The 144,179-nt window shown below is 42.4% G+C and overlaps 1 protein-coding gene and 1 long non-coding RNA gene across 2 annotated transcripts; one reads left to right on the forward strand and one right to left on the reverse strand.

Annotated features, from left to right (window-relative positions):
* The first annotated feature begins 1,415 nt into the window (after positions 1-1,415).
* LOC125102765 (uncharacterized) lies at positions 1,416-26,721 on the forward strand. The gene is made up of 4 exons (XR_007128186.1): positions 1,416-1,512; positions 1,735-1,779; positions 16,004-16,103; positions 25,721-26,721. It is a non-coding gene; the product is annotated as an uncharacterized LOC125102765 (long non-coding RNA).
* Positions 26,722-32,372: 5,651 nt separating this feature from the next.
* LY86 (lymphocyte antigen 86) lies at positions 32,373-90,130 on the reverse strand. Its single transcript, XM_047734069.1, has 5 exons — positions 89,925-90,130; positions 58,698-58,784; positions 56,989-57,117; positions 36,700-36,752; positions 32,373-32,743 (listed from the first exon to the last, which is right to left on the reverse strand). The coding sequence occupies exons 1-5, from the start codon at positions 90,061-90,063 to the stop codon at positions 32,660-32,662; spliced, it is 492 nt and encodes a 163-aa protein (XP_047590025.1). The 5' UTR covers positions 90,064-90,130; the 3' UTR covers positions 32,373-32,659.
* Between the last annotated feature and the right edge of the window lie 54,049 nt (positions 90,131-144,179).

Below are 144,179 nucleotides of genomic sequence, written 5' to 3' on the forward strand. Positions count from 1 at the left end.
CATTATACAAAATGTGCAATTCGAAGAACACAAAGTCATTGTTTGGGTTGTATAACATTTCAATTCGGAAGGCTTGCTTTCTTGCTCCTGCACTGGTTCACTATAATTAGGGATATGTGTGTCTTTGAGTTCCCTTGGTGGTGCCGTATGAATTTATTTCTTGGTACATTTAAATAGAAAAATTTAACCTTATCATTGGTGCCACAGGTGTATTTATTTATATTATCTTGCTTTTAGGAAAACACTATTCTATCATAAAATATTTTAACCTTACATTACTTCCCACAAGCCTCAAGTTTCCTGCAACTCCTATCTGGGCGTAAAAAGAAATCAATACACTCCGGTGTGAAGGGCACCGGACTTTGGTTCTTGTCACACTTTCAGATAACAAATGCTTCACAGAAAGCAGGCCCAGTCTTTCCATTTTGCGCCATTCTTTCCGGACCAGCTCTGCCAGGCCATCATGTCTGGGCTGACGGCAGTTTCTAGGCTTGGAGGAAATTGCGTTTCCAAGAAGCAGAATGCGGACGTCCCCTGGGTTATATCCACGTGCATGAAACTCACCCCCAGGCCCAGGCCCAGGCCCCTGATTCGGGATTGGGTGCCCTGCTGGCTTTTTGAAGGAACAATCCTCCTTCTCTGTGTCCCCCAACACTGAAGCTAAGATGTCAGTGTCCCCCCGCCTGCCTACCCTAGTGGGGGTCCGGCATGTTCCTTCCACGTATGCTCTCCAACCTGTGGTCCATGAGCCTCTGTGGCTTCAGATCTGGGGCCAGAGTTTGCTCCCATGGTTGAAATATCCTGTGGGGGAGAAGGGTTTCAGCTCTTCTGATCAGTGGGCTCCCTGTTTTAAACCTTTGGATGGTGTCCCATTGCCTTCAAAATAATGTCCAAACTCCTAAGGTGGCTTCAGAAATCCTTCGTCATCTCCTGGGCTTCAGAGCCATTGCCCACTGTGTCACCCTGCATTTCTGGCCTTCTGCCCCAATGCTCCCCGACTCTGACAGTGGTCCAGTACCCCCCGCCCCAGCCCCAGCTTGCTATACTTTCCCTGGCTCCTTGGCCTCTGCCTGAGGCCTAGAGAGGGTTTGACTGGTTTTAGGGAGTCCTGCAAATGCATTGCTGCGAATCTCCTTATTTTCATGGGAAAACACATTCTAAGCCAACTTGGAAACCAGTGTGTGGAGCACATGTGGCTGGAAGCAGGCGCTGCACAGGCTTCATTAGCCAATCAAGTTATATCAGAAGAGTAGGGCCTGGGGACGAACCCCCTCCTCCAGGAAGAAGCCCTTTTAGAGCTTTGGAAGCTTCCACTTGGAAGGCTGAGCCATTGGGTTCCTGCCCTGTGAGGCACGTAAGGGCGCCCGGAATAGAACTGGCGAGAATAGAATGCTGGGCACCAAGGCAGCTCTGGTAAACAGTCCAGGGGCAGGGGGACAGTGGGGCCAGGAGAGCTCTTCCTGAGGGCCTTACCACAATGGGAAGGGGGCACAGCTAGCTCACTTGCAAAAGGTAGCCGGGGCTCCCGCAAGCTCATTCTCAGAGGTTAATAGGTGGGAAATCAGTATTTATCACAGAGGCCTTTTCCTTGTGTGACTTGTGTGAGTTCCCACCTGGAGCTCAGCGGGACACCTTCCCCTCCCTGGAGTCCAGCTCTGTGCGGGAGCCTTGGCTTGGTGTCAAGGCTTCTGATGGCATATCAGCAAACATTTCTGTTATTCTTGTCAAAATCAGCAGGTGACTTTTCTCTGGCCACAGTGAAAGTCGAGGCCCGCTCAGGTAAGCCCTGTGGGGTGGGCCACGTGCAGAATCTGAGGGGGGCTGAGCTGTAGGATGGGCCTTCTGGAAGGATTTTCATGCAGGAAAAAGTCCAGGACATCGTGGCTGAAGAAAGCAGGGACTCTAGGCAGACCTGGTGTGTGTGTGTGTGTGTGTGTGTGTACATGTGCATATGTGTGTGCGTGTGCAAGGACCTTTATAGATTGTTGGATATGGGGAACCTCAGAGCTTGCTAGCATCTGCTGGTAAGCAAGCTGGCTCTATTTCATGACCATTCCCCAGGCCAAGTCTCTGTCCATGATCACTAGTGGAGAATCAAGAACTTAGTAATGTAGTTCAATCAGTGTCCTAAGGATTTGCATATATGCCCTCGTTTCATCCTCAACGATCCTGGCAGGATTATTATCTCCGTTTAACACACGAGGAAACAAGTTAAAGAGCTTGTTTTGCGGTTCCATATCTGGAAGCTGGAACCCTCTGATGCCACGGCCCAGGAGCTCTCTGGCCATCATTTGTCTCCTGCAGGATTATACAGAAATGGGCACCGCTTGGCTTCCAAGGATGCAGTAAAGAAGGAAATGACAACCTCATTCAACATTCTTCAAAATGTGTTATCAGAAATGCAGTAAGAATGGCTGGATGTTGAGACTCAGGGACACAAAACCTGTTTTCTGGCTTCTTCTCACTGCCACTTCTAAATTCAATGAGCCACCCTCCTGCCCTGCTTAAGAAGTTTGAATGGCACCTGTTGCCCACAGGGATCGGATCTCAAGCCTTTAAGTGTCTTCCCAAGTACAGACTACGATCTGTACATTATAAGGGAGCCACCACGCCATTTCCATTACACATCTCCCAGGAAAACTAGCAGACCTGTGTTTGTACAAGAAAGACACCCTGGGTGTTGCTGGTGGGAAAACCCTCCGTGTGAGTGATTCAGAACTTGGGAATGGCACTCCTACCTCAACAGAATAGTCATTCAGCTTCTGGTGATTTCCTGCAAAATCCCTGAGCCAGCTCAGCCTGCATGGAGCTGGAATGGGTCTGGCTGCTTGGCTGGGTCCTCCTCTTTCTGCACCTTCCCACCACCCAGAGGGCTGATCTGATAAGGGCTGGGGCTTCAGCGTAGCCCGTGTCCCTCTTGGCTTCCTAAAATGCACAGCTGCCTTTTGCTGCTGGGAAAATATTTATTGAAGGTCTGGCTGTCGCTGAGAGAGTTTGACAACTCGTAAGGCACAAACATTCTTTATCTGCAGGATGAGGTTAGTTTCTTTTGGGCCTGGTGTTTTGTAAGAAGGAAATCGCTTTCATAAGCATCAGATTAGATCCAGGAAGCATCCAAAGGACAATGAAAAGTTGATGAGGCCCAGCGTCCGGATTTTCTCATTGGTCACTACTGCCACCTTCTGGCTGATTTTGTGAATTACATAGTATGGACTGTAAGGAAAGCTTTCTTATCCCAGTATTCCGTTTTTATAAGCTCTGTGTGGCGCAAGGGGGAAATAGAAAAATTATTCTTCAAATAGAGTATTTATTGGTAGATTTCATATTATCAAGAATTATAAAGCAGACAGAAGAGCGACATAAAAATAAAATATATAGTGGAATGTTTGCGTTTGAGGCAATAGGGAAAAGAATCAGTTAGAGCAGTTCGCTATACCTTCTGCCTCAGCATTCATTAGCTTTGTCCAAAATAGGTGGTTAGACCTTATCTGAGTTTCTAAGACCTCCTGTCCACTCTCTAAACCTGATTTCTTAACAAATGTATGTTACTCTATCCAATCGTTTTGGAAAATCAGTACAAAATTAGGAACTTAAGTGAAAATTGTTACCTACAAAAAAATTACTGGGTTTAAAACATGTCTTTAATCATGCAATAACAAATGTCAGTCTTCTAAAAGTTTTTATTTTGAGCAGTCGATGCTCATCATGACAACTGCACTCATTAATCCCCATCACCTCTTTAACTCAGCCACCCTTCCACCTCCTCTCTGGTAACCATTGGTTTGTTCTCTATGGTTAAGAGTCTGTTGGTTTGCCTCTCTCTCTTTGTTTTCCCCTTTGCTCATTTGTTTTATTTCTTAAACTTCACAGATGAGTGAAGTCATATGATATTTGCCTTTCTCTGACTCACTTATTCATTTAGTATTATACCCTCTAGCTTCATCCATGTCATTGCAAATGGCAAGATTTCATTCTTTTTGAGGGCTGAGTAATATTCCATTGCATATATATGCAATGGAATACTATACACACACACACACACACACACACACACACACACACACCACACCTTTTTTAATTCTTTCATCCATCTACAGGCATCTGGGCTCTTTCCATATTTTGGCTATTGTGAATCTTGCTGCTATAAACATTGGTGTGCATGTATCCATTTGAATTAGTGTTTTTGTATTCTTTGGGTGAAAACTCAATCATGCAATTGCTGGATCTGGGTGGTTCTATTTTTAACTTTTTGAGAAACCTCCGCACTGTTTTCCACAGTTGCTGGACCAGTTTGCATTCCCACCAGCAGTGTGAGAGGGTTCCTTTTCTACACACCCTCGCCAACACTTGTTGTTTCTTGTGTTTTTGATTTTAGCTATTCTGACAAATGTGCAGTGTTATCTCATTACAGTTTTGATTTGCATTTCCCTGATGATCAGTGATGTTGAGCATCTTTTCATATGTCTGTTGGTCATCTGAATGTCTTTAGAGAATTGTTTGTTCATTACTTATGACCATTTTTAATTGGATTATTTGTTTTTTGGGTGTTGATTAGTATAAATTCTTTATATTTTTTGGATTATAACCATTTATCAGATATATCATTTGCACATATATTCTCCCATCTGTAGGTTCTCATCCCCATTAAAGATGATTTTAGCTGTGGGTTTTTCATATATGACCTTTGTGATGTTGAGATATGTCTCCTCTAAACCTACTTTACTTTGCTGCTTTGTATCATGAATGCATGTCATACTTTGTCAAATGGTTTTTCTGCATCTACTGAAATGATCATATGGTTCTTATCCTATCTCTTATTGATGTGCTATATCACACTGACTGATTTGTTAATATTGAACCACATTGGCAACCCAGGAATGACTCCCACTTGATTGTAGTGAATGATTTTTTAAAAAATGTATTGCTCGATTCGGTTTGCTGGTATTTTGTTGAAGATTTTTACATCTCTGTTCATCAGAGATATTGGCCTGTAGTTCTCTCTCTGTCTCTCTCTTTTTAGATAATGTCTTTATCTGGTTTTGGCATTAGGGTAATGCTGTCCTCATAGAATGAATTTGGAAGTTTTCTTCCCTCTTCTACTTTTTGGAATACTTTGAGAAGAATAGGTATTAACTATTCTTTAAATGTTTGGTAGAATTTGCCTGGGAAGCCATCTGGTCCCGGACTTTTCTTTGTTGGGGGGTTTTTTGATCAGTGATTCCATTTCTTTGCTGGTATTGAGTCTGTTCAAGTTTTCTATTGCTTCCTGTTTCAGTTTTGGTCATTTATATATTTCTGGGAATTTGTCCATTTCTTCTACATTGTCCAATTTGTTGGCAGATAGTTTTTCATAATATTCTCTTATCACTGCTTGTATTTCTGTAATGGTTATTTCTCCTCTCTCATTTGCAATTTTATTTATTAGGGTCCTTTCCTCTTACTTTTTCTTGTTAAGTCTGACTAGAGGTTTATTGATTTTTATTGATTTTTTCCAAAGAAACACCTCCTGGTTTCATTGATCTGTTCTATTTTTTTTAATTGGTTTGTTTGTTTGTTTCTGTATCATTTATCTCTGTTCTACTCTTTATTATTTCCTTCCTTCTGTGGTCCTTTCTCTAGCTCCTTCAGGTGTAAGGTTAGGTTGTTTGAGATTTTTCATGCTTTTTGAGGTAAGCCTGTATGCTAGAAACTTCCCTCTCTGAACTGCTTTTGATTCATCCCAAAGATTTTGAACCATTGTGTTTTCATTTTCATTTGTTTCCAGTTTCTTCTTTTATTTTCTGGTTGACACATGCATTGCTTAGTAGCATGTTACTTAACCTCCATGCATTTGTGGTCTTTCCAGAATTTTTTTCTTGTGGTTGATTTCTAGTTTCATAGCCTTAGGGTTAGAAAAGATGTGTGGTATGATTTTGATCTTTTTTAACTTATTGAGGCTTGCTTTACGGCCCAAAATGTGATCTCTTCTGGAGAATGTTCCACATGCACTTGAAAATAATGTGTCTTCTGCTGTTTTAGGATGGAATATTCTGAATATGTCTGTTAAATCCATCTGGCCCAGGGTATCATTCAAAGCCATCATTTCCTTATTGATACTCTGTTTAGATAATCTGTCCATGATGTAGGTGGGGTGTTGAAGGCCCCTACTACCATTGTGTTATTATTGATTTGTTCCTTTATGTTTGTTATTAACTGTTTTATGTATTTGGGTGCTCCCATGTTGGGAGCATAAATATTTGCAGTGGTTATATCTTCTTGTTGAATCGTCCCGTCTATTATTATACGATGTCTTTCTTTGTCTTTTGCTGCAGTCTTTGTTTTGTTTTGTTTTTTTTTTTAAAGATTTTATTTATTTATTTGACAGACAGAGATCACAAGTAGGCAGAGAGGCAGGCAGGGCAGGGGAGGGAAAGCAGGCTCCCTGCTGAGCAGAGAGCCCGAGGCGGGGCTCGATCCCAGGACCCTGAGACCATGACCTGAGCCGAAGGCAGAGACTTTAACCTACTGAGCCACCCAGGCGCCCCTGTTGTAGTCTTTGTTTTAAAGTCTATTTTGTCTGATGTAAGTATTGTCACTCTTTCTTTTGACATTCATTTGCATGCTAGATGGGTCTTCATCCTCTTACTTTTAATCTGCAGGTGATTTTAGGTCTAAACTGATTCTCTTAAAGGCAGCATATAGATGGGTCTTCTTTTTTTGTTTTTTTGTTTTTTTGGTTTTTTTTTAATTTTTATTTTTTTTTTAATTTTTTATTTTTTCAGCATAACAGTATTCATTATTTTTACACCACACCCAGTGCTCCATGCAATCCGTGCCCTCTACAATACCCACCACCTGGTGACCCCAACCTCCCACCCCCCACCCCTTCAAAATTCTCAGATCGTTTTTCAGAGTCCATAGTCTCTCATGGTTCACCTCCCCTTCCAATTTCCCTCAACTCCCTTCTCCTCTCCATCTCCCCTTGTCCTCCATGCTATTTGTTTAGCTCCACAAATAAGTGAAACCATATGATAATTGACTCTCCCTGCTTGACTTATTTCACTCAGCATAATCTCTTCCAGTCCCGTCCATGTTGCTACAAAACTTGGGTATTCATCCTTTCTTTCTTTTTTTTTTTATAGCTTTATAAACATATATTTTTATCCCCAGGGGTACAGGTCTGCGAATCGCCAGGTTTACACACTTCACAGCACTCACCATAGCACATACCCAACCCCAATGTCCATAACCCCACCCCCCCTCCCAACCCCCCTCCCCCCCATCAACTCTGTTTGTTTTGTGAGATTAAGAGTCACTTATGGTTTGTCTCCCGCCCAATCCCATCTTGTTTTATTTACTCTTCTCCTACCCCCTTAACCCCCCATATTGCATCTCCTCTCCCTCATATCAGGGAGATCATACGATAGTTGTCTTTCTCCGATTGACTTATTTCACTAAGCATGATACCCTCTAGTTCCATCCACATCATCAAAAATGGCAAGATTTCATTTCTTTTGATGGCTGCATAGTATTCCATTGTGTATATATACCACATCTTCTTTATCCATTCATCTGTTGATGGACATCTAGGTTCTTTCCATAGTTTGGCTATTGTAGATATTGCTGCTATAAACATTTGGGGGCACGTGCCCCTTCGGATCACTATGTTTGTATCTTTAGGGTAAATACCCAGTAGTGCAATTGCTGGGTCATAGGGTAGTTCTATTTTCAACATTTTGAGGAACCTCCATGCTGTTTTCCAGAGTGGTTGCACCAGCTTGCATTCCCACCAACAGTGTAGGAGGGTTCCCCTTTCTCCGCATCCTCGCCAGCATCTCTCATTTCCTGACTTGTTAATTTTAGCCATTCTGACTGGTGTGAGGTGGTATCTCATTGTGGTTTTGATTTGTATTTCCCTGATGCCGAGTGATGTGGAGCACTTTTTCATGTGTCTGTTGGCCATCTGGATGTCTTCTTTGCAGAAATGTCTGTTCATGTCTTTTGCCCATTTCTTGATTGGATTATTTGTTCTTTGGGTGTTGAGTTTGCTAAGTTCTTTATAGATTTTGGACACTAGCCCTTTATCTGATATGTCGTTTGCAAATATCTTCTCCCATTCTGTTAGTTGTCTTTTTTTTTTTTTTAAGATTTTATTTATTTATTTGAGAGAGAGAGACAGTGAGAGAGAGCATGAGCTAGGAGAAGGTCAGAGGGAGAAGCAGACTCCCCATGGAGCTGGGAGCCTGATGTGGGACTCGATCCCGGGATTCCGGGATCATGACCTGAGCCGAAGGCAGTCGTCCAACCAACTGAGCCACCCAGGCATCCCTGTTAGTTGTCTTTTGGTTTTGTTAACTGTTTCCTTTGCTGTGCAAAAGCTTTTGATCTTGATAAAATCCCAATAGTTCATTTTTGCCCTTGCTTCCCTTGCCTTTGGTGATGTTCCTAGGAAGATGTTGCTGCGGCTGAGGTCGAAGAGGTTGCTGCCTGTGTTCTCCTCAAGGATTTTGATGGATTCCTTTCTTACATTGAGGTCCTTCATCCATTTTGAGTCTATATTCGTGTGTGGTGTAAGTGAATGGTCCAATTTCATTTTTCTGCATGTGGCTGTCCAATTTTCCCAACACCATTTATTGAAGAGGCTGTCTTTGTTCCATTGGACATTCTTTCCTGCTTTGTCGAAGATGAGTTGACCATAGAGTTGAGGGTCTATTTCTGGGATCTCTATTCTGTTCCATTGATCTATGTGTCTGTTTTTGTGCCAGTACCATGCTGTCTTGATGATGACAGCTTTGTAATAGAACTTGAAGTCCGGAATTGTGATGCCACCAACTTTGGCTTTCTTTTTCAATATTCCTTTGGCTATTCGAGGTCTTTTCTGGTTCCATATAAATTTTAGGATTATTTGTTCCATTTCTTTGGAAGAAATGGATGGTACTTTGATAGGAATTGCATTAAATGTGTAGATTGCTTTAGGTAGCATAGACATTTTCACAATATTTGTTCTCCCAATCCAGGAGCATGGAACATTTTTCCATTTCTTCATGTCTTCCTCAATTTCTTTCATGAGTACTTTATAGTTTTCTGAGTATAGATTCTTAGTCTCTTTGGTTAGGTTTATTCCTAGGTATCTTATAGTTTTGGGTGCAATTGTAAATGGGATGGACTCCTTAATTTCTCTTTCTTCTGTCTTGTTGTTGGTGTAGAGAAATGCAACTGATTTCTGTGCATTGATTTTATATCCTGACACTTTACTGAATTCCTGTACGAGTTCTAGCAGTTTTGGAGTGGAGTCTTTTGGGTTTTCCACATATAGTATCATATCATCTACAAAGAGTGATAGTTTGACTTCTTCTTTGCCGATTTGGATGCCTTTAATTTCCTTTTGTTGTTTGATTGCTGAGGCTAGGACTTCTAGTACTATGTTGAATAGCAGTGGTGATAACGGACATCCCTGCCGTGTTCCTGACCTTAGCGGAAAAGGTTTCAGTTTTTCTCCATTGAGAATGCTATTTCGGTAGGTTTTTCATAGATGGCTTTGATAATAATGAGGTATGTGCCATCTATCCCTACACTTTGAAGAGTTTTGATCAGGAAGGGATGCTGTACTTTGTCAAATGCTTTTTCAGCATCTATGGAGAGTATCATATGATTCTTGTTCTTTCTTTTATTAATGTGTTGTATCACATTGATTGATTTGTGGATGTTGAACCAACCTTGCAGCCCTGGAATAAATCCCACTTGGTCGTGGTGAATAATCCTTTTAATGTACTGTTGAATCCTATTGGCTAGTATTTTGGCGAGAATTTTTGCATCTGTGTTCATCAAGGATATTGGTCTGTAGTTCTCTTTTTTGATGGGATCTTTGTCTGGTTTTGGGATCAAGGTGATGCTGGCCTCATAAAATGAGTTTGGAAGTTTCCCTTCCATTTCTATTTTTTGGAACAGTTTCAGGAGAATAGGAATTAGTTCTTCTTTAAATGTTTGGTAGAATTCCCCCGGGAAGCCGTCTGGCCCTGGGCTTTTGTTTGTTTGGAGATTTTTGATGACTGTTTCAATCTCCTTACTGGTTATGGGTCTGTTCAGGCTTTCTATTTCTTCCTGGTTCAGTTGTGGTAGTTTATATGTCTCTAGGAATGCATTCATTTCTTCCAGATTGTCAAATTTGTTGGTGTAGAGTTGCTCATAGTATGTTCTTATAATTGTCTTATAATTTGGTGTTAGTTGTGATCTCTCCTCTTTCATTCATGATTTTATTTATTTGTGTCCTTTCTCTTTTCTTTTTGATGAGTCTGGCCAGGGGTTTATCGATCTTATTAATTCTTTCAAAGAACCAGCTCCTAGTTTCGTTGATTTGTTCTATGGCTTTTTGGTTTCTATTTCATTGATTTCTGCTCTGATCTTTATGATTTCTCTTCTCCTTGTGGGTTTAGGGTTTCTTTCTTGTTCTTTCTCCAGCTCCTTTAGGTGTAGGGTTAGGTTGTGTACCTGTGACCTCTCTTGTTTCTTGAGAAAGGCTTGTACCGCTATATATTTTCCTCTCAGGACTGCCTTTGTTGTGTCCCACAGGTTCGAACCGTTGTGTTTTCATTATCATTTGTTTCCATGAATTTTTTCAATTCTTCTTTAATTTCCTGGTTGACCCATTCATTCTTTAGAAGGATGCTGTTTAGTCTCCATGTATTTGGGTTCTTTCCAAATTTCCTCTTGTGATTGAGTTCTAGCTTCAGAGCATTGTGGTCTGAAAATATGCAGGGAATGATCCCAATCTTTTGATACCGGTTGAGACCTGATTTAGGACCGAGGATGTGATCTATTCTGGAGAATGTTCCATGTGCACTAGAGAAGAATGTGTATTCTGTTGCTTTGGGATGAAATGTTCTGCATATATCTGTGATGTCCATCTGGTCCAGTGTGTCATTTAAGGCCTTTATTTCCTTGTTGATCTTTTGCTTGGATGATCTGTCCATTTCAGTGAGGGGAGTGTTAAAGTCCCCTACTATTATTGTATTATTGTCGATGTGTTTCTTTGATTTTGTTATTAATTGGTTTATATAGTTGGCTGCTCCCATGTTAGGGGCATAGATATTTAAAATTGTTAGATCTTCTTGTTGGACAGATCCTTTGAGTATGATATAATGTCCTTCCTCATCTCTTATTATAGTCTTTGGCTTAAAATCTAATTGATCTGATATAAGGATTGCCACTCCTGCTTTCTTCTGATGTCCATTAGCATGGTAAATTCTTTTCCACCCCCTCACTTTAAATCTGGAAGTGTCTTCGGGTTTAAAGTGAATTTCTTGTAGGCAACATATAGATGGGTTTTGTTTTTTTATCCATTCTGATACCCTGTGTCTTTTGATTGGGGCATTTAGCCCATTAACATTCAGGGTAACTATTGAGAGATATAAATTTAGTGACATTGTATTGCCTGTAAGGTGACTGTTATTGTATATTGTCTCTGTTCCTTTCTGATCTACTACTTTTAGGGTCTCTCTTTGCTTAGAGGACCCCTTTCAATATTTACTGTAGAGCTGGTTTGGTGTTTGCAAATTCTTTCAGTTTTTGTTTGTACTGGAAGCTTTTGATCTCTCCTTCTATTTTCAATGATAGCCTAGCTGGATATAGTATTCTTGGATGCATGTTTTTCTCATTTAGTGCTCTGAATATATCATGCCAGCTCTTTCTGGCTTGCCAGGTCTCTGTGGATAAGTCTGCTGCCAATCTAATATTTTTACCATTGTACGTTACAGACTTCTTTTCCCTGGCTGCTTTCAGGATTTTCTCTTTGTCACTAAGACTTGTAAATTTTACTATTAGGTGACGGGGTGTGGACCTATTCTTATTGATTTTGAGTGGGGTTCTTTGAACCTCCTGGATTTTGATGCTTGTTCCCTTTGCCATATTGGGGAAATTCTCTCCAATAATTCTCTCCAATATACCAATTCTCTCCAATCCCAATTATTCTAATGTTGTTTCATCTTATGGTGTCACTTATCTCTCAAATTCTGCCCTCGTGGTCCAGTAGCTGTTTGTCCCTCTTTTGCTCAGCTTCTTTATTCTCTGTCATTTGCTCTTCTATATCGCTAATTCTTTCTTCTGCCTCATTGATCCTAGCAGTGAGAGCCTCCATTTTTTATTGCACCTCATTAATAGCTTTTTTGATTTCAACTTGGTTAGATTTTAGTTCTTTTATTTCTCCAGAAAGGGCTTTTATATCTCCCAAGAGGGTTTCTCTAATATCTTCCATGTCTTTTTCAAGCCCGGCTAGAACCTTGAGAACCATCATTCTGAACTCTAGATCTGACATATTACCAATGTCTGTATTGATTAGGTCCCTAGCTTTTGGGAACTGCCTCTTGTTCTTTTTTTTTGTGGTGAATTTTTCCTCCTTGTCATTTTGTCCAGATAAGAGTATATGAAGGAGCAAGTAAAATACTAAAAGTGTGGCAACAACCCCAGGAAAATATGCTTTAACCAAATCAGAAAAGATCCCAAATCGTGAGGGGGGAGAAAGGGGATAAAAAGAGGTTCAGAAAGAAAAAAAAAAAAAGAAACAATTAAAAAAAGAAAATGAATAAAAAAAATATAAAAAAGAAAAAGTATATATATACTAGACAAACCAGTTTAAAAACGTTAAAAAAGAAAAGGGTAAAAGTTAAAAAAATTTGGCAGAAGAAGAGAAAAAAATTGAAAAAGAAAAAAAAATTAAATTAACTGCAAGGCTAAAGAATCATGGGGAGAAAGCCATGAGTTCCGTGCTTTGTTTTCTCCTCCTCTGGAATTCCGCTGCTCTCCTTGGTATTGAAACTGCACTCCTTGGTATGTGAACTTGGTCCTGGCTGGATTTCTTGTTGATCTTATGGGGGAGGGGCCTGTTGTAGTGACCCTCAAGTGTCTTTGGCACCCGAGTAGTTGCACCGCCCTTACCAGGGGCCGGGCTGAGTAATCCGCTCGGGTTTGCTTTCGGGAGCTTTTGTTCCCTGAGCACTTTCCCTAGAGTTCTGGAGGACGGCAATGAAGATGGTGGCCTCCCAGTCTCCGGCCCGGAGGAGCGGAGAGCCCGGGGCCCCACTCTTCAGTGCGCCCTCAGAGAACAGCGCCCAATTACTCCTGTCACCCTGGCCTTCAGCCGTGCTCCGAGCTGACCGAGCCTGTGACCCGTTCAAGGTAACCCCGAGCTTGGAGCTCACTCCTCGGCTCTGTCTCTGTAGCCGGCTTCCCCGTTCTAATACCGGTAAGCTCTGCGACACTCAGACACCCCCGATCCTTCTGTGACTCTGCGGGACCTGAGGCCACGCTGACCCCGCGTGGGCTTCACCCCGGTTAAGCCTCTGGAGTGATGTCCCTCAGTGGGACAGACTTTTAAAAGTCCTGATTTTGTGTTCCGTTGCTCCACTGCTTGCCGGGAGCCGGCCCCTCCCCCGCAGTCTATCTTCCCGTTGCTTTGGATTCACTTTTCCGCCAGTCCTACCTTTCAGAAAGTGGTTGATTTTCTGTTTCTAGAATTGCTGTTCTTCTTCTCTTTGATCTCCCATTGGAGTTGTAGGTGTTTGCAATCTTTAGATAAGCTATCTAGCTGATCTCCTGCTACCTGAAGTAGTCTCAGCCTGTTACTTCCCCGCCATCTTGACTCCTTCCCCCAAAGCAAACTTATTTTTGAAAGCAAAGTTGTTTTTGAGTGGCTGAGCTCACCCCTGAATTGTACATGAATGGATCTGAAACCTGAACAACATGTCGTAACAGAATGTCATAGACTTTGAGAACTGACCCATTGGATAGACCACAGCCCACCACCCAGACCACCCACTAGGTGACACACACATGGGACACATCTGAATAATGCTGCAAAAGTTTTGACAGTGGTACTGATATTTAAACCACATGGGCAGAGGGCTTCTCCGAACTTGAAGCCTGAACCCAACAGAGTCTGCTAAACAAAGTTTCCCTGCCTAAACAAAACCATCAACATTCCCCATAGGTTTGAAATAATACTTGGAGACTTAAAATATCTAAAATATCCATGAACTAATCTAAAATTGCTTAGCATACAAAGAACCAGGAAAATTTTAACTTGCATGGAAAAAGAGTCAACAGATGCCAAAGCCATGATATTACAGATGTTGAAATTATCTGAAAGACTTTTTTTTTTCAAGATTTATTCATTTATTTGTCAGAGAGAGAGAGAAAGAGAGCACAAGCAGGGGGAGAGGCGGGCAGAGGGAGAAGCAGGCTCCCCACTGAGCAAGGATCCCATGTGGGGCTCAATCCCAGGACCCTGGGATCATGACTTGAGCTGAAGGCAGACACTTAAGTGACTCAACAACCCAGGTGTCCCTCCCTGTCTGACAGACTTTAAAGCAGCAGTTATAAGAATGCTCCAAGAAGTTATGGCAAACCTTATTGAAATGAATGAGAGGATAGAATCCCTCAGCAAACAAAAACACTAAATGGTGAAAAGAACCACATGGGAACTGTAAAAGTGAAAAATACAGTGACCAATATTTTAAAACCTGAGTGGGCTTCAGGGAAATGATAGAAAAAAGAGCCAATGAACTTGAAGATAGGTTGATAAAAATGATCTAATATGAATAACTGAATGTTCAGCTTCTGACATTCAAAATTAAATTTTCCAACCTGACAATAGGTTTTGGTAAAGGAAAACATCTTATAATATTTTTAGCTCTTATTTAGCATCTCAAGAATCATGCCTGGCAGGGGAAGGGGTTCGATTCATTCCACAGTATTGGGCAGATGCCTTAGTTGGGCAGCTTGCTGCTCTGGGTAGCAGAACAAGGAAAAATCCATCCCTTTCCATCCTGGAAGATGATGAGAGAAAAAATTATGAAAAAGAGGCAGGAGAGGTAGCTGGTTGGAAGTGTGTGGCAATTTTCTCTACTTAGTGAGGAGGATTAAGAGTGTCAGATTGTTAGAGGAGTGTTGGAGTTGACTTGTATTAGCTCTGTGGAGCCAACTGTTAAAATTTCAAGAATTTTGCAAGCTGATTGTTAAAATACTTTGCAAATTGAAATTGGACATGGTGGGGATATTTGCACCATGATAACTGGAAAACACTTCAAACTCTTGGAGAGTCTGTTGTTAAATCACCAGCATAGAACTATGACAAATAGATCAAAGGGAACGTGGAGGGCACAGAGTGGGGCATGCTTTCCCTCTTCACCATTTGGAAACTTGGAGGACAATGCTATGCAGGAACTATACTAGCAAGGTGTGATCAAGCATGGTAGTATGACATGGACAGAGAGCAAATCTGGTTAACACTCTCAACCCTACCTAGTTTCTCAAATAGAGAAAGTGCTGGACTGAAAGCCATGGGCCCACTGTGGTAAGGTGAAGATCCTTACCACAAAGCCTGGTCAGGAACTCAGACTCAGCTATCTGTTGACCAGTGAGAACTGAAAGAGGGCTGAGTCAGTGGGAGGATTCACAGAAATGGAATTGGCCACAGGGCCATGAGGTACAGATATCATCAGCAGACTGGTGGATCCAACAGACGAGATCAGACCACCTTAGTGCCAGACTGGCCAAGATAAGATGGGGCTGTGGATAGTTCCTGGCTCCCCAAATCCCTTTTTTTCCACCACCATGAATTCACAGGAGACCTTCTCCCCCATATACCAGGTACCACTTAGAGGAGATGGGCTTGGAAGTAAGGGGACCGAGATATAATTCTCCTATACATGAATACCAAGGGGTCTGTTTAAGTCACTACATCTAACTCAGATGGGAAATCAGTCTGTAATTAATTATCTTTCCTCTGCTACATGATAGTGGGAGCTCAGGAGGAAAACAAATCAGGTATAGATCCAAACTAAACAGACCACATTTTTTCTTCCTTTTTGACTGGTAGTGTAAATTTGCTACCCAGCAACACTTGGAAAATAAATAAATAGCATAGCTTGGGTTTATCCAAATGTATAATTCATGATTTTTTTTTATTTTTTATTTTTAGAGCTCAATCATTCTTTGCAAACAGAGGTTTGACTTCACCTCTATTATGCAGATGGAAAAGAGACTGGAGCATATTGCATTTGAGGGATTTGAAGACAGAAAGACTACACCTTGGATGCCTCTTCATGATGTGGGGCTTTGCTCTCGGGCTAGTAAGTCCAGAACTAAATTTTTATCACTTATCCCTGGAATAACCATCCTAATCCAGGATTAGAGGAAGTGGTTCATTTTAAACTCAGGAGAAGTGAATTGATAAAGAGTACTGAGTTTATTTAGTTGCCATGAAAAATGAAACTGCCAGTAGGCTGGAATACTTAAAAATATAGGATATTAGGGCCAAAGGATAGCTGAGATCATTTAGTCCAGGCAGCTGAGACCCAGGAAGGTGAAAACACATGCTCAAAGTTCGGCAGCTCATCCATCGTCCACGGCCAGGCTGGAACTCAAACTCTGACCCCACTTGCATTTTATGTAAGGACTTAGGTTTCTACCTCACCTCTATCTTTGCAGAGGAGTCTATGTGAGGAATCACATCAGAGCTGCAAGCCTGCTTAACAGTCCTGCAGTTAGAACAACAGCTTCATTCCACTTGCCAAACATGTGGGAATCTTCCCTGGGTCCATCCTTCAGATACACAGATGCTGATTCTCTGTTTCTTTTTTTCTAAACTCCATGAATAAAGATCCCTGGGTCTTTCCTCAGGCCATAAACGGTTAGTTAGGGCATATTATATTGGAGTAACAGTCTAAGCCTGACACAAATCTTTGATTAGATCAAAATGTGTCCCAAGTCACGTAGTAAAAATAATAGTGGGTGGTGGTCTCATTACTGGGCATTTGTATATATGTCAAGTATGGGCATTGAGCACTTTACATATGTTACCTTTTTATTGACAGACTTAAAAACAACTCTAAGGGTCTACTAGCTTCTAACTCAGAATGTGTCCCCCACCCCCCACATATCCCCATGGCCTGTGTGGGCCTCCATGGTCTGTGTGGAACTGTGTGGCTGATGGGCCCCATTAGTGGCCATGGTTCATGTGGCTGCTTCAGTATGTCATCTTTTCTCTCTTACACCTTGGAGGTCCCACATGTCTGTGTCCTGGAGGGCTCTGAGAGCCTTGAGAACTCTTGCGGGGAGACCTGGGTTCTGCCAAGCTCATACTTTCTCTTTTACATGGGTTTGAATCTCCGTGTTGGCTTGTGTGCAAGGTTGGTGAACTGCTTGAGAGAGACCTGCGTTATGTTTGCCACAAGAAGGGAAGAATAAAGGCACTGACTGAAAATTAGAAATGTTTCAGATAAATGTAGTCTTCTAGAGATACAAACATAGTACAGAAAATTGCATGTAAGTGGTTGAGTTTTATGGTCCACACCCATGTGGTCCCTTCGCAAGAATAAATGGTGGGCAAATCCCCTTGTGCAGCCCTGGACTCAGAGGGAGGCACGTTTGTGATGTAGGAAAGTTATGGCAACAGATACTTGTGGGGCAGCCAGCCGTCAAAGAGCTCCTGATGAGCTGACTGAAATGGGAGATGGGAATATGACAAAATAAAAAAGAAGGACAACCTGGCTTGGGCTCCAAGGCAGAGGACAGCATGCTGGGAACAACCTGGCCCCTCTGTGCCATCTCTACCAGGTCTGACCATTTAGATCAATAAAAACTTGGGGAGTAGAAGAGCTGATAAATACAAGGAATTGAGCAAAACACTGTACACTTCATCAAAACTTCTCTTTTTGGTATTTCTGTTTCATTTTTAGTGATAAGAACTTTAGAAGAATCCATAAAGAGCTTTGTTTTAAATTGTGGTAAAATATACATAACATAAAATTTATCATCTTAACCACTTATTCGTGGCATTAAGTTCCTTCACACCATTGGGGGGCCATCACCACTGTCCATCTCCAGAACTTTGTCACCTTCTCTGAAACTAACACTGTCTGCGTTTAACCATAACTCCTCATTTCACCCACCACCAGCCCCTGGCAACCAGCATTCCTTTTTCTGTCTCTGAATTTGATGACTCTAAGTACTGCATATAAGTGGAATCATGTAGTATTCATTCTTTTGTGACTGGCTTATTTCAATTCCCATATCTTCAAGGTTCATCCATGTTATAGCCTGTGTCAGGATTCCTTTCTTTTTGAGGTTGAATCATAGTCCATTGTATGTATAGACTACAATATTTTCATCCTTTCATCCATCAATGGACACTTGGGTTTTTTCCACCTTTCAGCTATTGTGAATAGCATTGCTATGAACATAGGTGTACGAATATCTGTTTGAACTCCTGTTTTCAATTTTTTTTTCCCAATACACATCCAGGAAGGAAATTGCTGGATCATATGGTAATTCTGTTTTTATTTTTTTTTAATCTTTTTATTTATTTGAGAAAGAGAGAGAGAGAGTGATCACAAGTAGGCAGGCAGAGAGAGGAGTGGGGGAAGCAGGCTCCCTGCTGAGCAGAGAGCCCGATGCGGGGCTCCATCCCAGGACCCTAAGATCATGACCTGAGCCAAAGGCAGAGGCTTAACCCACTGAGACACCCAGGTGCCCCTGTTTTTAGTTTTTTGAGGGACTGCTCCAACGTACACAAATACTTTTTCACTGATTCTGCCAGTTCAGACAAACCTGTTACCTTTCTGTAACTATGAATGATGCAAGGTTATTAAGGATTTGCTGTTACTTGGTAGCACTGCATTTGAATATTTTGATTTAGCAAGGGGTTTCTTTCTTTCTTTTTTTTTTTAAATGAAGTCAGCCCCTCCTTTGGGAGCCTGGGTGTATCTCTCAGTCTGGTTTGATGAGGAAGACAGAATAAGGGCCCCCAAAGATGTCTCTGTCTTAATCCCCAGAATCTGTTGTGTTATAGTAAAAAGAACTTTGTAAGTATGACTAAGGACTTTGAGATGTAGAGATCATCCTGGATTATCCAGTTGGGTCCAATGTAATCACAAGAGTCCCTAAATGTAGACGAGGGTAGTAGGAGAGACTCCAAGGAAGATGTGACTTTGGAAGAAAGACACAGAGGCAACATTTTGAAGATGGAGGGACAGATTGTGAGCCAGAGAATGTGTATGGCTGAAGAACTAGAGACTAGATTCTTCCCTAGAATCTGCAGAAGGAACACAATCCTGGGGAGCCTGCTTCTCCCTCTGTCTGCCACTCTCCCTGCTTGTGCTCTCTCTCTCTGTGTCAAATAAAGAAATAAAATCTTTAAAAAAATGTAGTTCTGCTAAGAATAACTCTACTTAAATTACTGGTTGGGTACCAGTTTCAATTGTGTTTAATTGGAGAATTGATTTTAACCTCTTTGAGCTTCATTTAAAAAGTTGTTTAAAGGGGGATAGTATTAGTTTGCAGGGTAGTGGTGACTTTTAAATTATCTAATTTGTAATAAAGTATCTAGCCCAGTGATCTTAAAAGCAAGCCCGTAATAAGGACTGAAAAAAGCCATTTCAGGTAAATCCAAAGTCAATGTGCTCAAGGCCACTGATTCTCAGTGAAGTGTTCTTCCTTTTTCACTCTTTCTGGGATATTTGGACACATTTATTTGCTTGTTTTGCATCAGTCAGAGACCTTCTTTTCTTTCCTTTGGAAAAAGAGAAAGAGAGGGAGAGGGAGAACGGGTTGGAGGGCGGGGAATCATCTTAGGAATATGAAGTTCAAGAGGCCCAAGATCTTCCCTCTCTGCATTTCTCTGATAAGAGATATTTTCCTGTCCCATTTCCAGAGTTTGACTCTGTTCCCAGCTTCAGTTAAAGGTACTGCTACCCTTAACAAAGAACAAAGCATCTTGAGAAAAAATTTAAACAATGCCTTTGAACACGTTTTTATTATAGTGCTAATGTCTGCCAAAATTTCAGGATCAAAGAAATCTGAAAAGATTTATACAATAGTGAACCCTTTGTGAAAAGTGTTAGATTAATGGGGAGATCATGTCAAATATTAAACATTTATGATTCCATTCTCTTTTTCTTGTCCACTAAGGAAAAATAGAATGAACTCTTTTTAATTTTTTTCAAATTAAAAAAATTTGGTAAAGCAATACATAACATAACATGCACTTTTAGCCATGTTTAAGTTTTCAGTGACATTAATCACCTTTACTTTGCTGTATGGCCATTACTGCTGTCCATCTCCAGACTTTTTTCACCAAGCAAACCTTTGTATTTTAAGATACAAGTTGCATCAGTGGATTTAAAGTCCATATTATCTCTCAGCCTGTATATAGAATTGTTCTAATGTTCTATATAAATATAGACATGTATACATATGTGTTTGTGCATGAGCAGCTACAAATGACTCAAAGGAAGAAGAACTACTAAGCCCTACATGTTATATATTGCATCCAAAGGGATCCCGTGAAGCAGAAACTGTTATCCCACTTTACAGAAGGGGAGACAGAGAAAAATTAAGTAGCTTTCTCATGGTCACATACCTGGGAAGTGATGTTGCTGGTTCTCAACAACAATCTGTTCTCAATGGCACCATGCTTTCAAATTTAGACCCCCTTAAGCACAAAGGATAGAAGGAATGGGGATGGGGTAAGATGCAGACTTTAGGTGTTAGGTTGCCAGTTATTGAAAGAACCTTCCAGGAGTTCCTGGGGGGCTCAGCTGGTTAAGGACTGAGTCTTGATTTTGGCTCAGGTCGTGATTTCAGTGTTGTGAGACCAACTCCCATGTCAGGCTCCACACACACAGGTGGAGCCTGCTTAAGATTCTCCTTTGCTCCGCCCCTCCCCACCTCTCTTTAAAATTAAAAAAATAAATAAATAAATAATAATAATAATAATAATAATAATAATAAACCTTCCAGAAAGGTGCGGGTTTTGCTTTGTTGGAGATTTTTAAGGATTCAAGATGCAGCTCTTCTCCTCCCTTGACTCCTCCTTTGAAAATCTCTAGAGGATCTCTGAGGCTTGTGTTTGCTTAATGTATCCCACTGTTATGTGTCAAATATGAAATGGTAACAAAAGGGACAAAGATGGGGAAAGGATAGGCTAGGGAGCTAGTGGCAGTGCAATACTATGTCAGAGCGGAGGATGTCTGGGCTAGGCTGCTGCTCCTGGACATTCCTGTTCTGCTCAGGATATCATATCAGAGTTGGAGGAGGGGGGTTGCTGGAAGGGAAACAGATGGCTTCTTCATGAATACAAGGATGGTAGAATTTTTGCTAGAAAAATTTCACCCTTCACAGATGAACTGGAGACTCATGCCTCATTTCTAACTGAAACCTGGTGTTGTCTCTCAGGTTGCTTCTCAGGAAGATGTAATTAGAGTAATATCATGCAGGATATGGTATTAGCTAATTTTTGTCAGTCTCTATTAGACACGTATATGGTAATCATTTTACTTGTACCACATCTCTAAATGACACAAACACTTTGGTTCTGTCATCATCTCTGTGTAACAGGTAAGAGGAAGAAGGCCACATGGCCCAGAAGTAGCATGGGCAGACATTCAGCTGAGGTCCATCTGTACCCCAGATCCATGCTTGTCTTCACCATGACATTCTATCTGGCTTTGAAGCTGCCTACACATGGGTGCTCAACATGGCTTCGCTAATTGCTCTCCCAACGGTCTCAGTTTGCAATATCATCAATAAAAGGAACTATACTACATACTGCATGGGATTTCTAGGAGGATTAAGAAAAATTACCCACATGGAAATTTGGGTAAATAAACAGGATTGAATTGTATCCTCCCCAAGGATGTGTTGAAGTCCTAACCCCCAGGACCTTAGAATATGACCTTATTTGGAAGTAGGGGGTTTACAGAGATAATTAAATTGAGATGAGATCACTAAAGCAGGCCTGAATCCAATATGGTTGGCGTCCTCATACAAAGGGAAATTTGGATATAGAGACAGACACGTACAGAGGGAAGATGATGGAAAGATGCACAGGGAGAGGGCCATATGAACAGAGAGAATTGAACTGATCCATGTATAACCCAAAGAATGCCTGTGGCTACCAGAAGCTAGGAGAAGCACAGACTTTACCTTCAGAGGCCCAGCACCTTCAGAAGGAGCATGGCGCTGACAATACCTTGATTTTGGATTTCTGGCCTCCAGAACGGTGAGACAATACCTTGCTGTTGTTCTAAGCCGGTTGATGGTACTTTTGTTACAGCAGGCCTAGCAAACTAATACAGTGCACAATCAACATATTTTCCTTCCTTACGCCATTCATTCCACAATATTTAAGGACTTCCTCACCATCCTTCTGACAATAGCATCAGAGTCTATTGTCTGTTAGTTGAGTAAAGGTGATGGAGTCCTTGTTTCTGCTCTCAAATTGCTTATACCTCCATACGGCAGACAGAAAATAAAGAAGTAATTGTAGAACGTGGTTAGAATGGTCAAGGCAAGGGGAGGGTGCTAGAGGAGCCCCTTTAACCCAGCCTGGGTGCCCGTGATGGAAAGCTTCTTGGAGGAAGTGATATCTCAAAAATGATGAAGTAGTAGCATTTTGAATAGGGACAAGGCTGTCGCGGAACAAGAATGTTAACAAGTTTGTTGTTGTTACAATGGTACAAGCTCAGTTCCAAGTTGACTGGAAAAATGGCAAGGACAAGCAAGACTAAAGAGAAGCCTAAGTATTTGTCTCATTTAACAGTTTTGTTTCCAGAATACTTTTCAGCTGGAGTGGTTCCTTATTAAATGTAGTTATTGGAAGTCGTGAATGGGTACCGGGGTAGGGGTAGGGTAGACTGATGATGAGATCAGGGACCATTAATCAACAGGCAGAGACCAATGTCTCTATGAGACAGAATATTTCTTTTATTTGGTTCTCTTTCTTCAGTGCATGCCATGTATGTAGTAGGACAAGATTCCAAAGCTTGGCCTGGGCCCCTGGTAAGGTTGTATAGGTTGTGGACTGCACAAAAGGAGACAGAGGACTGAAATCCAGTGTATGCCCACTAACCAAGTCATGTATCTGGGCAGAGGCCTATGTTTTGCCAAAAGACAAGCATTCCTTTGCTTTGCACAGAAGTATCATCTTCTTGCCAAGTCATAGGACACTAATTCTGGTTTCACCAGAGTGGGCACCTTTTTATAATCACATATAATTTTTTATAATCACGTATAATGGATGCCATCCATCCCAATGGTAGTCCCAAGCATGGCATTTGATCTTGCTTTGTGACAAGGCATCTGTTCCTTTGAAACAAAATGTACAGCCTACATGCTGGAAGGCTGTCCAAGGAGTTCTTGGTATGCAGTTAGAGACTAGATTCACAGCAATTCTTTTTTCCAGTCTCATTAGCTAAATTAACTACAGTTATCTTGGTAGTCTGAATCTTCACTAGATGGCTTCTGGCTCATGCCCCTTACATTCAGACCATATCTGATTTTTGTGGAGTTTAGAAAGGAAGGGACATAATAAACCTCTAAGCGCTTGGCTAATGAATGTTAGTTATAAATATGATCTGCACAGTTAAGACAATGTTCTCCATGAATTTCAATCTTGCTTTGAACTTTGTAAATTTCCCTGACTTTGGAGTTTCTTCTCCTCCAGACCCCATGGCATATTTTCTTGGGGGGTAAAGTAAAAGGGTTGCTGTGGGGGTTGAGGGGTGTGCTCAAGGCCAGAATATAAACAGACAATAGGCTCTGATGCTCAGAAGGATGGTGAGGATGAAACTCTACTCATGATGGGAACAGTATACTTATCTGTCTTCCAGCAGACGGAAAAACAGTATTACAGGAATAGTACAAAGGTTACGAGTAGGTCCAAATGGAGTTCCAGATGTCAGGGGGAAACAGCAGGAACTGGGGTGGGATCATGGGATAAGGAAATGGGATCCCCATTCCCACGTGGTTCTGGGGAAGGGAAATGCTGCCCATCAGTAAAATTGGAATTTCTTGAGTCCATCTGTGGATTCATATGAAGACACTCTAATAAATATGACTTACTTAATTATCAGTGACTTTGCATTCCACTTGCATGTTACAGAAGCTCTCCAGACTCTCCCCTTTCCTGGCCTGTTTACCTCTCAGTGCCTCATGTCAGCTCAAGAGCAGCTCTTCCCTATTTCATTCTTTACCACTCTCCTCTGGCACTGTTGTCCAAGCTGTTAAAGCTACTGTTGTGCGTTTCAGACCAGCATGGTGCCTGTGCCCAAGCCCTGGTTCTCTCTTCCCCTACTTTGTGCTGGGTCCTTCCATGTTTGTGAAGCAAGCCATGCTGTGTTCTACCCACTTGCCTGAGTACTAGAAAGTCATTGGGCCCTACAAAATGCCATGGGTGCCCCAAATCCCTTATAAAGCCATTTTCTGGTTCAGCTTCTGTCTCCTCAGGCCTTTGCCACAAATCCAAGAGGCTGGGTGTGGAGATGGGACACTAGGACCTCCTTTTGTCTCTGTCTTTGCCCTCAGGAGCTTGGTGCCAACATCATCATTTCCACCCTGAAAATATCCAGAAGAGACAACATGGTGTCCTTTGGAAAGGGGACAATTGGTTTCTTTCTGAAGCTGTGCTGATTTTTTAATTACATTTTTTTTTTTTAAGCGCTCCTTTCCCAGCCTTGAAAGGCCTCTGGGAATAAGCTCCCTGAGAGCAAGAACACATGTGACCCGGCTCTCAGCAGACAGCTTTAGTGATTTCTTTCCAATTCCAACATTCTGGGCGCCCTGAACATAGCTGTGAAATATTGAAGTCAAAACCCATAAAATATTGGATAATGAAGTCCAATTAAGGAATTTAACAAAACAAATGACTGCAGATAGACGGCCTTCAGGATATGATTGTGATGGAAAAAGAATAACCCATAAATACAAATAAATTGTGTGTTACCTCAGGGGGTGACAGTGGACAAACCCAGTAAGATTATGAAAAATGGCCAGGGAACATGGCAGGAGTGTAAGCACCTTTCTCTTCTCAATGACTCTACATAGGAGATTTGCCATTAGTTTGGTGGAAAGAATCATTCTGAAGATCTGCAGATGTAGGCCAGGTCGGGCTTGACACCAGATGACCAATAAGGGAACTTCTCTTTCTTTCTTCCTTTCTTTGTCTCTTTCTTCCTTCCTTTCTTTCTCTCTTTCTCTCTCTCTTTCTTTTCCCTCCCTCCCTCCTTCCTTCCCTCCTTCTTTCTTCCCTTCCTTCCTCCCTTTTCTTTCCTTCTTTCTTTTTTCTTCCTTCTGTTCTTTCTTTCTTTCTTTTTCTTTCCTATTGAATATATTAACGTAACATGGTGTAAATTTAATGTGTACAATGTGTTAATTTGATATACTTATATACTGTAATATGATTGCCATTGTAGTGATATTTAGCACCTCTATCACATTATATAATTATCTTTTCTTCTAAGTGTCTGGGATAACTAAGCATTAGTAGGAGGAGTTTCTGTGTTAAGCTGTCTTTCAATTATTTCCATTTCATCACCAAAAATGAGGTGAGAAAAAGAAAGAAAAGATGTGCTACGGTCTGAAAGTCTGTGTTGCTTCCAAATTCATGTCGAAATGTAACCCCAGGCTGATGGTATTTGGAGGTGAACATTTGGGAGATAATTAGGTCATAAGAATGGAGCCCTCCTGAATAGGATTAAGACCCTTATAGAAAGGATGCCAGAGAGAGCCCTGGTCCATTCCACACTGTGAGGACACAGTAAGGGGACATTTGTTGGTGATCCAGGAAGCAGACTCTCACCAGACACTGAATGTGCCAGCACCTTGATCTTGGAATTCCCAGCCTCCAGAACGGTGAGCAATACGTTTCTGTTGTTTCAAATCTCCTTATTCTATGATATTTTTGTTACAGAAGTCCAAAGGGATGGAAACTGGAGAAGTTACAAAGAACATGATCTTGACTGCTGAGCATTGTGGAGCATGAGTGTGCCATGTGGGTTCTGGGAAGCAAATGTGGGAAGAAAGCTGCAGGGCCTGGAACCAGGTGGCTTTGGGCTCTGCCTGTCTGGGCCTCCTGGCTGCTACGGGCACTATGTCAGCCCCAAATATCCTAGTACGGGTGGCTCATCACTCTCAAAACAGCTGCTCCCCAGCCCCTGTCCCCTGCCTCTCCAGTCCCTGGTCCCTTCTCACTGTTTGTTCAGGTTTCCATGCTGCCTCCTTGTTCCGAGGCATCCTCTCTCTCTCCTTCTGTCATGCATCCTGTCCACGGGAACCTTGCACAGAATCCTCCCATATTGGGTCAGTCCCATACTTCTTGCCATGGATCGGGACTCAGACAAGTCAAACATCAAAGGGGTGAGGGCACACTTGCTGAAGAGAATAACTTCTTACCAGGGATGGATGGATAGAAAGGAGTTGCTCAAGAGAGTGACGAGGGGATCCTTTGGCAGGAGGATAGACTCAGACTAGGATCTGGGTCCACAGTAAGCTCAATAAACTCTTGCAGATTCATTAATTTTTCAGGGATCACAACCAAGCATTAACAGAAAAGCCTGCATTTGGGTGAAAGTCTCTTTTATTATATATCCTATTTTGTCTAAAATTGAACTCATTGCCTAATGACTGAAGAAATAAAGTATGTCCCAGCCCTTAGGAATGAAATACCAGGCCGACAGGCAGAGAACTAGAGCCGAGACTGCTTCCTTCATGGGCACGAGGATCTCTAATCCCATCCCTCCTTAGAAGGCCAACTCATGGCGCCTTCCACCAACCTGTACATTCTTCCTGTGAAGGCACAGTGTTTTACTCTTCTCTCTGATTACCTCCCATGGGCTACCCAACATAAAAGATTTTGATACCTCCCTTCTTTCCTTTTCCTAAAATATGCAGGAATTATGTATTATTCATTTTTACATACATAAATAAATCAGTATTTTACATATTGTGCTTAATACAGTTGTCAGCAAGTAGTTGGTGCTGGAAATATATTTACTGGTGGAAGAAAGGAAGGGAGGGAGGGAGGGAGGAAAAAAGGGAGGGAGGGAGGGAGGGAGGAAGGAAAAAAGGAAGGGAGGAATAGAGAAAGCAAAAAAGCCAGGCTATCCTGTACTACTCATCCAATTCATCCAGATGGATTTGAAAGTGAACAATTTTTATTTATTTATTTATTTTTGGCTGTTGCTGAAGAGCAGAGTGGAGTTCCTCCAAATTACGAAACTCAGTAGTTCACTATATGCCTTCAACACTCATGGTCTTTATTTTTTCTTTTCTTTTCTCCTATGCTCTCATCAATGAATTAATTGAACCCATTATTAGCCCACCTTTGTTTGCAGCCTGTTTGCTGCTTGGCTCAACAAATCCTGCAAGCAAACACTGAAATCCAAAAAGTGCTCCCTATGATGTGACCTCCAACCAAGGAACCGGGGGCAGCATCAGGCAGCAAGCGTTGGGCTTGGAGTCAGACTGACTTGAATCCCAGATGGCTGAGCTCATGAATGGGGCGGGCGGGGGCAGTCAGTTACCTCCCTTCCCTCACAGCAGCTTTCTCTTCCATGGCTTGGATGGCCCTGTCACTGGCCCACTGGCTGTGACTGATGCCAGCAAAGTACCTGTGTATGTATCAATGCCTGGGACATAGCAAATGCTCAGATAATTGTTACCTTCCAAATAACCATATTATTATCATTGTCTTTGTCATTGTTCCAATTCCCAGAGGTTGTCTTTCTCCACCCATCCATTTTAATCAGTTGTAGTTCATCTTTACATGGAAAACTAATCCTGTCCTCCGATCCTTTCAATAATGTTCTCTGGCCCCTTCTCAAATTTTCTTCCACCATTTCTGAATAGAGGAAAGGAAGGGAAGCCATAATTGAATGGGATAGCTTCCATGGCATAGATGTTTTCTCTTTTCAGACCTTGGCTGGAGAGGAGGGAATCCACAGAAATATCAGTTGGTGGGGGGAGGGGGGAGGTGGGAGGAAATCATTGTTTTCAGCTGAAATAACATTAGTGCACAGATTCTTTTCTGAAGGAGTGAGGAGACCAAGCTACTGGAGGAAAGAATTTGGTTTTGTTGCACATTTGAAAGGAAAGCTGGATGAGAGGGCCGAGAGGGGAAAAAAGGGAGGGGGGGTGTTCAGGCTGTCGCATCTGAAGGCCACTGAAAGTTTCAGGTCCAAACAGAGCCACTGGAGGTATAATAGCGCCTTCCCAATCCCCCTAAAGTCCCCGCTTGTCCCCAGAGAAAATGAGCAGGAAATTAGACAGAGGAACTCATTTTGTTGACCGAGAAAAATGCAGCTGATTCAAATCTGAAATGGAAAGGCCGAGATGATAAACCCCCTCCCTAACAAATCCGGGTTAAAATCAGGATGTGGCCCTTTCCTTCTCTCACCAGCTATTTTGGGCTATCTTTGCTGAAGGCAGATGTAATTGTTAAATGTGCAGATGTTACATTTAGTTCTTCCCGTCTTGCATGTGTATCTCTTTGCCTTTTTTTTTTTTTTTCCTTTGGGAGAAACAAGTTTAATTAAGGATGACACACAGTTTCTTTCCTCAGGCCTGTTTGGACTGGTTATAATATTTCTTTCTTTTTGGGGGTGGGGGGACTCGTACATGAATATTTCTCTTACTTCTCTTCAGAGTTCAGGGTTCCAGCAGATGACTCAGTGAACATGAGCCATCCTTTTTTTCTTAGAAGAAAGAAATCAAGGTGCCAAGGGAACACTTCGGCATTTAGAAAGGAAAGGCTTACGGGTGAAGGTAGGGCTCAAAGACCGTTAGCATCAACAGGGTAAGAGGGACAGGAGACGCAATTAGGGAACAGGGCTTTGGTTCCAAGGAGGATACTTACCTCTTATGGACAGAATGGTTTGTGTCCTTCCAAAGTCACACGTTGAAATCTTAAACTCCCAGTGTGATGGTATTTGAAGGTGGGGCCTTTAGGAGGTGACTAGGTCATGTGGGTGAAGCCTCATGACAAAGATCCGGGAAGGTTACCTGGCATTGTCTGCGTGTGCAAGGAGAACACAGCTCCTATAGACCGGGAAGCAGGGTCTCATCACACATTGAATCTGCCTGCAACCTTGATCTTGGACTTCCAACCTCCAAAACCGTGACAAATAAGTATCTGTTGTTTATAAAGCATGCAGGCTACGGGATTCTTGTGACAGCAGCCCAGAGGGACTAGGCACCACCTTAGCAGAATAATAACTCCCTTTTATTGAGTTACACGCCAGACACTATTTTAAGTGCTTGCCATGCATTCTCTCCTTGAGTTCTCGGTACTTCTGTAAGGTGGTATTATTGCTGACACTGGTGGGAAAACCAGCCAAGGTTAGAGAATTAAGTCACTCACTCCGTTAGCAGGTAGGGGAGAGTTAGAACCACAGTGCTGGCCGGCCTAATTCTAGACAAGCTCCCGACTACCCAGCCTCTTCCCCCCCTTTACTCCTTTCCCCCTTTCCAACTCCCCCAGTTTCCCCTTAGGGACAAGGGCGGTTCCAGTGGGTCTAACTCCAATCCAGCACCGGGTCGGGTCGCATGACCGAGCCCTCAGAATGAATGCAGGGCTTCCGGAGAGAGCTCTCTGCCTTTATATATTGGACAGGTGTGAAACTATTTGTTCTTATAGGAAAGACTGTCTGAGGGTGACACTGATAGTTAGGGAGACCCGAGGTGCAAGAACCATGGAGAAATAGAGGTGAAACGCTGATGACAAGCGTGAACCTCGCAGCAAAACGAGGCTGACGCAGGAACACATGAGGGTTCAGCAACCACAGGGGCCAATGGGGTCCTGTATGTGTCAGCCAGATGAGTGAGCGTCTGTTCCTTATGCCCAAACATAAGCGATATGATCACGCTGCCCAAATGATCTTCAGCTTTCTCTCTGGGCCCGTCTTGGGCACTGGCATTTCCTTCCCACCGAAAAATATGCATATACACCCTGTAACAACACACACACACACACACACACACACACACACACACACACACACAATTGGTTATCAAACACATGGGCTTGAACTGTGAGGGTCCACATATATACTGATTTTTTTTCCCCAATACACTGCAGCATTGTGAATGTATGTTCTCTTAACATCTTTCCTCTAGCTTACTTTATTGTAAGAATTCAATACTTAATGCAGAGAACATACAAGGTATGTGTTACTTGACTGTGTGATCCGTAAAGCTTCTGGTCAACCGTAGGCTCTTAGTCGTTGAGGTTTTGGAGTCAGAAGTCATATGTGGATTTTCAGTCGCATGAGGGTTTGGTGCCTCTAATGTCCGTGCTGTTCAAGGGTTAAGTGTATATGTGGCTACAGAGAGTGTCCCTTAAAATATAAGGAGGGGCCTCTGGATGCCCAGATGATGGGAGCTGTCTGATTGCCACAAGAATTTTTCAGGAACATAGCATCATCTTGAATCAAACTGAGGTTTTTGTTTGTTTGTTTGTTTGTTCTTGTTTTTTCAGGAAGTTTATTGAGAAGAAATGTTGAGAATGCTTTATAGTGAATTTGAAACAGCAACGACTCTGTTAATGAGAAAATGAGGTATACCTAAAGTTCTTTGTCAGTGTGCCCTCCACACTTGCCCTCCAAGCAGGCACCCGCAGAGGTGGTCGGCCCCAGAGAGCTTGCCTCAGATTGGCCCACCTCCCCCTTGATGCCTCTGGCTTCCTGGGACAGCAGTTTCAAGCTTCATCTTCATTCTTGTGTTCGGCCAGCAAGTCATGTAGCAATAACGATTCCGGCATTTCTCCTATCAAGACGGAGCCAGTGAAAAACTTTCTCAGCTTGCAGGAGAAGAACTCATAGCAAAATTTAAGCCCATGGCAGGACACTAAGGACACACACACTTTGGGGCAGAGAAACACTCTCTTTCCCTTTCAAGTCAATCCTTGAGCACAGCTGCTGTGTGTTTGTGTGTACTCTGTCATAGCTGGGGCCAAACCTGTACATGGAAATCCCTGTTTCATCCAAACCCATAGGTCTGAACCTCTCTCTCTCTCTCTCTCTCTCACACACACACACACACACACACACACACACACACACACACACACTGTCAATGAATTCTAAGAAGACGACAAAGAACGGGAAGGGGAAAAGGAACAGATGAATTGCAGAAAAATGAAAAGTGAGCTAGTTTGGGATCCCTTGTTCCTGCCTCTGGAAGGCTCTGGCCACTGGCCTGAGCTGTTGGAACACGTGAGTACTCAGAACTTCAGCATGGCCTTTACTCCACACATAAGGATGCTTTTGGGAAGGGGAGCAGGGGAATGTCTCTCTAGAGGGAACGGCAGAGGGTCAGAAATTCAGTCTGCTGTTTGTGTACATAACAGGATCAGCCCCGTGTGTGTTCAGAGATCTGCTCCCTGGCCGGGCATAACCACAGTATGTCTTCTTTCTCGAATGTTAATGGGTGTAAGTAAGGACACTGCTATAATTTTGTTTCTCCATAACCCAAAAACTTCAGATGCTGGTTTTAAAGTTTTAATTCACCAGACATTTACAGCCTGCTATTCTGGGTAGTTTAATTATGTACAGATGGTAATTAATAGCAATGAACACTTTAAAAATCTGGATTCTTCCCCTTTTAATATCTAACATCTTGGCCCTTTTGTGGATATCTAAGACCTACAAATGCCGAAGTCAACCCAGTCCCCTGACACCAGCCCCCCAGTAGGAGCAAGAGGGTCAGATGTTGGGCCCAGGGACACTGGGAGGATCAGAGTGGGGAGAGGGGCATGGGATGATGTCAGGGCTATGGAGCCCCCTGGGTGATTCTGCACATCCTGGGACAGAAAAAGACGGGGCTTCCAGAATGGCTCTGCTTATTTACGGAGGCCCTGGAAGGTGTTTTTGAATGCAAATGAATGTGTCTGCTGATTGACATGGCTTTTTAATAATTCAGGGGACCATAAGCTCCACACTGTCTGTTTTGCTCCCTGGAGTAGCCTCGGGGCTGAGCATAGGGCCCAGCAAGTAAGTGTTCAGCAGGTGCATATTGAGAATAATGAATGCAGCAGTGAGAGCCATAGCATGCTGAGGCCAGGGGCAGCCATGCTTGGGGGACGATGCTATAATGAGGTTCGGCCAGGCAGGATTTGAAAGTCACTCTTGGTAAGCTTTTATCTTCAACTTGGCCTTGTAGCCAAAGTGCCTGGAGTTTGCTCAGGAGAAGGAGGAGGACAAGGGACACCTTTGGCCAGCTCTCGAATTCCAGCCAGGCGGTCAACCTTCTCAATCTCTTTTATTTTATTTATTTTCTTTTCTTTTATTTATTTCTATGAGAGAGAGAGAGAGGATGAGAAGGGAGAGGGTCAGAGGGAGAAGCAGACTCCCCACCGAGCAGGAAACCCAATGCAGGACTCGATCCCGGGACTCCGGGATCATGACCTGAGCCGAAGGCAGTCGCTTCACCAACAGAGCCACCCAGGTGCCCAGGCTTCTCGATCTCTTAGAACTACTTATGCTTCGCCAGCACCTGGCACTTTGTCTGGAGGAGATCACCTTGTAACTACGGCATTGCACTGAGACTTTGAACAGACCATGAGGAACCACTGTGGACCAGCTTTCTTTATTTGTGGTCACAGGGGAAATACTCCTGAGGAGCTGAGAAGCAGGTGAGTTTGGCCCCGGGGAGGAGGGCAGGCCCACAGGATGACATCGTGACTACCAGGAGGTGACCTAGAAGCATGTAGGCACGTGGAGTCTGAGGACGTCCGGTCCGGGGGCTAGAACCTGTGCCTGCCTCTCCGTCATCGACTGGTTTTTCTTACAGAACAGGTTCAACTTCAGTGGCTTGCCGTTCCCAGCAGACACACCATGCCACAAGTTTCAGCTGCTCAGGAATAAATGACGGTGGCATTGGCGCAGGCCACGGTGGAACGGTCTCCATTATACAGTTCCAGCAAAACCTGGTATTCTCCCTAGAAGGGATGCAGGGAAAGCATGAGATGTGTGATTCGCAAAGCAATCCATCATTCCACCAGTGGTCAGCAAGCGCCTCCTAGGAGCCAGCCCTGGTTTAGACACTGGGGATAAAGTAGAACCAGGCAAACCAAATTCACTTCGAGGTGCTTAAGGGCTCCCTGGGACAGACAGACCATGTCTCCGATGCTTCACTATGGGCACTCTGCCTATTCTGGTGCTGGGGACAGAACACAGGCAAGGAAGGGGAGAGGCAGTGGCACTGGGCTGGGCAGGGCAGGGAGGGGCTGGGCTCGTGCTGGTGGGCAGTTTTAGGCAGGGTGGTTCAAGCAGGTTGAGCTGCAAAGGGGATCATTGGGCAAAGACCTGCAGAAGATGGGGGGCACCCCCGCTGCTCTGAGGGCTGGCACTCTGTGTGTGAGAAATAGGGAGGACCCCCATGGGACTGCTGGGAGAGGGAAGCACAGGAGGAGAGAGAGGTCATGAGTCAGGGATGGCCTCTCGGGCCATGATGAGGATGCTGGCTTCCACTCTGACAGGGACACAGGTCATGAGAGCACCTCCCCAGGAGACTGGCCTGATCACAATTGTAGGGTAATAGGATCCTTCCGGCCGCCCACAGAGCCTGTAGGGGCAGAGAGTGGAAGCCCTTAAAACCAGGTGGGAGACTACCCAGGCTGGAGCGGATGGCAGAGATGAGGAGAGGAATCCAGACTGGATTCTGGATAGATTTTGAAGTAAGAGCCCGTAATGCTTTACCAGGAAAACTCATGCGGGTGGCAGAGAAAGAGAGGGGCAGAGGGTGACACCAAAGATCCTGGTCTGAGCCACTGGAATGATCAAGTGCCATTTGCTGAGACAGAGAAGACCTCTCGGGGATCAAAATTCAACTGCACGAAATCAGAATGCTCTATGAGAGGAAGTATGGCCACATTTTAGGGCTCTTTTCTGGCAATGACACTCCACAGAGGACTCTCTTCGTCCGTGGTTAGTGGTTGTGCTGAATGTGAAACTGCAGAAAAGCCCGTGTGTCTGTTCAGTGCCAAAGTTCCACCCCAGGCCCCAGAGGCCACGTGGTGGGGACATGTCTGTAGGCTCACCAGTCCGGAAAGAGATGCTCTGGGCCATGGGAGGTGGTGGTAAGCAGGGCAAAGGGCCCAAGAGGGAAGGATCCCAAGAGATTCCTGGCACATCTTTGAAGTGCCCGTCGCCCAAAGAAGAAAAGGGGTTTAATCTGTATACGGCCGGAGGGAAGGAATAAATCAGACCACTGGATGGAGGTTGTTGGAGAGGCAGTTTTTCTTGGAGAAGAATAACTTTCTAGCAATTAGCAGAGGTCCAGGAGTGAGCAGGTTCCCCAACAATGGAAGCTGCGTTTGCCAGGGCCAGGCTGTTCTCTGGATGGCGGCTGAGGCGAGAGGGCTGCTTGGAGCGTCCCCTAGGGCAGTGTTCAGCTTGAGCATCTGTGACAGCATAGGCTCCCCTGAGGCTGCCCGCCCAGATATGAGCAGCTGTGATTTCAGAAGCAGCGCAGGGATTTAACCAAAGCAGTGTGGAAGTTAGAGAACTTAGTATGAGTAAAGAGCAGTTCAGACGTGCACCTGCTCGTGTCCCCCTCGCCATCACCTTACGTTTCGTGTCCATGTGACTTCAAGCGCACGCACACCCTCCAATTCGAAAAGCAAATGAATTTTTCACTATAGCCTTATAAAGCCTAAGAAAAGATGTGTTTGCAGGAAGGTTTCTAGATCATGAGTCCCATACTTACATTCCGTACGTGCACACATGTACAAGATATGCAGACTCTGGTTTAGAATGCAAGAGAATTTGGGTAACTGTGCTCACCCGCAGGAAAGTGGAGGAACATGCTAGGAGGATGGGGAGGAACAGACTAGGGACAAGGGACAGAGAGTGGCAGACTCTCCACTGTTGAGGAGAGTGCTGCATGTATGGGTCAGGAATTTACAGTTGTATCCTTGGCGTTTAGGCAGATTAGGCTCTACCTACAAGTGATTGTCCACACATCTTAGAAGCCCAAAGGATCTCTAAATTCTAATTCAGAAAACAGCAGTTATAGAGATGCACGGCTCCGGGAAGGACTTCAGTCGGAGCCAAGGGACCGGCTGTGTTAAAAAGAAAGTGACACCAAGACACTGCTGAGCAAGATTGACTGCTGAGTGGAAAAGTTTCCAGCCAAGCAGGGATGGAATTAGCACAGAGCCCATCTCTGGGGGATTTGGTGGGAGGAGGGGATCCGGGGCAGGTCTTTTAAAACCAGAAGGCTTCACACTGTCTGTCCCATATTAGGAAGCAAAGTCTCTGAGTCTTGCTGGCTGGCTGTCAGCCAAGGAAGCTGGGCTGGCTGCAGCTGGTTCTCAGCCAGCGTGGGAGCTCATGTTGAGATTAAGGCGGGCGGCAGCCTCTCCAGCATACGTGACAGGTTGCATGTATCCCACTTGGGTTATGTTCCCTGTCAGTTTTGGCTAGGTGTCAGCAGGCTGGGTGCAGTCAGGGCCGGTCAGGTTTCTGCTTCCGAACCCTAAACCTCAGAAGGGGAAGAGGACCGAAGCATCCTTAAGCAACCATGCTTACGGCGGGGACACCTGAGCCTGATTTGGCCCTTACACTGGGCAACATCTCGGAGCACCATCATTGGTTGAAGAATGCAGGTCCTGCACTCACCCAAGTGTCCTGGGGAATGCAGTAAAACTTCTTTTACATCTCTGCCAGATTTTCTTTCAAGGGGATTCTGTGCCTTTAAGAAGTTCTTTTCCCTCCTATTTCATAGCAACTCCTAAAGAGCACTGTTTTTATTTTAAGCCAATAATGCAAGATGAAAATTAATTGTTTGCAAATTTCAAGTCAATCTCCAGTGGAAGGGGGGATGGGAAGATTCGGAAGGAAAATAAGGAAGGAAAAGGAATTCCAAATAACAAAGATTTCAAGAAAAAACTAGCTGGGAGAATTTTGGTCCTACATTCTAGAAGGTAAGGAAGTATTTTTTTTTACTGAAAAGTCTGCTGAGAAGATTAGAGAACCCTGGAGGGGAAGGGGAAGCTGGAAACTTCCCATCTGCGAGAGCAACACTGGAGAATATTCTAGACATAAAGGCTTGCACCTGAGGAACTCAGAGACTGTAACAAAAAGGAAACACACACACACACACACAAGAAATGAAACAAAGTTAAATTCATCATGCAGGAGGAGAACATTTCGCAGAGTCAGGCACTGGTTTTGTTTTGTTTTTTTTTTTTTTTTTTTTTCTTTTAAACTGAGAGGAAGAAGTTGAAACAGAAAACACAGTTAATACTTCTTTGTGATTCCTTTTATGATAGCCCATGAGATTGTCTCAGGAGTAGCATATTGCAAATGTATTGCTTATGTCACAGGTGCTTAAATTCAGCCATTTAAGAAGGTCACATTATTTTGCCTAAAAAAGAATTAGTCAAAAACTCTACCCTTAGCTATGAGACTTGCCAGCGAATGGTCCAGGTGGGGACATTTTATTCACCCGTGGCAGCCTCGAGCAATAATGTAAGGCTGGAATCTGAGAGCCTATAAGCCGTCATGGTGGTTTGCATGTTTCTTCTTTTCTCTGAACAGCCAGCCTCACTGACACCCCACACCCCAGCGACTTTAGACCACGCAGTCCCCGAAGACACAGGCAATCCTGCAGGATAGAACATGGGTGTCCCTCTCCGCGGGAGCTGTCTGCTCGGAGGATCCCCGAGGGTCCATCAGAACATAAAATGTTAAATACCAAAATGGTAAAATCAGTGTTTAAACATTTGTAAGTGCCCAGGAGGAGGTAACAGCTTTTTTGAAGAAGGGTTTTCTTAGTGATGGCCAGTGGAAACCATTTAAATTTAATTCTGTCCTCCACCTCCTCCTCCTCTAAGAAACCACTCAATATAATAATTAAGTAACAGAGCAGAACAGAAAACCAAGACCTTACCGGGAGAATTTCAAATCCAGGATTATTGATGGGGCCAGCAAAGTAAATCAGCTCTGAAACATACACAAAACAAACATAATGTTACCCGATCATATTAAACAAAAATGATTTGCTCATATTATCTGTGCTCGCTGTGCACTAGGGATCCAGTGATGGAGAAGAAGGTCTCTGTCCACACAGCTGCTCATATTCTGAAGAGGTCACTGACGGCATGTAAATCACTAAATAAGGCAGTACCTGGGTTGTAGAAAGTGCTAGAAGACATGCTGGCTGTGTGAAAGGCAGATGGTGTGATGGTTAAGAGGCCCGGCTGGAGTTGGGCTGCGAGGGGTTCAGTCCTGAGACCGCCTATGATAACTGTTAGATCTGGGATAGTCATTACCTCTTTAGGCTCAGTTTCCTTTTTCAGGATGGGTATAATAATGACAATAACAGTGTCCACTTCCTGTAGCTCTGAGGATTCAAATAATCAACGTAAAGTACTAATAACAATGTCTGGAAAGCACTCAATAATTTGCTAAAATATCAAATGATATTTTATTTTATTTTATTTCAAATGATATTTTGCTAAAATATCAAATGCCATGTTTGGTTGGATGGCTGGCCAGGGAAGGCATCTCTAAGGAGATGATATTTGAGCTAAGCCCTGAGGAGGGGAATGAGGCAACATTCAGTAGCTCTGATACAAGAATTGAAAGGGTAGATGGTTGGATATTCTTACTGAGCAAGAATTGATAAGGAGAAAAAGTCCAGGCTGTTGGGAATAGACTTCTAAGAAGAGGTCAAGGAAGCTAGGAAGGGTAAGGAAGTAAATGAAGGCAGGGTGGGTTGCTGTAGAAACAGTGGTAGAGTCAGCTGAATGGAGTTTCCATCATTGCTATGAAGGTCCTAAAATGTGCTGGAAGGACATGGTGAAGCCAGAGGGCAGATGTCTTGACACGGAGATTTCAGAAGTGGTGCGTTTACTCGTGATGACAACACACAGAATTGATGTGGGAGTCAGTGGTTGAGGTGGAATGACGGAAAACATTAGTGGAGGTCAAGCTGCTGGGATGTTATGGTGGTGGGTGGGCCATTCATGTCAATATTGAATATTGAAACCATGCCCAGTTCCTCATAGGGATCACTGCTGTCTCTGTGACCCAACGGCTCCCCCAACCCCAGCCCCTTCACATCCCCCATCCCAGCCCCACGCATTTCACACAGTATAAGCACAATATTTAAGAGCACAGCCTCTGGGGTCAGATTGTTCTGGGCTTGAATTTTGGATTTTCTTATTATTAGTCAGCAAGTCACCTGATCTTTTTGTGCCTCAGTTTCCTCAAAAGGAAATGAGGTGGGGGTTATAATAATATTCACCTTACAGAGTTGTCATGAGCATCCCATGAGTCAACGCAAGTAAAACTCTTTCCATAACACCTGGCCCATGGTAAGCAGTCAGTGAGTTTGCCATTAATACATTGACCAGTCCACACCATGGGCATCCGCCCAGTGCAGACCAGGCACCATGCATGGTGCTCAATACAATAGTACATGAGAATATAGGCTGTTTCCTTTAGTAGCCTGTGCCTTCTTGTTTGCATGACTCCCAGTACGTTGCAAAGTCTAACACACAGCAGGGTGTAAAATAGGGTTGTTATAGAAGTTGTTGAATGAGTAGATCCAGAGTCAGAACATGGGTTTGCCAACCAACTTCATTCTTGCTTCTGTTATTGTGATCCTCTCCTTGATGGAAAGCTCTGGTCCTGGGCTATGCTGACACAAGACACTGGATTAAGGAATGAGCCATCAGAGCAGCCAGTCTGGTGGCAAGGGTGGAGGGATGGTGGAGGACGATGGAGTTGAATAAATGCTTATTGGTTTATTGATGGCATTAGGTACTGAGCTCTTTTAATAGCACAGTGACTTCCTGCCTTACACAGCCTCTGGTGCCTAACCACTGTTCAGGAAACATTTCGAGACTGACTAAACGCTCTCCATGAAAAGGGGCTTTGGGCCAGGGGCAGCATGGTTGGTTCATGAGCAGCTGCCCACATGGAATCGTATCAGGAGAGTAAGGGTAACCCTTTTTGAAAAAGGCTTCTCCAGGAAATCTGAACCTGAACTTTTACCAGAAGACCCATTCTTAGCATAACCTTTGGCTTCTGTTAGTGCTCATGCACCCAACATATCTATCCCTCCTTTCCATGGTCAGTTTCTTATACCCTGCAAGGATACTGTGCAAACATGTTGGGTGCCAGATGGACAAAATTCCTATTTCATTGCACTAAATGATCCATTTATTTTTTTTTAAGATTTTTATTTATTTATTTGACAGAGAGAGAGAGAGAGAGAGAGAGAGAGAGAATGAGCACAAGCAGGGGGAGAGGCAGGCAGATGGAGAGGGAGAGGCAACCTCCAGCTGAGCAAGGAGCCCAATTCAGGACTGGATCCCTGGATCCTGGGATCGTGACCTGAGCTGAAGGCAGACGTTTAACTGGCTGAGCCACACAGGCACCCCTGATCCATTTATATTTGGTTGTGGATATAAGCAAAAGTTTAATTGGAAACTACTTTTCTGTATGGTGTGGTTTTAGAAATAGAGATGTTGAAGTTCTGGATCTCATCCTTAAGAATCTTCCAGTGCAACTGGGAAAGATACAATGAGGAGCTCCACAGAAAGTGAGAAGTGAGAGGTGTATGCAGGTGGTGATTCTGACAAGTGCAGACCACTCAGATGGGGCTGCCTGGGATTCAGTTGTAGTGCTGGCATTTAAGGGCATAACATTCACGTTATAATCTATGTGAGTGGTACCCCCTGCAGTTGTGCTCTACAGTAGCCCAGCTACTCGTACAACATTCCTTTTTAGGAAATTCTCTCTTCCCCAGTGGATGTTCTCTGACCAAAGCCAGAGCAGTCTGAGCAGGAAGACAAAGAAGAGACCCAGGGCCAATCTATTCTGGCAAGAGAGGATTTGTTTTACTCCGGCTCACCAGCATCTGGGGCTATTCGCTTTTTGCCTGGTGTTGCAGCCTTTGCTCTCTTTCTGTGACTCCGAGATAGCCTTCCAGAAAATCCCTTTGCTTTTGTTGGCAGGAATGGATTTCTGCTGCTCTCAACACAAGGACTGTGAATGCTATGGGCATGAACCAGTCCAGATCACTCACGCTGACCCTCAAAGTATGGGACACAGGAGCAGGGCCAGAACCCAAGAATGGGGAGTGAGAATGTCTGCGCACGTCCGGCCTGGCAGGATTCCCTCGGATACATTTTACCCCTGCTGTATGCTTCTACTAATTGTTCTCAGGTGGCACATGGCAAATGGGTTGGCCTTGGAGACAGACAGAACTGACTTTAGGACCCAGCTCTGCTATTGGCCAGCTCAGTGTCCATCATGCCAGTTAATTTCTACACTTGAAAGATGGAAATGGGAATTTCTCCCCTGTATTGGGTATTGGGTGGACCAGAGAACTGTATGTAAACTTGCTGAGAAGAGTGAGATCCCCAGGAAGGCTAGAGCCATTACTTATTGGTTGTGTTATTATCCACTGGATGAGAAGAAAGGAAACGTCATCAAGACTCACTTGGATGCTGAGAAACACATCAAGCCTAGGTTTGGGAACGTTTCAGCAGAGGCAACAGCTAGTAAGATCTGTTCGCGTCTTTTGTTTTAAAAAAATGGGTGAGGACAGCTCTTTGAAGAATCACATTAGAATGATATCTAATATCCTGTTACGCTCATTTTCTGCTCCAAGGTTTTCGAGTGTGTGTTTCACATGCTTATATCCACAACCAAATTGGGCCGAGAGGTTTTCATTAACTCTGTCTCTCATACTTTACAGTTTCATTTGGAGCTTTTTGGGGGTCCATGAAGTTTTTGAGAACGGCTGCAGGTAGCTCATGAAACTTTTTTATTTTTTTAACCTAATGAAACAACACCTAAAATTAAATTCTCGCCCCTTCCATTCTTAGATCCTCCCCGATTCCGAGATTCCTTTAATTAACATTCTCACACTCCAGGACTATAAAAAGAGCCCCAGTATATCTGTACCCACTCCTTCCTTTCCTCCATTTGAAATCTTTATCAGTTTTCGGTGTGCTGCGGATTAAAGAAACCCACCTCCCCGGTTCGGAACACATGAAGTCATTTCTGCAAATTGGCTTTGTTTTTGACCCAGATCTTCATGTGGTTGGCACATAGTGTCTTTTTCAGAAAGGAAATTGATTTTTAAATTGTAGAAATAAAAGGTCCCAAAGGGTTTTGGATTCGATGTGCACAAGGTTCTGGGCTGCCCCCCTGCTCTACAGCCTTTAGTCCTCTTCAGGCAGCACGGACGCCCGCTGGAAACGCTCCCTGAACGTGTGGATTCCGTGGGATGCATTCTCCCCATTTCCTAGCCCTTCCTAGTATCTTCCTGCAATTGCCTCCAGTCTTCCAAATTTATTACCTAAATGTCATCAATATTTAAGCACCAGGAGGATGCTCGACAATGTAAAAATACTTGAATTGTAATTTATCATAAATAGGGCAATTACTATATTCAGAACAAAGATTTTAAAAATCATCATTTATTTATTTACTCCAGGTTTAAGTCTTTTTCCTACCAGCCAGGCCCAGTGGAAGGGAATTTTGGGGGGAGCTGTGCTCAACTAGGACACAGGCTTCAGCCTGCCCTGCAGTGAGTGGGGGCACCTCAGGAGCTGAGGAGGCCCCTTTAGGGGGGCTCCTGTGGGCAGTGGTCCCAGAGCAAAGAGGGAGGAGGGAGAGTGTTCCAAGCAGACTAGGAGCCTTGTCTCTGGAGTGAGAGGGAACAAGCACATTACTTCAATCTTAGTAAGCTCTAAATATAATTTTCACTCTTCTCCCTGCCTCTGGGCATTTCCTTTAAGACACTCAAGTCTGGCAGACCCGGGCACTGCTCCTCATCTCCTCCCAGATTTTAGTTCTGCTTTTTTTCAGTCTCTGACCCTGAAGGGTGTAGAAAATGCTTCCTGGTCCCACAGGGCACTGAACTAGTTGCTGTTTAGGGCTCTCGTTTAAATTCATAATACGATTGCATGCCTGGGGACTTGGAGGAGTGTCCCCTGCCTCTGGAAGGTGGGGGTGGGGTGGCGACTGTGGCTGTAGACAGATTCCCTGTGGGCCTGAAAGCCTTGAGGTTTCATCTGGGTTTCAATGGATGGGGTCCAGGCAGTGTGGGCAGGTAGCTCCAGGTCCAGTTTTTATTTTTTATTGTTTATTTTAATTAATTAGTTAATTAATTAATTAATTTGGTGTGTTTGACTTTGTCAGCCTCTCTATCTCCTAGGCCACTTTGCCTTTTATTCCCCAGAATCTGTGCCTTCTTTATGTCTTTTTTTTAAATAAGATTATTTATTTATTTATTTATTTATTTGAGAGAGAGAAAGAGAATGAGAGAGAGAGAGAGCGAGACCATGAGAAGGGGGACGTCAGAGGGGAAGCAGACTCCCTGACAAGCAGGGAGCCCAATATGGGACCCGATCCTGGGACTCCAGGATCATGACCTGAGCCGAAGTCAGTCGCTTAACCAACTGAGCCACCCAGATCCCCATGTGCTTTCTTTATGTCTTTCCTGAGGGTGGCCACCAGAGGACTTCAGTGTGGTAAGCACGCCTGTACCACCTCAGAAGTGATCTGAGTGTCTATGTGCAGTTGCACAGGCTGCCAGCCGAGGGCCTGGGTGGGAGCCCAAATCCAGCTCCTGCTCCATGGGCCCAGGCTCTGCAGCCTGGTCTGGGCTGGGTCCCACCTGCAGATCCTTCTGCTGTCCTGACCACTCCCCTAACCAGTTTTGAAATCAGGGCAGCCTAGGTAGCATCAGCCATGCCTCTGACATTGTCCCAGGTCAAGAGCCTGGCACCTCTCTATTTTCCCTCTGTACAACGGTCTGCATAGGACAACCACAAGGGCATTATCCTCTGGAAGCTCTCAACCCAGGAGGACTGGAATCTGGGGATAAATTCCACAACTTCCCCACCCTCCGAGGGACAGTCCTGACATGCACCCAGCAGTTGTCCAAGGAACCCAGTGGGGCTGAGCCCTGGTTCCCATCCCGGTAATCAGTTGCCCATTTATCCCTTCCTGGCTTTTCCTCCTGCCCTGAATCCCCCGAACACCTCGCTCACTGCTGCTTTCTGGCATTGCTTCCTAATAACTCCCCACCCCCGAGTCTTTGTCTCTGGCTTTGCGGGGGAGCCCCAAACCAACAACGTCTCCTGGCAGAAGGTGAACTTTTTCCTAATTTGTACCATATGAGCTAGCAATGGTCTTGGAAAGCTGGCTGTTGATATATTTGGGTCTGTGATGCGGGAGCCACCAGCCCAGAAGCTAAATCCGAGCATCCTCAAAGCTGCTCTCTGACTTCCTCATGGAAGAGCAGGAGGAAGAAGGAATGTCCTGGATGGTCCCTGAGAAGGCTTGGACCCTCACACTTTGGAGAAGACAGGAGTTGAGAGAGAGGGACAAGAAGGTGAAGACCACGCTGGGTGGGTGGGTGGTAGGTGTGGCTGAGAGGGAGCTGGCAATCTTGGGAAAGAGGGAGCAGGGGGAGGGGGAGAGGTGCACGCCGGCCTCTCGGTTTCTAGTGTCTTCATTCACTTGCATGGACTCTTACTGGCCCTAAGCAGCAGGCCATTGTGGGCCAATGTGGTGTAACCTGTAATAAATGAAGTGTGTTCTATAAACTGATTTGAAGCTTTGAGATTCCTGGGCCTATCAGATGACCCTTTAACTGGGAGAATTTTTCCTGTCACTACTGGGAGCTCAGTCTTAGAAAATGTTTATTTTTTTTTAAGATTTTATTATTTATTTATTTGACAGACAGAGATCAAAAGTAGGCAGAGAGGCAGGCAGAGAGAGAGGAAGGGAAGCAGGCTCCCAGCTGAGCAGAGAGCCTGATGCGGGGCTCCATCCCAACACTCCGGGATCATGACCTGAGCCAAAGGCAGAAGCTTTAATCCACTGAGCCACCCAGGCGCCCCAGAAAATGTTCAGTTTTATTTCCAAACCTATCTTGAGATGTCCATCATGCTGCTGGCCCCCTTTGGTCAGTTCTAGGCATCTTAGCTCTGGTGCTTTCAGAATTGTAACTGTACTTTGCAGCTCATTAGTATCTGATTAGAGTTTGGATTAGTACAGTTTAGCTTTGTCTGTGCTACTCTGACCTCTCTCTTTCTTTTTTTCTTTTTTTACTTCGGTATCATTCACTGTTCATTCAAACGGGTTTACGAGAGCTTTGTTTGGCCTTTTACTACTAGAGAAACTTAATGTTATTTACAGCTCGAATGCATCCACTGTGTCCTTGCAATGGATCATTTTTAAATTTTATTTTTTTATAAACGTATATTTTTATCCCCAGGGGTACAGGTCTGCGAATCGCCAGGTTTACACACTTCACAGCACTCACCATAGCACATACCCTCCCCAATATCCATAACCCCATGCAATGGATCATTTTTAAAACTACAAAGCGAGAATCTTCCCAGGGATTCCTTGTTCATGGGCCCACGACTTGCACTTCTCTGGTGATTCCAAGACACCCTTGTTATCCTTATTCATTTCCCCCCCAATCACAGGCTGGCTTCCTCTTAATAATAAATAATTAATAATAAACTCTTGTAAGGGACTCATTTCTATTTCACTCTCTTTCTCTGCTGGCATGATTCCAGTCATGGAACTGACTTCCAGCCAAATAGTTTTCCTTATGAATAGGGTCAATGGCAGGTGGGAGTTTTATGGGGTCTCAGACAAGGTGACAATAATGGCCCAACAAGGCCAACCTTTTCTGAGCAGTGATATGCTCCCTTAACAGATTTTTATTTATTTATTTGACAGACAGAGATCACAAGCAGGCAGAGAGGCAGGCAGAGAGAGAGGAGGAAGCAGGCTCCCCGCTGAGCAGAGAGCCGGATACGGGGCTCAATACCACGACTCTGGGATCATGACCTGAGCCAAAGGTAGAGGCTTTAACCCAATGAACCACCCAGGTGCCCCATGATCCCTTAACAGATAACTTGTATCTCTGCTCAGGTAAATGAGTGACCGTGTCATCTGTGAAGTTCTCCAAATGGTTTGACTTCTGTGAGGCCATTTTCATTGAAAACATAGAGTTTGGGTTCTCCTTGGATTATCCACAATCAGTTGGCCTTTTTATGTGGTATGCAGAGGTCAGGCAAGATGGACTGGTTTTCCATCTGGGAGTTGTGCAGTCTGCTAATGCCCATCCTTCAAGATGTCTGTGTCCTTATCCCCAGAGTCTGTGAGTATGTTACCTTCCATGGCAAAAGTGACTTTGTGGATATAATTATACTAAGGATTTTGAGATGGGGAGATGAACCTGGATTATCTGGGTGAGTTCAGTAAGATTACAAGGTGGTTACAAGCCAAGGAAATTTCTAGAAACTGGAAAATTCAAGGAAATGGATTCTCTCTTGAACTCTCCAGAAGGAACACAGTCCTGCTGACACTTTGGTTTTGTACTTCTGACCTCCAAAACTATAAGAGAATACATTTGTGTTACATATTTCTAAATCTGTGGTCATTTGTTGCAACAGCAGTAGGAAACTAACACAGTAGTCTTGGATTAAGAGAGGAGGCTCCAGATTATTGACCTGAGAAGGGGCCATGAGAGATGGCTTTTTTCAATCTGGGACCACAACAAAGGGCCCTTCAGAACCATGACACCAGCATAACCCAAGATTTCAGCAAAAGAGAAGGCACTTGGGATTACAGCTTCTGCTGGGGACTGAAATTTTCAATATACCTGCACATACTTGCATTCAGGATAGACTATTAAAAAAAAATTACATCAATATAGAAACTACTAGGTCAGTGATGTCTAATGATGATCTGCAAAGATGGAAATGTTCCATATCTTCATCATCAAATATGGTAGCCTCTAGCTAAACACAGCTAGTGTGACTGATGGCCTCAATTTTTAATTTAATTTAAATGTAAATGATTTAAATAGCCACATGTGACTAGTGGCTATCATATTGGCTAGTGAGCCACATACATAATTTAAAATTTTCTAGTAGCCACATTTTACAGAAAGGAAAAAGGAAGTAAAATTAATTTAAGAATATATATTTTAACCCACATCTTAAAATATTATAATTTCAATATGTAGCCAATATAAAAATATTAAAGAGCTATTTGGAAGTCTTTTGTTCATACTTTTTTTTTTGGGCACAAAATCTTCAAACTTTAGTGTGTATTCTACACTTAAAACACATCTCATTCTGCAGGACGCCTGGGTGGCTCAGTTGGTTAAGCAGGTGCCTTCGGCTCAGGTCATGATCCCAGCGTCCTGGGATCGAGTCCCACATCGGGCTCCTTGCTCGGCAGGGAGCCTGCTTCTCCCTCTGCCTCTGCCTGCCATTCTGTCTGCCTGTGCTTGCTCTCTCTCCCTCTCTCTCTGACAAATAAATAAAAATCTTTAAAAAAAAAAACACATCTCATTCTGGACTGGCCACATTTCTGGTGCTCCATAGCCACTTGTGGCTAGTGGCTCCACTACCAAATGGTGCCAATTATCTATTTTCTAAAAAAGATTTATTTATTTATTTAAGAGAGAGAGTGAGCACACATTGCAGGAGGGACAGAGGCAGAGGGAGAGACAGAATCCCAAGCAGACTCCTCATTGAGCACCGAGCCCGATGTGGGGCTCAATCCCACAACCCTTAGATCATGACCTGAGCCAAAAATCAAGAGTTGGATGCTTGTCTGACTGAGCCACCCAGGTGCCACTGCCCCCAGACAGTGCCAATTATTAAGTCATTGATGAAGAATTGGGACCCAGAAGGTGAAATGATTGTTTCCAAGTTATTCCTCCTACAAGACATTTTGGTCTTGTTGGCTGCTCAGTTTCCCTCCAAGAGATACATAACTTCTGGCAGTGAGAAGGGAAAGAAAATTTAAGTTTTCTTTTTCCCCTACCAACTTATTTCTGAATTTCAGTGGATAAATACTTAATGCAACTCTCAAAATATAACTTGTGAATTGGTGGGCTGATTGGATTTCCAGAAATGGAAATGAAGAAGACAGTGCTGGAGAGAAAGAAGAGAAATTGAATTGATCTCCAGAAACCTGGGGCAGACACAGGAAACAGCAATGTGATGGGAAATAATGGAATAGACATTGCAGAGGATGGCTTTTTTCAGATTGGGGGGTCTCTGAGGTCCATGCGTATCGGGGCTCTCAGGATATTTGTTAAAATGCAAATACCAGCAACTGTAGATCAGAGTTTTGGAGTGGTCCAGGGAGCTGGGAATTGGCCTTCTTAATTGGCTTCGTAAATGATTATTACATGGAAGTGTGGGAGCTTTTGAGCCAGACTTTTGAAAATCTACAACAGGCTGGGAATTCATAAAGGAGCTTGTATTATCTTAGAAAATTAAAAAATGCTTTGTTCCTAGGTCATCATTAGTCGAAATATGCTGGGTTCAGCTAAAGTGAAACTGTGACTGATGGCAGAGGACAGTTCCAACATATTATTGGCTCTTACAGATGGGCTCGAATTTGTTTATAGATAGAAATTTCTCAGGGCTGTAGGATTCCTTAATAAGCAATATGTTTCCCTTTTTTCTTTCTTTCTTTTTTCTTTCTTCCTTTCTTTTTTTTTTTTTTTTTTTGCAACAAAAAGTCCTCTTTTGCTTGGTCATTGCTTGTACCCTCTCCAGGGTGACCATTGTTCTGACTTCTGTTTTTTGCAGTTTAAGAGCATGAGTTTTCTGCTAGTACATCACACACCTCTGTTTTTGTTGACTTTCTCCTTCACTTTGCAACAGTGGCGACTGACCAGCAAACCCACAGCAACTCGAACGAAGCAGGCAAAGAATAAAACATGAAGAGAAGGAGGGCTAAAGGTGAAGATGATGCTTCAAATGTCCAGTGCCAGGAGAAATGCAAATGAGCTCTCTCCCAAGACACAAAGAGCCCACGGAGACTCTACTGTGTCAGCCACCAGAGGGTACGCAGCTTGGACTAGAGTTGTGTTCCTCTTACCTCGAAAGCTCTACTGCCCCTGAAGGCCTTGTTAAAATGCAGACTTCCACTCTGAGATGGATGACTTCAGGGGCCCAGAGCCCTTGCTTGAGAAATCCCTAATCAGCTGCATGAAGTAGTTTCCATTTATCATGCACGGAGTGCTTACTCTGTGCTGGACTCTGCTCTAAGGGCTTTGCATGTATTACCATGTCTTCTCCTTCTAACAGTCCCATGAGGTCACTTGTATTTTCCTTATTGTACACAGGAAGAAAGGGATGCTTTTCAGAGAGATTGAGTAGTTTGTTTGCAGTCACATAAACATGGGTGGCAGTGATGGTCTACCTCTGTGCAGTTCAAACCCTGTGCTTATCCTTAACTAAGCTAGTGGTTCTCAAGGTGGGGGCCCCTCGTCCGGGGACTTGTGGATGTACTAAATTGAAAATTGGGGGTGCAGTTGACAAGTCCTCCAGGTGATGAGATATATGTGTGAGTTTGAGAACCACTGGGCTGGGCCAAGCCTCTTGCGCTCCAAGGCATCCCTGTAGTGGGATGAGGCAGGCCCCAGAAAAGTCTTGGAGAATAAAACCAGATTGGTAGCATGCTCCTGCAGTGACAGAATGACAGTGGGGTTCGTAATGGCAGGAGAAACTGAAATTTTCCAGATAGCTGAGAACCATCACCCCCCAGTCTCTTGATTCATCAGAGGAAAGTGGAACCAAGGCACATGAGTCACCATCTAAGCCCTCTTGTCATCTAGGAATAAAGGATGAGAAGCTGGGATCCGGAGAGATTGAGAAGGAAGTTACAGGGACAGCAGAGCAGAAAGCCTGAAGCAAAGCAGCTTGCAAAAGCAGGTGGCCTAAAATGGCCTAGAAATCAAAGGTAAGCAAACAAGTGGGACAGAGGTGACAATCCCCAGAAGTCGTATTTTTAAATCGAGGCCTCAGATAAAGCCGCTTGTTCCCCTTCTCTCAGAGCAGAAATCAATGACCGTAATCCTGGGGCTTGCATTCGTTCGTGTGTGTGCAGGGAATGTGAAACAGTTGAAAAGTGAGGCTCACAGTGGGGGTGCCTGGCTGTGGGCGTGCTTTATAGAGATTGTCAGGACCGTCGGTGTAGATTAATGGTGGAAACTCTTGAAGGGAGCACTTGCCTGGAAGGTGTTTTTGTCCTGTGTTTTACTACAGCAGTGCAAGGCATAGACATTTTGCAGAAAGCATCTGTGGGAATTTTCTCCAAATCTAGGCAATTTCTAAACTTCCTCCATTTCACAGACCCGTGAAAAGGAGCATAGAGAAACAGAGAGAGCTAGGGCAGTAGAAATCTAGCTGATGAGATTTGAATTGCTCATCTAGATAGAACTGTTCAGACCCAATTCTGAATCGTTACAGATATTGAAGTTGAGACGTTTCTGCAATTAATATTAATGATGCTCAGAGGATGGCCGGATGCACTCATCCAGCATAATACCAGGACAGATGACAGACACCCGAGCTAACAAAGGGGAGGGAGGACAGGGAGCCAACATGAGCATCCCCTATGCTTCTGCCTTTGTCTTATTTGTATACGTAAAATCAATGAATATTATAGCAGGATCCCTTAGCTGCTGTCAGAGATAATACCTGCCTTGTGGGAAATGGCATGTCAGACTTTATGTACAGTTCTCATGGGATCTACTCTGCTGCATATTGAAATTCATCTAATTACAATGCATTCCCCACTTTGGACAAACACTTAAAGTAGGAACATTCAGCTTTACACAAAAGATAAACCAGGGAGCAATTATTTCCTTGACTAGAGGGTTCTCCAGCTTGTAAAAGGTGTCACCGTAATATTTATTTTAATTACAAGCTTTCCAGACGCAGTTAAAATTAAATCCGCACCTGATTTGTTGCTGTGGCCCTCATATTGCCCGAAGTGTGTCAATATCCATTGTATGTAACTGCTGGCAGATTTTGCTCTTCCTGGAAGGTGGTTAGCCTATCCAGAATGAGATAGGTGCACCGTGCACTAGCAGATCTTGTAGGGACTGTTGATTTCTCTACCTCCCTGGGATTCTGACATGCATATGACATCAAGTCCTCCCAGCTTTTCATTGTGCCTCAGCCATGTCGGTCATGGCAGCCAAGGTCTCAGAGAGAAGCTCTTGACCTATGGGTCTCCTACTTTAAAATCATATATACCTACTGTACACGGGCATGTGTGCACGCACACACACACACACACACACACACACACCTATGAGATGCTCTTATTTAGCTCTTTCAAGCATTTATTTTAATTTTAGTTGGTTTTGGCAAGGGGTTGGGTTCAGCTAATATTCACCTGTTAATCCTTGAAGCAATAAAAAAATCATTTTTGAAAGCCAATTATTATTTAGTGCCGTGAAACCGATGGTCTTCACCTGGGCTGTACTCAAAGAGGTTTGGGCAGAATCAAGCCCGACAGCTGATGTGTCTTTGCTATCACGAGTGAAAATGCTGTGTTCATTCTTTTTATTTTAGGGTATTAATCTAGGTTTTTGCCCAAATCTCCAGGTTCATTACAGTAGAGGATCTACATAGCCCTCCATGCTATATTCTGGAGAGCCCAAACCTGAGCCGTTCTGTTCCTTTGAGTCCCCCTACCCCACTTTCTATTTGGGTGGAATGTGTCCAGGAAGGACCTCTTCCTACGTCCCGCATTGATCCTTCAGGTTCATGCCCAACAGTATGTCCCACTATCAGTTTTACACTCTACTTTTCATTTCATCTTCATCTTCCAGAGACAGGATATTCTAGGAAAGTTGCTGAACAAAGTGAACCCCAATTTGTCGAGAATGGAAATCAAAGTATGTTGTTTGCATGATAAACTAGAAGGGAATGAAAGGGACTTCGGTGAACTCAACTCATTTCTAAGCTAGAGCTATGGGGTCTCATTCGTGGTGGAGGTTAGTGTCAACAAATCCACATTTTGGAAGAAGTTTCTATGTCAGACGATTGTGGGTTAGTCTTGTTGGGGCCACGGGAACGAACCACACCTCCGTGGACAGATGTCACATTTCCAGGAAGGAAGTGGACATTTCCACTTCTACTCATTCTGGAAAGAAGTCAAGCTGGGAGCATAAAATGAGAATGTTAGAGGCTGACCTTAGACCAAGATAAAAGAACAAAATGTAATAGGAAGACACAAGAAGAGACTTGTTCATTTACTCCTCGGGAAATCCTGGGACCCTGAGCATGCGGCACAGTGTTAGTTGGCCTGCCCCCACCCTGTTTCCGTGGGAGACCCTCGCCCGGTATATAAGTCACTGCACGTCCCTCAAGCTGCTTCACCCCTGCCTCCAGGTCCCTCAGGTAGGGGAGGAGGCAGAGAGACATGTCACTGCCCTGTTTATTGTTTTCTAATGTGCCAAGCATGTGACACAATTTTTTTTTTTTTTTTAGTATTCACTATTACTTGAAAAAGAATTATGGTTTCTCTCTTCTATAGATGAAGCAACTGAGAACCAGACAGATCAAACGATCCTCCAGACAGAGGAGCCCTCTGTCCCCAGCCTGTAAATGGTAGCTATGGGAGGGGCAGAGACCATCAATCCTGCTTTCTGGTGTTTTCAAACAGGTCTCTTTTCCCCCTGCCATCGGCTCGTGCACCAGTCTTTATGTGAAGTCCCCTCTCTTTGCCCCAGATCTGGTTTGTTGGCCCTGGCAAAACATAGGTTAAAAAAAAGTTGTTAACATTTTCCAAAGTAACCTAATCTGAATTTATCCTGAACCTTAGGTGAGTGCTTACTGTGGTGAAAGCCAGGGAATACTTGTGTTCAGGAATTCTGGCTAAGAGCCCTGAGTCCTCATTTTCCTTATAGCAGTCGCCTTAGTATGCGACAGACTGATCTAGAGCAGGGCTGACAGGCTGTGGTCTGTGTGCCAAATACCCCTAATGCCTCTTTTTCAGCAGCCATAAGCTAAGAATGGTTTTTACATTTTAAATGGATCCAAAAAATCAAAAGGAGAATAATATTTAACAACACAGAAAAATTAAGTGGAATTTACATTTCAGTGTTGACAAATAAAGTTTTATTGGCACACATCCATGTCCATTCATTTCCATATTGTCTGTATCTACTTTTGTGCTGCAGAAACCACATGAACATGTGGCTTGCAAAGCCTAAAGTATTTACTACCTTACTCTTCACAGAACAAATTTGCTGATCTGTGACCCAAGGGGCTTGTTAAAAGACAGAGTGCTAAGCCCTGATCCTACAGTTTCTAATTTAATAATTTTGGGTGATGGCCAAAAATGCGCATTTCTGATAATTCCTGAGATGATGCTGATGTTGCTGGTCTCAGAAATACACTTTGGGAACTACCACCTTATATAACGGATGGTTAAGCCCAAAATGATTATTTGATTCTTATAATTTTGTTGTACCTTTTAAATCCTTGTTTCCAGTTCTAGTGGAGAGCTGAAAAGAGTCATACTTTTCCAGCAATATCTTCTTGATGTTCAAAGAGAATATGTAACAGAAAGGCTTAGAGCAAGTTCCTGGAGTTCAGCTTCCTGGAGAGAGAAATTCAGGTCTACCACCTGGTGGTTTTGTGACCTTGGGTAAGTTTCTTAACCCCTTTGGGACTGTTTCCTCATCGGCTGACATGAGGATAATAACAATAGTTTCTATCCTTCACAAGGTTGGTGCAAGCCATAAATTGGTTCATATATAGAACATACCTGCAAAGGTTCCTGGTGCATATTAGGTGCTGTGATAATGGGAGTTGTTACTGAGCTATGCCTGCCTGGGGCTAAGGTAGGACTCCTCAACCTTGGCAGAGCACTGGAATCACCTGGTGGGGGTCACTTCTCTCAAGATGCTGGTCTGGGGTGTGGGGTGTTGGGATCTCCAAAATAGTAAAGGGAAATTATAATGGAGCATTGTCCAATAAAATTATAATGACACTCACATGTATAATTTTACATGTTTTTAGTAACCATGTTTAAGAAGGTGAAATTAATTTTAACATGTCAATAATAATGTTTTATTGTTGATAAATAATTAGAATATGGTATAGTATTTATAAATTTAATTTAACATAGTGCATAACAAATATTATATTTTCAGTATATAAACAATATAACAATGGTTGAGATCTTTCACATTCTTTGTTTCCATACTGAGTCTTTGAAGTCAAGTTTGGACTTTACATTTATAATTCCTTTCAGTGCAGACTGGCTACATTTCCATGGCTGAGAAGCCACATGTGGGTCTAACTAATGTACAACCAAGATTGAGATCCACTAGGGTAAGGGCACAGTTGGCACATTGTGGACCCGCCCAAAGCTATGGAGCTTCTGCTGACATTACTGTTCTCTCCTTAGAGGTAGTCATCAGTTGTGGTCATTAGGACATTCGATTTAATCCCAGTTTATTCTTAAAAAACTGATGCCATTTTGAAAGCATCAAGATCAAGTAAAGCCAATGGATCTGCGTAACCCAATGCCACCAGGGGCAAGAAAGGAAATAAGGGAACATTAACAACGAACAAAGTGAAACAGTGACCTGTTTTGGTTCTTTCTCAATGAACCCACAGCTGGGTAAAGGGGAAAGTGAGTAACCCAGAATGAATATTGAAAGATCCTTGGACATTGTATGCCACACATGGACTCAGAACTTTCTAACTCCAATTATCATTGACTATTAAGTAGGTTGATTCTTTTTGAAAAGAGGATGAGGAAGAAAAGAATTCATCCTCTCTATTCTTTCCTACAGTGCTCATTCACATTGAAAAGAATAACCTTGTATATTTATTATGAAAGCAGAAGAGATTTCCAAAAAGATGAGAACAAAGATCAGTAGTTCCACCACTCAGGGCTGACCTCCATTAGTACCTAAGTGTATGCTATTTCAGAGCTCAATGGTGCATACACTTACCCACGTTTTACTAAAAACAGTATCCAACAGTGAGTACTCTTTCATGCAAGCTTTTTTGTCACTTCACAAAATTTGTGAGTATATTTTCAAGTAATTTAATAGTTTCCTGCAACATCATTTAAAAGCAGAGGACATCGAACCTGCATTTGGCTGAACAATGATCTGCTTAATCAATCCCCTATAACTGGACACATAGGCTATCACCCTCAAATGGCTAATCACACCATAAAAGCTAAAATGAGCTCTAGCCTTAGAGCCAGCTGGGGAAGATGCAGAAGGAAAGGATACATTTTATCAACATAGTTTCACTAAACCTGAACCACTTTGTAGTTTATCTGGCTTGGAGAACAGCCAGCAGGGTGTAGGGAGCTGAGGAATGCATACTAATGCCTTGGAAATGATATCAAACAAATTATATCAAATACCTTCGTGTGCCACCTGCAGTAGACACCAAGTTTTCTCACTGCTCTGCTAAGAAGGACCTGCAAACCCCAGAGGGACTCTGTTTCCTGCTTAATATGTCAACAGCAGCTTGTGCTTGGGTTTGAATTGGCTTCAGCTCTTTACTTTCCCCCACTCTGGTCTTAGAATTAATCACTGCTTCCCATAGAATCATTCCTGCAATTGGTTTGTGGGTGGGTTAAAGCAAAAAGTAATAACCCAAGAAGCCACTATTTAAGATGTTAGTTTTTCTGGCATATATAATTTACCTAATTATTTGTTCATGCAGCATTTGTATATCAGTTTTGTGATTGTTTTATACGGTATGAAATTTCCTGGCAATTCCCTGAGTGCCGACTTCTCAGGCTGCCTATGCAGGTTTTAGCCCCGCAGCAATAAAGCAAAAAAAAAAAAAAAAAAAAAAAAAAAAAAAAAAAAAAAAAAAAAAATGGCTATAGGGCTGCATTCAGATAAGGCAAGCACTTCTTCTTGAGATGTGAGCTGAGATGCTTTCTGAGCTCTTCTGAGAGCCTTCTGAGATGCTGAGCTGAATTGGACATCTCAGTTTGGGGGAACAATATCTCTCCTGTTTTAGTAATTCTATTAAAACTATTCATGGGGGGGAAAACAGGTTTTATTAAACATGGAGGGCCAAGATAATTCACTGTTTGCTAGGATTTGATGCACTTGTATCCTAGTGGTATGTATAAACATCATTAGATAGTTGCTTTTAAGATGAGCTGGTATATTGCATTCAATCCGTCATATAAAAATTCAATAAAACAAGTATTTATTGTATCTTTATTCTGTGTCAGGCTCTCTTTGCCAAGTCTCCAGAGACAGAGGGGATCAAGAAATATTCCTGCCTTCAAGGAGTTCACAGTTTAAGGAGGGAGAAACACACATGATAGGATATGATTCTAGCTGAGATAAGTAGGAATGAGACTCTCCAGGAACACCCAGAGGGAATGATTCATTTGGCTGAATGTAGCCTCTTTCTCCAGCCTCATCAAATCTGTATTTGAGAAGACTACCCTGCCAGCAGTAAGGAGGCAGGAAAATCAGACTGGACCCCATTTCTATCATTCAGGAGGGAACAAGGGAGACTTGATTCTGGGACTAGAAGGAAGTACGAATGAAGTTGACACAGCATGCATTCTTTCTAACTAAACTCATAGTGCTTCCAAGCATATTTGTTTCCACACTTGGGTGCAAGGACACTTATTTGGGGGTAAAATGGGAAATATAAGCAAAATAAAGGCCAATAAAACTGTAGACACTGGCTATAGAAGAAGGATCAACTCACGAGGAGCTCACCATGCTGGGGAACGATACGAATGCACCCAATCAATCAAAAATATTTCTAGTAAGTTCAGAGAGGAAAACTGACTCACCAGTCTATGGTAGGTTAGCTAGGAAGAAAAAAATGTCCCTATTTGCAACAAAGTCAGATCCCAGGCCAGAAAGAGTTCTTGAATGATGACTTCAAATAAAGTCTTGGCCAAAAGGCACAGTTCCTTGTTTCTTCTTTGGTTGATTCATTCCTTAGCCACTAAGATTATGGGTCCTGGAGCCAGCTCATCTGGGTTCGAGCCATGGCTCCCTCACTAGCTCTGGGCTCAGTATTAGAGTGTTAAAAGTCCTAGCTCATAGGGTTGGGGTAGAAAGTAAATGACTGGCTGGTTGTGAAGCTCTTAGGACAGTGCCTGCCTGGTACAAGTGCTAACTGATGTGAGCTCTTTCTGTCTGCAGGAGTGAGCAGTGCTAGGTACTCCCTATGGAGCAGGCACATTTGAAGTCCTGGGCTTAAAGACCAAGAAGCTCATCATCTACCAAGGATGACAAATGGGAACAAATGATTGTGCCAGTGTAGTTGTGCACCCCACTCTTCGGGGAACAGAGAAGAGGATGAGGAGGGAGGGCTGAACGGACGCCTGTCATCTAGTGCCACAGCAAAGCCCACTCAGCTTCAGGGGGCCTGCAACTTTCTTAAATTCCCTGTTTTCTTTTCCTGCACAAACTTCCTCTGTCTGCACCTCTTTGTTATGGGAAGGGAGCCCCAATTTCTTCTAGATTCTTTGTTTGGAAAGCATAATTGGGTGATTATACTCTGGCTTCCTTGAATGAGGAAATAAACAAGTGGAGGTTTCTGGTGTGTGGAGTTAAGGGTGCGCTCCCCCTTGGCCACTGGGGCAGGGAAGGATGTCCTGGGAAGGAAGAGGAGAGTGACTTCTGGGAGGACGGTCAGAGATCACATCAACGTTTTAGTTAAATAAACAGAGGCATCTCAGGGCCGTGGCAAAGATGTTGGGGGAGGACAAGACTCAGAGGGAGGTGCGGACTGCCTGGAATTGGGTTCTTGTGCTCCTTGGGGTATGTACAGCAGGGAGGTAGGCAGTTAGTGATTTGGAATAAGGAGCAGATGGTTATGGTTTTATGCTGTGTACTTTGAATCTAGCTACCTAATACCCCCGTCAGTCAATGACTCAACTGGGCAAGAACACAATACAACAGTGACATTTAGAAAGCTTCACTTTCTTTTTCTTTTTTTCTGAGTCCATTGCCATATCAAGGAGACCCTGTCACTAAAGAGATCGCTGAGGAGAAACCTGGAGATACTTTGAATCTCAGTGGATTTGGGGAAGCTCTTGGTTCTTTCTGATGAAAGCCTCTTTTCTTTTTCTTTTTCTTTTTTTACAAGGTGCCACAATGAACAGTAACATTTTTCTGTTTGTAAAGTATCTCTTAGGCATGTTTCACTTGGTTTTTATACTCAGTATATAAGGTAAGTTGTGTGAAATGGGCTTCATGGTAATTTTTATAGGACACATGCAGATAAGCAAGGTTAAGCTGGTCCAAAGGTGAGGGGCAGAACCGGGGCTCTGGCCTCAACTGGAAGCCATGGTTCATCCCTCTCTCGACCTCAGCGAGCAGTCAGCAAGGCAGACAACTTACCCCCTTTCCTTCTTCCACAGAAAGAAAACTTGGGTAGATCCTCCTCACAGATGGGATAGGAGAAATTCAAAATGGATGATCCTTTAGTGAAGAGAGCTATGTCAAGAAACAGCTCTTTGATGTCCTCTCCTAAAGGGGAAGAGAAGATCGACTTTACTATTAGCTTGGGTTTTGCTGCATATCAAAGAATTCAACATTTAAAGAAGCATGAACCAAAGGGCCTTTTATTTCCAGAAGCCTGCCCTGTGTGGGAACAGTTTTCTTCCTCCCTTCCTTCCCCCTGCTTCCTTCCTCCCTTCCCCCCTTTCTTTTTTTTCTTTTCCTTTCTCCCTTCCCCCTTTCTTTTTTCCCCTTCCTTTCCTTTCCCTTTCTTTCTTTCTTTCCCTCTTTCTTTCTCTCTCTCTTTCTTTCTTTCTTCCTTCCTTCCTTCTTTCCTTCCTTCCTTCCTTCCTTCCTTCCTTCCTTCCTTCCTTCCTTTCTTTCTTTCAGTAAAACAGCAGAGAAGCATAATGGCAGCAGCCCTAGGTATGAATGTGGCCCTTCTACGAGCTTGATCTGTTCGGAGCAAGGTAGGCACTCTGCTGTGCTCCCCTGCCCTGATGCCCTACTCCCTCAAGGTGATGGCTGCAGGCCTGGCTTCTACAACTTCTCCCCTGAGAGTGGTGGGGTGGCGTCTCCCAACCCCCCACAGTTTTTAGGTAGGTATTGTATCATATGACACAGGAGGCTTTAGGGTTCTCTCTTTCTCTCCATTCCTCCTTTTTATGTTCCCCCTACTCCTCTTTTCATTCCTTTTTTTTTTAAATTTTTTATTTTTTCAGCGTAACAGTATTCATTATTTTTGCACCACACCCAGTGCTCCATGCAATCCGTGCCCTCTACAATACCCACCACCTGGATCCCCCAACCTCCCACCCCCCTCCCCTTCAAAACCCTCAGATTGTTTTTCAGAGTCCATAGTCTCTCATGGTTCACCTCCCCTTCCTCCTTTATTACTCAGCTTCTGCTATAGAATCCAGATATTGGGTAAGGTTCTGGAAATACGAAGATGCACAAGAGTTCTGGGTCCCCCGCGATGTTCCCTCCATTTCCCTGGAATGATTCCACACGCTAAGTTCTGGTTTTAATAAAACTGCTTTAGAAGGCAGATACTCTAGCAGCTATAGCAATAGAATGACTAACTGTATAGGCATGGCCAAATAAAAAGAAACAATCAGAGAGTGCCTCAGCTCATTGATTGGGGTGGAGGGAGAGATATTACATATCTTTCCCTTTGTCAAAGGTTTAAGAACTTGCATCAGCTATTTGGAAAATGAAATAAATCAAATGACAAGCCATACTGCTGGTGGTAGACTTGTTCATTGCAGAGATAACAAAGCAAAAGCCCTCTCCCACATAGACGTCAAGCCTAAATATTGATGTTATCTCTTTTTGTTGTTGGATATGCTGATTACAGGTGCTGATTTCATCGAAACGAATGCTTCAAGAGTTTTCAATAAAAAAACACAGCATTCATTGAGAATTCCACTATATATGGATGTTACCCAGACAGAGAAGTAAAAATGAAGATGGAAATAGACCCGATTCCAGTAGTGGTGGCAGTGGCTTAGCCAGCCACTTAGCTCCTGTCGTTAATGGAAGTAATTGGGATGTGTGGACCAGGAAGAGATTGTGCAACGTTTTATTTCATGTCAGTACTCTTTACTTACTCAGAATCATTCCAAATCTAATGTTGAGATTTGACTTTAAATGTTTAGAACACTGGTCAACAGAAAAGCCAAAATCTTGTAATGGATCTGCCAAGAAGAACACAACATTAGGTGTGAGTACATTGTATGGTCTGCAAACTTCCATTACAAATTCACACCAGCGATATCATTTTTTTTCTACATGAATCACCAAAATTGATTCAAAAACATATTGTCCCACACTATTTTTTTTCGCATGAATTCATGATGCCATCGATAATCCTCCCAAGTCTCTCCATAGTGATTGTTGGTCAATGCCATGTTCTGATGGCAGACTCTCAATCTGAAATGAGCATGGGTCTTGGTGGGTGGGTTACACACTTACTTAAGTTTTTTGTCATTGCGTGAATTCTTGTAGTTCCTGAATTTTTGACCTTAAACTTGCTCATTGATTATTTGAAACATTTCACTAAGCATTTATTACAGAATTGAAAGAGGAAAATACATGCAGATTTTCAAAGTTAGGACCTGCCTTTATAATTTTGTCCCATCCCATCTTAGACATTTTCATAATTTTTTCCCCAAACATTCCATTATATGCAAGGTCTTGTGCTAGATATGATAGAGGGAACCTAGACTGCAAAGATATCTTTCATACATACCTTCCGGTCATTCAGAAAGCCCCAGAGGCTCATCTAAGGACTCAGAATAAAGTCAGGAAATGTCCTACTGGCCCCTCCTTCCATACTCCACATCATGAATCCATCCTCCATTTTTTGAGGTCAGGTCACCCCGCAAATTCCCACCAAGGCTACCTGTTTACATGCTTTCTCTAATGTGTAATGATCTTACCTTTTTGGCTGTGGTCTAAGTGAGGTCTTGCCCTTTCGCATCTTCTTCTTCTTTTTTTTTTTTTTAAAGATTTTATTTATTTATTTGACAGACAGAGATCACAAGTAGGCAGAGAGGCAGGCAGAGAGTGAGGAGGAAGCAGGCTCCCGGCTGAGCAGAGAGCCTGATGCGTGGCTTGATCCCAGGACCCTGGGATCATGACCTGAGCTGAAAGCAGAGGCATCAACCCACTGAGCCACCCAGGCACCCCCCCTTTTTTAAATGAGGGTTTCCCTGATCATCCCCCAAATATTTTTGGCTTCTCTGAATTCTTAAGATAGTTCTGTGTGAAATATTTTTTTCAAGGCGTATGAACGCCTCATCCTATATCACTTAACCTAAACACGAAACTTCTGAAAGGCAGGAGCTGGATTCTTGTTTTGGTTGTTTGGTTTGGTTTCTGGTTCCTGTTCCTTTATGTTTCCCATTAGGTCTGAGAGAGAACGGATCGTAACTGAGTTGTCCTTGTCACTGAGCTGCGCACTTTATAAGCGTTTTCTGTTTAATCCTCCAGACTCCCCAGTGCATAGCGCAGAGCCCCTCAGTCAGACGCATGGAAAGCACCCCCTGCATGTAGGTAACGAGTGGATAAAGGAGCCATGTGTCCCTCAGCTCTAAATCTAGCCTTCCGAGTTCCGCTGTGCAAAGTCGGGGCTCTCTGCATTCACTCTTCTCCTTTGTCATCTGCCAGCAGAGGTGCCAGAGGGAGACTGAGGCTGAGCCGGGGAAGCAAGGTGCTCCTTCTTCCACACTTGCTGGTCCTTGAAGGTGTGACCTGGAGATGGCCTGTCACCCTGACAGTGGCCATTGGTTCCAGTGTCCTGCTTTCTTCTGCACCTTCCCAGAATCAGCAGGGGCTCAGCTGCATGAGCTCCTAAGGTTCTGTTATGGCAGTTTCGGCTGCAGACCCTTTCTCCCCATCCCCAGCAGTCTGTGCTCCAACTCCACAGGGACCTTCTTTGAAGTCTCCAAGTTCTTATAACTCCAACCTCTGCCCTCTCTTCTCCCAACTCTCAGCGTGGTCGCTGCTTCCTCCCTGTCCAGTTACAATAACTGACATGGTCTGTATTTTCCCCATGAGACCCAGACTCCTATGACAAATGACAATCTTGAGAGATAGCTATGATTGTCTTCCTTTCACAAATGGAAAAATATAGACTCAGAGAGGTTTTTATTAACTTACCCGGGTCCCAGGACTATAAGGTGGGTAGAGTCAAGATTCGAACCCAGGCTTAAAGAACAAACAAAAAATGACAGCCCTGGATTGTGTACAAGTATTCACGAAGTGGAGCTTCCAAGCTGTATGTTAATGATTTAATTTGTAAGATGGCCTGGAATATTTTGTGTGTGGGCATATGGCATGTGATAATTCTGTTTTATAACTGGTTTTAATTTCAGCTTAGCTATGAGCTCACATTTGTCAGTGATGGTGTTCCAGACAGTTTTATCATTCACATTGCTGACCTGGAAGATATGTAATTGTCTGCGGTATCTGCCATGGAAATGATCGCTAGGCTATTCTGCCTTGCAGATCTAATCTATGGTGCTGTTTCATTTGAGCAAACTGTCTTGGATCTGGCCGTTCATTCTCCTGGGGAAAGGCCATTTTCTCTTAGGCTCATTTTCCTTCTTCATCAGTCCCTTCGTGCCATCCTGGGCTTCTCTTGGCTTGGGAAAAGGGAGCGGGAATTATGGAGACAATTGTCCCTGCTACACAGTTGGCACTCAGTATCAAAAAAGAGAGGCCAAAGGACAGATGTTCAGGAACGTGCATCCTCAGAATTGTGAATCAATTCAAACTGCTGTCTAAGGACAGATATGAGGGGCTACATATGTATCCCTCAGCTGACGGGCAGTTACAAAATTGCACAGCGTGTTTATGGACATTTTAAAAGTATAGATGGAAAGGATAAACTAAGGGCGGGAGAAGGAAGTAAAACATCTCCTTGGTACTGGAAAAATACTGTTGGGAAAATAATCTTAATAGGGAACAAAGTCACAGAGAAAGCAGTAGGTTGTTTCTCTCGGAGGATGCGTATGTATCTAAAAACATTAAGGCCGTTGCTTCAAAAGTGCTTCGGGGCTTGGTAATCTTTCTTAGCAGTTATATTTATTCTATATTTGAGATCGAATTTTATATCTGAGATTGAATATGCAGTTTGCAGCTGTCTTGGGGGAAGTGACATCATTTCCTCCTGTCACCAGTCCCAGCCTCACAGACGCATGTCCTTCCCCGTGGTAATATGTATTTTCACTCAGAATCCGTATTGCATGGTATTTTCCTTAGACCTTCACCGTTCCTCCACTAGACACTGGAAGGCAGCTCCCAGCCTCAGGGCCTAGCACACTGTCTGAAGATTATGCTGAGTTCCAAGTGATTGTTTGCCGAATGAGTGATAAAGGTTATACATGTAGTAAACTTGTGGAGAACTGGAAGGCAGGTTTCCTCAACCTTGGCACTACTGACATTTTGGATCAGATAATCCTTCTTTGTGGGGTTATAGGATGTTAACAGTATCTTTGGCCTCTACCCTGAGGATACCAGCAGGCTCCCCCACCCTGCCCCCCCAATCCAGTTGTGACAACCAAAGGTATCTCCAGACACTGTCAAATGTCCCCTGGAGGACAAACACCTCTGGTGGAGAACCACTGCTTTCAAGAATTGCTTTCTCAGTTACCAGACAAGTGCCTCAGATTCATATATCAAAACAAAAGATGGTGGGTTGCATTTTTTAAGTAGTCCTTCTAATGTAATATGAGAACTACTGGGTGGGGGGGAGGGCAGGAGGGGGGGACTCCCTTGGACACTTGCCTCAAGTAATTTTTAATACATATAAATTGGATTATCTGAACTTGGATCTTCTGAAGGAATGAAATTGGCAAGTTAATGAGAGTTGGTGTTCCTGGGCTGTGAGGGCAGAGATAAATGTTTCCTCTAGACACTTCATTGTAGAACAGCAAATGAGCTGAGCAAAGAGGCCAAAAGCTTCGTCGTACTATATACAATCTTTTCATTTCAAGTATTTTTTCCTTAGCCTCTGTGCGATGCCTCCCCCCCCGCCCCCCACCGTGTGTTCTGTTGACATCTATGGCTTCTGACGAACTGAGGATAGTGGTTGCAGTGAGTGAGCCCAGCATGCTCCCAAACTGTCCCCACTGTCCCTTGCCTCTGGGGCCCATGTGTGTGGAAGACAGGCTCCTCTGAACAGCTGAGAGGAAATCGGGGAAGAGCAGCCAGCTGTGTCTGCCTCGCATATTAAGGGCAGTGACAGTCCACGGCATCTGGGGGCTATTTTCGTGCTCATTCATAGGGTAGAAGAGATTTAGATAAACAGGTGGGCTAAGTGTGGGCAGGGTCTTAACAAATCTTAGCTCCAGAACCATTTTTGTGCCTTATTCTCTGCTGGTGGGCTGTGCTCTCTTGGTCTGGACAGAGCTGGCCAGTTGTCTAGGAGAGGACAAACTTGCCTTGATGGTTTCTAGCCGGTTCTGGGCCTCAGCTGGAACCAGCAAATAGAACACCAAACCCAAGGGCACAGGCTCTGGGTATTTAATTCCTCACTGGAGGGTGGTGGGCACATAAGGCTGATGGGTCTGGGAGGGGGCAGAGGTGGAGGCGGAGGGCGGTGCCCTCTGCCGGGTTCCCTGCTGGTGTGTTCTCGGGCTTGGGGTGCTGAGACCTGGGGTCTGTGGGCATCACCTGGCAGGCACCCTGCAGCCTGTTTGCTGGGTGGTTGGAGGGTTACAGGAGGGCCAACTCTCATGCTACTATTTTTCATATCTCATGGGTCTACTTAAGGGCTTTTTTTTTAAACCTTATATTTTGAATAATTATATTCTCATGGAAAATTCAGAAAAGTACAGAGAGATTTCACCTACCCTTCACTCTGCTTTCCCCCACTGTAACATTTTACATATAATATAGTACAATGTCAAAACCAAGACACTGATGTTGGTCCGATGACCTGAGCATATTCCAATTGTACCAGGTTTTATATACATTTGTGTGTATGTGTGTGTGTGTGTGTGTGTGTGTGTGTGTGTGTGTGTGCACGTGCGTGCGTGTGTGCACATTTGTATAGGCAGGCAGGGGCATGTGCATGCCTTTACAATTCGATTGCTTACACTTTACAAACTGTTGTCACCCTGAAGCAGAGCTGATGCTCCTTACGCCCCACCTCCACTGGCCCTCCACATCTCTGCCAAGTCCATCCCTGGGCTTTTCCATGTTCTTCCTGCTGCAGGAAGGCAATGGCTTTCTCTCTTTCTCTCTCTCTCTCCCTTTCTCTCCCTTGTATGACTGTGGGTGGGTGTGGCCTGACAAGTCTGAAACCTGCAGGGCAGGCCAGCATGCTAGAAACTCAGGCTGCATTTCTAACAGTCTTGCAACTGAGTTGCTTCTTCTGGAAACTCTAGTATTTTCTCTGAAGGCCTTTAGCTGATTGGAGGAGTCCCATGCACATTATGAAAGATCACCAGCTTTAATCAAAGTTTATGGATTGCGAATGTTAATCACATCCATGTAATGCCTTCACAGAAACATCTTGACCAAACAGATGGGCACCAGAGCCTAGCCAAGTTGATGCATAGAATTCATCACCACAGGGTGCATTTTGTGCTGTATTGCTGGAACCCCCAGTAGCCCTTCCAACTGGGTGTTCACAAGCCTACTTGCTCTTATATGGTCCACAGTTAACTTGGGAATCAAATGTCTCTGAGTGCTTCCAAATGTTTCTGGGATGGATATACTGAGGCCCCCACCAATGGCAGGCACTATGCTGAGTGCTTGGGCTATGGAGATTTGAAGAAGCCATCTAAATTTTCAGGAGTATACAAACAGAGATGTTCTGGCCCATGGAATCACAAAGAGTGAGCCAGTAACTGTGCTTGGGTGTCATTGATGATTGTAGAGGGAGAAGATGATATGATCTAATCTGTACTTTCCTTATGTGCAATAATTTCTCTCCCTTTTATCCAAACCCTGACCTCTTTGGGAACTGTTATCGCATTCCACCAGCTCTTTCTCTTTATTCCTATGAATTTATGATCTATACTGATGATTTAGCAGGTAACATGGGCAACATTGTGTAGTTACTCAAAGCTTTATATGATAATGCCTTGCATCCTCAAACAGTGTCAGATCCCTGGGGCTAGGACCTTGCTATTATATGTTATTATATCATATTCTATTCTCTTATAGTTTGATTACAACTCCCTTCCCATCATATCTAACATGCACTTCCAAAGGCAGGTGCTAACTCAGTGTTTTCTGGATAAGTGGCTCTGGCTTTCTGAAAACATGTTTACCTCTATCTGCAGTGTAAAAATCAATTTGGCCAATTTCCTGTAAATGTCTTCAGAGAGGTTTAGACCTCTCATAGGAAAACTTTGATTGCCTTCTCCTTTGGTCTTCTGCACCTTCACAGTCCAGCTCAACCACCCCATCCCAGGATTCCAACTGGGGTTCACTCCCCTGTCCTTCCCCCGGTCTCCCATGGCACCCGTGTATAGCTCCATCATTGTGACTGTGGCAATGATCACTAGTCTGTTTCCTTAGGTTACACCCGCACATAAGCTGTGAGTGGTTAGGAACTATGCTGTGTTTATGCATCATCCGATAACCAGCATCTAGTCTAGGGGGCATGCTCCAGTATGTCAGATGGCTGGATACGTAGATGGAAAGGAGAGAAAGTCAGATAGCTTGACCCAGAAGGTTAGATGAGCTTTCACTTCCAGCTTTGGGGGGAGCCGGCAGTTATTGGAGAAGTCTGAGTTGTGAGGCCAGTGGTATCAATCTCTCTCCCCGCCAACACCAGGAAGGCTCTCTTGGAAGGTGCTAGTGCATTGACGTTGTCATCACCATCATGGAAATTTTGCTGTGGCACTTAGGATGGAGTTTCTGATCGTGGTTGAAAATCTAGGGCCAGGTCAAATAGCAGATACTCCTTAGTCATTTTTCGGAATTCTTTTCCCAAAATAACAAACAGAACTTCCTTTTCCCTTAAATTGGATGATTACCAATTCTGCAAGTTTCTATTTCATTTACTACACACACCCACTTTTACCTGGATCTGGAAGTCCCTTTTCTTGCATGGCCATATTTTGATTGGGGTGTCTAATTTGTTTGTGTGATTCCCAGGACAGCTTTCAAGGGTCACTGGATCCCTAAAAAGAGGACGGTATGTCAGGCTCCATGTGTAAGTGAGATGTCTTTGCTGGAAATTCATTACCATGGCAACATGAAATTAACTTTCCTCTTTCTGTCCTTGATGGCACTGTGGTGCCTTCCTTCTGCCCCTTCCCTCAGACTCCTTCCCTGCCTTTGAAGATAAAGCGTTGACTTACAACGTGGTGAATGTATTCTAGCTATGTTGCTCTGTTATTTCCTGACCTCCTCTAGTCTCTGCCTTTCAAATCCTGTTACTATAGGACTGTGCAGGGGAGGCCTCCTGATGGGACAGGATTTCAAATAACAGCAGCTCCACCCTGATTCCGCTGTCTTTGGTGGCATTTCCTTGGGAACTGACCCACACGCCAAAGTCAGATCTATCTATGACTTTGTTCTAGTTTTATCTTGGGCATGCAGATGGCGGATTCAGACTGCTTCAACATGGTTCTTGATATCAAACATAACAAAAATGGAAGGAACACCGTCACCTTGGAATGCCACCTGTTTGTAATATATGAGGCCAAGAACTACAACCCCCTGCAGCTGTCTGGTAACATTGATGAATGCGTTCTTGGGTCGCTTCTAACTGGGAAACACATGGACTCCATGGGAATTCATTATTGACAAAAAAAAAAAAAAAAAAAAAAGGGGGTGGGAACGTGGGCTGCCCCCTTGAGGTCTGAGTCACAGTCCCCTGGAACGACCTGAGGTTGGCTTCCATCAGATTAGGAGGCCACGGTTTTTGAACCATAACAGAAATGTTAAAGACCATAAAGAGATAAGTGGTAATGAAGCTGAGCTTCGATCCAAAAGACCTGGACAAATGTCTCACCAAAAATAATGACCCATTTGAGGATGTTCTGCTTGACCTTTTGCATCTTAGGAGTAGATCAACAATGAATTCTAAATGCGCAGATTCATCCTGTGTTATCCAGGATGCCCCAAAGTGCAGAATCTTACAATGAGGATGAGAGGAACTTGAACTTGTCTCCTAGCTGGCAGAGAGTGCATCTTAGTGGCTCGAGAATGGGAATTCCTATGCAGCTTCTCATTCATTTTACTGCATACCTGACATGGCCGGAGGAGCCCCTGACCTTGGAGGCATAAAGCAAATCAGAAAATGCTTCTGCTCTCATCTGGATGATAAAACTTCCAGCATCTAATTATAATACTACAAGATCAAAGATACTGAATATAAGATACATGTATGCTCTAAATCTCTTATTTTAAGGTCAGAGGATAGTCAACATTTTGCAGTCATCTGTGTGCAAGGCACATCTCCCATGGACACACTCCAAACTACCTTACCCAGTCCCTCTTCATGTAAAACTCAGTCTTCCCGATAGTGTTGCCATTCATTCTTTCAAGAGTATTTATTAACTGTTTAATATCTGCCAGACACTGCTAGCTGCTGTGGGACCAGGGTGGGGCAGAAGCCTTTAGACCAGGCCGGTCTACCCAGGGCCCTACTGCTGATTGACTAGTGTCCAAATTAGCAGGGTTTCCTGAAAGTCTGGAAGAATCCAAGGAACTTGCCTGTTCTGTTTGGTATGGATAATTATTTAACTTTCTGTTACTAATCTGGAGCCAACCCATATGGAATAGAAAACTGGAGAAAAGTTAGACTGTTCTTTTTCTTTTGTTTTTAATGGAAAATAAGTCCAAACATGCATCTCAGCTATACTTCAAGGGTGGGGATATGCACTTCACCAGCAGATAAATCTCTTCCCTGGGCCGGATCCTCTGGAAGACTTCACACTTCTTGGCTTAGGAATGTCAGGAACCATGGCAGTGTTTGCTGACATGGAGGCACAGCCAGGATACATCCATCATATTTCATTTCTGCATTTCCTGCAAATCTGTCTGTTTTCTGACGGGGGACAAGAACCGGGCCATGATGCACAGGTGGTTTACTGAGTGCATGGCTTTGAAGATGAACTCTGGGACTGTTGTTTAAATGCTGGGCATGCTGAAAAGCAATTCTCTCCTGCTTCTGGAAGCCATGAACTAGGCTCAGTTTAAAAGGAAAAGCTAAGGAGTATGTCCTTGGCGGCTGGTGTTATGGAATATGAAGCGTGAGTGAGTAGGGGTCGGTAAACGGGCTGAGGGGTAGTATCTGACACCAGCCCTGTCTTCGCTCATTTATAGAACTGGATTCGAAGCCAAAGAACCAGACGGTTCTAAGATATATATGAATCATTGACTCTGTCCCCTGTCTTGTGGGTGACCAGGACATCAGGTATTAATATCCCCATTTTGTGATTGAAGAGGCTGAGATCTAGGGCAGCGAAATGACTGATTCCAGCCTCTAGACTCAGCCTGCTGTGGCTCTGCCCTCAGACCGCTGTATACAAGAGACAAATAGCAAGGGAGGTCAACCGACTAAGAGAAGGAAACAGAGCTTTGGACAGAGGCAAAATGAGTTCAGATGCATCAAGACCCTATTCCTCTTATGTCTCAGGGTGATCACAAGGAGGGACAAGGCGAGCCAGCCCAGCTCCCCAGTTTTGCTAGGCTTGCTGGCTAGGCTCGCCTGCGAGGACCATTTGCTAGGATTGGGTAGATCACTCACTCTGCAAAACCATTTCTCAACATAAAGGGCACTGGTAAAGCACAAATGAAAAAGCAGGGGTGTTAGAAGGTTTTTTCAGGAATCAAGAAAAATAATTCACAAAGCATCTGCATTGTAGATATTAAATCACTGGGCAAAGAAGGGATGGATTCTGTGGGAAGGGCAGCGTAGACTCTACTTCTTGTGGCCATACAAAATGAAACCAACTTCTTTTTAAAATTTTCTTTTTCACGGTAAGAGCACTCTAGGATTAAAATAATTTAGTAAAGTTCATAGATTATTTCTGAAATGAAACCTGGATGTCAGCTAGGGGCTCTCAGCCCTTGCGATATAAATAGAACCGCGTTGAACATAACCAGTGTGTGGGGATGGTTCTTCAACACGGATTCTCAAACTTTGCTACATACTGGAGTCCCCTGGGGAGTTCAGTCAAGATACAGATGCCTGGGACCCATCCTAGACATTCTGGATACTACCTGGGCATCGCGATTCTTAAATACTTCTATTGTTTAGCCTCGTTTAGAAAACCACTGCCATAAGCCACACCAAGTAGTGTACTCATTCCCTGAGCTTAGGATCACCTTGGGTGGGCTTCTAGATCTACCATGGATCATTCCAGGCTAAAAGTTTAATCCCTTCGTGAATTTCCCAAGAAATGTCCTCACAAACCTCACAAATTTTATAGATTTTATTGAGATTGCTGGGGGCGGGGGAGGGGAAGGGTTCACTCTATTCCTGGCTCCTTTCCCCCTCTCTAGCTTCTTTCTCTGGAAAAACAATAAAATATTTCCCATTGTCTCAGTGCTGAGGACTTGGACGCACAACAGGCACCCCCAGGGCCTTAGCAGCTACCCCACTGACTTGTAAAGGAATCTTGCAAGAAAGGCAGGGCTCCTGCTTAGTTAGAATTCTTGGTACAGCCCCTAAGAGATTTTTTTTTCTATTTTATTTCAGGAACATTGACTCAATGCCAAACACTTACCCAGGCATGAAAAGGTTTGAGATACGGGCTCAGGGACCAAGAGGATAGAGCTAAAAAGGTAGATACTGAGGGCTGTTGGGACAAGAGGGAGCATAAGGTGGAGGGTACATGAGGGGAAGTGGGAGGTGTGGGCTGGGAGCAGCCTGGCCATGAGGACAGGTGGGAAGCCTGCACAGGCTCACTCAGACCTCTGCGCTGAGACAGGAGCAGTCCCTTGGGGTAGGGATCCAAGTGATCCCTGAAGTTAAAAACCAAAAACCAGCTTGTGATTGTACATTGAAGACAATCTGGTCTTAATTAAGGAGGAGATTAAGAGATTAGCTGTATCTTTTGTGGCCTGATTGGATTTACTTTCCTCTTCCCTCTGTGTCCATAAAGGTGACCAAGGTCCACGGTTAGTCTCAGGAGCGTCGTTGGGTGTCATTCTTGGCAAAGTGTGTCATATTGTGTATGTTTGATGTCTTCCATAAACCTCCATGACCTTTGGGGATGGAATGTCAACTTGCCCACCAACTTTGTACTGAGCATTTTTTTTTCTTCTTTGGCGGCTGCCTGTATTCCGGGACATAGGCATAAATACAGGCTACACAGAAAGAACAATTTCTTCATTTTCAGAAGAAAGGTAGGGTTTAAGCTATAAACTCTACAGACATGATCACTGAAAGAATTTGAGAATGAAAAAAAAAACAACCAAAAGAACAACAACATACAATCCCTTTCCTATTTCGGAATTCTCCACTCTGATAACCTCTTGTTTTTCTGGTTATGCTATGTAATACTTACTGGATAATTGTGGATTGGGCGACTACGGAAATGTTGACACACAACCAGACAGTGGAAAGTGAGGGATTAAAGTGATTTTGGAAACGGTTCACCTGCTCATTTACCTCCTCCAGTGTTTGGCTAACACATTTCCCTTTTAATAAGTCTCAATCTCAATTTATCTTCTCCTAATACAAGGGAACATAAAAATCATGTTTTCCCCATATTCTCAGTACTCGGACTGGGGCGTAAATGTTCCTCCAGTGCAGCTGTGTTTGGGACATAAATTTGAAGCCAGAGCAGCTAGTGGAACCTGCTAACAATTGGACTTTTCCATTTTTGGTGGATGCCCAGAAAATGGGGTGGATGCCCAGAAAATGGGGTAAAGATGTTACTTCAACAGGGGAGACAAGAAACCAAATACCGTTTGTTTATTGATCCAATGAGAAACATGTTTGGAGCTCCCGCCACGGACTAAGCACTGTATAAGGTGTGAGGATATAAAGGCAGGTTTGTTTTAGGCATAACCCCTGACATTTTGGAACACAGAGCATAGAAGGAAAAAGGAAAGATAAAAGACAGTCTCCACACTGCATAGCTACAAGGCATGGTGAGGAACAAAGGAGGTGTGCGTAATCCAGCATGGGTGGTCAAGGATAACCAGCCACAGTCTACAGGGGAGGGTCATTGGAGGTCACACTTGTAGCTCTGACCATAGGCAGGGGCTGTTTGAAACACTATATGTGTATTAGCTCAAATCCTTGCAAAAGTCTTAAGAGGCTTATTATCTCCATATTTGAGTCTCAAGAACTGAGGCAAGGAGGGTTTAAGGAAAGTGTCCAGGGTCATCTGAACCTCTGGAAGGGGCTGGAGAACGAACCCAGGCAGACTGTCTGTCTGCGGGAACTCTTTTCCAGGAAACTCGGGGCAGAAACAGCATACACAGAAACTCTGAAGAAACTCTGAAGTCCCAGAGAGCATGTAATTGCTGGGAACATCACATTTGCCAACAAAGCCCTTTGTGTTATCAAGTCCGTTCTGCATTTGTAACGTCCACCTTGAATGTTATAAATGCAGCCAGTTCAGGAGCACGGGGGTGGCTCTGTCCATTAAATGTCTGACTCTTGGTTTAGGCTCAGGTCATGATCCCCGGGTTGTGGGATGGAGCTCCATGTCGGGTTTTCCTTACTCTGCAGGGAGTCTGCTTGTCCCATTCCCTTGGCTTTTCCCCCCACTCCCCCACTCTCTGTCTCTCTCTTAAATAAATAAATAAATTCTTTAAAATAGTGCAGCCAGTTCAAGTTCTTCAAAGACTTGAGGTCACAAGTGGGTGGTGTTTGTTTGAACATACACAGACCCTAAAGATCCTAGAGTCACCTCTGGAAGGATCCTGGAAAGTCCAGAAGACTTAATTTTCTTTCTTCTGTTGTTTAGAATGGTACCGGAAAGATCGATTTCTGCCTTCTTCCTCTCTATTTCCCAAGAAGCAGCCAATCTTGATGGAGCACAGGTTTCTGTGGCTGTTGGGGTTAAGAAGAACCTCTGTAGGGGTGCCTGGGTAGCTCAGTGGGTTAAGCCTCTGCCTTCGGCTCAGGGTCCTGAAATCGAGCCCTGCATCAGGCTCTCTGCTCAGTGGGGAGCCTGCTTCTCTCGCTCTCTCTCTGCCTGCTTCTCTGCCTACTTGTGATCTCTGTCTGTCAAATAAATAAATAAAATCTTAAAAAAAAAAAAAGAAGAGCCTCTGCCATCAGTCCCTGGCCTGTGTCTTGCTGGTGAGCTCTGAGTTCTCACACTTTGTCTGGCTCCGCTGAACATCTGACCGTCATGGGTAATTGCACGACTGTATCGCTGATGTGAAGGTGCACACAACACCACCTTACCCTTTGCAGCCCTTAAATACCCCTCCCTGCCCCACACACATGCACATACTCTATAAAAACAAAAACTCCAGCCCTGTCTCACTTTGGCCTTCTAGGCAAACCATCTGAGGGGACTCTTTCTAGAAGTATTAGGAGTAGCTACTTCTACTCAGAATTTTAGTCAAGGTGACAGCTAGCCATCACCCCACCTCACCGAGTTCCCTTTCCTCACCTGTAGAAGGAGCCACTTGGCACCACGTCAAGCTTCACACTTCCTTATGGTGCCTGTCTCTCAGATGCCCTGGAGGCAGGGGCCATGGAGCCCACACTGTGGGGCTTAGCGCCTACACCTTCAACAGAACCCCCGAAAGTGAGATGCGGGGCCTTGGGCTCAAAAAGGCCAGGACTTTTTTTTTTTAACTTTTTATTTTGCAATAATAATAGATTTACAAGAAGTTTCAAAAAATAAAAAAGAGTACAGAGAGGTCCTGTGTATCCTTGACCTGCCGCCGCTCGTGGTGACTTCTTACACAACTGGATCTCAGAACCAAGGCCTCAGCCCGGGTACCATCTACAGGCCACTTGCAGATTTAACCAGTTTTTACATGCCTGCGCATGTGTGTGTCTGTGCACACACGTACATGTGTGGTTCTATGTAATTGTATCACCTGTAAACACCATCACAATCAAGAAACTGACACAAAGGATCTTTCTAGCACTCCCTTTGATAATTATCCCCTTCCCTACCCCTAGCAACCACTGATCTGTTCTCCATCAATATAATTTGTCATCTTGAGAATGTTCTATAAATGGGTCTACCTTTTGAGATAGGATTCTTTTTTTTTTTTTTCCCCATTTGGCGTAACGTCCTTGAGATCATTCAGGTGGTGGTGTGTATCAATAGCTCATTTGTGTTGGTTGCTGAGCGGTATTCTGCCGTATGGATGGATCATGGTTTGTTTAACTATTCACCTGCTGAAGGACATTTGACCTGTTTAAGGCGATCACAAATGAAGCCCTTGTGATCTCTCACATACAGGTTTTATGAACTATGTCATTTTCATTTCTCTGGGATAAATACCCAGCCCCGGGAAGGCTGTGTAATATGGTAAATGTATGTTTAGTTCTCTAAGAAACAGCCCCTCCCATTTTCCAGAGTGGCTATACATTTTACGTTCTCTCCAGCCATGTAGCAGGTCCTCTTAAAGAAAAATTCTTGCTGGAGACGCGTGTTCCCTGGCAAAAAATCAGAGGAGGAGCTCATCGTGCTGGGCGGGGTCAGTACCTTCTGCACCTGCTCAGCCTTGGGGGTTGGGACGAGACTCCCTCCGTGACATGAGAAGAATGTTCCCAGGAACGATTCAAACACTAGGAGCTGTGATGTGCACAGGCAGCCATGGCTGATTATTGTTAATGCTCATACGGTGTGGATAGGCTTGGATGACTGTGGCAGGGAGCTCCTTTCTTAGCCACCAGACTTCCTTCCCAATGTTGCCCGCAGGCCCCGGGAGGCAATTTTGGCCACACTCCATCATATGGAGGCCTGCAGAACAAGTGTTAATTCTTGAGATTTGTTTCCCTGATGCTTTCTGGTATGAGATCAACTTGTTGTATTTTTCATCCCCCTTGGGTACTGCTCTCCCCACGCATGGTAATGAATTGTCCATGCTGCTTCCAATCCCCCATCAGACTCACAAGAGGAAAAAAAATCAATTTACACTTTTCCTAGGAAGCAAGCCTATTGACAGAGCTGACGTGTTGTCTCAGTCTGTCCGGCGGCTATGACAAAATACCACAGATCGGGGCTTCAACAAAAGACATTGATTTCTCGCAGTTCTGGAGGTTGGATGTTCAAGGTGCTGGCTGATGTGGTTTGTGGTGAGGGCCCCCTTCCTGGGGTAGAGATGGCCACCTTCTCAAAGTGTGTTTGTGTAGCAGAGAGAGAGTGAACTTTGCTCTGGTCTCTTCCTCTTCTAAAGACCCTAGTCTCTGCTTTCGGCTCAGGTCATGATCCCCAGGTCCTGGGATCGAGCCCCGCATCCGGCTCTCTGCTCAGCAGGGAGCCTGCTTCCTCCTCTCTCTCTGCCTGCCTCTCTGCCTACTTGTGATCTCTGTCAAATAAATAAATATAATCTTAAAAAAAAAGACCCTAGTTCTAGCATGAGTCTCGCATGACCTCATCCAATGCTAATCACCCCCTAACACCATTGTGGTTTAGGGCTTCCACACATGAATTTTGAGGGGATACAAACTTTCAGTCTATAACATGTGTAAAGACCCTCCTCATCACTGTTAGCAAGTTGGCCAAGGGGCCATTCAGGGACCCTGTCTCCAGATGTGACCACCCTCATGGAGAATGAAGAGCAGGGCGCCCTCACAGAGAGGCCTTTGAAGGAAGAGGTAGTGTTCAAGGAGGATCACCAATTCCTTTTTTTTTTTTTTTTTAAAGATTTTATTTAACTTCTCATTAGCACTCTGTTGCTTGTGTGACATAGACTACCCTGGAAATAAGATCCCATAGCATGAATAACATAGGACTACAAGCACTTAGAGGTTGATGCCAGAGGAGAAAGGGACCAGCTGCCTTTGGCTTGGCAGCCCATCTACCAGCAAAATAAACCCCTAAGCAAAGAAGGGCTCATTTCTCTGCTTCCCAAATCAACACAATCCTACTACTTCCCTCCTGATTAGAAGATCAAAAATACTTGTGCTAAAAATAACAACAACAAGAAAAATCATACTGGAAGATAACAAAATGACAGGAAAAATAAGACGGGAAACCTGATTTCAGATTGATAAATGAGAATAGTGCACCTGCCCAATGCCCACGGCCTTCCTGCTTCCCTCTCCCCTGCCCCCACACTCAAGTTAAATGAAGCACATGTTGATCCAGCAAAGTTTTACATAGACCCCTGACTCAGCTCTTCACCTTTGTCTTTGACACCATGGCTGTAACCATGTGGATATTGTTCAGCCTTTTCTTGCCATCTGTTCATGTGTTTTCAGAACATGACATTTAAAAAACTGTTGTTGTGTGGAAACATGACTAGACAAGGCTGGTGAACCTAGAGCAAGTCCAAATACCTTTGTCTGGGCTTAAACCTGGGAGAAGTGGAAAGAAAAGTCCTGGGCTGGGAAACCTTTTCTGTACAAAGAGATAGAAATAATAAGTGCTCCAACGGTACAGTGTGTAATCGTAAAAAAAGGAAGCAACCAAAATATTAATCAAACGGCGAATGGATGCAATTGTAGTCAATACGACTAGTTATATATGCGGCAGCTGTGAAAATGAATTCACCAAAGCTACCCGTGCTAGCTATCGCCAGGAATAATGTCAGATATTGGTCCCCAAAGAAATTGTTCAGGCAACTCTCTTATTAATTCCAATAATTTTAAATTAGGCTTTTTCTGCATGGCCAGTCTTATTGCATGCGTATAATAACATTTTTGTTCCCCCCTTTTAAGTCCTTAAATATTTTATTTTTCTTGTCTTACTGTGCTGGCTGGGGCCTTCAGTGCAGGATTGGATAGAAGTGGGGATGGTGCGCATGCTTATCTCCTTCTTGCTTTTAAAGGAAATAGTTCCAGTGTTTTGCCATTAAATCTGACGTTCACTGTGGGTCTATATTTTAGGTATGTTTTAGGTCTATATATATATTTTTTATTAATCATTTTTTTAAATTTATTTTCAGCATAACAGTATCCATTATTTTTGTACCACACCCAGTGCTCCATGCAGTCCGTGCCCTCTCTAATGCCCACCACCTGGTTCCCCCAACCTCCCACCCCCCCCACCTCTTCAAACCCTTCAGATTGTTTTTCAGAGTCTATATTTTTATGTAGGCTCCCCGCACCCACCATGGAGCCCAACATGGAGATTGAACTCACAACCCTGAGATCAAAACCTGAGCTGAGATCAAAAGCCAGACTCTTAACTGACTGAGCCACCCAGGTACCCCCGAAGAGCTGATTTTAAAAGTTCAATCTAGTATTCTTTAAAAAAAAAAATCGGTTTACCTTAGTCAATTCATATATATGAGAATCTCTAATACATTTGTAATTATTTCTCATTTATTGTTGGGTTTTCTTTCCTTAATGCCCTGATCTTTATATGCTCCTTTGTCCCCTTCTTTCTAACATTTTGATTCAAGTGTTTGTTTTTTTTTCCTTTTTACTAATTTGAAAGTAATATACAACATTGCTAGTTTTTTTTAAGTAGTTACCCTTGAATTTCTAACCTGAAAATTTTACTTAATAAAGCTTAAAATGAAACATTACTTTTTTTGTGCTTTTTCTCCTGGTATTTATTTATTTATTTATTATTGTGGTAAAAAACACATAGCATTAGATTTATCATGTTAATCATTTTTAAGCATACAGTTTGGTAATGTTAAGTATAGTCACACTGTTGTATAACCATATGACAATAGAGGTTTTTTGTTTTGCTGAAGTAAACATGATTTTAGCCCTCTCCCTGAAAAATACAAGGACAAAGGTCATCAGAATGCTTTATGTCCCCTCACCAGCTTTATGGTAGGCAGCCTCCATTACGGCTCCCAGTGGTCCCTGCTCCTAATTCACACCCTTATGTAAAACTTGTCCCTGAGACCTAGTGACTTGCTTCTAAGCAATAGAGCATGGCAAAGGTGGTGGGACGTTGCTTCTGAAATTAGGCTACAAACAAACAAACAAACAAACAAACAAAAGCCTTTCTTGCCCTCTCATGCTCTCTTGCTTAGAGCCTTTGCTCTGTGGGAACATGGCGCCACGTTGTGAGTGGCCCTGTAGAGAGGCTGTCATGGCAAAGAACCAATGGCTTCCGGCCAACAGCCATGGAGGACCTGAATCCTGCTAACAACCATGTGAGTGAGCTTGGAGTGACCTTCTGGGGCCTGACTCTAGCCACGTGGTTATAGGAGTTTGGGAGCAGATCTTATCCCAGTCAAGCTTCAAGATGGCTGCAGCCTAGACCAACCCCTTGACCAGGCTCTCAAGAGACCCCATGTCAGGGACACCCTACTACTCCTGCAGGGAACACCTGTGAGATGGTAATATCTGTGGTTTGAAGCTGCTAGGTTTTACAGTAATTGGTTATGCAACAGTAGAAAGCAAATACATTCCCTTTTCAAATTAGACATTATTATCATCCTTACATTCATTGCTTATTTGAGTTTTCTAATTCTTTGCTTGTCATTCCATCTTGCATGTCCAAACCAGCTTCTGAGAGATCATTTTATATCTTTCTGCAGTATCTCTTGGAAAGTGTCTTTACTGGGAATCTTTTGTAGGCAAACTCCAGATTATGTTTGTTCAAAAAACTTCTGTAATTTAATTTCTAGGCTTGGGGTTTCCTGGATCATGAAGAAAATACACATTTGGGCCCCAAACCTATGGGCTTTCTGGTCTGCAGCTGCTAATTCTCGGGGGAAACATTTCTCCAGAGGCCAGGAAAGTTAGATAAGTTTCCTTGTCTTCTAGTTTTGCTGACTTATTATTTTTTTTTCTTATTCACTTTTTAAAATTGTGGCTATAATGTTTTGAAGGACCGAACTTCCTGAAGGAGTCAATTTCCCATCTTGCATAGCACAAGACTATGCTGCTAGACTCCCACACCATCACTGAAGCCTGTGTTCTGGTGCTTGGAGACAGGCAAATTTTCTGAGAGTGGACAGGACTTCACTGCTGGTTTTCCTCTACATCTGGGCTTTCTCTTTGTTTTGGTTCCTGGAGACTTCTTACATTTTCTTACAAGATGAGCTATGCATCCAAAAATCAGGACACTTGATACCTGCTAGCAAGCCTGTGCTTTGTTCAACCACTGATTCAAATAAACCAAGAGCCACTGGTGGTTTTTCTTCAGTTTTTTTTTTTTTTTTTAAACAAACACACTCACTTAAGTACTGCTCTTTAATTTAGTTAAAACCAAAGCCAAGTGTGAGGCAGAAAAGCTATTGTCCACCCTGGAAAAATTATCTTCCTGCCCACACTCCACTTTACTTGAATCCCAAACAGCTCAGTGTAGGTCAGGCTAGAAATTAGAGTCTCTGGGGGGAATTGAAGCTCCTAGTACTTCCCTTTTGGAATAGCCCAGGATTCAGACCCAAGACAGCTGACTCCAACTGAGTGAGGGCTGAAGGTTTTGGGCATTTAGGCATTTGTTTGATGGCTGAAGTTGGCTGCCTTTAGCAAGCTTTTCTACATATGGAGAAAAGACCAGAGGAAGTAGGAAGCTGGCATTAACCTTTAGGGCTTTAGGGGCCCAAGTCACCTATCCTATGCTCATTAAGTGTCTGTCTCCTGCCCTGGTGATTTGTTTACTAACTATTGTTAGATTACTTATGAGGTTCACACCACAGAACAAGGCAACTCTATTCTAAACATGTTCTTGCTTTCACTGCTTTATAAAACCATGGCATTTCTATGTAAGATCTGCAATCAGACTACATTTATGGAGCCAGTGGTCCTCTCAGTATTATAAGTGAGTCTCCATAGGTCTTCTGTATATACAGTGGCTCTTGTTTGATAGGATCCTGGGCAAGAAAGGATGCAGACAAATTGCCTTAAGAGAAGGGATGCCCAGGAAGAGGAACTTTTACACTTTGGGACTATAGGTATGAAAGAGAGGGCTGATTTTGCTGTACACAATGTCTTTGACCTGAAATTGTGTGAGTTTATCCATCATGGCTTTTATGCTGTGAGAGGAAGCAGCACTGGCTTGGGAGATCCCACTGGGTTCAGCTTCCATGAAGCTTTGTGGCTATGGTTAGAACACATTGATTTCCTCTCTGGCTCAAGTTGTTCCCAACAAGAAGGCAATTGGATGAAACCCCTGAAGTTCTGTCTGTCTAGGACATTTCACAATTTTATAAGAGGTCCCCAGTTTGCCCCGAGCCTGTGGACGAGGAGTGACAGAATACTGATTCCTCTCCATGTGCCTGCAAATGCCAGGCTTATGGAGAAATAGATGATCATGTGGCACCCATGACCACGATAGATACCATAAGGCAGACTGTCAGAAACGGATCCTTGGCCTCAGAGAGCAGTAGACTTGCTCCAGGAACCTCACCCTGGGCATCCCTCTCCTCCATTTGTAGCTGCCCAGCCCCTGTGAATTCTGATTAGCTACCCTTGCCTCAGATCTGTAAACGGATGGCCAGGAAATGCTAGTGTGGCCTGTCATGCCCATCCCTGACAGAGAAGGTGTAGGGCAGGAGGACACCCCGGGAACTTGCTCTCTGTTGGTTGGGGAAACACAATTGGCAATACCAGACAGTTGCTGGGAGGAGGCAGAAAGACAGGGCCTGTTGTTTTGAGCTCTTGAAGACCTCATCTCTCATGACTCTGTCTTTGAGAATTACTTAGCAAGCATGTCTGGGAGCTGCAGCCCTAACAATGGCAGGAAGGAAGTCGGGTCACATCCCAAGCACTGGAGGAGCACGTAGCCTCATTCTTAGATCTTTGGAGATTCAGAGTGTTTCCACCCCTATGGATAGACCAGGGAGAACAATGCACTTTTCTCTACTTTTGGAAGTAAGTAAGAGTAAGGACCAAGAGTTGTGACTGAGCAAGGGGGAAAAAAAAGATAAGAAAGAAACAGAAGGAATGATGAGCTTGAGAGGCCTCATGTACAATTTGGTTAGAAAGCTAGACGACAATCCAGTCAGCACCAGCAGTCACACAGAAGATATAAGTAGAAGGACAACTCAGTGCTGTCTTCAAAGCTGAGGAGTCAGCTAAATGTTGTGCAGATGAGTCTCAACTGTGCAAACAAAGTCCATCATTTCCTCTAAAAAATCCCCTCTAATTATATCTTTGACATTACCACAGGCGGTGTAAGTTTCCTGCAATGCTGACAGACCAGGTTAATGTATAATAATGCTAAGACCGTGAGTAACATCTCAATGACCCTGGGAAACACACATCTTTTGAGGACAAAGCACCAGGTTGCAGGGAACTTTGTGCAAGGGAGGGGCGTCAGGTCTTCAGGTTGTAGTAGTTTAAGTAAAGCCAGCTTACTGACCAGCCTTCGATTCCACAATCAAAGGATCGGTAACTTGGAACCTGTATCCTCAACTAGTCTGAGGTGATATCTCTGGTCTGGGGCATCCTAGACACCTAGGAAAATACTGAACTAAGCATGACTATAACCCCAGGAAGATATAAGAATATAGGGAAGAGTAAATGCCACTGTAACCATGTTAAAGACATAAATGTAAACCCATATCACGGACATTTTGAAAGATACTGTAGTTTAACAAAAAGGGTAGTAAGTGGAATAATCATTGTGATAATTTGTATCTGCTTTGACTGCTTTTAAAGATTTTAAAGCATTTAAGGAAATCTGGTGTTTTAGGTTAAATGCTCAAGACAATTCTATTAATAAAGGTGTGACCAATGTATGTTGCCTGTAATAAAATTAATTTATTCGATTTATAAAATTTTGACTTAATTGTGTAAATAGTATTGAATTGTTTAAGGGGGTTTTATAATATGCTACAGGAAAATTAAACTTAACACTAAAATATATGGAGGACCCTTGAATAGGAAAGATCTCAGCTATGGGACAAGATTCTAACGGCTAACGGGCAGGGGGAATGCTGATCACTCTGTTCTGGATTTTCTCACTGGGGCTGGTGCAGTTCCCACCTGGCCATAAGGGGATATGTCAGGCTTCAAATAAGGGAGCCCATTGGCAGTGCTTCTTCAATTGTAAATTGTGCTTGAAAGCAGCATTTTCTGGGCTGAGGATCTTTTCTTTCTCCTGCCCACCACTGGGTTGGTCACCACTCCCTTCTGTCCTGAAGGCAGAGAGGAGTGGAGAGAAGTGGTACAGAATTTCAAGAAGGGACGCACAATGACGCCTGCTTGGATCCCATGAGGAAGCTGGCGGATGTGACTCGCACATTGCCCACTGTGCATGAATAATCCGTGGGCTGCAACCAAATGGACAGTCAAAGTTGTTTCTGGTAGACCCCAGAGTCCCTCTTCCAATGCTCACTGGGCTCTCTAGGGCCCCAGGACAGAGCTGCTGCATCAGGGGACTGGGATATCACTTTTACAAGGCATCCCAGAAAGAACCGAACATCGACTCACACGGCACACGGTTCCTGAGTGGGTCACCCTTTTCTTTGCATTAAAATGCCAGTCCTGGGCGCCTGGGTGGCTCAGTGGGTTAAGCCGCTGCCTTCGGCTCAGGTCATGATCTCAGGGTCCTGGGATCGAGTCCCGCATCGGGCTCTCTGCTCAGCAGGGAGCCTGCCTCCTCCTGTCTCTCTCTGCCTGCCTCTCTGCCTACTTGTGACCTGTCAATAAATTAAAAAAAAAAAAAAATCTTTAAAATGCCCATCCTGTTGTTTGGGGTTTGGAGGGAGCATCTGTCCCCACCGCCAGGCCAGTGTGTGTGAGCAGCACTGCTCCTGTGTTGTGCCTTCCAGCTTTTCTCTTGCGTTGCAGGGCACTCTTCCAGCTGGGGGCTCCTTCTTCACAAGGGGCCTGGCACCTGACGGCCTCTGCCAGGTTCTCCAACTGCACAGTTTGGGGCCGGAAAGGGGCTCTTTCACTTACACTTTCCTTGGCCTGGAGAAAACAAGCTGCTTTGGTCCCCCGTGCTCCCCCTCCTGTAGTCCAGTATCTGAAGCCTTGCCCTGGACCTCACACTGTGGCAGCTTCGGGAATATACCGTCTGTGTTGTAGTTTGCACAAAAAGAGCGGCAGAGCTGGACGACCGTCCTCTCCCATCTCTACCTCTTCAAAGATTCTACTCCAAAACGTGAGCAAAGCTGCTTCTCATGAATTTGCTTGAGGATGGAAAGAGCAGAGAACAGCACCTAGGAAGACATTTCCTGCCTGCACGAAAGAGCCTCTTGGACTCACTCTTGGCTGTCCCCACCCCTCTTTGGTCCTTAGCCCCTAAGGGACTTAGCATCTCTTAGCATCTCTTTTAAAAAGTGCTTGGGAATATGGGCTATGGTATGTGCTGTGAATTGTGTCAGACTGATGAATCACAGACCTGTACCCCGGAAACAAATAATACATTGTATGTTCATTAAAAAAATACTTGGGAGAATTCACACTGCCTTGGAGGTCTGGCTGAAAGGACCTTACAGAAGCCACAAGGAGGAACTCAGTGGCTTGGTGACCGGAGCTCACTTACAAGATTAGTTCTCCTCCAGCTCCTCTTCACTTTCAACTTTTTCCTTGTGCCATCTTTAAGTCTGCATCTCAATGTTGACACCCATATATATATATATATATATATATATATATTCATATAAATATCTATTTAAAAATAATTTCCCCATCTTTAAAAGTCTGCTCCTCAATGGTGACACTCATATTTATATATATTTAATACATATACATTAAAAATGATAGTAATTTTATGGTATATAATTACTATCATTATTAATATCAACTTTCTGACTCTATGTTTGAGCAAAAAGACCCCGCGATGCTCCTGGCACCTTACTGTTTCATCTTGCGTGCCCATTTATCCCTTTGAAATGGCATCATTGTCTCCCCGCCTATCTGTCTGCTTTTCTCTAATTGTACAGTATTTATATCCCTATTAATCCAGGAAAATAAAGGAAGAGAGAAATTGCTTTCTGTGTGTAATATTTTAAAGTACTATTAAAGGACTACGTGGCGGGTGATATTTTCCCATTATTATTATATATTTTTTGATAGTGTTGCTTCTTTTGTGTTGTTTTATGCTCCATTTATTTCACAATTACTAGGCTTTGAGGAAAGCAGGTCCCCCTCCCTCTCAGCCGCCTTTCCTTCCAGGGAAGTTTTAAAATAACTTTCTTACCAACATTTTTCCAACATGCTTTGCTCTTCAGCCAGGTCATTTGCGGTTTACCCTTATTTTGGAGGAGTTGTTGCCAGCATTGCTTTGCATTTTTAAGGTCTGATTAATTGTCCTGTTTGACTATCTTGACGGATTACTCAGATGCACGTGACCTGATTCTGACTTTGTAATTAAAGATTTTTTTTGGAGGAGGTCAGATAGAGTGCCTGCCCTGCTGCAAACTTCAGCACATGTGCAAAACCTATTTGGGCAGATAGGGACCAGGCTGCCTGCCTTCAGGGAGAGAAGAGCACGTGTTAAGTATGAAGCATGGTGACCAGAGGCCGTGGTCCCCTGACCCTGAAACCTCCCAGGTGGCTGACCCTTAGGAACCACCCACTGCCCTCAACTTACTGCTGGAGATAGAGCTCCCCCTCCACTCCCCTCCCCTCCCGACTCACCAGCTTCTCCACCCTGAAAATTGCTGTCGGATGTGGGGGAAATAAGGTTTCCCTATAAAATAAGTAAGCCAACCTCACAGCAGGGCGGGGCAGGGGGGCGGGCTCCATCTGAAAAATACGCTGTTCTTGCTGGTAAGAGAATGAACTTTCATTTGCTTTTTAAAAAAAATTTGGTAAATGTCATTTCCAAACATCATGCAATGAAAGTGAACTTGGTACAAGGGTTGATGAATGTCAATGTGGGTGCTCCTTCTCTTCTACGGCTATTACAGGTCCCCGATGGATACTTGGGAAGAGCCAAACAGACCCAGCTCTGAGTGCATGCAGAGAGGGGAGGCTGGAGTAATCGAATCAGAAAGCAAATTGCTCTCTTCCTCCTCATCCTCTTTCCTCCCTCCGCCCTTCTGCCTCTTGCTGCTTCTGCTAGGGTAGGGTTTTCACTTCCTCTCCCGAAGACTTAGTTTTTGAGCTATCTCTTCTCCCTATCCCTACCCTGTGCTTCTGGGATCAGATGGCATGGGTTGCTCCCTACTGGAATTCCATAATGTAGCTCTGAGTCCCTGGGCATGGAGTCAGACACTTAGGGCTGTTTCATGGCTCAGTCTATGTTACATGATAAGATAGTTAAGGTGTACATGCTTCAGTTTCCATATCTGGAACATGGAGATAGATATCCTACGCACCTCATAGGACTATTTGTAAGGATTGAATGAGACCTTATTAAATGAAGGGACATTATAAATTATAAAATGCCATGTAGCAGCCGGAGATTATTATGGAAATGATGATGTTCTCAAAGGTATCTTATGAATTCTTTCACTCATGGTGGTTTTGGTGTCTAGATTACGTGGCCACACAGCTTCTCTATGGCTAAAATCATCCAGAAGACACAGAACTGGAGCCTCTGAGCTGGGGAACAGCTTGAGAGATTCCTTCCTACCCTTGACCAGGGAGCAGGAACGTTTTTCTACAAAAAGCCAAATAGTTAATATTTCAGGATCTGTGGTCATAGAGTCACTATCAACCTACTTATAGGAGAAACAGATGAGTGTGTTCATGTTCCAATAAAATTTTATGGACACAGAAATTGACATTTCATGTAATTTCATATGTCACATGTATTCTTCTTCTTTTGAATCCTGTAACCACCTAAATGTGTAAAAACCATTCTTAGCTCACAGCCCATCTAAAAACAGGCAACATGTGGAATTTGGCCTGTGGGCTTCATTTGCCAGTGCCTGTCCTAGACTACTCCTAGGAACCACTGGAATGGCCAGGTTGACTGTCAGAGATATCAAAGGGGAGACATAAAATCATTTAGGCATATGTCATAGGTTTTTTATTTTTTATGACCCTCTTCTTGGCCTGGCTGATGTCAAAACATGTGAAAGCCTATCAAAGTATGTTAAATGACAATATTAAGTTCACACTCAATGTTCTTGTCAAAAAATACAACCTAGATCTCTGCTTGCCAACGCTTATTAAAAAACCCAAAACAGCAAACAACAATGGCAACAATATGAGTCATGGAAGGCTGCCTGGAGCACATGTGTCTCATCCAGTCCTATAGGCAGTCTAACTTTCCCTTGAGCAACCCAGACCTGCAATTGTACCATTCATGGAAGCTTCCACTGAGGCCACTTACAAAAGCGATCCTGAGTTGTGTTTTAGTGATGAATCCTTGTTCCTCATTTCCATGAGAAACAGTGGATGGGAGTCACGTTGCTCCAGGTAGAAATTCCTCTCAGAGCTCATCCCAGTATCAGGAAAGGCTAGACTTCTTAAAAACGGATTTTATTTTGCAAGTAATGTAATTTCCTTGTTTGATATGGTTTTGAGGAAGGTCATAATCAAATACACCTCTATTGACTAGAAAATGTCTTGCAAGTCATCAGCAGCAAAGAATTATGTACTAAGTATGTACTAAGCACTTTTCATACAATCCTTTCACTTAATCCTCTCATGGCCCTGAGAAGTAGGTAAAATTATTATTTCTATTGTAGTGGGATAAATGAGGGCTCCCAAAGATATCCATGTCCTAATTCCCAGAATCTGCTGATGTCATCTTACACAGCAAAAGAGAATTTGTAGATGGGATTAATTTAAGGATCTTGAGATGGGGAGATTATCCTAATCTCAGTGTTCCCTTCAGAGAGAGAGAGGTGGAGAGAGATTTGGCATAGAAGAAAGCAATATGAGAAAAAGATGTTGGAGCAAGATGCTGGCCTGTTGGCTTTGAAGATGGAGGAAGGGTCCATGAGCCAAGGAATATAGTTGTAGAAGCTAGAAAAGTCCAGGAAAGAGATTCTCCCCTAGAGTTTCCAAGGGAGTGTGGCGCTTCACGAAGTGAAGTTGACTTTGGATTTCTGACCTCTGGGACACTAAAAGAAGACACGTGTGTCATTTTAAGCCACCAAGTGGTAACTACTAGTACACCATAGGAAACTGATATGCCCACTTTGCAATCAAGGAGAGGAGACAGAGAATATTGCCCAATGGCTGGAATGAGGTTTGCTGACCTCAGACCCACAGATCTTACTCCTCACACTGCCTCATCTGTTGTATGTTTCCTGATGTCTCCTGGATTTATTATCCCGTCCCCACCCTCAACCTGTTTTCCCACTACCTGTTTCATCCTCCAAACCTGTGGACTTTTGTAATCCATCTCGTGAGCTGGTGTGATAGAGACAGAATATAAATAAATACATTGGTGGACATTTGTGGCATGGGAATGCGTGAAGTCCCTCGGCTTTTGCTAGCCCTGGGGATTGTCTTATGATCTAATAAAAGGCTGCTTTGGTTCCCCCTTCTGTCAGTTTTTACTGTAGCATTAACAGTAGGACAGAGCAGGACTTCTGCTTTCTCAGAAAATTGTGCTCACTTCCTGGTCAGTGTTCAGAGCCCAGCAACTTTCTGTGAATTTCTTTCTTTCTCCTCAAGGATTTTTGTATTATTTAGAACAGTGTCTGGCCTAAGAGCTGCCCCTCCCACTAAAATTATTAAATAAAATAAGAAGGAAAAAATGAAGCACTAAAACCAGAAAACAGTAAATCCTCTATTTTTGTCAGGTGATGCCCCCACATCTGTGTGCATGTTGAGATTCTAGAAGCCCCTGACACGCACTAAGGAGATCTGAACACCAGGGTTGGATAGAGGGTCTAAACACATGACATTTGTTCTGTGTTATCAGCGTGAAAGCCTAGGGAGCAGGGGTAAGTGGGGTGCCCTGCTGTGGGCGGGGTGCCCTGCTGTGAATCCAGCAGCTACAGGGAGGACCATCTCCATCTGGGGAGGGGTATGGGATTATTCAGTCTCTGATGGCTCAGTGCTCTCAGGAAATGAGCCAGGACCCACCTTTTGGAGAAAATTCAGGGCACTGCTTTCTTTCTTCTCTGCTGACACCAGAATATCCCAAAGATTTCCTCTGATGTTGAGGCTTTCAATAGGATACTAGTTTGACCTGTCATACGTCTTTCCTGGATTATTATTATTTTTAAAATATTTTATTTATTTATTTGACAGAGAGAGAGAGAGAGAGAGAGAGAGCAAGCACGTGTACACATGAGCACAAACAGGAGGGAGGGGTAGAGAGAGAGGGAAAAGCGGGCTCCATGGTGAGCAGAGAGCTGGACATGGGGCTTGATCCCAGGACACTGAGATCATGACCTGAGCTGAAGGCTTAACTGACTGAGCCACCCAGGCACCCCCTGGATTATTGATTCTACATGTTACAAACCTTGGCTGTGGCCTCAAATAACTTTCAAGCTAATATTCAAGCTTCCATCCATTCCCTGAAGGAATCTTTCCAAATGTAATCTCCTTATTGTCAAAAGGACGGAGCCCAACCTTGTCTTGTACTGTATTAGGGTTCTCCAGAGAAACAGAACCAGTGGAAATATATACTAGAAAAAATATATATAATCAAAGATATTTATCATAAGATACTGGCTCATGTGGTTATGGAGGCTGAGAAACCCTGTGGTCTGTCATTTGCAAACTGGAAACCCAGGAAGGCTGGTGGTGTGTCTGAAGATCCCAGGGCGAGCCTGAAAGCCAGGAGCACTCCAAGCAGAAGGTCAAAGTCCTAGCTTACAGTCAGGCTGACGGAGAGTGAACCCTTCCTTCCTCCACCTTTTTGTTCTCTTCAGGCCCTCAACAGATTGGATGGTGACCATCCTCACTGAGGAGGGTGATCTGCTTTCACGCAGGTCAGTGATTTCAGTGCTAAAAGGTAGAAACACTCTCACAGTCATACCCAGAAAATGTTTAACCAGCTCTCTGGGCCTCCTGTGGCCCAATCAATATGACACATAAAATTCACCATCACACCTGGGCTCTCCCCACACTTCCTACTTTACCTCTTGTCCCTCCCTTGTGTTCCAGCCCTTCTGCAGCAGCCTGAACTCTATGCCTGGTCACCTCTCCCTGCTGTCAACATGCCATTCTCTGTGCCAAGTTATCCTTCCCATGCCCCACCTCCATCCACCTGCCTTCTGACGAAACTCAGACACAAATTAAAATTAAAGCACAAGCTCCAGAGTCAGCCAGGCCTGGGATCAAGTCATTTCGTTTCCGCAGATATTTACTTCATGCCTTCTCTGTGCTCCCCGGAAACAATTCTGCCCAATTACCTGTGTGACCTTGGAAGAGTTCCCTGGTATCTGTAACTTGGTTTAGATATCTGTAAAGTAGTAACGCATAGGAAGTCCTGAATACCTGTAAACCTCCCACGGACATAAGGTGTTATAATTACCATTTTTGTCATTCTTTAAGATTGAGGTCAAGCTTGATGTCCCTTCTCTTGACGTGTTTAGACCCCCAAACTCACCCTTTCCAACTACCATGACCCCTGGTGCATGATACATGCCTCTATCCCTCTAAACAGAGCATTTACCCTGTTGTTGAGTTGTCTGATCCTCCCACTACTCTTCAATGAGAGCTGTGTCTCCTCCATCCCTTTCCTCTGAGTGCCCAGAGCAGGGCTTGTTGATATTTGATGACTAGAGCAGCTACAGGGAGGGAGGAGTTATCCCCAGAGGCTGGTGATAAGCTTTGTTCTCCTGATGCATCCGCTTCTCTTGTCTTTCTTGGCAGTGACTTGAAAGGCTGTTCCAGGCTTGGCTGCAGGCTGCAGGCTGGTCTGGGGGAGGGACCAGCCACGGCAATCTTTTATGGGAGGATGAATTGGAAAAACAAATCCCGAGTAGTCCATTCATCTCAACTCTTGCTTCTCATGCTGCACCTACAACGCGTAGATGCCAGCAGAAAGCGTCCCATCCCCATGGGAAGAGCGAGAGTAATGAGATCAACACCTACCCATTTCGCCATTCATTCGCTTGTACATCAGAAAAAAAGTTTTTGTGCATTTCAATGTTCAGTGTTCCTTCTTTTTCAAAGAGTGAAATCAAGTCCGACAAATGGCCCCAGAGACCAGCCTGACCATCCCAAACTCTCCACGGCAACTCCCTGGGTAGCAGCTGCCAGGTCAGCTATCTGGTCCAAGGCAACATCTCCTCTGCTCTCCAGCTTACCATGAGGCCAATTTAAATACTGAAAGAGCATCACTTTTCCAGCTCCTTCCGTCCAAACTGCATTTTGCTTCCTGTCTACCTCCGAAGTGTCATATTTCACATTGGCACACTTTTCCATGAGGCTGTCCCTCTCATCCTCATTCAAGATGCGATCTGATGCTGAACTCACTTTCCTGCACTCAGGCCCCCCTTGTGGACTGAAGTGTGCTCCTCTCTCCACCAAACTGATACGTTGAAGTCTTACCCCTTAGTACCTTAGAATATGATTTTATTTGAAGATAGGGTCTTTCAAAAGGTGATTAAGGTTAAATGATGTCCTGTGGGTGAGCCCTAATCCAGTAGGACTGGCGTTCTTATAAGAAGAGGAGATCAGGACCCAGCCAGGCACAGAGGACAGACTGTATGAGGACACAGGGAGAAGACAGCCACCTACAAGCCAAGGAGAGAGGCCTCAGGAGACACCAACCCTGCCAACACCTTGATCTTGGACTTCCAGCCTCCAGAACTGTGATAAAATAAATATCAGCTGTTTAAGACTTCAGTCCATGGTACTCTGCTCTAACAGCCTTTGTAGACCGATATATAATCCAAAGTGTTGGTTCAAAAACCTGCAGCTGCTGTTTCCTGAATTCTACTCATTAGCTCGCAAGGTTTGTTGGTAAAGATGTTGGCCCCATTGGGGTAATAACCATGGCGTATGCTCTTTGGTTATATCTGGCCCTAGAAAAAACCTTGGCATTGAGTATGTGCTGAATTAGTGAGCAGTGACGCTGAGGAGGGTCACTGGAAGGCAGGAATCTTCTCTTTTGACATATGAGATCATTACACTCAGTTTGCAAACTCAATAACCTGGAAGGTAGTCGGGGTGTACATTTTGGGGTGGAGGTTACTAATAGAAGCATCTTTTCTTAATTTTGAGCTAATGGGGTTTCATGATCTGGTAGACTCCTTGGTCATTTTGGGCTCTGCCCATTTTAGTGAATTGGTCTATTTAGACTCAATGCCTTTGTCTTGTTCTCTTTGTGGCTCTTTCAGGCTCATTCCCACTCTCCACCCTGCATTCCTCCTCCCAAGGGCTCTTGATGGCTTTGCAGACCTACTGCAAGTGGAGAAAGCCTTTGGGTCCTGGTTCTCTCACCCCTTCCCAATCCCAACTCAACACTATAGCAGCCCTCATCTGAGGGCCTCCATTTCCCCATAAACACAAAATAGCACGTTTTGAAAGACCTTACCACAACTCTGGTAGAGCACTTCCAGGTTCCCATCCCGGCAGACCGTGTGCGTGGGCCAGGCCTTGCTGTCGCTGCTGGGAGATATCAGAGTCCAGACGAGGACGGCCACCGTGAGACTCTTCATGGCCAGGCCCTGCATGTGACTGACTGGAAAATAATGGGCCCCAAACAAGGGGCCTCTGGGCTCTTCCTCTCCTCTGCTACAGGGGTGAATGTTCGGTTTCACTTCTCCTATTTTACGCTCCTGAGGAACCACTGTGAGATGCAAAAGGCAGTTCACTGAGGCCCTTGAATACTGTTCCCCCAGGACCTTTGACCCTTGAATCAGCAGGGTGAGAATGGCCCATGTCTCCGGTGGGCTGGATGTTGACTCTCTGCTTTCACAGGGAGGAGCCAGCAAGTGATGCATGACCTTATGCTGTGGGCCCCCTCCAAACAGCCTCCACAGAGCCCCCCACCCCCAGATGGAGTAATGGACTCAGGAAAGCAAAAGCCACAGGCCACTGTGTGGTTTTCATCAGCAGCCCTCCAATGTCTCCGTAAGCTCCTGATGTGGGCTGTGGACCTGGCTGGGGCCAGCAGGTAGCACTTGCCACTTTGAAGGTGGCAGAGTCATATCTGGGATCTGGAATGAGACTTTTGCCCTGTTGGCATTTTCTCTCATCTGGCTCTAGCCCCACTCTCAGGATTAGGGTTTCAGCAGCGAATTGTGTGGCTGTGAGAACAGAGCTTGTTCTGGAAGCAGCAGATGCGGTCTCTGGAGATGAAGTAGAGGGGATGTCCCTGAGAGGTGAGCTGTGTTCTATTTCTGGCTTGGCTTGGCCAAGGGTGGGGAAGGATGGGGAAGTGAGAGCCTCCCTTTTAAGATGTGTGTGTGTGAGGGCGTTAACTGTGTTGGTCATTGGCAGGATTATTAATGTCACATCCCAGTTTCTTTCCAAAGCTTAGAGTCTGTCCCCCTATTCCATGACCTCTGCTGATCCGCTCAGCCCTGGTTTCCCACCTCTACTCCACTCCACCTTAGCTTGAGAGAACCAGGGTTAGGGCCATGGCCAGCAGATTGGAGGAGCAACAGAATATGCTATTTCCCCCCAAGAGGAAAAGCACTTCTCTGAGCTCACTGGGTAAATTGACTGTTTCTGTTGATAGGTAACTTTAGTTACCTCAGACTTTTTTCGAAGTAAGTGGAATTTAATTACCAGTGAAAACAAATACACTGACAATTTATGAATACTTAGGATTGGTGGTTCTTCTCTTCCTCCTCCTCATCCTCCTTCTTCTTCTTTGTTTTAGGTACTCCCCTACAAATAATTTAGTGATGCTGGCTTTCAAGTGATTCCCAAAATGTGATCCCCAGACAACAGCAACAACTTCAACTAGGAGCTTTTTAGAAATGCAGATTCTCAGGCTGGGTAAGACCAGCCAAATCAGAAACTCTGGGATGGAGACTGGCCCTGTGTTGTTGTTGTTGTTGTTGTTTTAATTCTTTATTTCAATTCAATTTAGTTAACATATAGTGTATTTTTAGTTTCAGGGGCAGAGTTCAGTGATTCATCAGTTGCATAGAACACCCAGTGCTCATCACATCTTGTGCCCTCCTGAACGCCCATCCCCCAGTTACCCCCCACCGCCTCCCCTCCAGCAGCCCTCAGTTTGTTTCCTATGATTAAGAGTCTCTTATGGTTTATCTCCCTCTCTGTTTTCATCTTATTTTACTTTTCCTTCCCTTCCCCTATGTTCATCTCTTTTGTCTCTTTTGTTCCACATATGAGTGAAGCCGGTGTGAGCTGGTGTCTCATTGTGGTTTTGATCTGCATTTCCCTGATCTGGCACTGTGTTTTAAGGCTGTCCCTAGGGACCTTTGGGTGCTCCAGAAGGTGTCGAGAGAGCTCTGAGCAGTGAGTGAGCGGAGCAATTGAGGTTATCCCTTTGCACCCCTGCGGAGCCCGGCATGACCAGCACACCATTGGAAGGACCCAGGAGGGCCAAACAGAGAGCAGATATTCTGATAGAGAGCTGTGAGTGGCTGCCAACAGGAAACCATGTCATATGAGGACCAAGCCATAGACTGTGAACCAAAGGACCTAGTGGTGAAAAGAAGTGTGATTCAGGAACTGCACTGGCATTTGGATATATTCAAAATGGAGTACTGTGAGGTTCTGGAGGCATAGTAAGGTTGGAGCAATGAAGGTCAGACTTCAGGACATCAGCATCAGTGAGGGGGCTTAAGATTGCCAGGCTCCAAACCCAGAGCTTCTAGGTTACAGGTTCAGGAAGTCTCAGGTGGGACCTGAGAGCCTGCATTTCTGACAAGTTCCCAGGGGATGCCAGTGCTTCTGGTCCAGGGGTCTGAGAACTCTGCTACTCCCGATTCTAAGATTTAATTTGTTGCAAACTATACAGTTTTGTGTGTTTTAAAATCATCTTGGTCCTTATCCAAATATTCTTCTGCTAAAGGGCAGACAACATTTTGTATAACACATAGTACACCCAAAATGGGAGTGTCGAATCAGCCACTGTCGCTACTGAGTTCTGCTTACGGAGAACCAGGATTTGCCTGAAATCGTCAGCAATGGCTTGCCGAATTCAAGCAATCCAAAATGTCTCGAGGAGTTCTTTAACTAGAAGCTTTTTAAAGACAGCAAAAGAGTTCATTAGCAATGTCCTGTTTCCTAACTATAAAATAAAATGAGGACCCGTTTATGATAGTTACATAAAATATGGTTTAATATGAGTAAATGGTAACCAAAGATACTGTCAGTCTCTCATATTGACTTCCAATGCCTCATCAACCGTAGCTAAAGAAGGTAGACTTTTTTTGATAATACTCTTTCTCTCTGTTTCAAGTTGCTTTTTGTCATAGAGGTTTGCCTAGGGATGGTGCCTTTCTTTTCTTGCAGAGTTAAACATTATTGGCTGAGAGCACTGAACACTGAAAGTGTTGTTAAGAAGAAAACTCGAGGGGCGCCTGGGTGGCTCAGTGGGTTAAGCCGCTGCCTTCGGCTCAGGTCATGATCCCAAGTCCTGGGTTTGAGCCCCACGTCAGGCTTTCTGCTCAGCAGGGAGCCTGCTTCCTCCTCTCTCTCTGCCTGCCTCTCTGCCTACTTGTGATTTCTCTCTGTCAAATAAATAAATAAAATCTTAAAAAAAAAAAAGAAGAAGAAAACTCAATGTTGAAAAATGAAATTTGAGACTCTGAGGACACGGGAATACAGCTCCCTTGGGAAAGTGACTCAATCTTGGGGTGGGTTTTGCACGTCCACAGGCCAATTTTGTCTACATTTCATGTGCCAGCATATGGCAGCGAGCCCTCCTTCACCATGGCGCCCTGATGATGCATGCTGCCTCCAATGGCAAATGGTCTTCATCAACTCTTGTATTCAACTCTGGCTGCTCTCCTCTCTCTCTTCTAAGTACTTGAATATATATTCCCTCTCATTTATTTAATACTTAAAACCTCTTTGTGGGGTACCTATAGCTCCATGATCCCCCATCCACAACTTGGAAATCCCTAAGTCTTGAAAAAGGAAAGTTTTTTTTTTTTAACTCTTTTGGTTAAAAAAAAAAATCTAATCTAACTGAGAGTTCATAGACTCATTGTTCTTAATTTAAAGTTTTAATTTAACCTACCTGGGTTTCGCTGCAGAAACATTAATGTGATTGATTAGTGGGAGATGGGGGCAGGCACTAGACCCACTGAAAGTGGGTACAAAATATAAATCCTATTGCCTTTCTAAAATCAAGAAATTCTGAATTTTAAAATACATCTGTGCACGAAGATTTTAGTTAAGGATTTCCGGATTCATTCTATGATGATCCTTGTTCTCCAGAGAAGAGACTGAGGCATAGTTAGTAACTAGTTCAGAATTACACATGTGTAGGACCGAGTTGAAAGCCAGACAATTAGGATCCAGAACCCAAGTTCCTGACCGTTGGGAAAAGGTCTCTTAACTATTGTCTCTTTATGCTCACTTATCTTCCCCTCTAGGGATATCAAAGTAAATGACCCTCCACTACTTGGAAACTGCTTGTAGACTTTGCTCTTCAGCCAATGCCGGGCCCTATCCCGCATGACCAGTGACTAAGTGGACAGACCTATGTAGGACACAAATATCTTCTCATTAGAAGAGTATCTTCCCATTAGAAATGTGACATGACAGTAGAAAGCAGGACCTTCAAAGTCCAGAAGAGAGAGGCCATGGAAGGTGGCCAGTGAAATGATGAGCCCCCAAAGGAGTCTAATGAATGGCACCTTTCCTCTCTGAACACTGCTGAAACAAAGGGTCAGATGATTTCATGGCAAGTCCCTTAATATTCAGAAATTGAGGTCTTTGCTGTTTCTTTGAAGACTAGATATGTCAGCTCCAATTGTAAGGTTATTGATGAATAAAGCAGGAGAAAAAGGCACTTTGTACTTTTCAGGCAAAACAGTGCTTTCCATGGCTATGGCCTCTGCTCACCTGGAATTTAATTGTGTTAAAAAGCCATGGCCCTGAGTCGTCACTTTTTGTTCAAAAAGCTGGTCTTTCCTTTGCTCTAGCTTTTGAACCGTAAGATTGGAGACTCCCCATCAGGGAGTCAGAGATGAAGTCACTTAAAAATAGTCTGTCCATCACCAAGGGCTTTCCATTTGATTGCATGAGAATCTTTCATCCCATCTGTATCTGTCTATCCTGACTGCTATGACTCTAGACAGGCCCCTCATGGTCTCCCAGGATCCACCCAGCCCCCTCTCAAATCCATGCTCCAGTTGGCACCCAGTTTTCCTGCTGAGATGCAGTTCTGTGAAGAGACTCCCTGCCAAGGTCCTTCAGTGGTGCCCCCTGGACATGTCCATGAAGCCTTGCCTGCTTTGGTCTTCTTTTCTCCAGCTCCTGCTCTCCCTCAGCTCCTATAGCAATCTGGCTCTTTCCTGCCCGGCATCTCCAGCACATGGAATTCTTACCTTGCCCTGGAATTCTCTTATCTCCTTCCTGTTCTTAATACCTTCCAGGCTACCTGGATGGCTCAATTGGTTAAGTGGCCGACTCTTGATTTCAGCTTAGGTCATGATCTCAGATCTCAGGGTACTGACATTGAGCTTCATCTTGGACTCCATGGTCAGTGGGGAGTCTGCTTGACATTCTCTCTGCCTCTTCATATATACCTCCCCCCACTAAAAACTAAATTAATTAATTAATATCTATGCTTCCTTTAGAGCTCAGCTTAATGCTGGCTTCCCAGAGACAGCTGTTGGCCCCTGGCAAGTCCCTGAAATAGACTTGAGCAGCCGGTGGACCTCACCTCTTCATAGCACTGCTCATAGGTCATCACTCAGTGAAGGTCAGATTCCCTCATAATATATTAGGAAAGCTTTCTTTGTCCCTCCCTCCTTCCCATTCTTCCATCTTTCTCTCTCTTTCCCCCCTGACTATAATATGTCCAGAGCCTAGCACATAATAGGGACTCAGTAAAATATTTTAGACTGGATGGATGAAATGCAGAGAATGGGGGTGGTCCAGAAAGCTTGTCTTTTAGCCTTGGTGGCTGGGCTTCTGGATTTGGTGGGCTCTCATAAGTAAAGCAAAGCGAAGTGCTCTGTCCCTCCCCTGAGAGTTTATGATCCTTAAGAAGTTTGCAAAGTGTGATGTCATCTTTTTCCAAATTTTCACAATTTCCTTTTTCTTTCCTTTTGCTTCTCATTCTTCAAGGAATATGTGCTAACTGAAGGACTTTGGAGATATTTAGGATAACCCTCCCTTGTAGGAGATAGGACAGGGAAGCTGGGAAGGAAGGAAAAATAATCATACATAATCTCAATACACAGAGATAACCACTACTGATATTTTGTGAGATCTTTTTTGAGTCCACCCCCCACAGGGTTGTATTGTACAAATCAACACCTACTGTCACATACTACACTAATACTAATCATCTAGAGTTCTTCCAAGACACAACTTTTCATAACTGTATTGTATTCTACTCTATGGATTGACCATGATTTATTTAACCAGTTTATATTTTAGACATTTAGATTATTAATAGCTACATAATAAGAGATAATGCTATAGTGAATTTCCTTATTGCTCTATATTTGTGCAGCCATGATTATTCTCCTAAGGTAAATTCCTGAAAGTTAAATGCTGGGTGAAAAGATTTACCAAATTTTGAAGCTTCAGACATGCTACCATATTGTTTTCCAGATATATTGAACAATGTAACAATCTCATCAGCAGGTAGGCATTATTACTTAAAATTGTTTTTGTCAATTGAGTAGATGAATTCTGGTTTCCCCTGTAATTATTTTTCTTTCCTTCAGTTCATACAGCTGAACATTTTTCACATTATTTTTTTAAAAAGATTTTATTTATTTTTTTGACAGACAGAGACCACAAGTAGGCAGAGAGGCAGGCAGAGAGAGAGAGAGAGAGAGAGAGAGAGAGGAGGAAGCAGGCTCCCTGCTGAGCAGAGACCCCAATGCGGGGCTCGATCCCAGGACCCTGGGATCATGACCTGAGCCAAAGGCAGAGGCTTTAACCCACTGAGCCACCCAGATGCCCCATTTCACATTATTATTGGTCATTTGTATTTCTTCTTTTGTAAATCCCTGCACCTGACTATTGCCTATTTTTCTACTATGATTTCAAATTGAAACAAAAGAAACGACAAGTAAGAGACTGCTGAATGTAGGCCTTCATGAAAATCCAACTGACAAACATTTATTGTTAATTTTTTCCATGGTGCTCTTTATCCTCGGATAGACTGTGTTAGGAGATGGTATAGGTGAAGAAGATTCTGCTGTGAGATTTGTTTGAGACTTAAGTTTACTCAGAGGATGATACAGACTATTAGTAAAATAAACAGTGCTTATAATATAGAAATACAGGAACACCTGGGTGGCTCAGTGGGTTAAGCCTCTGCCTTTGACTCAAGTCATGATCTCAGGGTCCTGTGTCGAGCCCCGCATCGGGCTCCCTGCTCAGCGGGGAATCTGCTTCTCCCTCTCCCTGTGCTCCTCCCTCCTCTTGCTTGTACTCTCTCTCTCAAACAAATAAAATCTTTAAAAAAAATACAAATAAGAAAAAGAGTCTTGATATAAGGTGTTGTATTAGCTGAGAAAATTTCTTCATATTTGTAGATGATTAACTGAGAAGTCATGTGGGAAAAGGGGAATTCTCAGGCACCTTGCTTTGGCTGTCACTCTTGACAGTGAACACATGATTCCAGGCTGCTGCTCCCATTTGGAATGTGTGGTCTCCTTGGAGAGCCTCTGAATACTCTGAAAGAACAGTCAGAGAGGGGTGACCAATTCCTTATACTTTGAACAAATGGGAAATACTGCAATTCAATAGCTTAGCATCTCTCCTAAGTACCCACCAGAAGAGGAAACTAAGTAAGGAAGAGATTGCATGATGTGGGCAGAGTCACACTGACCATCCACATTCTGTCCCCAGCACTGACCACTCTGTGACCTTGGCTTCTCACAGACTCTCTTTTGCAAAATGCAGCTTTCTAACGCCATGTTTCAGGCTTGAACACAAAGTGAGATTAAATATGTATGGAAAGTGCTTGTTATATTGTTGGCACTAAAAACCTGGTAGTCCTCATTAGGCAAAAACTCTGAATTAGGAGTTGGGTCATATGGGTAAACAAAGAAAATAGTTTTGAGAAAAGATGCTAGTGGAGACCACTGTCAATAAAATACTAGTTTCTAATAGTATTAAGAGTAAAAAGACTTGAATTTTTCGGTGAAAAAGTATAGATTGTTCTTCTAAGTTAAATGAGAGTAATTTACTTTCCATTTACTAGTAGAATAAAGCCTACTAATTTTTGGAAAGAATGACTGGAACAGAACTATACTTGTGGTTTTTCCAGGTTCCTTGGTTACTGAGTTTTGTCAAGGAAAACAGATTACACATCATAATGTGAATACTGACATAGCAACATTTGTATATTTACTCTACTGTTTCTCTGTACCTCTTATTTCCAACTCATGATGGCCACTTAAGTAGGCAGTCAGATATTATGTGTCTCATTTCTGTGTTGAAGAAAAGAATTTTGCCATTCACCCTTGAATCCTTGCTGCCTTGAATGGTGTCAAGGCCATAGTTATTGGTCCTTAGAATTAGTTGACTGGATAATGATAATAATGTACAACTAATATTTTTGAGGGATTCCAAGATGGCAGGCACTTTTTGACATGGATTTAAGGTAGTTACCATATAATATCCATTATGCAGATAAAGAAACTGACGTTTAGAGCCACGAAGTAATTTGTCCAAGATTTACATAATGGTAGAGCCGACACTCAAATCTAGGGCTAGTACCCAAATCAACCTTCTTAACTACAACACTCTGTGGCTATGGTAAATAGGTAAACAAACTATATAGTAAAGGAATAAATTCACAAAGTTTATTATGGTGGCTTTGGGACTAAAACTGTTTGCACAGCTTGAGCTTTCTTGCTTACCTTTCCTGTGCACTATTCCAACTGGAGGTAATGAGAGACTAATCCACCATACCTAGAAATGATTTTTGTTCTATCTGCTTTTTGACATTTTGTCTTCTTTCCTGCCTTCTTCTGGATTAAAACAGCACTTCTTTAGTATTTCATTTTATCTCATCTATTGGATTTTCAGTTCTTCCTTCTTGTTTATGTTGTTAGTGGTTTTTCTAAAGCAGTGTCATCCAACAGGCTTGCTCCATTCACACCTGATGTGTGGCCACACTGAGATGTGCTGATGGTTTAAGATACACACTAGCCTCTGAAAAATGAGCATAGGATAAAGATGTAAAACATCTCGCTAATGATTTTGATGTTGAACCACATGTTGAAATTGTAGTATTTTAAGGATACTGAGTTAAATAAGATATCAAAATTAATTTTCTCGATTTATCATATGTGTTTAATGTGGCCTCTCAGAAATTTAAAATTACATATGTGGCTTGCATATTATTATATTTCTATTACACGGTGTGCTGCTCGAGGGATTCTAGCATGCATCTGTAGGAAACTTGCACTAATGCATTTCCATTTGATCCCTTCCATTCTTTATTCTATAACACACGTTTAACTTCTATGTATGCTATAAATCTCTTAATATATTGTCATTATTTTGTGCCCGAACACATGTTAAGAACTCTGAAGTTCCAGAGATATCGCCCTACTTGCAAGTTAATAAATTAGCCTGTTATTGGTTCATGAATACTGGTAGAAGCCATGAAACTTCTGGGCCAGAGATGGAAGGCTTTATCACTCACAATGTAAGGAGTACTCTGGACATCAGCATATTTGCATTGTTCCTCCTGCCTCCGAGTCTAACCTGGGCAGTGTGGTGGGCCCAGATGGATCTCCAGAAGGTTTGTGATGCAGCTAGGAGATCCATGGTCAAGGATCTAGACTTTCTGAGCAAGAGGTAAACATTGCGGAAGATGTAGACAACAGAGAACAAGCCAGTCTTCCTACTTCTAGTAAGAGAGCAATTCTCCAATATTCACTGCCATTGCTGTGACTGACTTACTTGCCTTTATGATTAACTACATTAGCTACTCCTTCTCAGAGGACAGATTAGCCTTGCAATCTGGCACATGCATGGAGGCTCAAGACCCACAGCCGACTGCCTCTTCCTGTGGCAGTCAGTTGTTTTTGAAAGAAATGAAGAAATGAGAGACAAAGTGATCTTTCACATTTATCCACATATTTACCATTTTTGGTGCTTTTCTTTCTTTTGTGAGAATCCTAAATTACATCAATTATTATTTCCCTTCAAACTGAAGAACTTTTTTTAGTATGTCCTGAAGTGTTTGTCTGTCTGCTTTTTCTTTTCTTTTTTTTTTTAAGGATTTTATTTATTTATTTAAGAGAGAGAGCAAGTAAGAGAGAGCACGAGAGGGTAAGAAGGTCAGAGGGAGAAGACTGTGGAGCAGGGAGCCCTATTTGGGGCTCGATCCTGGGAGTCCGGGATCATGACCTGAGCTGAAGGCAGTCACTTGACTGACTGAGCCACCCAGGTGCCCCAGACTCTCTGCTTTTGATTCACTTGGCTGTGTATCTAGGAGTGGCTTCGCTGGATCCTCGGGTAATTGCACGTTTAACTTTTCAAAGAACTGCCCAACCGCTTTCCACAGCAGCTGCATCATGACGGTCTCACCAGTGCGCCCAAGGGCTCAAATTACTCCACATTTTCACCAACTCTTGTTATTTTCCCCTGTGCCATTTAATACACACGTAATAGTCCTCCTAATGTGGGTGAAGTGGTAATTCACTATAGTTTTGACCTAAATTTTCCTAATGACTATGATGATAAGCCTCTTTTCATGTATCATAGATCTTCTTTGGAGAAACACCCATTCGAATCCTTTGTCCTTTTTGGAATTGGTTTATTTGTTTTGTTGTTGAATTGCAGAAGTTTGTTATATATTTTAGATATTAATCCCTTATGAGATATACAATTTGCAAATATTTTCTCCCATTCAGTGTGTTCTCTTTTCGTTCTATTGCTAGCATAACTTGATGCACCTTTTTAAAAATTCTGATGAACTGTATTTCTCTAATTTTTATTTTCTTACCTGTGCTTTTGGTGTTATATCCAAGAAACCATTGCCAAATCCTATGTCATGAAGATTTCTCCTCATGTTTTCTTCTAAGAGTTTTATAGTTTACGTTCCTACATTTGAGTCTTTGTTCCACTTTGACTTGATTTTTATATCTGATATAAGGTAGAGGTCTGACTTCATCCTTTTCCATGTGGGTAACTACTTTTTACAGCACCATGTGGTGAAAACCCTGTGATTTCCCCATGATCGGTCTTGGCATTCCCGTCAAGATTCACCAGGTATGGGAGGGTTTATTTCTGCACTCTCTACCCTATTGCAACTGGTCTATATGTCTGACTTTATGCCAGTACCACATTGTCTTGATGACTGTAGCTTTGAAATAAGGTTTTAAAATCAGAAAACATGAGTCCTTTGGTTTTGGTCTTCCTTTTTAAGATTGTTTTGTCTATGTAGGTCTCTTGAGATTCCATACAAATTTTAGGATGAGCAATTTCTGCCAAATATGTCATTGGGATTTTGATAGGGATTGATTGCATAGAGTCTGTAGCTCCTTTTGAATAGCATTGACATCTTAGTAACATTGAATCTTTTAATCCATGAACATGGGATGTCTCTTCATTTACTTATGTCTTCTTTAGTTTCTTTTCAAAATGTTATGGAGTTTTCAGCATACAAGTCTTGCATTTCCTTGGTCAAATTTATTTCTAAGTATTTTATTCTTTTTATAGTGTTGTAGATGTAATTAATTAAGACTTAAGTGTTGGAGCAGCATTGTTTGCAAAAGCCAAAAGTGAGCAGCAGCCCACATGTTTATTAACAAATGAATAGTGAGATCAACAAGCACAGCCATAGGATAGAGTAATTCAGCCTTAAGAAGGAAGAAAATTCTGGCATTGGCTAGAACATGGATGAACCTTGAAAACATTATGCTCAGTAAAATAAGCCAGGCACAGAAGGACAAGTATGTTATTTATCTAATATGAGTCTCCTAGGGGTGCCTTGGCGGCTCAGTGGGTTAAGCCTCTGCCTTCGGCTCAGGTCATGATCCCAGGGTCCTGGGATCGAGCCTTGCATTGCGCTCTCTTCTGGGCAGGGAGCCTGCTTCCCTGTCTCTTTCTGCCTGCCTCTCTGCCTACTTGTGATCTCTGTTAAGTAAATAAATAAAATCTTTAATATGATTCTCCTAGATAGGCAAATTCATGGAGACTGAACATTGAACAGAAGTTACCAGGGCCCTGGGGGGGGGGGGGAAATGGGGAGCTACTGTTTAATGGGTATAGGCTGTCTTGTTTGGGGGGAATGAAAAATTCTGGGAATGGTGATGATGGTTGCACAACATTGTAAATGTACTTAATGCCACTTAATTGTACACTTAAAAGATAAAAAATGGCTTAAAAAACTAAACTACTATTGCTAACTTTTTACTTTGTAATAAATGATATTAGAAAAAATCTCAAATAATCACCTATTGTTGTTATAAATTGTTTTTTAAGAACGGATATTTTAACAACAAGAAAATGAAAAGAAAAACACATTCTCAGATTAAAACAGAGCTCTTTACAATCAAGACAGTTGGCAACCTCACACTGATTTTATATTATTTTTATTCTGCTTGGGTCTGGAAAAAATTCTTTCCTTTTTGTACCTCTTCATGTCTGTGGTCAGATATAGCAGAATCATTGCCCATCACCTCAGAAAGGTTTTCTTTTTCTTTTTTTAAGATTTTATTTACTTACTTGACAGAGAGAGAAATCACAATCAGGCTGAGGCAGGCAGCGAGGGGGGAAGCAGGCTCTCCGCTGAGCAGAGAGCCTGATGCAGGGCTTGATCCCAGGAGCCAGAGATGATGACCTGAGCAGATAGCAGAGGCTTAACCCACTGAGCCACCCAGGGACCCCTCAGAAAGGTTTTCTGAGCTGAGCTCATAACACCAGGGTGATGTTACAGTGGTCCAGAGCCAAGAGTGATGCTTTACAACACCATCCAAATTCCTTACACTATCCCTGGAATATATATTATACATTTTATGTTGAAATGTTTATATGTGATTTTCAAAACAGTCTGATTAACTATGATAGGCAGTGAGGGAAGGAATATTCTAGAAGTATATTTCCATAACATTTATGCCTTTACAGTGACCCCATAGCACTAGTGCAATTTAAGAAGAACATTCTAAAACTGTGTTTGACTAGTCATTGCAAGTAGAGTTTGTTACTTTCACTTTTACTATCATTTCCTCTAAGCAAAGAGAATATCTACAGGGTCTTCAAAGTGAGCTTCCTGTTGTAGAAGCACCAGTGTTGTTTCTCTGATTTTCATGCTTTCAGTAGCAAGAGGAACTTTGAAAGTGATCAGCTTTTTTTCTGATTTCTGTTAAGAGGGGGATGTTTTGCTGCTGTAGTGATTTGTCCTTGGAAGATGAGCATATGATGTTAAAACTGGTCAGAAAATACTCAAATAAATCAACACATCTTTGTTAAAATGTAAATGGTAGAAATACATAAATATCTATTCCTTTATTGAACAGAAGAAATACATCTTTCATGAACATACCCTAGCATTTACACTTTCCTTAAGGATGGAGCTTTAGGAAGCAGGACTCAGACATTATTAGCTTAACCTCAAGTGTGACCATGGCGTTGGTCCTTTAGGGAAAAAGTCAGAGTTAGATACGAAGCTACTGAACTTTGTCTGGCTCTGGATCTTACCTCCTAGCATTCCCTCCCTGGAGATGGAGAGGTCTGTTTGGATTGTGTATTTTTATTTAGAAGGTCAGTTGCAACAAGAAAGAAAAGTTTAAATAAACTGCTCTCTACCACCGTTTTTTTTTTTTTTTTTTTTTGGCAATAGCTTTCATAACCAAGACTGAAGATTCCACTTAATTCAAACTGGGAACAGATTTTCAAATGTCAGGGACAGCTGCGGAGTGATTCTCTCAAAGTCCCAGGGCTCCAAATACTTGTCAGGCTGGGAGAACAAGGGGAAAGAAACTGTCCTCCAGCTGTTCAGATAGAAATCACAGAAATAGTTGCCTACAAAAGATTGCCTTTAAAGTTGGCCATTCCTCTCCTCCCCCTTAACCCCACCAGCTCTCCTGCAGTTGCTTCTTTATTTCAACTCATCCCGGTTTCCACGCTGCAAACTTAGAAGCTGTGCTTGACTCCACCTCCCTCTTTCCTCCTATGGCAGTGTGGTGGTGAAAAGGACATGTTTGTGGAATACACAGCCTGATCAACCTGCCTGGTAGTGCGCATCTCCACCTCATGGAGCCCCAGGGTCCTCGCCCCTATCATGGGGTTGATGGCCTTTATTTCCTGTAGTTGCTGACAGTTAAATGAAGTAGTCCATGAAAAAAACTTCTATGGTGTGTTGACATTCAGAAAGTGTTTTAAAAACCCCCCAAACCAAATACCCAAGCGTACCCCCCCCCTTTTTGGACATCCTTTCTCAGCTTCCTCCCTCCTTTGCTGTGCTCAGTCCTCAGCCCTGGCCTGCGTTCCCCCTGCCTCAGCTACAGGGGTAGCCTTCTGCCTGGTCTCTCTGCTGGAGTCTCTCTTTCCAAGCCCTCCTCTGTGCCACAGAGACAAAGTGTTCTAAACTGCACTAGACCCTTGTTTTCCTATACACAGAGTCCTTTGTGTGTCCTTTTCTACCCTCAGGATTGTACCAAACTTCTTCTAGTATTCTTGGCTTTCACAGTTGATTTTCCCAAAGGAGTTCCAACTTTTCCCTTCAGGAATTTCCTGTCTAACCTCCCTATTCACACCAAATTGTTTGCCTTCCATTCCCTTCCAAGCAGACCATGTGGGTTCCCACCTTCACCCCTTGTCTTTCCCAGTCTTGAACTTCCTCTCCTTTTCTCCTACTTCTCCGTGAACTTGTCCTAACTACATGGGCCCCAGGTGGTCTCTCTCCTCTGATGTCCGTTGGACTATCTCACCACCCCAGTGACACTTAAAGAAAGCAGTGCTCTATTTAACTAGGTTCTGTCCCTTCATTTGGACTTAGAGCGCCTGAGGAGCTGTCAAATATAGCTTTCGCTTTTCAAAATTTAGCAGAGCGCTCTTCACAAGACCAATAAATCTGAATTACTGAAGAGCATCAAAATGAGATGTGCAAAAAATTTTCCCTTGACCCACCTGTTAGCCCCCTCCCAATGCATGTAGCTCTGTCTTGGATAATTGCCCACCACGATTTGAATGTAACTTTACGCTTCATTTATTCTTTAACAAATTTTTATTAAGCATCTACTATGTGCTAGGCACCGTGATAAGCACTGAAGGTACATTAGTGAAGAAGGTTTTTCCTAAGTCCATTTGCTTATAAAAGCATTATTTCAACTAATTTCATAGGTATTTGGAAAAAAGCAGGGTTGAATTCAGGTTCTGTGGAGCCTAAAGCTTTTATAATTTGTGGGCCTTCTTGAAGGAAAAATAAAACTGTAAATACAAATGAATGTTTAAATCAAATATTTAAAATGATAAAAGAACACACCATTAAATTTAAAATCTTTAAATTTAAAATGCTGACAAGTACCACAAACACTGCAAAAATAAAAAGAAGTTTTAAAATTAATTAGCTATCTGATTCCCCTCTAAAGTACTTGTTTCTCCTAGATTTTTTTTTTTGCTTCAGTCTCCTCAGATGGCAATTTGATAATATTTTCCTATGAAGAGAGTAGGAAGATAATTTAGTCTTTCCTCTAGCACTGTTGGTTGAAGTTGTTTTGAATGATTGATAGTTTACCAAAAAAGAAAGTTTTTTTTTTAAGGATTTTATTTATTTATTTCACAGAGAGAGATCACAAGTAGGCAAAGAGGCAGGCAGAGAGAGAGAGAGAGGAGGAAGCGGGTTCTCCGCCGAGCAGAGAGCCCGATGCGGGACTCAATCCCAGGACCCTGAGATCATGACCTGAGCTGAAGGCAGAGGCTTAACCCACTGAGCCACCCAGGCGCCCCCCAAAAAGAAAGTTTATTTAGTTTCCAATTTGTTTTGGCAAATTTTCATAATTAGTATCAAATTTTAAAAAGCATGTACTGAGATTTTTTTAAAAGTCATTATTTGTCTGCTTTCTAATGATTTTTTTAAAGATTTTATTTATTCATTTGAGAGAGAGAGTGAGAGAGAGAATGAGAGCTGAGAAGGTCAGAGGGAGAAGCGGACTCCCCATGGAGCTGGGAGCCCAATGCGGAACTCGATCTCGGGACTCCAAGATCAGACCTGAGCCGAAGGCAGTCGCCCAACCAACTGAGCCACCCAGGTGCCCTCTACTGAGTTTTTTTAATACTATGTGAGATTTAAGGACTTTTCAACTTTGTTTTCTGTACAGAGATTAATCTAAAAAAACTCTGGGGCACCTGGGTGGCTCAGTGGGTTAAAGCCTCTGCCTTCAGCTCAGGTCGTGATCCCAGGGTCCTAGGATCGAGACCCGTATCGGGCTCTCTGCTCAGTGGGGAGCCTGCTTCCTCCTCTCTCTCTCTCTCTCTCTCTCTCTCTCTCTCTCTCTCTCTCTCTCGGCCTGCCTCTCCACCTACTTCTGATCTCTCTCTTTTTGTCAAATAAATAAAATCTTAAAAAAAAAATTAAAAAAACTCTGTGAGTAGGCAACACTCAAACTATTTTGTCACTAAGGTTCTCATTCAGTGACTTCTTATTAGTTTCAGGTTATGGTTGTTTATATCCATGGTTTGTGCCAAATCAGTAAGAGTTCCGTCTTCTCCCCTTTTGCTAAAGGACTTACTCCTATTCGTTAATCGGAATATCAAACAACCCAAAGAGCTCATACTTTACTTCCACTGAAAGTATTATTTTCTCTTGATGAATTACTACTTCTGGTTTAATATAAGGAATATGTTTTTTTGCTACAATATCATAATAATCCTTGCTAAACATATTGCTCATCTTTATAACTTTTATATCCCATTAATTTTTGGTTGGATTTCTCTTTCAGCTTTTTTTTTTAATTTTTATTTATTTGACAGATCACAAGTAGGCAGAGAGGCAGGCAGAGAGAGAGAGGAGGAGGAGGCAGGCTCCCTGCTGAGCAGAGAGCCCGATGTGAGGCTCGATCCCAGGACCCTGGGATCATGACCTGAGCTGAAGGCAGAGGTTTTAACCACTGAGCCACCCAGGCGCCCCCTCTTTCAGCTTTTTAATAAAGAAATGTAATGATGACCAAAACAAATACCCCTTTTCTATATGCAGATCGGCACTCTAATTTTTCAGTTGTTTTCTTGATACATTCAAAACCTCTTGGCACATTGCAAGTAAAACAGTGTCTTCCAGCTTTATCGAAACATTGTTTTCTTTTCAAAAAGAAAACAAAAGAGAATGGCTTGTTTTAATTGTATTTGCCTTGAAATCACAAAGTATATTTCTGTAGGAGAGAGCTTCCATTTTGACTGTAAGAACTGAACCTTCCACTTGGAAACATTTCCCACAGATTCCACTTCAAACCTTGTTTCTCCCCATGAGTCACATATTTGTATTTGACATACTTGTATTTGACAACCTACAGACCTAAACCTTCTACTAAGTGCCTGCAGGTCAGCAATGTGGGTGGTGGGACTCTTTTCTTTTTCCTAATTTTTTAAAAATTTAAATTCAATTAAGCAACATATAGTACCTCGTTACTTTCAGCGGTAGAATTCAGTGATTCATCAGTTGCATATAACACCCAGTGCTCATCACAACACATGCCTTCCTTAATATCCATCACTCTGTTACCCCATCCCTTCCACCCACCTCTCCTTCTGCAACCCTCAGTTTGTTTCTCACAGTTCACAGTCTCTCACAGTTTGTCTCTATCTCTCTGATTTCTTCCCATTCAGTTTTCCTTCCCTTCCCCTGTGGTCCTCCTTGCTATTCCTTGTATTCCACATAGAAGTGAAACCATATGATGATTGTCTTTCTGTGATTGACTTATTTAACTTAGCATAATCCTCTCCAGTTCCATCCACGTTGTTGTAAATGGTAGGTATTCATCCTTTCTGATGATGGAGTAATATTCCATTGTGTATAGATACCACTCTTCTTTATCCATTCATCCATTGAAGGATATCCATTCATCTATTGAACAGAATCTCATCTGTTGAAGGATATCTTGGCTTCTTCCACAGTTTGGCTATTGTGGATGTTGCTACTATGAACATTGGCTGCAGGTACCCCTTCATTTCACTACCTCTGGATCTGTGGGGGTAAATAACCAGTAATGCAATTGTTAGGTCATAGGGTAGCTTTATTTTTAACTTTTTGAGGAACCTCCATACTGTTTTCCAAAGTGGTCATGCCAGCTTGCATTCCCACCAAGAGTGTAAGAGGATTTCCCTTTCTCCACAACCTCTCCAACATTTGTTGTTTCTTGTCTTGTCAATTTTTGCCATCCTTACTGGTGTAAGGTGGTATCTCAATGTGATTTTAATTTGTATTTCCTTGATGCCAAGTGATGTGGAGAGTGGTGGGATTCTTAATACAATTCATACCAGGACCACCTGTGGTAACTCCATACATGCACATGACTAGAAACCACAAAAATATACTCCTCATAGGCAAAAAAAATAATGTCCAATTCAATATCTCCTTAGCACTATCCCCAAAATGCCCTTGGCCCTTCACATGACCCAACAGAAAAAGAATTGTAGTGGAGAATTTGTCAGAGTGGTCTTAACCAATCTTAGGTTTTATAAATTTTATAAATTATGACATGTGTGACACATGGCTGAAACCCCTTGTAGGTGTTGAAAAGGGTCCTAGAGCCTACTTCATTCACTTCCTAAGTCTATGTGGCAAAGGACAGGTGTTGCCCTACTTCCAGGACTTGAGTCTTTTGGAACAGTGCTTCTCAGAGTGAGATCCATGGACCCAAACTATCAGAATCACCTGGGCTTCTAGGAAAGCAAACTTTTGTACTCCACCCCAAACCTACAGAATCAGAATAGAGGTCTTGAGGTGGTTCTGATGCAAACTAAAAGCTTGAGAACCATTGCTTTACAGTTATGCTATCTACAAAGGCAGCCGCTAGCTACATGTGGCTATTAAAATTAGTTAAAGTGAAATAAAACTAAAAATTTCTAGTGCTCAATAGCCACGTGCAGCTAGTGGTAGTTCTTCTGCACAAAGCTGAAATCAAACATTTCCATATCACAGAAACTTCTACCGAACAGTGTTGTTTTAAGTTATACATCATATAGGTTTGCTCTTATCCTGACTCCCACCCACATAGGGCAGTTGTATCTTTCAACTATAGCATTTAGACACTGTATCATCACTTATTTATATGAGCACTGCTCCATCTGCAGACTAAGTGAGTTCCAGGTCCTTGCATTATTCATCTTTATATCCACAGAGCCTGGCCTTGAGTCTAGTACATAATGATTGCTAAACAAATGTTTGTAAAATAAACAAATATGTGAAATATACCAAGATAAAGTATTCTTATTGAAGGATAGAGACATTTTCCTATGTTTCTTCTGTAATTCTAATTTGTTTGCTTACCTTGTTTTATGTAAGAATGCTCTTAAATGTGGTATGAATGCTCTGATTTGGAGGACACTGAATCTACTTGCATTTGAGAAAGGCCACTGGCCTCAAGTTTACATTTTCACTCCAAAGGGAAAACAGGAACACCCTTTATTTGCTGAGTGTGACTAATTTGGAGACATACTCTCTAGTGAAACAATCTTTTTTTTTTTTTTTCTCCCAGCAATCCCAGGCTGTTCTTGAAATAAATAACACAGGAGGGGGAAAAGCATTGATAATACTGCCATTCAGTCAATAACACTAAGATAAGAGCCAGATTATTCCACCTACTTAAATCATTTTTATCTAGCTCACGAAAGGAAGATAATTTAATTCAGGAGATTGGAAGCATTGATTGAGCTGTGAGTCCCTAAGGCATTTATCAGACAAATGAGACCAGTGAAAAAGAAATGTGTTTTTCATCTTTAATTTCCATAAGAGATTTATAGTCAAACTTGGGAGAGTTGATTTTTAAAACATAACATTTCCCCCCAAAGTTGACATACACAGGACATTAGAGATGAAGATGAAGCAGAGGAGCTGACAGAAGGTAACTCTCAGGGCTTATGCTGCATCATCTCCTCTCAAACCTGCAGTCTTTGTTCCGAAGCCAAAGGCTACAAATCCAAGGAGCAGCCATCACTCCCGTCTATTGCATTTTGAATAGTACAGACCTTCCACAGATTAATTACAGCTATTATTAAGAGCACATCAGCTACACATGATTATTTCTCTCTAGATGAAAGAGATTTAAAAAATTTTTAAAATTCAGATCTAATAAATGTCTCAATTTGGGCTTCGTGGAGATGAGAACACAGGAGAATTTGTCTCAGTGCACTCAGCCTTTTCAGACTTGAACTATAAGAAATAAAACAAATGGTCCTATGGCATCAGACACTTCCCTCCTCCCCACCAGGTTGAATTCATGCCAGTCTAAGCCATTTCTTCATGGCATTTCCACCCATCCAGCTTTCTCCCAACTCCAGCCAAATTTATTTATCTGTATTTTCTTGCACCAAAGGTGAGGAGTTCTTACGAAGGGTGAAGAAGGCTGGCAGGTGAGCAATAAAGAGAATCCCATGCTTCCAGACTGGACCCAGGATATGCTGGAAAGAGAGGAGGATGCAACAGGCAGAGAAGAGGGACCCCTAGTCATTACTGCTCAGGTGGGTTTCTTCAACCCTCCTGTTTTAAAGAAAGTTTTCTGATGACTGCAGTCCTTGGTCAACACCTTCCTTGTTTAGGCTCACGTGCTTCACTGCTACCAAGTGTGAATAAGGCACAGAATAATGAAAGTGAGATCCGAGGTTCATTTAACTCCATGGCTAGAAGTGCATTGTGACTCTAAAGACAGAGGTCTAGACCCATTTGTAAGAGGTGGGGAGGTGCAGTGGAAGAGGTATGCATTTTAGGGACAGGTGGACCTGGCTTCAAAGCCCAGCCCTGCCTCTGTAGAAGGTGTTAACTGTCCTCTCTGAACCTGTTTCCCTATTTATAAATGGTGAAGTGGTATAATATTAGCTTTTGAAGTTTCTAACTCTAAAAATATGATGCCCCTCCTCACCCATTCAACTCCATTTTCCCCACTGTTCTCTTTATACACAAATACATCCCAGAAACCCATAGGTCATGCTGCGCTATTGGGCCATCGGGTCACTTCTAATTTCTCTCTCTATCCTATCAATCCTCTATCTCTATCAATCAAATTTTTTTCCAAGTGTGGACACAGTTTCTTACACAAGCACAATTATAGTTACTCTTCTGACCAACAGGCCCTCAATCTGGTCTCTGGGCATCCCTGCTTGTCCTAGGTTTCTAAGGAAGACATCAAAAACTAGTTCCTTATTACACTAACTTCTGGTTTAAGCATTTCCAAGACTGTAGGAGACCTGATAATTTGCTAGAAAGACTCACAGAACATACTGAAGACTATTATGAAGACTAGGACAAGCAGGGATACCCAGTAATGTCTCTGGGCATCTCTGCTTGTCCTAGGTTTCTAAGGGAGATGTCAAAAACTAGTTAAATCCCCTTTTTCCTGTGCTCCTCCTCATTAATGCATAATTACAAGCTCTGGAAATAATGCAAGTATCACCAGTGAAAAACTTTGAAAGGAGAAGAAGATGAATTTGTTGGGGATCCCAGCACTAGGGGAACACAATAAAGGCAGAGTGTCTTATGTTGCTTAGCCAACAGAAGAAGGGATTCCAGACCTGGCATTTCCCATCCCCCATCCTAGCAATGGAAGTCAGCCCTAGGAAGTTGATTCCTCCCCCACATCAAATGGGAGTCTCTCTGACTACATTCAGTGTGCTCAATACCACTGGCCATTAGGAGTCCCACTTATGACAAATAGATGGGAGGGACATTTTTCCTTGATGGAGAATACAATCAATGAACTTAAGTACAGAATAATAGAATTTACTCAATATGAACGCAAGGAGAAAAATAGACTGACATAAATGAACAGAGCTTCAGGGAGGATAGGACTGTAAAAAGATTCAACATTTTTACCATCAGAATCTGAGGAGAAAAGAGTGGGCTGGGAAAGGATTTGAAGAAATAATGGCTGAAAACATCCCAAATTTGGCAAAGGCACAAATTTCTTCCATGAAATTAGGAAAACCCCAAACTGGATAAGACAAAAGAAATCTATGTCAAGAGATGCCATAATTAAACCTTAGAAAACTAAAGATAAAGGAAAGATCTTGAAAGCATATCAAACAACACATTATCTATCTGGGAACATCAATTCACCAGAAATTCATCAATACACCAGAAATAAAGATAGAACCTTAAAATTGTCCACATACCCCATAAAAAGACAATGGAAAAAAAAAAGAAACAAAAATGAGAAACAAAAAAACACAAATAATTAAAGGCAGATTTAAACATTAACATATATATATTTAAGTGTAAAAGGTCTAAATACATCAGTCAAAAGACAGAGGTTGGCAGAGTTGATAAAGGAAAAAAACAATGACCAAGCTATATGTTGCTTCTGGGAAACTCGCTTCAAATTCAATGACATAAGTTGAAAGTAAAATGATAGGAAAAAGATATATCATTAAAGCACTAATATAGAAATCAGGAGTGGCTACATTGCTGTTTAATAAAGTAGACTTCAGAGCAAAAAAAATTACTGGAGAAAAAGACATAACATAATGATTTAAAAAAAATCAGTCTACCAGGAAGATACAATGATCCTAAATATGTGTGCACCAAACACAAAGCCTCAAAGTACATACATCAAAACTTATAAAACTGAAAAGATACATAGAAAATCTACAATTATAGTTGGAAATCTCAACATCACCTTCTTAGCAACTGGCAGAACTAGGAGAAAATCAGTCTGAACTACAGTATTTGGTCAACAGACTCTAGTTGCCATGTATAGAACATTCCACCCAACCACTACAGAATACACATTTTCTTTAACTCTCCTAGAATATTCATTCACCAAGGTATATCATATCCTAGGCCATAAATCAAAACTAAGCAAATTTAAAAGAAATTATAGAGTTCTCTAACTATGATGGAATAAAACTAGAAATCAATAATCAATGCTAACCCTTAGTGAAAACCCCCAAAATTGGAAAATGGAAATTAAACACAATACTTTTAAATAATCTATTGGTCAAAGAGTACATCTTAAAGGAAAATTTTAGAACCACAGAACTGAATGGAAATGAAAATACCAGTTACCAAAAAGGAAAAAAAAAAAGAAAAGAAAGAAAGGAAAAAGGTGAGATACAGCTAAAGCAGTGCTGTGAGGGAAATTGTAGCAGTAAATGTTTACATTAGAAACAAGGAGAGGTCGCAAAACAATAATCCACATTCTTACTGTAAGAAACTAGAGGAAGACTATCAAGATAAACCCAAAGTAAACATATTGAAGGAAATAATAAGAACAGAAATCAATGAAATGAAAAATTGGAAAATAAGAGGGAAAATCTATGAAATAAAAAATTTGTCCTTTGGAAAAAAAATCAATAAAATTTTAACCTCCAGCAAGATTGACAAAAATAAAGAGTGATGATATTAATCACCAACAGTGGGAATGAGATGGGAGACATCACTACAAACCCTGCAGCCATTGAAAAGATAACAAGGGAATGCTATAAACTGAAAAGCTGGCATAAATGGATCCTTCCCTTGAAAATAACAAATGACCAAACTTCAACCAAGGTAAAATGGCAAAGTTGAATATACCTAGAACTAGTAAAGAAGTTGAATTTGCTATTAAAAGCATCCTGAAAAAGAAACCCTTAGGCCAAGATGGTTTCACAGCAATATTTTGGGTCCTCAAGACTACCCCCAAGTTCTCTAGCAGGACTCAGGGGACCCAGCATATTTTGTACTCATGGTTAAGATTTATTGCAGCAAAAGGATACAGAGTAAAATCAGCAAAGGCACAGGCACATGGGGCAAGGTTCTAAGGAAACCAAGGACAAGTTTCCAAGAGTCACTTCCCAGTTGAGTGAAACAGTTTTTAATTCTTCCAGCAAAGAGTTATGACAGTGCATGTGAAGTTCACCTGAGCCTAGGAGTCCAGGGTTTTTCTTGGGATTGCTCATCCAGGCACATAGTGTCCCACATAGTGGGACAGCACAGTCACTGAAATTCCAGATGCCCAGAAGGAAAGCAGTTTAACACAAACCACAGCATGCTGACGGTTTGGCCCATTCTTAGCAGTAAAGTAAAGTGGTATATTACTTTAGGCAACAATTTACCACCCAAGTTTCTAGACACCAGCCAAGGTCAACCTTGCAAGCATGTCTTTATAAGGACCTCCATCTCAGGTCTGCCGTGTTAACTCTTTTCTGCACGCTGGATAATTCTACAAAACAACTAGAGAAGAATTAAAGCCAGTTTTACATAATCTCTTCCAGAAAATACAAGAGAAGGGAACACTTCCTGGTTCATTTTTTGAGGCCGTTATTATCCTGATACCAAAACCAGAGAGATAGTACAAAAGAGAGAAAACTGTAGACCAAGTCTCTCGTGAACTTAGATGCATCATTCTCAACAAAACATGAGCAAACTGAATCCAATAATATATAAAAAGAATTATGTACCATGACCAGGTAGGATTTATTATGGCTATGCAAGGCTGGTTCGACATTTGAAAATCAATCAAGTCGTCTATCACACCATAGTAAAAAATCATATGATCGTTTCAATTGATGTTGAAAAAAATAACCCCTTTTTATGATAAAACCTCTTAGCAAGGTAAGAATGGAGGTGAATTATTACAACTTGATAAAGAACATCTATAAAAAAATCTGTCTCACATCAAGTTTAATGGTAAACACTGGATATTTTCCCTCCAAGATCAGAAATAAGGCAAAGATGTGGGCTTTCACTTTGCTTATTCAACATAATACTGGGAGTCCTAGCCACGGGAATTAGGCAAAAAAAAGAAGAGAAAAGAATAAAGATTGAAAAAAAGAAAGTATCCATAGATGACATAATTATGCTTGTAGAAAATCCCAGAGAATTTATGAAAAACAAATTCCTAGGACAAATAAGTGAATTTAGCAATATCTTATATCTCACCAGATATGAGATCAACACACAAAATCAATCACATTTCTACATAGTAGAAACAAACATTTGTAACTGAACTTAATAACATAACATAACATACATACCAGCAATGAACGTGTGTAAACTGAACTTGACATAATATAACATCACTTACAATCATTTGGAAGAAAATGAAATGTTTAGAGGTAAGTGTAAAAAGTACATATAGACACTGTAGTCTGACAATTTAAAAAATGTTAAAGAAAGAAAGTAAGCAAGTTCATGAATTGGAAGACTCAACATAGCAGGGATGTTAATTCTACCTAAACTGACTTATAGTTTTAAGAGAATATTATCAAAGTCAGCAAGGTAGCTTTTTATAGAAACAAAGAGGCTTATTCTAAAATTTATATGGAAAGGCACAACAGACCTTAGAAAACTCGATAAAACAATCTTGACAAAGAAGAATAAAGGGGGAGGGATCAATCTTTCTGGTAGTCTTACTAGCTAGCAAAGGTAATCAAGACGGTGCAGAATGGGTAGAGACTTAAACAAATAGATCAATGGAACAGAGTACAGAACCTGGAAATAGATCCACGCAAATATGCCCAAGTGATTTAGGGAAAGATACAATAGCAATTCGATGGAGGAAGGATAGCTTTTCAACAAGTGTGTGCACGTGCGTACACACACACACACACACACACACACACACACGACTGACCTAAATCTAGTATCATAAAACTAACCAAAAAGGATCATGGGTTTAAAGGTTTAAGTAAAACAATAAAAACATTTAGAAAAAATGGGATAAAATTTTCAGGATCTAGGGCTAGGCAAAGAATGTTTAGTCTTGAGATTAAAAGCATAAATCATGAAAGGAAATATAGATAAATTGGGGCTCATTAAACTTAAAAACTTTTGTTATGGGAAAGTTCGTGTAAAGAGGATGAAAGGACAAATTACAGATGGGGAGAAAATACTTGAAAATGACGTATCTGACAAATGATTCGTATCCAGAATATATAAAGAAGTCTCAAAACCCGACAGTCGAAAAATGAACAATCCACTTAGAAAACGACCCTAAGACATGAAGAGAGATTTCACTAAAGGGGGTGGGAAAATGTTGCCGTTGGGGGAAACGGAGTACAGCACACATGAAGTCTCTTTTAGCATGATTTCTCACAACTGCCTGTGCATCTATGATTATCTCCATAAAAACTTGAATAAAGAGAAAGAATATGTAGACTTCCCTACTAAAATCATGTTTTGGGGTTGCTCTAACAAGATTCCTGCTTCTTCAAAGACAGAGAAGTTCCTGTGCTGCCCTACAGTTCTAGAATCAGAGGGCCATTCTGGTGGCTTTCTTGTTGCCACTGTCCCCACCCTGTTTGATACTGCTGGACAAAGTTAAATTCAGTTTTTTTCCAAAAGCAAATGAAAGTAAAACCATTAACGTTTCCTCCCCACTTGGAATCTGCACATTCTTATTGCTTTCTAAATCTTGATGGAAGGAGAAAATAACAGTTTGATATTTTGGTCAATCATGCCTAATACACCAGAAACCTCCAGGGACCCAGCCCTCGGGTTCTGGCGGATGCTAGTGGGGAACCCCCTAGTGGCTGTCTGTCTGGTCTGCAGCTTCTCACAAGGCTCCTGCGGTTTTCAACAACCCAAATTATCTGGAGGGCCACATAATGAATAATTTAGAGACCTTTTTAATGCAAGCCCTACTTGAGTCCAAATTTAACGCAGTAGGATGGGCTCCCAGGGTGAACCAAGGACAGGCGTGGCTGGCTTTGTTAGCCGATGTGAGGTGAGGGCCTGCTCCGTTCTGCATCTGGGTCAGTGGGAGCTGCTGCAGCACCTGTCAGGGCTGGCACTTACAGACCCTGGGGCCCCAGTACGACTTTCCACAGTTGGGGAACAGGTGTGTTGCTGCATAGATGAGTGGAGGGATCCAATACCTTCACCAAGTTGCACCATGGCGATACATTCAACCTTGGAGAAGAACATCTGAAGAGATGAATTGAAGTTCTTGGCCAATACATCTGGGGGATATTGGACAGGCTTTACTATTACTGGGAAACCACGCAGTGGAGAAGACCTGGCAGGCGCAGTAGGAATACTTTAGGACACGGTCAAACTTTCGCCATTCTGTGTATCCATTTGTGTACGTTCTAGGACAATCATCCCAGGATGCTATTTTGGCCATAGGAAGCCAGATGGACCCGGCACAGGATGGAGAGATGGAGGTGTTGGAAGGGAGAGGATGAATCACTCAACACTTCCTCAGGAATAGTTAAGAGTGCTCAAATTAAGGACCCCCCCGCCAACCCGGCCCAGAGATGGTGTTTTGAGCAGCTTTGGTAGTAGCTGGCTCTGTCTAGTGCTGTGTGTGTGGGCCAGCGTCTGGCGTTATTATGCTGAATGAATCATAATTAGTGTACTATAAATTTGAAGTTGAGAGCAAAGAACCCATGAACTAACTTTAACGCAAAAGTTCTCTGCAATTACATCTTTAAAAGATTTTAAACAAGCTTCCCACTCCTGCCCTCACCCTCTACACTGTTTAAACAAGGATAAAATTGCCTTTTTAACCAGAATCTCATAAGGGAAGCATTTGGACCAAGTTCTACTAAGTGTAAAGTTAAAAAAGTTTTAAAAATCCAAAAAGCAGAAGTTCAAAAAAAAAATCCAAAAAGAAACAATGGGTAAGACATAATCTGCCATCAGAGTGTAGCTGGGAAGATCCATTACATCACAAAAGACATGTTAATAGAAATACAGGGACCTGGAAAGGCTACTCCTGCGCCACAACCAGCAAACAGGTGCAGAGGAAGCTGGGGGATATAAACGGGGATATAAAGGATTCATCAGTTGAGAAGAGGAGATAGAGCAGTACAGGAGGAATAAATTGCCTTAACAAAGAGGCAATGGCAGGGAGCAGTTAGGGACTGTGTTGGCCATGTGTGACAGACCCAGCAGATGGCTTAATTTGATTTCAGTATTGTTTTACTCTCCTAACCTGACATCTCCAAGTGACCAACCCATGGTCGATAGGGTGGCTGTACAGTGCCATTGGGGTCCTCTTCTTCTATTTTTCTACTCAGCCCTCCTGGGCACTAGGCTTTAGTCTTCATGGGTTTTAGTTTTGCATTCATAAGATCACTCCAGCTGAGCTCAGGGGACTTACATACAGTGCAAGAAGGGGTAGGACAAAGGGCAAAGGCACATACCAGTGGAGTTTATCCCCTTTTATGGAGCTGCTAAGAAAACATCACCCCAAGGCTTCTGCATCCTCCCAGAAATGTGTAATGTAGCCTTTCCCACCCGCACAAGTTGGAAGCACTAACTGTGCCCATTACCACCCAGAACAAAACAGAGGCTCTGTCCGTGAAGAAGAGGCTGAAACTGGGTGGTGGGACACAGGTGGGAAAGTGCAAGGCATATTGGGAGGCTAAGACCGGAGTGGAACGGAAGTCTACAAATTTCCGTGTGGTGCAGTTCATTGTTTTCTAGTTCCTCATGAATTTCCTTTTATTATGATCAGAGGTTGGCATATAGCATACGGGGTACCTTTTATTTATCTGAAGATTTGGGGAGCTACTGATGCATCCCTTCTCTTTTCCTAGATCGGAAGGGGCCCCTCTTGGCTGGAATGTACCTTCAAGTGTTTGTAATGTACACCAGCCTTAGTGTGGCCGTTCACAGTCTGGTGGACTTTGGCCAAAGGTTTTGATTATGTCCTTTCTCTGATGTGGCGGTTTACTGATGCTTGGACCTCAACTCCTTCCAATATCTTCCACCTCTTCAAGTACTTCTGGGAGGTGGTGGGAGAATTTTCAAATGGATTTATGAATCTTCCTATGATCTCCATATTGCCAGGGCAAGGCTGCAGCTCCGTGTTGCTTTTCCAAGTGGCCAGTATGTTATCACTCATTTCTGCTCTTCTGGGTACTGTAGCTTCTCAGGCTTCCGTGATGGCTAACACAAGACTCAAGGCACTGAAGTTACATGGGTATCACAGACTGTACTGATGCTCAATGGGGAGGCATCACTTTCAGCCTGAAAACATCTGGTGATGGATTTTATGATGGTGGGTTAGTAAGTAATTTCTATACATAGCACATTCTAAAATTATATAGTAAATGAAACAATACAAGAGAACACTATGTCAGGATAGGTTGGATTATGTTTCAGTAAAACATATGCCAGAATCTCAGGGGTTTGAAACAAAAATAGTTTATTTCTCAAGTTCTCAAGTTTCAGGATTCAGAGCTGTGTGCAGCTGATTGTGCAGAAACAATTTAACCATGTTCCCTGAATCAGACTTCACTTTGATGACTTGGTTGTTAATATGAGCTCAATCTTGGTAAACTTGGCTTTTCTCCCAGTGAGAGTTAATTTCTCATAAGATATTCTTTGGTAATTCCTGAATAGAGACATCAACCTGCAGTGCATAGTAGAAGGTTAGAGATCATGCTGACATGTTTGGCATATGGGAAAGCTAAATCATTTTAAACCAACCTATTCTTTCACTCAATAACTAGTCATTATTTGATTCCAGGTACTGGCCCTTTTAGTAGATACGTGGAGAGGATGTTAAGACAAGTAAACGTGATCACTGACCTCAAAAAGCTAACAGATTAGGGTCCATTTCCTTCACACCTGCTCTTTTCTATCTATCACTTGGGTCTTATTTGTTCTAACTCTGGGAAGTACAGAAAAATACTAGTGTTGAATTTGGAGGCTCCTTATTTACTCCAAAGCAGACACCCTTCCATTTTCCCCAAACTTGGAAATTTGGGGTTAGACATATTACCTCTCTTTCTTTAACCCTCTGTCTAATCCATCTTCAAATCCTTCTGAGTTTTTCTTTTGAATTTTCCCCTTCCCTACCAAACCCCAAACCATTAACTCCTAACTTCACAGTTGACTCATTGCATTAAATCCTAATAGGTCTTCTCTCCCACAATCTATAATGTCTCTCATTTCCAGATCATTTAACATAAGACACTCAAACAATTCTTTTTAATGGTTTGTATCACTAATTTCTCTTTGCCCTTATATCATTTGCTTATTCCCCGCTGTGGGAACGCTCCCTCTGTGCACACTGATTCTTGTCTTCTGCACATCTTCTGTTCTTCCCTGCACTGCCTTATGTGCCAATATTTTCATTTGGTGTATATCTTTTTCCCCTTTTCTACTAATTGTTGTCTTTGCCTCCTACAAAGCCCAGCTGGGTACACCATCCTCCACGTATTGACTTCTACCATCTCCTTTATTCCTTGACCCCAGCACAAGCATGCAATTTGAAGCATATTATTGGGTATTTGTTGAGATGCCATTTCATATAAATGTCTAACATTGCTTTCCTGTGGTCTTTCTTCTTTCTTGTATGGGGGAAATAAATATATCTCCCATTCATTTTCAGTCTCATGTTGTACTTGGCTCAACACACTTAGCTCAGCAGGCTCTGCGTTAATGCATTGACTGATTGATTGAAACGTTTGATTCAGTCTACAGTCTAACCCTTTCATTCTATTTTCTTAGAGAGTTGTGAGTTAGCTAGAACATGATGGCCGTTCATTCATTTCCGGGTTCAGTTCCGTCAAAGGTGAGTTAACTTCACACAGAGAAAAGGTCTTGTTACGTGACCACCTGCTGCACTTTCAGCAATCACTGGGAAGAAAGTCATCTTAGGAGCCTTGTGTAAGGGAGCGTGTGGGACTCAGCATAAGCCCATTTCTCCTATTAGAAATATGGCTTAAATACGTCTGGGAATGGATTAATGGTTATGGACTATGGTGGATTATGGTAAGAGGCGTCTACAGATAACACATACTAAAACTACATAGTACGTGAGACAATACAAGACGAGATCATGTCAGGATAAGTTGGGTTGTGTTTCATTAACACATATGCCAAAAAAACACACAAAACCTCAGCTGTTTAAAATAATAAGGGTTTATTTTTCAACCACACAAGATCCATGGAATGATGGGTGACCCTTAGGGCAACCATCCTTCATGTGGTGACTCAGCAACTCAAGATACTGGCACCATCTTGTGATAATCTTCTCAGCAGTCACCAAAGCTGGCGGGGAGAGGGCTGCACCTTTAAGCACTGGCTCCTAAGTGCTTTGTCTCAGAAGGGATACAAATCTATTCCATCTGTAGTCAGTTGGCTAAAATGTCACATGACCCTAGCTAGGGACAAGAATGTGGATAATCTGGAGAGCAATAAATGTCTCGATCCAAATACACTTTTGTTTCAAAGGACTGGTATAGATTTCGAACTTATCTAATAGTCTTGGTTTCGTGGAAGACTAAAAAAAATGCTCTATATATCCTTCTAAGACAGTACAGTTGACCCTTGAACAATGTGGGGGTTAAGGCTGCTGACCCTCTTCATGGCTGAAAATCTGTGTGTAACTTTGGACTCTCCCCAGATTTACCTACTAATATCCCACTGCTGACCAGAAGCCTTACCAATAATACAACCAGACAACTAACATCTATTTTGTATGTTATATGTATTATTACAAACTGTATTCCTTCAATAAAGCAAGCTAGAGAAAAAAAATGTTATTAAGAAGATCATAAGGAAGAGAAGAAAAGTCTGCATGTAAGTGAATCCACATAATTCAAAGCCGTGTTGTTCAAGGGTCAACTGTATGTTTAATCATGACTGCTCACCTAAGGAATAATAAAAACTTACATGGACTTATGGTACAGAATACTGGCTAAAGATAATAATTAGTTCTTGCTTAGTCAACTTTTTCATCCATAAATAAATCATGCCACCCAGAGCTGTCAAGCTTGCCTTCCTCTGACAGTGATGGCATTTTCTTTTCATCATTACCATATATTTGCGTATACAATGAATGCTCAATGAGAAGTGGGGTGCTTTTTAGAGTGCAGAGGGTTTCCTTATGAAATTAAAAACTTCCTATTGAGTTGTATCTCTTATCTATTTCAAAGGAATATATGTACATCATTAAAGCAAATTATATAAATCTGTAGAGTTTATCACTTTAAACTGCTGTGCCTTTATCCCACTCCCCACTTCAAATCCCCACTCCCTGTTTCTGTTTTAACTATTTAGTTGTTTTCTGTTTGTTTTGTTTTGTTTTTTTGAGAATGTACTTTCAAACACATAAATAGTCACCTTATACTTCTATTTCTTGATTTTCTTTCCAGGTGTAAATGTACGTATTACAACTCAAATTCACCTACTTTTTTTTTTTAAGATTTTATTTATTTATTTGACAGAGAGAGACACGGCAAGAGATAGAGAGAGAACGCAAGTAAGGGGAGTAGGGGAGGGCAAAGCAGGCTTCCCCATGAGCAGGGAGCCTGATGCTATGCAGGGTTCACTCCCAGGACCCCGAGATCATGATCTGAGCTCGAGGCAGACGCTTAATGACTGAGCCACCCAGGTGCTCCCTCAAATTCACCTACCTTTTTCACATGCACTCTCTTGCTTGCTCCAACACTCCAATAAAATCACACATAATGTTTGCTGAATTAACATTCAGACTCTGTATTATTATGACCACAGAAATAGTGTTTACAAACGAACCAAGTAGTGCACTATAAATTTATTTCTTTTGATGTACAACTTTCTTTTTTTTTTTCTTGGAGTTTATAATAGACTAATTAAAAAAATTATCTTCCTATTCCTCTAGTTTTCTGTTTCCCTATCAATAATTCATTCCCATTCAGCCAAATACTTTCCTTCCAGATCATTTAACTACATTTACCGGTTTCATTTTCTAGAAGAGATCCTAAAGATCTCTGTGCCTCTTCCTACAGTCCTCTCTTTCTCACCTCCAGGACTAGAAGCTTGGAAACAACATTTTACCAACTCCTTTGCTAGCTGCATTCTACTTAATGTCTTCCAACTGGAGCCATTCGCAGAAATTAGGATTGGAAAGATAGAAGCCATTATGTTTTCCGCAGGCCCTCTCTCAGCAACAGTGCCAGGGATTCAGCTCAGTAAGAGCAAAGGGTGACCATTGGCTCTTCCAATATGGCCAACAGCTCCAACCTTCCCTCCAGCAGCTATAGGTGAGTTGGTTCCTGCTGGGGGTAGCCAGCATATGACTGTGAGCTCTTGGAGCTGCCCACTGTGTAGGGTGGCTGGTGTGGGCACACATGAGCACTGGCTCCTACAGAGAGTGGTTGCAGCTTTCTACAGTTCTGGATTTCTAGAAACACCACTTTCCCCTTTTGCTCTTCCAGTCTTTGTAACAATGTGGTAACCTAATTCCCCATATTAGAGCTCCTTCATTTTGAAATACCTAGAGTTTCTGCTTTCTTCTTTAGAAACTGATGGATGCAGCCATGGCCAGACTTACTGCTCTGAAACCCTGCAACAAGAGGGCAAGAAATAAAACACAGATATAACCAGGCTTGTGACTGTGGTTCAGGACTAAGCCTCTTCAGACCAATGCTGTCCAACAGAAATACAGCCTAAGCCACACTAAAAACTTTTCTCTAGCAACCTTATTTTTATAAAATAAAAAGGATCAGGTGAAATTCATTTAATAATATGTTTTCTTTTACCCAGCATATCCAAAACGTTATCACTTCCACATGTAATCCATATAAAGCAATTATTGAGATTTTTTGACATTCTTTTTTTTTCATATAAATTATTGAAATCCAGTGGTATTTTGCACTTAAAACACAGGTCCTACAGACTAGCCACGCCTGAGTCCCGATACGTGTGGCTAAGACTCTTGTACTGGAGAGCAGAGCTTTACGTCCATAGAGCTGATATGGAACCCTAACCTCCCACCAACGGGAAAACAGTTTAAAATGCAGTGATCATATGCCTCGACACTCCGACCAGGAGGATTCCTCATGGCGTAGGCTGCTGAGATCCCTGAACTGTGAGGGACGAGGGGTACCAGACATCAGTGCCCAGTGCACCAGCCCTTGGCTTGGGTTAATGCTTCGCTGGAGCCATCTTGAATTCTTAGTGATGTTTAAAAAAGAGACCCCACATTACCCTTCTGTACTGAGCCCTTCAAATCACACTGCTGATTTTGCCTTTAGGACTAATCCTGTGATTTTCTTTCTTTAAAAAAAAATTACTCTTTTTGCCTTTGTGTTTGACTTTCTGGGAGTTTCCTTAAATTTCGGTTCTTAAGTTTATATACATATACCTATGTATGTATGTGTGTATATATATATACATATATATGTGTATATATATATATAAATTTCTGAGAAGTTCTTTCTAGCCTCTGAATACTCCTTTCTTCATGGCACCTTTTTTTCAGGTATGCAATATCTTTTCTTTTTCTTTATCCTGAAATATTATTGGTGATTTCTTGAAGTTTCCTTTAGCTTCTTATATTTTCTCTAAGTGCCTCCTTTTTTCTATTTTGTTTGGGCTCAGTAATTTATATTAGAAGTAAAAGCAGATGCATTTGGTTTGGAAAAGACTAAGGACTTTTATCTCCTGAGGCAAGAAAGAACAAGGTAGGAGATGATACAAACATGTTAAGTGCAAAAGTGACAACATGGGGAAACTCACGGTGAGGTACATTTCCTCTCTGGAAAGCAGGAGAATTTGTCTCTCAGACCATGTGGTACTGTGAGGGCAAGAGCTGAAGATCAGAAGGAAACATCTGGAATATCTGCAATGCAGGAATTAACAAATGTTGAAAGCACTGAGGTGCAGTGAGGGCTCATCTAGAGTCCAGTAGCCTAAATCTGCTGCTGGCCCCGTCCCCAGTGTGGTGCCCTCCCCTCAGTCTTGGCCAGATGAGGTTCCAAACCAGAAACGCAGCTTAGGAGGTCAGCCAAGGCGAGGGGGTGGGTGGTAGAGAGGAGAGGAATGGCAGAGGGGTCAGAGTCTGAGACAGGGAGCCAGGCCCAGTAAGATGAGGCACGGAGGGAGAGCCTAGCTGCAATCATGCCCCCCTCCCACGTTTTTCAAGAAGTGAGGAGCCTTTTCTTCAGGCCTGAGGGAATAGAAGACCCGGCTGTGGTCAATAGAGCACAGGAAAGTGAAACCATTCCTCAGTATGGAATCAGAAGGCTGGCTTTACATCCTGGCTTGGCTGGACATGGGGAAGGCCACAAACATCCTGCTTCATGGCTGTGAAGGGAGGAAGCTGGATTTTGATCTCCATGACCTCTTCAGTGTCCACTCTGGTAGTTCTAGAAGAGATTACAGTCAAACAGGGAAATTTCGGCTACGACATATAACACTGGCCCTATGGAGAAACCCCTTGGCTCATTTACAAGAAAAACAAGTGTAAAACGCCTGGCCGTGCAAGGCCTGCTGCAGAGCCCTCTCCAAGGGACAAATGTGGACCATTACATCACTCGCCCTGTCTCCCAGCACAAACCCGCACCGGTTGACGATAACCACCAGATGGCGCTGTTGCTCTAAAATCTAGCACAGTCCCTGGCCTGGAGGTCTTGGGAAAACCTGACCTGAATCTAAAACCTCCCTAATCACCGCATTTGATTCAAAAGCAAAACAGCAGAAAAATACTGCGCATCACAACGAGGTCGGAGTATGGCCCCTCACGGTACTGCGTGGCCCATAGGCAAGTCATCGGTGGTTACTGAAAGTTTGATTTTAGGAAAATGACTTCAAAATGCAGAGGCTTTGGGGAGCAGACGAGCCTGGGCCGGCTTTCCTCCCCGCAGCCCCGACGTGGAGCTTTCCTGGAGCTGCAGCGGCGTGGCTGGCGGCGCTACGCGGAGGTGGCGAGCTCCCGGGACCCACGCAGCGTCTGTCTGCGCAGTGCCCAGATGGCAGAGGCTGCAGGGGCCTCCAGAAAGCGGCGGTTCTGTTGCATTTCTCCAAGTCTGGCCCGCCACCCTCCCTCACCACCCCAGCTCCTGGGCTGCTGCAACCTCTGGGCTCTGACCACCCTGCACCCCCGGGCGCGGGGTGCAGTGGCCGCGGGAGCTGGTGGCAAGGGAAGAGGTCCTCCTTGGGAGGCGCAGTCACCCGGGCGAGCCTAATCACACACTCCAGGGGTCCTGGGAGCCCAGCGCGTGCTTCCCATTGGTATTTTGGGGAATTACGGTGGATCTCCGCCCCGCGGGCCAAGTCCCCGAGTGTCCCGGGTGGTGTGTGCGTTCCTGGGCCAGTGGGCCCGGCGACACTGGAGGCAGCGGCCTGAGCTGGGCGCTCTGGCTCGCAGGAAGCCTGAGCCCGCTCTCGTGGCCTTGCGCGGCCGTCCCCGGGCTCGGGGCTCCCTCCCCGCGTGCGCTCCGCACTCCGCGCCAGCACTGTGCTGGGTTTCCTCTCTGCGGCGGCGGCAGCTTTAATGGCCTGCTGGGGTCAGGTGCTCGGCGCGGATCTGGGCCGTGGACATGCAAAGGCTGATGAATTTTTCATAGCGATTCACTCGGCTGTCGATCTGAAGGCAAAGCAGCCTCTGGGACAGGAGCCATTAAGGACTCGATTGTGCGGGGGCAGCCCCTCCCCCAGCAGCGCTAATTACCGACCTGGGAGAAGGACTGCGTTGGTCATCCCAGTGCTCTTCTCTGTCCCTTTTTGACCTTGTTTGATTCTCCAACGAAAGCTGGGGCCGGGAATTCCATGGAAGGGGCCAGGGGCGGTGCGAGCGGTGAAAAGGAGTAGAGACCCACCTGTTCGGTTTAAACGCTTTAGTGGAGAGGCCCCGCCTGAGCTCAGCCTGGAGAAGGACCTCCGGCATTGTCACATCCCAGCCCTCCAGGAGGAAGAGATTCCTAGCTCCGGCAAAATGGGACTCAGAAAGGAAGGGTAAAACAGTTGAATGAAATGTTTGAGATATGTACAAAGGGCCCGTTAAATGGGACTGATTGTGAGACCCACAGGGGTCCAGGGGAGGGAAGGGGGAGCGAGTAGAGAAGGTGGTGAGGGGAAAGGAAAAGTGCCAAACACGCCAAGAGGAGGCAGGCCAAGCACTGGGTCTAACTTTGGGTGTGCAGTGGGAGAGACCACTGTGTTCTGTTAGACCGATAGGCCTACTGTTTGTCTAGAACTGGTATTTTCTAAAAGCCCCATCTCCCCTCATTATAGGACAGTTTGAAAATACAAATAAATAGAGGTGTCTGGCTGGCTCAGAGAGTGGAGCATGTGACTAGGAGCTCAGGGTGGTGAGTTGGAGACCCACTTTGGGGGTAGGGATGACTTAAGAAAAAAAATGAAAAAATACAGATAAATAAAGGAAAATCATTACCCAGAAAAAAGTACTGGTTTTTGTTTATTGGTTTTGTTTGGTTTGGTTTGGTGGTGGGGGTGGGTTCTACTCGAGTTTTTTGCCTAATTGTATGTTCAAAATACATACATATGTAACATAAATAGTGTATGTTAATTTTTTACATTTATGTACTTAAAAAACAATTTCTGGTTATATAAAGTAGTAGCTATCTTGGCAAGTTTTTGGAAAATAAGGGACAACATGAAGACAAAAATAAAAATCAGCCAGATTCCAAGGATATTATAATTCTTTTGGTGTGTTTCCTTAAAACATTTTTTTCTGGGCAGGTTTGATTACATTGAGACCATATGATACTTATTAATTTTTAGCCATGACGAATATAGAAAATTTACTAGAAAGCTATGTGGATAGGTCTCCTAATCTCAAAGTGGGAAGCATCTCAAGGTTTCTAACTGGGCCAACCACCGCCCCCCACCATACTTGAAGTAAGAGAAACAGTAAGGGTTTGGGACTTAAATAATCCAAACGCACCCCTGAAGGTCTTCCTCACAAATCATCCCGACTTCCAATTTCCTTGCCCTCTGGTTGTGGAGAGGGTTCAAATGGAGAAATCCCTTCTCAAGCACCTACTCAGAAAATCATTTCTTTGTAGCTATCATTCTTTCTGATGTCTTGCCCAAAATAGTAACTTAATTTTTTTTAACACCTGTTACAGATTAACAAAAATCCAACTCCTGTAGGAAGTTTTTCCTCTGAAATGTTACATACAAAAGGAGTATGGACCAACACCTACAGAATTTTGAGGAAAAGGTGTTTGTGAACCAAGAATTTTGTTCTGCATCAAATTATCTTCCACATTGAAAGCTAACAGAAATACATTTTTATCAAATAAGAAAATATACCACCTGGTACATTTCTTGGGGGGAGGAGGGGGGTACTTGTAGGGGATTTCCATTTCTGTTTGTGAAGGAGGAATTTGTATCAGAATACCCCTCATGTTGAAGAACTGTGGAAGCTGAATAAAATAAAATGTAAAATAGTCTGAAAGCATCAAAGAGCCATCAAGGTTGCCAGGATTCCAAGGATCAAGATGCCAGATAGGAGAGAAATGCACTGAAGTGAGTCCTTTCTTTACAGCTGTTTTGCTCCCCTGGAGCTTTTGCTGATTCAGGTCCTGTCATGGGTGCAGAATCCAGGCAGAAAGTGGCAGCTCATAGCTTGCCACAGACAAAAAAGTTTATAGAGTAGAAGGTGGCCAGGACTTTATGGGCCATGGACAGGCAGTGAAGGAAACCAAAAAGAATTGAGTCTGTGGGTAATTTCTCTTCAAGACGTTTCCGGATTTCTAAGCTGTGCATGTGAAAAGTGAAAGGCCATGCAGCCAAATGAAACCGCAGCTGCTGAGAGCCTTAAAAGCTGGGTTGGGTAGACCTGACTTTCAGTTCAGACCACGGAAGAGGAGGAGTCCTATAAACACTTTGGGCTATCCGCTGAGACCCCAAAGATTAAGCTATGGGAGTAAGGGCAAACAGCCAGAGGGCAGCCTTCACAGAACATCCAGCATGGGTTCTTGCCAGGATGCAGACTGCTTTCATGTGCTTTATCTTTTGCCACGAGCCAAACGAAGTCTTTCCGCAGAAAGATAACCTACTGCAGTGCAACACGTTTCGTCTTCAGCCCATGTTTGCCAAGGAAAAATTCAGGAGGGAAAGAGACACTGGCTGGCAAGATGGAGCGAAGGGGAGTTGTATCATGGGAGAAGTGACTATGCTTCCCTGGAGGGTCCCAGAATGCTCCTTCATGGGCCAGATGTGGTCTGTGTGGAAGGGAGAGCTGGCCAGCCGCCATTTTAAGGTCTGCTCCAGAGGTCTGGCTGGAGGAAATAATGGACTCCGACTGTGAGAGTCTGTCTAAGGCAAACTGCCAGAGGAACCAGGGCTGAGGGGAAGCAGCCAGTTGAGTTGGGAAGAAAGATCCCTGGGTCAGGAGTTGCTGTTGGAAAAATCCCATGGGGGAATCTTTCAAGTGCCTAAGAAAATGTCCATGAGAGGGAAAAAAAGCAGCCAGCCACACATCCAGCACACAAAAACGTGGCTCTGCTCCTGACTGATTCCTTCTTCCTAATCCTTTCTCTCCTTTGGTCCTAATCCAGGGAGGATCAAAGACTAATGTTGGCAAACTGTGGCAGTTGGGGGGTGCGGGGGAGGAGAAGAGGGACAATACTCAGCTCTGAGGTAAATAGAGGAGACTAGATCTGACATTAAATGAAAGGTCTTTGATAATAGTTGAGGACTGAATATTTTCATTTCGGAATAGCAACTGTGTTTGGAACTTAAAGTGATGGGATCTAAATGAGTGGAGATGTCATGGACCATGACACGAGTTCATCGGAAGAACCCCAGGTACCTTGAAGAAACACAAATCATTCCCGGGGGACAACATTCTTTTACAAGCCCCTCTGAATTCCCGTGGTTTAAATATAAGCTCAAAATTAAAATGACCATCACTCAAGACAGAAAGCCATAGCTAATAAGAATTAGCAGAAGTAAACAATAGGTTTAGATTGCCAATCACTTTAGCTATCAGACTGCTCAAATATAGAAAATAAAATATGACATTTTTGAAGAAATAAAAAAATGGAATAACCAAAATGAGTTAAGAACAGGAGGCTATCAATAATGACTAGAAAGATTTGAAAATTAGTAAACAGAACCTAGAAATAAAAAAGATAGTAACTGAAATTAGAGCTCAATGTGTATTTCTAATATGTTATATACAAACTAAAGGAATTCATTAACTAGAGGAATGTTTCTGATGTATTACCTACATAGAGCAAAGAAAGGAAAAAACATAGAAGAGAGGTATGTAATCAGGGAGGATAAAATGAAAAGGTTTAACATTGTCCAATCAGAGTCCAAATGAGATAATAGAGAGGATAGGGGTAGGGGAAAAGCTATTTTTCTGTGAATACAGGAGAAACAAACAGGGTAAATAAAACATATTTTATTATAGAATTTCATTGAATTCTTGGAAAGAAAAAATAAGTCATGTAGAAAATTATTAACATCAGAATTCTCATCAGCAACAATGGAAGCCAGAGGACAAGGAAATGTTAAAATAAAAATCTCCAAAATGACATGAGTAAATAACTACTTAAAATTCTAATTAAAAAAAAAAACTACCTCCGAAAATGCATAAAATAATGTCATTTTTTATACAAATAAGAATAGAGAGAGTTCGGCTTTAAGAAACTTACACTAAATGAATTACCAAAGGATGCTTTAGAAAGAAAGAAAATGATACCAGGAGAATACCAAAAATTAACTGTTTAAAATAATGATGTTGATAATGTCTTATTTGTGGGTCTTTTAAAAACTGGATAAACTAACATAATGGAAAACAATAGCATATTATTTGTGAGGGTGGAGAATGAAGGTTTCCTGTAGAGATTTTTTTCCAACTTTACTGAGATACAAGGACATATAACATGTAAGTTTAAAGTATATGGTATGATGATTTGATATATGTATATTTTTCAAAATTATTATCACAGTGAAGTTAGTGAACATTTCCATCTCCTCACATAATTATAATTTGTGTGTGTGCTATAAATATTTAAGAATTTATTCTCTTAGCAACTTTCAAGTTTATAATACAGTATTGTTACCTATAGTCCATGCTGTATATTAGATCCCCAGAACTTACTCATCTTATAACTGGAAGTTTGTACTCTTGACCAACATTTCCTGCTTTCTGCTAGCCCCTGGCAACCATCATTCTACTCTCTGTTTCTATGAATTTGGCTCTTTTTAAATTCTACTTATAAGTGAGATCATACAATATTTTTCCCTCTCTGTCTGACTTATTTCATTTAGAGTAATGCCCTCAAGTTCCATCCATTCTGTTGCAAATAGCAGAATTTCCTTTTTTTAATGACTAAAAATATTCTAATGAATGAATATGCGTGCGTGTGTGTGTGTGTGTGTGTGTGTATACACACATATATATATGTATATATATATCACATTTTCTTTGTTTATCCATCCATGGTCACTTAAGTTGTTTCCATGTCTTGACTATTGTGAATAATATTGCAATGAATAAGGGTGTTGGGTATTTCTTTTTGATAGTAATTTTAATTCTTTTGAATATATACCCAGATGTAGGGTTATTGGATTATATTGTAGTTCTATTTTTAATTTCTAAAGAAATCTCCATACTGTTTTCCATAGTGGCTGTACCAATTTGCATTCCTATGAACACTGTGCAAGGATTGGTTCCTTTCTCTCCACATCTTCACCAATATTTGCTATCTCTTATCTTTTTGATGGGACCCATTTCAATAGTTGTGAAGTGATATCACATTGTAGTTTTAATTTGTAGTTCCTCTATGATTAGTGGTGTTGAGGCACCTTTCCACGTACCTGTTAGTCATTTGTATGTCTTTTTTTGGAAAAATGTCTATTCATGTAGGAGGGTAGAGATTTGATTAACTTTTGACATTATTAAGTTTGCATGATAAAATTTCAGGAGTGAGCACTAAAAGATTAATGACAAAGTTTATAATTTTCAAATTAGCAGAGGGACAGTTTGAGTAAGAAAAAAAACAAAGCTCAATCAATCTAAAAGCATAAAAGGAGAGAAAAAAAGAATGAAAAATGCAAGATAACTAGGAAACAAAAAGTAGTATGCTTGAAATGGTTGGATTAAATCCAGATATTTCCATAATTACTATGAATATAAGAAACTAAACTTATCAGTTAAAAGGCAGAGCTTAATCAGATTGGGTAAAAACCAAAATCCACTTATTTGAATTTTGGAAACAATAAATCTACAAATTCAGGACATAGATTAAAAAGAAAAATAATCCAGGTCAAAAAACAAAACAAACAGAAGTCCAAAACCCCATAAATAAAACAAAACACTCGAAGGTACTTATATTTACATTAAACAAAACACAAATTACTAAGGCAATGGAGGCTAACTATGTGTTAAAAGTGTCAATATACAGGTAGTACATACAATTCTAAATTTATATGCAGTAATAAAGTGAATATAAAATATAGAAAGCAAAAACTACACAAGTTCAAGGAGAAATGCAAAAATCCCCTGTCATAGTGAGACATTTCAAATTACCTCTCTAGTATTTGAAGAATACATAAAAACAGGTAGAGAAGATTAGAAAACATAGTTAAGAATTTGACTTAATGGATATAAATTAAGTCCTGTATGTGTACTGAGAACACATCTCAAGAGTACATATAGCTTTTACAAAAAAATGATGTTTAATACTCCTTAAAGCAAGTCTAGAAAAACTTTAGAGAAGTCAGAGAGGTATAAAACAGAATTATAATAAAAACATTAAACACCAACATGTGAAGATGAAGCTAAAAGAGTATTTTGAGGACAGTCTAAGTGATTATACAAGAATTATTGATAAGTATTTGCTTATTGCCATTGTTGTAGTTTTCTCAGTTCCTTTCTTCTTCTCTTTGTCCCTTCCTTGTGGTTTGATGACTTTCAATAGTTTATGTTTAGATTACTTTCTCATTTTCTTTTGTGTATTTATTAAAATTTTTTTGCCTCCAGTTCCTGTAACATTCACAATGTATCATTCTATGGTATAACAGTCTATCTTAAGCTGATAGCAACTTATGTTGGAATGCATTTTGAAACTTTACATTTTTACCAGCCTGCCTCATTTTATGTTTTTGATGTTACTTTTTTTTAAATCATTTTTATTTATCCCTTAAGTAATTATTGAAGTCATAGTTACTTTTACTACTTTTCCCTTTTAACCTTCTTAGTAGATTAATCATTACCTTTACTGTATATTTACCTTTTCTAGTAAGATTTTTATCTTCATGGGGTACCTGGGTGACTCAGTTGGTTAAGGATCTGCCCTTGGTTCAGGTCATGATCCCATGGTCCTGCATTGGGCTCCCTGCTCAGTGGAGAGCCTGATTCTGCCTCTCTCTATTCCTCCTGCTTGTGCTCGCTCTCTGTCAAATGCATACATACATACATACATAAAATATTTTAAAAATAAAGACTTTTACCTTCATATACTTTCATGTTTTCAATTAGTGCCTTTTCTTCTCAGCTTAAACAAGTCCCTTTAATATTTCCTGTATATCTGGTTTAGTGGTGATAAATTCCTTTAGCTTTTGCTTGTCTGGAAAAACTTTAATCTCTCCCTCAAATCTGAATGATAATCCTGCTAAACAGAGTATTTTTGGTTGGAATTTTTTTTTCCTTTTAGTGCTCTGAATATATTATGGCCCTCCCTCTGGCCTGTAAATTTTCTGTTGAGAGATCTGCTGATATCCTACAGGATTTCCCTTGTATCTAACAATATGTTTTTCTGTGGGTGCTTTTAAAGATTCTCTCTTTAACTTTTGACATTTTAATTATTATGTGTCTTGGTGTGGCTCTCCTTGGGTTCATCTTTTTTGGAATTCTCTGGGCTTCCTGGGCCAGGTAATCTGTTTACTTCTCTAGGTTAGAGAAGTTTTCAGCCATTGCTTTTTTTCAAAAAAGTTTTGTCCCTCTCTCTCTCTCTTCTCCCTCTGGGATCCCTATAAGGCAAATGTTATTCCACTTGATGTTGTCCTGGAGGTCAACCTTTAAGTTATTGCCATTTTTTAAAATTATTTTTTTCTTTTTGCTGTTCTGTTTGGTTGAGTTCTACTGCTCTGTCTTCCAGCTCACTGACCCATTCTTCCACTTCACCCAGTCTGCTGCTGAATCCTTCTAGTGTGTCTTTCAGTTCAGTTATTGCACTCCTGGCCCTGTGTCTTCTTCTGGTACTTTCTTATATTTTCTCTCATTGTTGAACTTCTCACTGTGTTTATGCATTCTTCCCCCAAGTTTGGGGAGCATCTTTATAACCCTTCCTTAGAACTGTAATATATAAGTATATCAGGTAGATTACTTATCTTCATATCACTGAGGTCATTTTCTGAGTTTTGTCTTCTTTCATTTGGAACATAGTTCTCTGTTTTCTCATTTTGTTTGATTCTCTGTGTTTAAATGTATTAGGCAAAAACAGCCACCTCTCTCAGTCTTGAAGGAGAGGACTTATAGGTGATGATTCTTCTCATTTAACTTTGCCCTAGCTTTTGATCGTCTCTTAATCTTTGTGACTGTCTAAACTGCTTGGTTTATTCTTGGTATGCTGCAATTGTCAAGGGTGTGCAAAGACCTATCAGTGCAGTGCCCTGAGGTGGTGGCCTACCAAGAACTGTCTTTCTGATTACTGTAGCCCTTATGGAGCTTTGAAGTGCCAGCCTTCTTGGCCACCAGGGCCAGGTGATCAAGCATGGTGCCCTGTGTGGATTGCACATACCAGTTAACTTTAGCAAGGCAGGGGAGGGTATAGAGGACAGAGCATTCTAGGTGGCTTCAGAAAGGCAGTGTGGAAATGTCTTGATTTGCATGTGCACAGTGGCTTCCATAATACCATGAGAAAGTGCCATGTCTATGTGCCTCTGCTGGCTTTGGGCTGGGAGTGGGAAAATGCCACGAACATTGTGCTCTCTAACCCCTGGGGTTAGCTGGGGGGTAGGGGAGCACTACAAATGCTTGCATTCGCTGACCTGACAAGTGCTAGGCCCCTACCTGGGAAGGGTGCTGGGTCTGAGCTCACCCTCCTGTGCTAGCCTGCTCTATGTAGGGCACAATATTGGTGTCCACCAGCGCCTTTGTCTCCAAGGAGCCTTTCATCTGTCCCCCACCCCTCCAGCCATTGTTCCAAATCAGTAAATAAATCTCCCTCAAGTTTACCCTAGGTACTGTTTCAAACTAGGTGCTTTTCAAACTACTGAGTCTCTTAATGAACTTAGTGAGTTCACCACAAGTGAGCCTTTCAAGAAGAATGCCTATAGCACTTCCAGACCCCCCAATATCAGCCCCAAATTGTTGATTTTCCAGGCCGATTATTCTAGAGGCTCATATCTCTGATGCAGATTCTAGGGACTGGCATGATGAAAACTTCATTCTTCCTGGGAAGCACTTGTCTAATGAGATCCTTCCCTATTGTATGTTGCCACACCGGGAGTGGGTTTTGTTTGTTTGTTTGTTTGTTTTTGTTTCTGTTTGTTTTGTGAGACCATTTTTCTGATTCTCCTATTGATCTCAATGTGCCTTTTTATCCTTTGTTGTGGAGAAAAGTTCATCTAGTTTTCAGATCTTTTTCAGAGGGAAATGATCTATATGTAGCTACAGATTTGGTGCATTATGGGAGAAGGTGAGTTCAGGATCTTCCTATGCTGCATCTTGGAGCCTTCCCCTCCCTCCACCAGGATTTCTTAAATAAGACATAAAATAAAACTCATATAGGAAGAGTTTGATATATTTAACCACAAAGAGGGAGGCAGAGCCAGATCAAGAAGGGCATTATAGGCCCTAGAAAAGAACTTGATTATTATACTATTGTGGAAAGACATTGATTATATCATATTATATAGTCTATATATATTTATATATAGAGAAATATATATATAATCTTATATATATATATGATTTTATTTGTTTATTTATTTTAGAGAGAGAGAGAGCAAGCAGGAAGAGGGGCAGAGGGAAAGAATTTCAAACAGACCTGTGCTCTGAGCATGGAGCACAATGCTGGGCTGGATCTCATGACCCTGAGACCATGACCTGAGCTGAAACCAAAGAGTCTGATGCTTAACCAACTGGCCACCCAGATACCCCTAATATAATTTATACATTTTTATTTATTTATTTTTAATCAATTAATTTATTTGACAGAGAGAGATAGATCACAAGTAGGCAGAGAGGCAGGCAAAGAGAGAGAGAGGGGGAAGCAGGCTCCTTGCTGAGCAGAGAGCCTGATATGGGGCTCGATCCCAGGGCCCCGAGATCACGACCCGAGCTGAAGGCAGAGGCTTAACCCACTGAGCCACCCAGGCACCCCGATTTATATATTTTTTAAAAAATCCCTTTGTTTGCCCTATTAGATAACAGGTAAGGGGTAGGAATAGATGAAGAGAGCTAGTAAGGAGATTATAGCAGTCTAGTCACAAGGTCATGGAGCTTGGACAGGGGTTCTGATGGAGACAGAAGGGGATGGATTCAGAATATATTTCGGAAGAGGAGCTGATAGAGTAGGCATAGGTTCCAATTGAATGGGCCAAATCAAGGATAATTCAGAGAATTTTTACCCTGAGCAACTGGGCACTTGTGATACTACTTACTGAAATGAAGAAGTCAGCAAAGGAAGTATTTAAAGAGAGGCTGAGAAAATATTTAAGAATTCCATTTTGTCTTTCAGTCAACCACTTGGTTTGTTAAAGAAGGCATTTAGCGGGCAAGTATGCAGTTTGCTGCTGAGGTCAGGGGTGGAGATACCTGACATTGAATAGTCATCAGCATATAGATGGTATTTAGAACTGTATATTAGGAAAGAAAGTTTAGGGTCATAATACAGAGGATCTATATGCCAAAGACATTTTACACAACTTTGAGTCCTTCATATTTACAATGACATTGAGCACAATTATGTTCTCAAATGTATTTGATGATTAAAAGTTCCTGGGACTGGTTGAACATTAAATAAATGCCCCACTTTCTTATACTGTATTAGGTAGATAGATAGATAGATAGACAGACAGACAAAAGAATTTAACACTTTATTCACTGGTGCATATTAGTAAATATTAAGATGTCTTAATGTTTGTATTTAGTAAGAAGACAGGCAGAATCAGAAGAACATGGTTTTGTTGTTGTTTGTTTTCTGCTAGCTCTGCCATTACTAAGGTACGAGACCTTGGGGTAAGTCTGCTGGTTTTTGCTTAGGAATTTCTCATCTGTTGAGATAAGGATCTTGGTCCATATGACTTCTAAGATTCTATGATAACAGCTGAAGTGGCATAATAAAATTTATTGATAGCAACATTATCATCCCTGTAGAGAGAATTGCCTTTGTTAGAAAAAAACAAAAAAACAAAAAAACAACCAAACAACAAAATAATGAGTCACATGAGGCTAGCGAGAGAAAAGGAAATGAAAGAGCTAAATGTTCTGTGCTAGAAAGAACCCATCCTTAGTATAACACTGATGCCGCTGTGAGAGAGGGTTTGGGAGAACAGGAAAAGGGGAGAGAGTTGGCAAGATGTTGACAGAAGCTTTATTTGTGTTGGTGTGACCTATGGACAATTCATGACCAGGTAACCAAAAGTGGTTTGGAAAAAAGATTATCCTCTACTCAGGTTCTGTTGTTTGCATTGCTGCGATATAAATTTTTTGATAGTTCTAAACTTCTAATAAAATCTGTCATGTCAACTATTGGTGTGAGCATGGTTTTACTTACTTGTTTGTTTGGTGAGTTTTGTCTTTATGAAAAAGAAAGCACCATTTCCATATCTGGATTGATTTGGTACAGAACAGAAGGGAATGTAGGGAATTATGATATGATTCACATTTACAACTAATTCTGTAGTAATAAGGGGCTTACAGCCAGGAGAACAATGAGAAGGAAGATTCTCCTGGGAAGTCACATACATCTTTGGCAGGACATCAGACTGTCCACAAATCTTGATATTGTTCAAGCTAAAGGAATTAAATGATCAGGGTAAGTCCCTGAGAGCTCTTAGCAGCTCTTACAGACTATTCATCAAACTTGTAGATTTTGGAGGAATACTGAGTAAGCAGAACAGTTCTTAACATAATACTTACTTTGCTATAAAAAAACTTCTTGGCATTATTCAAAGGAATTCCACCTATGTTTCTTTCTTTCTTTCTTTTTTTTTTTTTTTACTTCTGATTGGTATTAATAAAGAGATTTATAAAACCCTCCATCTAGTCATTTATGTTTTTATCTAGCCCTTAATGGGAATTGGTGGAGAAAAATAGTATGAGTTTAAAACATGTGCTTGGATTTACCAGTGAGCCAAAAATTAAACCAAGATATTTTCTAGTACGGAAGAAATACCAATTGTATTTGTGGTTTTTGTCATCCAAGGTGTTTCTTGTTTATCTCTACAGCATAACAAGGAACAATTTAACTTGAAGAGGGAAAGATGCACAAACAATGACCTTACTTGAAAGGAGCTTGAGATTGGCCTAAGTCGTTTTTAAAATTTCTTCTTGATAATTACATCTACCATCCAATTTCTCTTTTCTAATTACTCTAAAATGAAAAGTTTTTTTTAAATAACTCATGATCAACTTGTTATTTTTGAATTTGCTGAAAACATTTTTGTTTTGAACAAACAGTAACTCGTGTCCATGGATCCTGTGGAAAAACAGCACTTGAAAGAGGAAAGAGAAAGTTAGCCAGAGATTGTGAGCAAGTTCTGACTCTAATGGGCTGACCCTCACTTGGAGGAGTTTCATCTCAAGGAACTGGAATGGTATTGGGGTGAAGTCTTTGAAAAAACGGGAGAGCAGGACAGGGGCCAGAGAACTGAAGAAGACTAAATGTGGTTTTGGTTTTCTAAGATGGGAATTAAGGTAGATACTGATGGCTAAAACCAGGTGAGCTCACCATAGCCCATTTTTTAATTTCACTTTTAAAGATGATATTCCATATTTTGACATGCCATGACTTTTTAACCAAACTAACGTAGTGTTGGTTGAGTGTAGAGTGTGGGGCCAGGATGCCCATTTTGGCATTTTGACTCCATCACATATCGTCTGTGAGACCTTGAGCAATGTGATAGTTTGCACTGCAATTTCCTTCTCTATAAAATGGGGATAATAATATCCTCTTCAGAGGACTTTTGTGGTGATTACAGAGTTATGAAGAAAATATTTAGCAATAACTGGTAAATATAAACACTATACAATTAATTATTAGTGTAGACAATCCAAAGGTTTTCATTGAGTATTTAGGTATTGTTCCTGTTTTTCTGTAAGCATGATTAATGTTCTGATGAACATTCATTTACAGAAATCTTTGAAAACATTTCCAGTTATTTCCTTAAGATAAGTTCTTAGATGTGAAAATGTTTGGTGACAAAGTACATACAGTTTTAAGTCTTTTGATTCTTATTCCCAAAATGACTACCAGAAAAGCTTTACTTACTCTTCCTACCAGTGAAACCGAAGACATTTCCACTGAAAAATAAATATATGTATATGTATATCTCAATTTCTGAGGTGCAGGCATGTGGAAATAATGTTTCACTATTGTTTTAATTTGCATTTATTTGATTGATTAGGATGCTTTCCTTGATTAATCCTTTAAGCCACTCTATAATTCTAGCCCACTCGTTAGCCACTCCTGTTATTCCAGACAGTTATCTTATTTCCCTCACTGGCATATATAGACCAGTAATTCTTTCAGCCATTTATCATATGATATAGCTTCCTGAATAGGCTGCACTATTCTGAATGTATTCCAGTTTATCACTGTCCCTCTGAAAATATGGCGCCAGAATTGAACATAATACTCCATGTGAGGTCAGACCAGCTGTTATGTGTGCCAAGGAATAGGATGGTTCAATTATAACGTGTTTTTCTTTTGAGAACCCATTAGTGTTTAGTGCCCTTTGAGTTTCTATTGAATTTTGCAGTGACTTAGAGTGGATTTAGGGCAGAGTAGTTTTTTGACTAAAGGACTATTTTTAAAAATTGGATTTCAAATGGATTTTTTTTCCTCCTACCTGTTATATGATGTTCTAAGACCACATGGCATAACTATTATCTTTTGGACTCTGCATTCTATACCTCCATTAGTGTGGCTCTGGGTGGTGTTAGCTATTTTAGTAGACATCTTACACTTTCCATCCTATAGAGCTGATAGTTAATGGATTCTTTCTATGTAGAATGATTTGAGGCACATATAAGAGAATGAAATGGCTAGATCTGATTCTGAGAGATTTAGCTCAGCAGTAGACAACCTTGAAAAGGGAGATAGAGGACTTGTTAGGGTTTTTCTTTTTTTTTTTTATTTATTTGACAGATCACAAGTAGGCAGAGAGAGACAGGAGGAGGCAGGCTCCCTGCTGAGCAGAGAGCCCGACGCAGAACTCGATCCCAGGACCCTGAGATCATGACCTGAGTCGAAGGCAGAGTCTTTAACCACTGAGCCACCCAGGCGTCCCTTGTTAGAGTTTTTCTTTTTCTTTTTTTTTTTTTAATTTATTTATTTGTCAGAGAGAGAGGGAGAGAGAGCAAGCACAGGCAGACAGAATGGCAGGCAGAGGCAGAGGGAGAAGCAGGCTCCCCACCAAGCAAGGAGCCTGATGTGGGACTTGATCCCAGGATGGTGGGATCATGACCTGAGCTGAAGGCAGCTGCTTAACCAACTGAGCCACCCAGGTGTCCCTAGAGTTTTTCTGATTGCTCTTCTGATTCACCAAAAAGGCATGGTTACTACCACTGTTGTTTCAAAATGCATACACCCCTCAGAATTTAATATCCTATACTCACTCATTTTATTACCTGCCAGCCTTAAGGAAGCAGGTGGTGGAGAGGTGAAATATTTTGAGAGAAGGTAGTATTGCATGTTAATGTGTGAAATCAACTTACATATTATATATACTTAGCTCTATTCATTTAAAGTCTGAGTGTTATTATGCACATTGAGGAAGGCTTAGGGAATAAACTAGTCAGACAGAATCAAGAACTGACTGTTATATTTTAATATAATTTTTGGAACTGTTACATTTGGAGTGTTATTGTTACTATTATTGATGGGATATACAAAATATCAGACCTAGAAGGCAGTGGTGAGAAGGTAGGGATCCTGAGTTGAGTTAAAGTTCATTTACCAAACTGAGAATCTAACTTGATTCTGAGCACTAAGATTTTAAGAGTTGACCAGACTGTTGAAGCACATGCAGGAGACAGATAGCATGCTGAGTCCAGTGGGCTCTGGTATAAAGTGAAGAGAGAGGCATATGAAGACATTGAAAAGCAAATTCACTTGGATGAGGTTTTCAATTGGTAGTCAACCAATGCCAATCTCCTATGACCATACCCTCTTCTATCTTAAAGCTGAAGAACCACCGGGTGATTTTGTGATTTTAAGTGATCATATCTAACAGGTATGAACCTGAAGTGAGCTAAGTCAAAAAGTCTAGGATGGGAGAACAAAGAGGGATGGGCATTGTAACAGAGCCCTGTGATCTTATTTAACTATCAGATCAAATTTACCAAGTGACCTTTAGTTGGATTACTCTTATGTATTACACCCAGAAGAATTCTTTTAAAATGTGACATAATTATAACTTTATGAATTGAAAGCTTATGAATTGAAAAACTGTGATCCAAATGGTTATTTTTAAATGTGAATAAAAATAACTTCTTGCATTGAATTAGAAGAGATTATAGGTTTAGCTTTAAGAAAAAGAACAACTTTAATTTTCATTAAATGCCATGTTTTTGACTAGAGGTTTCATGACACTGATAAACTCTTAGATCCACTTATTCCACTGACTATTTTTGTAATTGACATTGATTTTTTGTACTCTTTGGTATGGACAAATGTCTTACCCATAAAAATCAATTTTTTTTAAGCAATTGCAAATGTCATTTTGATTGTAGAATTTGGACTTTGATACATCAGCTTTCCTTCACTGGCCTTGGTGTCCAAGAAAGCATAATGGCTCCTACATCATTAAAGTGACTTACTTTAAATTTTGCAAGTTCATAGCCCTAAAGTGTGCTATCAAGAACTAAATAAAGAATGGTCAAGAGAACATAAAGGAAATCCAGTATAATTGCCATAGCCCTTGGGATTCACACTCTCTAGGGAGAAACTTCTGTAACACATTGTACCTTTCTCCCATCCAAGTACTAACCAGGCCTGACCCTGCTTAGCTTCTGAGATCAGAAGAGATCGGGCGCGTTCAGGGTGGTATGGCCGTAGACCACACTGTACCTTTCTAAGGCAGATCTGCTGGGAGATGCATATCCTGGTGTTGAGGTTTGCCAGAACATTCTCTCAGGAAGAGCTAGCTTCTCTGCTGAACAGCAGCGTTAATTTTTCATGAACTTACACTACGATGAGGAGCATTAAAAGGAGAGAGAGTTTTAGGAACCTAGTGTTGAAACAAAATAAAAGAAGCCTTGCCCTGGTTTGAGATAGAACATGGAGACTGTTTTTGAAAGTTTGTTCATTAGCAAAGATAGAAGTTAAAAATGGAACATTTTAATGCAATTAACTCTTTGGTGCAAATTTCCTGGGAAAAAGGGAGGAAGGATGTGCCAAGTCTAGCCTAGTTAATGTCAGACTGGAAGGTGCTTGGAAATGGTAACAATCACATTTCTACTCTGGCAGGAGAGTCTCTCTAATAGTTGCTTTGACCAAAGAAGGAGGAGCTTGCCATGGTGGGAGTCAAATCACTGGCTGTCTGGACCTCTGATTCTCCATCTGCTAAATGAGGGAATGTTAAGATTTCTCCTATTATAAAATTACCCAAATCTACATCAAGAAATTTTGGCACATAGAATATTTTTTGCTTTATATCTGGATTTGAGCTGCTGTGTTTAATAGAAGCTATACCAGTATTCACCTTTTATGCTTTCTGTCTCTTTTGATCTGAAGTAATAAAGCCATGGGATGTTTCTTTTTTTTTTTTTTTCCCCCTGTGCTTCTTAATATTTATATACCTAAATTCAGCATTTGGGCCCCAATAGCCACTCAGTCTGCCAGGCATTATTTAATGCCAATTAGCTATCACTTGACCTATAAATATATAAAAGTCAAAGTTATCTTGATATTTTTTGCCTCTTGATTTTACTTTCTTTCTTTCTTTCTTTTTTTTTTTTTTGGACCTTAGTCATACAAAGTCAATTAATCATACTCCTCAGTTCATAAATGAGCATCGCTGGTTGTGGTATTGGGGGCTGTGATAGGACACTTCAAAGATGGTTCTGTGATCCCTACCTCCTGCTGTTCACTCACTTGTGCAGTACCTTCTCCCGAAAAAGGCAAAAGTGAGACCATGACTTCTATCTTGGACACCATTTCTCCTATTCACTTGTTCACTCTGAGGGAATCAAGCTGCCATGCTGTGAGCTGCTTTATATAGAGACCCAGATGGCAAAAAGTTGAAGGAGGCTTCTGTCCCACAACTAGTGAGGAACGAAATCCTTCAGTCCACCAGCCCACAAGGAACTAAATTCTGTTAATAATCACACAAGTGAGCTTGAGAATAGATCCTTTCCCACTAACATGCACTGTAACATTTTTCCTTGAATATATGTGAATTATTGGCAAACTTACAATGCTGTTTTATGTGTTTGAATTCCTTACTTAGGTAAATGGCATTGTGATAAATATCTCATTCCAGTTTTTACTTTTATTATTTTATGTCTCTGAGATCTACTCTAATTTCTTCTGTAAATATAGTCCACTAGGGGGATTATTACATAATATTTTATTGTGAACATTTTGATGGTCCATTTCCAAGTGATAGACACTTAGGAGGCCCCCAAGTACTTGCTACCACAAAATGATATTGCAACGGGCATCATCATACCTACTTTCTTGTGCACATGCCTGTTCATATCTAAAAGTTAAGATTAGTGAGATAATTCATGGATAATTAAGGGTGCTTTTAGCATTCCTACTTAAATGTTACTTAAATAATAGATTAAAAAAAAGTACAAAAAAAAAGTAACAAGAGATAACAAAAGTACTAAAGGAAACATTAGCAGCTTGGTGACCTATTCCAGGATCCAGATGTGTTCTATCCTTCTTCTCTACTATTCCTCTGTAAGTCAGTGTTATTTTCTCCAATGGTCATAGGTGGTTGTAGCGGCCCTCAGCATCTCATGTAGACATGATCACAACCATAGAGATAACGAGGGCTACAACTTCCCATATATCTCTTTTATCATAGAGGAAAACTTTCATCATATGTTCTTCAGTAGATGTACCCTTGGGCCCCATTGATTAGCACTTATATTATTGCAATGGAGACTGGGAAAGCAAATGTCTGGAATTTTTGGCTGCCAGAGTGGAAAGTCTGAATTAATTTTAGATGTCAATTTGACTGGACCAGAGGGTGCCCAGATATTTAGTAAAACATTATTCTGGGTATGTCTGTAAGGATGTTTCTGGGCAAGATTAACATTTGAATCAGTAGACTAGTAGAGTGCCTCTCCTACATGGGCCTGCCTAATCCAACACATTGGAGGGCTCCATGGACCAGAAGGTGGAGTGAGGGAGATCTACTCTCTCCGCCTGTGCTTTAGTTGAACTCTCAGTCATCTCTTGCACTCAGGCTGGAACTTACACAATCAGTGTCTGGGGCTCAGGCCTTCAGGTTTAGACCAGAACTATACCACTGCCTCTCATGTGTCTCCAGTTCTTAGACAGGAGATTTTGAGACCTTTCAGGTTCCTTAATGGCATGGGTCAATTTCTTATAATAGATCTCTCTCTCTCTCTCTCTCTCAAGAATACAAGAGGTACTCTCTGCCAACAACAACAACAACAACAAAGAGTAGAGAAGGCTGTGTGGCAGTTTTTTTTTTTACCACATAGTGTACATAGTATTTATATTAACT

This window comes from Lutra lutra, chromosome 6 (assembly GCF_902655055.1).
Source record: "Lutra lutra chromosome 6, mLutLut1.2, whole genome shotgun sequence".
Lineage (NCBI taxonomy): Eukaryota > Metazoa > Chordata > Mammalia > Carnivora > Mustelidae > Lutra > Lutra lutra.

Coding starts and splice junctions, on each gene's coding strand:
- LY86 (XM_047734069.1), bottom strand. CDS start 90,063: ATGCAGGGCCTGGCCATGAAGAGTCTCACGGTGGCCGTCCTCGTCTGG. Junction 57,118..58,697: donor TAGATTTGGAATGATTCTGA/GTAAGTAAAGAG, acceptor CTTCCCCTTTAG/GAGAGGACATCAAAGAGCTG. Junction 32,744..36,699: donor CTGGATTTGAAATTCTCCCG/GTAAGGTCTTGG, acceptor CATCCCTTCTAG/GGAGAATACCAGGTTTTGCT.